Source organism: Echiichthys vipera (genome assembly GCF_963691815.1).
Source record: "Echiichthys vipera genome assembly, chromosome: X".
Taxonomy (NCBI): domain Eukaryota; kingdom Metazoa; phylum Chordata; class Actinopteri; order Perciformes; family Trachinidae; genus Echiichthys; species Echiichthys vipera.
The window spans coordinates 5,346,258-5,490,436 of record NC_139825.1 but is presented as its reverse complement, the minus strand read 5'-3'; the positions used below and the strand labels follow the sequence as shown (position 1 = coordinate 5,490,436).

General features: G+C 38.0%; 3 protein-coding genes across 3 annotated transcripts; 1 reads left to right on the top strand and 2 right to left on the bottom strand.

Moving 5' to 3' along the window:
* Positions 1–664: 664 nt before the first annotated feature.
* Positions 665–18,959, top strand: camk1ga (calcium/calmodulin-dependent protein kinase IGa). Its single transcript, XM_083939147.1, has 12 exons — positions 665–765; positions 5,997–6,122; positions 6,434–6,508; positions 8,578–8,716; positions 8,919–9,042; positions 13,737–13,812; positions 14,133–14,245; positions 17,021–17,099; positions 17,181–17,268; positions 17,754–18,100; positions 18,665–18,761; positions 18,877–18,959. Exons 1-11 carry the CDS (start codon positions 680–682, stop codon positions 18,726–18,728), a joined length of 1,317 nt encoding a protein of 438 aa, XP_083795273.1. The 5' UTR covers positions 665–679; the 3' UTR covers positions 18,729–18,761; positions 18,877–18,959.
* A 1,192-nt stretch (positions 18,960–20,151) lies between these two features.
* lamb3 (laminin subunit beta 3) lies at positions 20,152–45,059 on the bottom strand. The gene is made up of 23 exons (XM_083938887.1): positions 44,965–45,059; positions 44,837–44,884; positions 42,460–42,614; positions 33,964–34,078; positions 33,161–33,234; positions 32,798–32,989; positions 32,098–32,161; positions 31,830–32,020; positions 31,177–31,297; positions 30,146–30,334; positions 29,853–30,008; positions 28,931–29,124; positions 28,503–28,599; positions 26,993–27,362; positions 26,686–26,846; positions 25,469–25,680; positions 24,423–24,629; positions 23,389–23,533; positions 23,034–23,241; positions 21,910–22,048; positions 21,647–21,823; positions 21,220–21,379; positions 20,152–20,818 (listed from the first exon to the last, which is right to left on the bottom strand). Exons 2-23 carry the CDS (start codon positions 44,859–44,861, stop codon positions 20,679–20,681), a joined length of 3,492 nt encoding a protein of 1,163 aa, XP_083795013.1. The 5' UTR covers positions 44,862–44,884; positions 44,965–45,059; the 3' UTR covers positions 20,152–20,678.
* Positions 45,060–80,097: 35,038 nt separating this feature from the next.
* On the bottom strand, positions 80,098–143,845 carry ldlrad2 (low density lipoprotein receptor class A domain containing 2; the record flags this gene model as incomplete). The annotated part of the gene is made up of 5 exons (XM_083939146.1): positions 80,098–80,420; positions 82,546–82,686; positions 82,880–83,029; positions 86,136–86,621; positions 143,692–143,845. 5 exons carry the CDS (start codon positions 143,843–143,845, stop codon positions 80,098–80,100), a joined length of 1,254 nt encoding a protein of 417 aa, XP_083795272.1.
* Between the last annotated feature and the right edge of the window lie 334 nt (positions 143,846–144,179).

Here is a 144,179-nt window from a genome sequence, read left to right as displayed (position 1 = left end):
ATGTAAGTAGAATATAAGGGGAAGGTGGGGTGACACCATAAAGGTTTGTTAAGCAGGGAAGGGTTTATGCCCAGAATGCCCAAAGTGGGTGAACAGTACTCACTGCAAGGATTTAGTTGAAAAGAGACTCATATTTATGTGATACTGATCAGATTAAAATCATTCTAGATTTTTAAATCAAATGGTGTAGGCGTGGGACAATATGAAAACTGGTCACCATAGACCGAAATAATTGCAATTCACAGTAATATTATAGCCTCGAAACATCCAAATATACTTAAAAACTCTTAAGATTTTACACTTTACCTTAACTTTATTTAAGAACCAACTGTTTTTATCACATCAGAATCAGGACACACATTTCTTTTGTGAAAAACAATCTTAAATGAGGTAATACTAAATCATAAGGCCCCTCTTCTTAAAATGTTATTAAAACAGAACACTTTCACTACTTGAAAGGAACTGTTACTTATGGGCATTGACTAAATTAATGTTACAATTAGAGAAAAAAGTGCAGGGTAAAGTTTGGTGGTTAAGTCACTGATATGGATATTTATGATATTCCCGATTATTCTGATAATGGAAATTTTTCAACCTTAGCTTGATGTATGATGACACATGATGAAATGTAAATTATTTTATTTGTTGTTATCTGTGCTACGGCAACGTCAGAGCCAAGATGGGGCGAAAGGAGATCATCTGCAGCTGGAAGAAAAGCATCACTAACATCAAGGACGTGTTTGACTTCAAGGGGAAAATGGGATCGTAAGTACTGCTATTGAAAGTAAAGAGAAAGAAATTGATTGTGATTGCTCTCTGTGGAAGAAGAGAAGGACAAGTCCCACATACAAGAGTCAAGCTTCATTAACGGTTAATTGCAGCTTTCATGTTTCTTTGTAGCTACTTAATACAATTTTTGACAAAGGTGCAAAGTTCAGGACAATCTCATCACAGAATCATATTTGCTGCTATTTGGTATATACAAATATCAGTTTGGTAATTGGCCAGGAGGTGGGATTTGTATGGCACTTAGTGGGACTGAGTAGAAGTACAATGTGCAGCAGAAGCGGTGGGTGTGGTCTAATAATGCTGTCTAGTAGTAGTAACATTTAATCATTTTGCCCAAGTTCAGAGGGCTGTCACTGGACTGAGTTGATGAAAGACCAGACTGCTGTCTATGGGTGCACTCACACTGTCCATCCGTACCGTGCCCAAACAGGTTCCACGGGTAAAGTCTAGTTCGTTTGACCAGTGTGAGTGCAACCGCACCGCGCCTAGCTGCGGCCTGCTAGCCGGCCATGGACCGTTTGGGAGAGGTGGGCTTTTGTAAGCGTGTTTACATATGTACGAGCGCGAGCGTGCGCACGTGTACGAGCATGAGGCCTACGGCGGCTCTGACGTCATTTTATGTGCACCTGTTTGGAAATAGAAAAAATAAGGACGGACCATGCGCGGACATTTAAAACAATGGCGGCGAAGGTTCACGATTTTGTGATGCGGAGGTGGAGTGTTTACTGCAGATTTGGTCGATGAAAAATATTCAAAAACAGTCGACAAGACGCACAAAAACTCTGAGGTCTATGGAAAGATTTGTAAACCAAGTGACGCATCGCGATGAAGTCAATGATTGCGTGTGACGTTCTACGGCGTGATGACGTATAGGCAGCAAGAAGCATTCTGCCGAGGCCCAGGCAGTGTGAGTACAAACGGGCCTGGGCCGCAGGGGGAGAGGGAGGGGGGGACAAGTACCCTAAAGCCCGGGGAACGGTACGGAGGGACAGTGTGAGTGCGCCCTATCTCCCTGTTAACAGGCTCAGATCGGCCCACAGGCTGGGGATAATCCTTTCCATCACCTCATTGAGAGCTAGTTTTATCAATGGGGCTGTCTGAGTAATCTCCCAGCTGAACATGATGGTGGAGGACTTTACATTTTCTAATCTGTTGAAAGACAGTAGAGTCATTTCATGAATCATAATGAACATGATCACAATTTTGCAGTTAATCATGACCAGGCGCAATGTTAATATTGCAATTTTATGAATATTACCCACAAAATATGAGAGCTTGATATCCCGAGTTAGATTACTAATGCCAAATTATACTTATCTTAGTTTGCTGAGTATAGAGATTATTTTCCACATTCAAATGGGCTGGCTACGTCAATTTACTAGTCCTAAAGTGAGCCGGTAAAAACAGTTGTATAATGTCTTCTGACATGGCGCACACAACAAGGGTCGTCTAAGGGCGTGCCCAAGCATGTTTCACGGGTAAAGTCTAGTGACTAGTCTCTTTGACCAGTGTGGGCACTCCAGGCCCGTTAGTACTCACACTACCTGGGCCTCGGCGCGAATGCTTCTTGCTGCCTATACGTACACGCCATAACACGTCACACGCATTGATGACGTCATCGCGATGCATCGCCTTGTTTACAAATCTTTTCATAGACATCAGAGTTTTTGTGCGTCTTGTCGACTGTTTTTGAATATTTTCATCTGACCAAATCTGCAGTAAACACTCCACCTCCGCATCACACCAACGTGAACCTTTCGCCACCATTGTTTTAAATGTCCATGCATGGTTCCTCCTTCTTTTTTCTATGTCCCAACCAGCGCACATAAAATGACGTCAGAGCCGTCGTAGGCCTCGTGCTCGTACATGTGCAAACGTGTTTACAAAAGCCCGCCTCTCCCAAGCGGGCCGTGGACGACAAGCTCCTAGGCGCGGTACGGTTGCACTCACACTGGTCAAACGAACTAGGCTTTAGCTGTTAAACGTGCTTGGGCACGGTACAGATGGACAGTGGGAGTGCGCCCTAAGAAAACACTGGGTGGATCATAGGCTTGACCCATAGTAGGGAATCAAAGTGAGTTGGGTGGTTTCTTGACAACCGGTCAAGACAGACGTCCGTCCTCCACAGAGCTGGGTCTGTTCGACGTTCCTGCCTGTTAAAGGGAAGGTTTTTATTATTATTAATATTATTATTATTATTATTATTATTAAAGACAGTGAGACTTGTTGCTGCTCATGGAGGAATTGTTGGATCTATGTAAATCATAAATAAGTCATAGAGTGTGGTCTTTACCTACTCTGTAAAGTGTCCTGAGATAACTTTTGTTATGATTTGGCACTATAAATAAAATTGAATTTAATTTAATTTTAATCTAATTGAACTGAATGAGATATAAAGTCCCACACCTTTATTGAAGTGCAGTGCTAAATGACTGGATTACCCTTTTACCAAAATAAACCAAACTTTGCATGCTTATGTCACATGTTACTCTGCATTAATTTTAAGGCCAGACACTACAGGCAAAAATATAATTTCATGCTAGGTTTAATTAAGTATTTTGTGGCTATTTTGCTTCCATAACATGTCTTCTTTCAGACTAAGGGAAGAAAACAATTATTTCATGACACTTTGCTTGTGTCTGTAGATTTCTCCTAAATTCTCCAAATGTTAGCGCTAGATCATTATTAATTTGCATATTTAAACATAACATTTAAGAAAACTTTGATAAAAACATTATTGTGTAACAGTAATCAGCTGGGGAAATTTCATGGTCATGGAATAAAGGAATCAATATCTTTAAAGGCTGTTTTCTCAGAATTGGCTTTTTTGAGCCAGACATCTTTACTTCAGCAGCACTTACATACGCAAATTAGCACATATTTAATAATGCCACATTTGCATATTTAAACATACAATTAAATAAGAAAACTTACTAATACAAAAAAATTATCGTAATGTCAGTAATCAACTGGTGAAGTTTCATGGTGATATCTGTTAGTTAAAATGTTTAGCCTATTCACCTGTAGTGTCTCCTCAATACATTTATTACAGCATAAAGTTAACAACATTATGATTTAAATCACTACATATTTAATGAAAGAATAAGAATATGAAAAAGTAAAGAAGTTTGAACAAGCATTGGGTGCAAACTCATATTGAGGTTCCCCACTGATTTGTAACAGGTGCCTTAAAACATGGGAAAAGCACTGGTATGGTCCTTTAATATAAATTTGGTTAATGGCAAACTATATTTTCCTCTTGCCCTGCCCAGAAAGAGTTGTTTGCTCTATTTGCATCATTTCCAGAAATGTAGCAAGACTAGGTTGGCTTCATATCACTGGTCAGTACAGTGACCTGCAACAAGTGGTTTACTGTACGTGTTCACATGCTCAAAGCTGCTTAAAGCCCTTCGTGTGTGTGTGTGTGTGTGTGTGTGTGTGTGTGTGTGTGTGTGTGTGTGTGTCTCAAGCTCTTGAGCACTGACGTCAGAGCAGCAGTGCAGGAACATCCTAGCACCACTTCATTATAGGATTAAGAGTCTAACTGATTATATTGGTGGATGAGTGCACCGAAGGTGGATGAAAGCAGGTGGTGTAAGCAGATGCAGGTATGCGTGTGTCCAAACATGAGGCAAAAACTTGTCCAGGTCAACATGTGTTACCTTGTGGATTGCACAGCTTTGCATCAGTTCATTCAGCTTTTAATTAAATTACACATTTTCAATATCTCCATTGTTTTCAAGTCAATTATATATTATTTATTCCGAGATAAAGAACACCTGTGAATGAGCATGTTCACAGGACAGTCAACTGAAGACTGAATAAAGGCTAATGAAAGTTATTAGGGTATTATGCAGTGACATTATGAAAGTTGATCAAAATATTTTATTGTGCCTAAATGTAGGGGTCAAATGCACTCCATTATTAACTTTGAATCAGTAGGGCTAATATACTGCCCTTAGCCTAATTTTAAACACAGTGCAAAACAAAATAGTAATAGCAGCAGTGCATTTAGAACTTGAATTTGAGTCTCCCTCATTTGGTTTGAAGCATTTAAGGCTACAGCTTCAGTTGACTCAGTGGCCAAAATGTGAGATTTAACCTTGCTGCCATCTGACTGTGAGCCTAAAGAAATAGGTGCTGAATCTGATATCAAGCCAAGACTGTTTGGGCGTGTCTGGGTGTGTGTGTGTGGCAAAATGTGTTCCTGGAGACACCTGCTGTAGCAGGAACAACCACAGAGGAGGTTTTGAAAATTTTACCAGGTGTTTATATTCCTGCTTGTCTGTATGAGGACAGATTTTGTCAACGGGATAGTTTCCTAACCGTGCAGGTGTACAGGTGTAGTTGAGATCAAAAGGAGTACAAAGATGGCTGTAGTCCGAGGGTTTTATGCACCTGGCCCGATTTGGCGTTGTGGTGGGTGTGATCCCATCGTAAGACAGTGTCTAGTTTCCTGCAGTCTATCAGAGATTTGCTTCAGAAGGTTCAAATTCTGTGGCAGTCGTTGAAGGTTGGCAGACATCAGACCATGCACACTCAGTTAACATGGATTAAATATCATGAAATTCCAGTAGACATAAATAAATTCTTCTACTTCATGCTAATTCACTTTACAAGTATTTGGTGTAAATATTTGCACCCATGGAATCTTTCAAAACGTGATCTTGTTTGTTGACATCTCTAGGTTCGAAAATAGCTCAATGTTGCCACGTAAGTAGCATTTTGTGTTGTTGATACACAGTCATTAAAGTACTAGGTACATATTCACACCATCAACTTGTACAAAAAGGTAAGGAGAACAAAAAACTATAATTGAATTAGTAAACATTTTTGTATACTCCTGTGGGAATTAAATACTTTCACTGATATTGTGATAAAATAATATATTGAGATGGAAGAGCTTGTGAGATAAGAGGTCCGCAGTTGTTTCAAGGGCTAAAAGTTTTATGGCACAGTCATCTTTGCCGACCTGTGTTGACTACATTATTGGTTTTTTTTTAAATATATAATTTCTCTGTCTTGAAGTAAAGGGACATTAAATTAACAAAAACAAATGCTTTGAACTTTATAATGAATAAATACAAACGACAAATAGTTGTGTCCTCTTATTTTATGATTTTATGATGAGCATTTCTGTTGACTGATTTGCCTCTGATAACACCCACTCAAATGTATGTATCTCTGTGCTTACTGTTTTGGTGCAGAGGGTCTTTTTCCGAGGTTTTTATGGTGAGAGAGAAAGCAACAGGAAAACTGTTTGCTCTGAAATGTCTGAAGAAAAAACACCTTGCCCATAGCAACCTCGAAAATGAAATCAATGTCCTGAGAAGGTAAAACACACACAGACAGACAGACAGACACACACACATACACACACACACACACACATACACACACATACACACACACACACACACATACACACACACACACACACATACACACACACACACACACACACACACACACACACGCTTACACAATAATACATTGATTTAATCTTTTAATGTATTTAATTTTATGTGTAGAACATTCTTACCTTTGCCTGAGGATAACAGTCAGCAGCTTCTTAACTCTGTAAACAAGGAACATTTCCACTGAGGGCAGCAGGGATGCCTCAACCTCTTCCTTACTATTTCAGGATACAGCATGAGAATGTGGTGGGACTGGAGGATTTCTATGAGAGTCGAACACACTATTACCTGGTCATGCAACTGTAAGTGGACTCATTGTTATTATCATGTTGTTATTCCCTGCTAGAACAAAATGTTGACTATGGATCTCATATTGAGTGTAATGAAATTTGACAACGACAACAACGAACGGTTAAACCTGGAGGAGGCAGTTTATTTTTGGCGATGTCGGTCAAAGAATTCATAATAATCTTTCAACATGTTGTAATTTGAGTGTTCTGAGAGAAAAATAGATGCCTGGACCTTAACCTGTTGTAGCTTTAAAGTTGCAGAATTTAAAGGCCCTGGAAACCCCCCAAAAAATATCATTCTAAATATTTAGTTTAGAAGTGTATGTACATACAGTAAGCATATAAAAATTATTAACAAGTATAAATCCAAATTCGAAATATTGTCATTTAAGTTCTCTTAACTGTCCTGGTTTTGTATTTGAGGTGGGCGTGGTCATATTCATAAAAAATGATGTTGTTACTTATGATGTCATTTTTCTTTACAGTTTTTCTCGATTGCTAAGACACATTTCTTGAAAGCTTCTCTCCTTTTCTCTAAACTGTGAACACAAACCCCAATTTTCAAGCTACATTCACAAAACCTCAGACTCTTCTTGCAAAACCAAACTTTCACCTCAGAACAGTTCAATCTGTGCCCAAAACTGAACTTTGTTGTCAAATCGTGCCCCAAGTCAATCACAATTAAAAACACTACTGAGCACTTACTAAACACTACATAGAAAAATAGAAAACACAATGCTCAGGACATGAAGCTGAATGCATGTTGCAAAACAAAAAACCTGTGCATTTAGCACTGGTACAAAACAAACAGAAATCCTATGCATTTGCCACTTGTGTACATGTGCCACCTGTCCTCCCACCCCAATGTGGCAGTCTTTCAATTCTACAAAAAGATATACATTGAATACTAGGCCTACAGACAGTTAGACTAACCCTCCATTACAGTACTACAGTGCATTGGCACAGTGATGTACTGAAACAAATATTTACTATATATATTTATTGACCTCCTCGACCTCCTCTCACACGAACTCTTCCTCTCAGATTTCTATCCATTGTAGTGCCTCACAAATCAGTGCTCTATGAACTGGCTTTATATATTCCCTCACATCATTAGCCACAAGTGTGATCAATTTTGAGTTGTTGTGTTCAAGTAGTGATAACCGTGCTTCAATTGTGTTGCCACCTGTGCTTACCATTATGCAGCACAGGTGCATCACAATGAAAATGTGTTGGGAAGTTGTGTCTAAACAGGTAAAAAGTGCTCATGGTTTTGCCAAAAGAGTGATTGATTCAATCAGTGGGTTCAGGCAACAGAGAAATTGGTTCAGACAACAGGGTTTAGTGTTTTAGCAATTGAGAAAAACTGTAATAAGCTCTCTGCTCCAGCCTCGTTTTGGAATCAACTCAACTTTCCCTCATATTGCGCGTAACTTTTGAAATTACTGTATAGGTAGCCATATATTGCCTATATTTGATCTATATATCTTGCTATCTATTTATCTCTAGTTAGTTGTCTACCTATCTCTATCTATCTATTCAGAAATCGTTAGTGTTCTAGCTAGACTGAAGCTGTTTTCACATATGAAGCCTGGACAATGTCAGGAGATTCAGGTGTGGAGATAGTCCAGAGTTTCTCTTTCACACATGCAGCACTCAGATGTGTTCTCACTTACTAGAAATACTATGATATAAAACAAAATTCTGAGCTTCTGTAAGCTCTCAACAAAGCTTTTTGGTCCAACTGGACTCTTTGTCCAAGTGGCAGGTCAAAGTTAAGTCAATTTTATTTATATAGTGTCAAATCACAACAGAAGTTATCTTGAGACACTTAAAAGACCATACTTTATAATTTACAGGGACAGCCATCTGCCTCAAGAAGGAACAGGCGACAGGATCCTTAGAGAGATAGAAACACTGCTGACTTATTTGTGTGTGTGTGTGTGTGTGTGTGTGTGTGTGTGTGTGTGTGTGTGTGTGTGTGTGTGTGTGTGTGTGTGTGTGTGTGTGTGTGTGTGTGTGTGTGTGTGTGTGTGTGTGTGTGTGTGTGTGTGTGTGTGTGTGTGTGTGTGTGTGTGCAGGGTCTCAGGTGGGGAGCTGTTTGATCGCATTTTAGACAAGGGGGTTTACACTGAGAAGGACGCGAGCACAGTGATCAAACAGGTGCTGCAGGCTGTAAGCTACCTGCACGAAAATGGCATCGTACACAGGGACCTTAAGGTAAAACACACACACACACACACACACACACAAAGAATAATTATATATAATAGTAAGATGCTATTATTAAATATATAGGCACATCTACATAATGTTCTCTCTTTACCTCTTTTTAATTGTTAACTGTTCTCTCTCTCTCTCTCTCTCTCTCTCTCTTTCTCTCTCTCTCGCTCTCTCTCTCTCGCTCTCTGTCTACGAGCAGCCTGAGAACTTGCTGTACTATAACACAGATGAGAATGCTAAGATCATGGTCAGTGACTTTGGTCTGTCTAAGACGTTGGAGCACGGTGTGATGTCCACAGCCTGTGGTACACCAGGATATGTTGGTGAGTTATTGTAGAGAGTAATCTGTTGTCTATACCTGATATTAAATTACACAATTGAAATTGAAGGATATATTTTTTAGAGTAAATTGTAATCAACCCGTATTTAAGTGGTGTATCTGTGGTGATGACAACAAAGAAATTAATCCAGAAAATTAAGAGGAATCATTAAAGTTACATTTTACTATACAGTGTGCATGCTAATTGAATAGTGGCAAGAGTAGTTAAAGTTGTACTCTGTAAGATTTCCGTCTATTTACTTGCCTTTAAAGTTGATATCTATCAGAAAGTGGGTTAAAACAATGGTGACTGATATGACCCACTAATGAGTATTACAATATCTGTGTGTCTGTGGAGATATTTGCGGCCTAAATGTAAATACGTTCAGCACAATGTTAGTGACTCTGCTGACAGCACTTGGTCTGTCGGCCCAGATCCTCACTTACCTTTATGCTGCGTTCACTTGTAATCGGAAATCAGAAATTTCAACTTCTGAGTCAGGCTTGTAGTAAGGGTAGAAGTGTAATAGGAACATATACTGTATGTGTGTGTGTGAGCGTGTGTGTGTGTGTGTGTGTGTGTGTCTGTGTGTGTTTTATCTTCTCAGGACATTGATTTCATTTTCGAGGTTGCTATGGGCAATGTGTTTTTTCTTCAGACATTTCAGAGCAAACAGTTTTCCTGTTGCTTTCTCTCTCACCATAAAAACATCGGAAAAAGACCCTCTGCACCAAAACACTAAGCACAGAAATACATACATTTGAGTGGGTGTTATCAGAGGCAAATCAGTCAACAGAAATTCTCTTATAACCATCCTATGCGGAGTATACTATAGAAACGGAGCTTATTCAGCAACTCACCGAGATGGAAGGCCACTAGGATTACCCTTGTTGAAGTACACGGGAAGAATCCTACGGAAATTCCCCCTCTGCGGAGAGCTTTTCACTGGATAGATCAACAGCTGCGCTTCGTACGGGAAACCATCCAGCCAGCGCTCAACAGAGTGACAGACTCCAGCAGTGTGAGAGAGCCCAGAGTGGTAAGCGAAAAAGAACTGGCTTATCTTTGGGGACACCGTAGGAGCAAGGCAATAGATATCATCTTAAACCACAGCACCTACCTAGACCGCGCTCCTACGATAAGCGACATGGATAAAGTCTACGAGTATTATGCTGCAAACAAAACAGTTCTCAACAGTGGCCCTCACACAGATTTTTAATGTCTGCCTAGTCAACCGGAAAGTCCCTGACTCCTAGAAGGGGGCTATTATCTATAGGATCCCCAAGAAAAACAACGTACCAGAAGACCTTTCCACCTGGAGGGACAAATCGCTACTTCCCAGCATAAAAAAGGTATTTATGAAGTGCATCCTAAGCCGCATATTACCCTGGCTGGTGGAATCAGGAACACTGACAACAAAACAAAAGGCATACATAGAGAGGCAAGGAATGGATGAGCACGTATTCTGTTTGAAGACTGCCATTGACGATTTTAAACATGAATCATCCTGTTTTTATGCGGTGTTCTTTGACTTTCGAGGCACTTTTGGTTCCCTGCCCCATATGCTCCATTCCCTTGAGGAAATAGAACTGCCGGAAGAGTATATACATATAATCAAGGATGTATACGAAAAATCATTCCTACAAGGGATCTGTGGACAACAACTAACGAAACCGGTCAAACTTGAAGTTGGGATGAAGATGGGGTGCCCCTGGAGTGCTGGGAATTTCATAGTGGCCCTAAACCACTGGCTGAAATGGCTATGCCTCCTTGCCCCACCTGGAATAATATCTCCAAACCCAGTCCAGGCTTTTGCAGATGATGTCCTCATAGTATCGAGAGAGCAAAACGTCATTAACAACATGCTGTCATACACCGATCGCTTTCTGCAATGGTCTGGACTCAAAGTCAAGAACAACAAATGTGCGGTGCTCTACGAACGACGCAGTGGTGGCAATAGATGGTACATAGCCTAGTCTGACCAGCCTCCATCATTCACAAACTCCAGGAGCCCAGTCAGAGTCTATACAAGACATGAAACATACACCTACCTAGGACATAAGTTTAATGTCGCAGGAGAATGGCAAGAACAAGTGAGCGATATCTGCAATGAATACTTAGCAGACTCTGCATGAACTGAACAATAAGACCGTGCAGCTAGTAAGAAAGTGGTTAAGTCTCAATACACACACAACAAGAAGTATTATGTTCATGAGTAAATCAGAGGGAGGACTAGGGATTCCCAACATCGAATGGATATACACAGCTACCAGAATAAACCACCTACTGCAAATGCTGAATAACGATGACCTTACAGTCCGAGAAGTGGCCCGACGCTCACTGCTGCTGGATCTAAGCAAACGTAAGGTCCCCTATGCTACAGACGGACAACCAGATTTCCTTGGCTTTAGAAAGAAACCCAATGGAAAGCTGGATACTAAGGCTACGGTATTTGGAGTACGTTCGGATTGGCCCGATCTGAATGACTTGTGTACCAACAATAACATACAGTTGAACTGGGCACACACAAGCAGGGAGCAGGTAAACATCAGCGAAGCACAGATCATGGACTGAAACGTGCTTGCTGAGGCAACTATACATTACACTGGAACCAGCCGGACGTGCAGGTATGAAATACTCCAACACTTTCGAGCGCAACAGCGCGATTATTGGGTCAACCTGCGCCTTCAAGGTAAGCTTGCATGCCTGCAGAGTGTTGATCACACAGTCTCACACTCCGCGCTACAAAATCCAGCCGTTAACGAAGAAATTTGTTATAAAAGCTCGGCTGCAAACTCTCCCGACCAAATACAACCTCTCTCTCTGGTTTCCAAAACATCATGAGCCATTCTGCTTACTACATAGTGACAAAACAATGGAATCTACAGCACACATTATGAAAGGGTGCCCTGCGTTTAAAGGCCTTTACATCGCGCGCCACGACCATATCGTAACCATAACAGCACAAGAACTGTGTAAAGCTTCTGGACAAAGTACAATACATACAAATAAGACTGTTCAAATAAACTGGTTTTCAAATCTCCACGACAACGAAAATGCTTTGAGACGTGTCCTCAGAGAATCACCGAACACTCCAGACATTGTAGTTGTCAATGAACTCTCCAAGAACATTCTAATTCTGGAAGTAGGTTGCTGCTTTGATGCATACATGGACCTGTGTTATTCTGAGAAAATGCTAAAATAGCAGCCTTTAGCAAATGCTTTAGCAATGTGTGGTTACTGTACCAAACTGATTATCCTGATCTATGGGAGTTTAGGACATGTGCAGAGACTCTGTGTTAGAGGCTTGCAAACTGCTGGACTGAGTAAAAAGACCCCTAAGCGATTAGCCAAATACTGTTCCGTGTCAGCAATCATAGGCAGTCTGCATGTTTGGAGAAGGCGATGCCACCTCTATCCTTAAACATACACAGCCTATTTGTTTATTTATTCACGTGGTTGGAACTAACTAATGTGTGTATTGTCTAGTGGGACATAACAGGCTCTTTGTCAATATTTGGATGCTGTGTTGTTTTAATCAGTATTGGCCATTCCAAATAAAACAATCAAATGTGCGTGTGTGTGCGTGTGCGTGTGCGTGTGCGTGTGCGTGTGCGTGTGCGTGCGTGTGCGTGTGCGTGTGTGTGTGTGTGTGTGTGTGTGTGTGTGTGCGCGTGTGTGCTTGTGTGTGTCTGTGTGTATTGATTTAAGAGGGTAACATATAGGCTACAGAGGCCGCTAGAAACAAGGTATCACAAATCTTATGGAGTACAACTTTAAGATGATTTAAGATTTTTTGAGTCCACCAACTCCTCCAACAGTGAAGTTCATGCACAGGTTTCAAAATATTTTAGCCTTTATTTGTAAAATATGAAAACATACGTGTGTTGCTGGAGCTGTAGTTATCACATTAACATGTGATTATCATGAGAATAGGCTGCTTCATATCCCTGATTAATAGAGTTTCACTTTGGGTGGCTCCCTCACTGCAAATTCAAAGATGATGAGTGTTCATTGGTACCACAATACAGTCTGTCATCCACTGGCTGCCGTATTACACATGATGTCATTAGACCTTGTAGCGTCCTTGATTCTTTCTAATCTACCAAACATAGTATTTTTCAGAGTTGGCTACAGACACAGGAGCCTAGGCAGCATACACCTACGCCTTTGTAGATCCTGATGTGATGTAGTTCAACAGGGAGTGTAAAACAAAACACTATTTTTTCCATCTTTGAATCTCGTAAATCTGCAATTTTTTTCTGGTAGATTTGCTTCTATTTAAACTCGTAAATCTGAGGCTTTATTTTCTCGTAGATTTGCCACTTTAATCTCATAACATGAGAACATGTTAGGGAATCAAAGAAATAATGTTGGAACAGACATTTAATAAAGTGTAATCATGCTATTATATTCTGCACATGACAGTTATAAGCAGAGGTGTTTATAATGATAATTTTAAATCCCATCAATAACACAGTTGAACTTGGATTATCATCTTTCTCAATAACAGAAACAGAAATATTAGAGCTTTCCTATTGATGAAAAGGTGTCTCTCTAAAGAAAGAGCGATCGTAAAAGGTTCAGAGGTTCTGCCATTGTTCTCTGCTTTGTTCGATGGCGCATTTGGACCCGGAAACACTATTTGAAACAGTGTTACGTTAGACTTAAAGACTGCATTGTGTGTCATTCTACAGCCCCTGAGGTTTTGGCCCAGAGACCCTACAGCAAAGCAGTGGACTGCTGGTCCATTGGAGTTATCACGTACATCCTGTGAGTACATTTCTGTTTTCCATAACATACGACATTACATGACTGCTTATAATCATTGCAGATTTGCAGAGGATTGATAGATTCTGGAGCTATTCCCCCCACTATACGTTTACTTTTGAAAGTTTACTTTCAACAATAGCCTATTTAATACATCAACTTATTTTGTTGTGAAATAATAGTTTTTGCCATCAGTTTGATACAGCTACAGTTATAGCATAAACAAAATTGATCCTAAATGTAGATTTAAGTGATTACAATCTTTAACACTAAGTTGGTTATAATGTGATTAGCTAAGTAAGCCCGTTGTCCCTGTGTTGCAGGCTCTGCGGCTACCCTCCATTCTTTGAAGACAATGAGACTCGTCTGTTTTCAAAGATCATGAGAGCTGAGTACGCCTTCCATTCACCTTTCTGGGACGACATCTCTGAGTCAGGTATGGAAACCGCAGAAAGCATTTCACATCTGTAACATAATATTTTTGACATATTATACCCCAGCACTTTCTCTTTTTGAATTGTATTTATTTGTATACATTGCTTTGACACTATCCAAATGACTGTGACATAGTCTAGGACCTGAGCCCAACCTGAAGCGGCTATAATCAGTCATTTTATAAAGACAAAATCAAATGACAATATTAAAGGGGTTGCTTATAGTGCTGAATCTACAGAGAATTATCAGCTGAATGTTCAGCTCCCCTCACCTTTACAGAGTTTCAGCTCATTGATTAGCCGGCCTGCAACTTTACTGTTTTGGTCCTCTTGCTAGTTTCATTTTTGGACGCAGCAGGCTGTTTTCAGTGGAAAAAAACTCTAAAAACAGCAGGCAGACACAGTTATAAACTAGCTAGTAAAAATATAGTGGTGTAGTAGTATTTAGCAGCTAAAGAGACAGACGTGAATGATATATGTTGCTCCATCACTGCTGGATGTGTAAATAAGCTACTGTTTGCCAACAAGGGCCCTGTTTTCAGTAAGCATGTGTATTTCAATTTATGTAGAGGAATTGTGGAATGCTTTAGATATTAAACTTAAAGTCCCCCTCCACGCAAAAAAAGTGTTTTTCTTGGTTTCTGTCCCCTAAAATGTCTCACATTAATTATTGTCACTTGAATCTGAGCAGATTTTGTCACTAGAAAGGTGTTTTCACATTCCTCTCCTGAAGGAGGATATGTCTGTGCACTGAGCTCTGAAATTCAAATGTATTAGGGCAAGCGTTAGGTGGAACGTCACGAGTAAATGAACTAATCGCTGTCCGATATGTGAATCGCTATTCGAAGGGGGAAAAACTTCAACACAACACCATCAAGGAAACCTGAAACCTCCAGCTCAGATCCAACTGTCAGTACAGAGAGAAAACACGCTGCCATTACAGCTGTCAGCCACTGACAGTTACAAGATAAACAAGCTAACAGGCTAACAAACAATAGAAACTAATAAAAGATGCTAACTACACTTAGCATTATAATAATACCATTTTAGTGAAATAATGCTCAACTGAGTCTGGGTCTGACTGATGCCGGGTTCAGGACACACAAACTATAACTTAGTTGCAGTGTGCTAACTGCCTCCTGTCTGAAGCAAGCTCAGATAGGAGGTGTGTTTGTAAACCTCCAGTAGAAGCTCGAAAAAGTTACCAAAGAGCTACCACAAGCGAGTACGAGCACGAGCAGCGGAGGGCGGGGAGAGGCAAACTTTCTCAATGAGGGAGACCTCTGTCTCCCTCATTGAGAAGTTCTGTGTCTTTTTTACTTTCTATGTGGAAATCAAAATATTGATCATACCAGTAGTTTTTTAAATACTTTAACATATGTCTGGAGTGGGACTTTAAGCAAAGTCCATTTAAAAATATGTAGGGATGAGGAGGTATTGGTGGGAAGAATATGAGGTACTCATTTTAATAGATAATCTAAATGACACTAGGTAGATTTTTGGGTTTACAAAGTAGCATTAGGATAGTTGTTTCAGTTGTATGTATGATACATGATTAGTTTTGGAGAAGGAGTAGGACCATATAAGTGAAAACCTATTTCTACCCACACTCACCTATTGACAGTTTGCCATAGGCCTATGTTTACTGTTTATTTTGTTTGTTATTCTCGTTTTCTTTATTATTTGTTACATGTCTGAAATAAATACAAATATATAAATAGGTAGATCGGTCAGCATACATCTGGACTTCTCATAAATTCTAAAGACTTGGTTTGTGACTTAAATCCAGCTCAGGTTGTTTGATGAAATGTGACAAAAATAGTGTAATTTCTGTGATTAACATCAGGGTTAGCTAAGTATAGATCAGGATGTGTTTATAAATCCTTAGAGTTTAACCAAACATAGACCCGCATACCTAACTAGAGCATATTTACATAATCTACGGCTATGGTGGTTTGACCTGTTTGGATTAGGTCAGATATATTTATAGCAGATACAAATTGAGCAAGGACAGTTCTCGCTCACCTGAGGGATTAAATTGACTGGCATTAAGAAACAGCCTCCTCACCAAAAGAAGAACAATGAGGACTAGATTAGAATTATTTCTGTGAAGGATAGACTGAACAAAAAATTGTAGTGGAAACCTGAATGGATATGCAAAATAAAAATAAATGCTTGTTTGAAAAGTGAACATACTGACAGAGGGGAAATGTTAAAAGGCTGATATATACATATATAAACTTTATTGCCTTTAATGCACATTAACAGGCATTAACAGCACACAAAAAAAACAAAGAATCATCTAGAGATGGGGTCTCACCTGTCAAACAGACAAAACACTGTAAAGGGTATAGCATATATCTTATCTAGTTCTGTACTCCAAAAAAAAGGAATTTCTAGATAATAAAAATAAATAAATAAATAGAGTATAAGTGTATAAGAGTCGTAGGTGAGATCAGAGATCAGTCAGCCACCTTCTCATAAAAACATGTACTTTTAGCTGTAATTGGGCATATATATATTTCATCATAAAGACATGTTTTACTCTCTGTAACCACTGAGTGATCATTGGAGGGTCAGGGGCTGGTAGATATTTTAAAACCATTACTTTATCTACTTTCCCTTCATATTTATTTCCACTTCCACTATAGCTGAAGCATCAGCATAGTGCTGCCACCTGCTGTTACATACCTCCACTCCACCAGAGAGATGAAAAATTGGTCAGAGTACTGAATACAAATAGTAATCTAACAGATGTTTTTGCCATGTCTCAACAGCCAAAGACTTCATCAGGAACATGATGCAGAAAAACCCCACAAAACGCTTCCTCACAGAGCAGGCACTCAGACACACATGGTTAGTCCTTTCTCTCTCACTCTCATACACACATAAACACACATGCACACAAATGCACTAATGTCAATGGCTTGATTGCAGGATTGCTGGAAACACAGCTAAAGACGTGGACCTTTATCAGTCTGTATGTGAACAGATGGAGAGAAACTTTGCCAAATCGAAATGGAAGGTAAGCGACAGAAACATTTGCTTATGGACTACTTTATAATCACTAATCATTTCCCTAACCATTACACTATGACAACTGGTCAGCATCCATTCAGCATTGTAATCGTCATATATTCAGATTAACCAAACCTGTGATTCTAAGGGAAAAACTCCCAAAGTCTTAAAGTATACTGGGAAAGTATTTCATACTAGAAAGACAATGATTATGGTATTTAAAGTTACAGTAATGTAAGGCAAAGTTTGAAAGCTATAAACATAATTTCAAATGTAAACATATAATGCACTTAAAGGCTCCGTATTGGCACTGTAAACGTTTTTCAGCACAGTTCACATTTAATTATGTCATTACAACATTTTCAAGCTGTACCAATTAAATTGAGGTTACTGTCACCCATCAGTATTATATTATATAAAGCCAACCATGGCATATTTTAAGCCATACATAGGCAGCACCAGTATAACCCTCTCTCTTTGTCTTTCCAACAGCAAGCCTTCAACGCAGCCTCAGTAGTCAACCACATGAAAAAACTGCACTTTTCCCTCTCTGAGCCCTCCCCCACAAACCTCTGCATGCCCAACATTACAGTACAGTCCTCCTCCCCGAATGACCTGGAGGCGCTTGGAACCTGCCACGATGAGACCGATGCCCTCGACCCAAACGGGAATCCCCTTTGTGCTGCCAATCACCCATCCTGCAGTAATCCTGAGTCGGGCAGATGTCTCTGTCCACCCCTGAGAGCCTGTCACAGTGGCAACGCCCTCACCACTGATGATTCAAGAGAGGTCAAATACTTCCTTTCAGACATGGACGCACCTTTCAGGCCATCCAAGAGGTGAGTATGCTTTTGAACAGTGACTTATATTGACTCTGGTTTTTGCCCGTCTCTGCTCACTCAGCTGCTGGGACAAATAAGCAGCTGCAGGATTGGCAAACTCCATTTCACCCAGTGTTGTTGGGTGCAGCTACTGTAGGCTGGCAGACAACCCTGGCAACCAGCAACACCCAACGCTATTGGCTGCTACCATGGAAACAGAACGGCACAGAAAGTCATTGTCAAACCCGTCAAATAATAAAAAAAATAATAATAATTAAGAATAAATATATATTTTTTATGGAAAAGCAATACTCTCATCTGTTCCCCTTAAAACGCCCCATGGGTGTTTTTTTATTTTGAAATATGGCTTTTAATAAAGATTCTACATATTCAACCTTTAATGCTGTGGATAATGCACCTCCTGTAATGGTTGTACACTTTTTATTAGAACCATATTGAAGTATATTATCTTTGTTCAAACGCTTTAAAGGTCTATTTATATTCAGAGATTTGGTGCAGCTAGTCTTCTTGTGTGCATTTCTCAGGGTGAATTTCTAATCCTGGCTGTGTGATGTGTTGCAGCATGGATGCTGTGTCTCAGAGGAAGGACCAGCCGCTTCAGTCTGGAGTGTGTTCTGTCATGTGATTGGCTGGCTAACCTGAGATTAATTTCATGCAGGTAAAGAGTCTTCTCTACCAGTTGGAATTTAGATGTTGACTTTACACATTTCTGACTCAAACTACCATGTAATTGATGACGCATTTTCAAAACGCATTTTCTCTCTTTTTTTAAGTGTCTCTTGAGTTGACAGCATTCAGTGGCATCCCTCTCAATATGAAGGCGTTAACACATCTGTTGCTTAGCTCTCTCATGTCTGCTGTGGATCTCTGCTACAGAACAAATGTTCTGTTGACAGACACATACAGTATCTGCACTATAAAAACACTTAAACATGGAATGACTGTCCATATGTAATAAACACCACATTAAAACAGATACAGGAATTCATCATTTAGAATTCACACATTGTTTTATGTTTTATTGTATTTCTGTCAACATGTTAATAAATACCATTAAAATGTATTTGCTTTGAATAGATTTTGGTGACGTATGCTTATTAAAGTTTTTTGGAGTTGACTGACATGGCTATACTTGGATTCCCAATGGCTTATGTGTTTTTATAAAATTGATAAGTTTCTTTGGACTCTGAAACTTCAGATGTCATTTGTATGCTACTTATTTTTAAAGATACTTAATGAATTTTGATTCACTGTTGGACATTATGACAGAATCTGTGAATGTACCTTTAACTGTTCTATCCAGCTGTTGAACCTCACAGGGAAACCTTTGGATGTACATCCAATTTTCACTCTACACAGAGATGATGGGTGGTTCCTTTTATTCATGAGATTACAATTTTTCGTTGCCACCGTACTCTACAGAGGAATTGTTGGGTCTATGTTTATCATAAATAAGTCATTGAGTGTGGTCTTTACCTACTCTGTAAAGTGTCCTGAGATAACTTTTTTAATGATTCGACACTATAAATAAAATTGAATTGAATTGAATTAAATATTCTGTGAACACTAGTGATTCTGAATTATTCACAAATGTAGTGACATATTCAAGTGTGAAGTTGATTGGATGAACATTTCTTCTTGAGTTATGTGAAGCACAGCCATACATGCATTCATCAACAAATAGAGATTGCTTCCTATATAGTCAGGTGGCGCTGTAGCAGCATCATTGGCCAAATTAAATCGGGGTTTCATTCACCAAATGTGGTATCAATAACTTCCAGCTGTAGTAAAATTGTATGAAACATCAACAATCCTAGAAGGAAAAACGTTTCCCAGCTTGGTCCAGAGATGTTCTGTACCACATTTGGTGATGATTGCTCAAAGTTTGTAGGAGTAGCCAAAAATGTGGACATGATTAAAAATTGCAGAAAATGAATCTAGATGCAAATGGTTCTGGCTTATATAAAAAGATTCATCTGGACCCAAGGTTTTGAGACTGATAGCTGAAGTACTGTGATGACCTCTCCCATGAAGCTTTAAAACATATATCAAAGTATTAACAGACTTTTTATTGAAATACTTGTGCACAAAAAAAAGATGCAAAACAGAAAATAAATAATGTAACAATCACCCTTTTTTGTCAGTTGTAAAAAATACAAAAACTGTGGCGCAGTGTTCACAGTGGAGTGTATTGACTGAACAATAAAAGTGTTGGCTCTTTGCTTTCAGAAAATCAAGAGCTGTGGTCTTTTTCTACATAAAATGCACAAACTCAATACAAACAACATCACTGTTTTTGTCCAAATATTAATATATACTGATAACGTGATAATATTGGTACTTAGAAATGTACACACAATACAGATTTATAATCAGTAAATGGACCCCCCCCCCCACCATCTCATTCAGCCCCAGATAATGACTTCCTACATTTCCCATAATTCTTTGACTGAGGTGGAGTGCTCTAAAAAAGAGTAGCAGTGTCCCCCAAAGTGACAGTTTTTTCTGACAGTAGAAGGTGTGAATGGTCTGAAGAGTTGCAGATGATGCTGCTTAGAGGGCAGCTTGGAGACTTTCAACCTGAGCAGGTCCTGAAGTCATAGGCTTTCTTTTGAAGTTTTGCCAAAAGGTCCTTAAGCTTAACATCGAGTCCTTCAAGCTTTGTTGACTTATCAAGGATCTCGTCCTGCAGCCCTCTGAGTGAATCTGCTTTACCTGGAAACAGATTACAGTACAGGGGTGAATACAAAAAAATATAAAATACACTGCAGATCCCCTGACATCTCCTCACAGGACACAATGATTTTGATGACCTTTATCAACTAATGTTTCGTCTATAATTGGAGTTACACATGACACATATTAAGCAATTTAGACCCATAGTTGGTCTATCTGAGGACAAAAATAACCTACTTCTAACATATTTGGCAGAATAACTGTCAATTCAGAATCAGAAGAAAAAAAGATTGAAGTTCACCATTTTTAACTCACTCTGATAGATAGACCTTAAAAGGCAATTAACTAGGTGAAAATCTTAAGGAGTACAACTTTAATTTAAAAAAAAAGAAAAAAGTTGATTGAACCACAGACTTGGTGGTGTGGTTTTGCTTTATTACCTTCCAGAGCCTTCAGCATGGTGTCGGTGGTGTTGGCCAGAGCTCCAGCATCCTGCTGCAGCTTAGCCAGGCGATCCCCCACTGGCCCCGCCTCTCCACCTGACCCACTTGCAGCCTTATCTTTAAGAACATCCAGCTGTTTGTCCAGAGACAACAGGTCCTACACACACACACACACACACAGACACATTTCAATTCTCTGCCTTTAACAGGTAAATTTAATAGGGTTGCACATGTTTCAAAAAATCCTTTCCTAGGACATTTATAATAACTATTTTTAATCTTTATAGTACATTAAGACATTGCAGTTAAAGACATTAGAATAGATATAGTCCCAGCCATTATCCCGAGTCCTAATTCTAAACTGTTCGCTTGTAAAAGTAAATGTTCAGTTTTCAAAGTAGAAGAGCTACAGCATGACTCCCACCTCTTCTGCAACAGCTGCTTCATCTTTAGCTTTGTCTGCATTTTCCTTTGCATCCTGAGCCTTCTGGTCTCCATTCTGCAGCAGGTCTTTGAGCATGTCCTGCTGAGGCTTCATTGGCTTTATCAGCTTCGATATGTCATCCAGAGCCTTCTCAGCTGGGATCAGCTGCTCTTTGGCCTGCATGAAGGGAACCACAAAATCTCAGTAATGATTGACAAGCATCTGTCAGTCGAATCAATGTTTGATGTATCCATGCCTCGTACCTTAGTCAGGCTTTTCGTCAGGTTGTTCAGATCAAAATTGTTTTGCAGTTTGTCCTCCAAGTCAGAGAGGGAGTCCTCAACCGAGTCCAAGCCTGTCAGGACCCCGTCCACGTCGGCCTTTACTCCAAGTGCCGTATCCCTGTGAACCAAGTAGAGGAAAGATCTTTATCATTATTGTGACAGTAACAGAGCACTCAGAGGAAAGCTGGAGTAGACCTCCTAAAGACCATAGCACTTTAAGATCTATTCTTGATAAAAACGGTAAGAACAGCTCCAGATTAAATATTTCAATTAAATAACAATAAAATTGAATTTTGAATATTAAGTCACAGAGTAGAGCTAGTGTTAAACCCCCCAGGGTGTTTCCTGGTGGGGAGCATTTAACCCTGGGCCCTAATCAAAAAAAATATAATGGCCTTAGTTAACTTATTGTACAGTATGTCCCACAGATCACCTGCAGTTCATTCTATTGGGTACAGCTTATGACGTGGGCCCACATACGTAGCCCCTGTGTATGCACAAAAACCATGCATAACCCTTTTGTCCACACATAAACTGCTATTTATCAAAAAGGAATGTGTGCACTTCAAACAGACTTCAGACGAGGGTACATACAGTTTTATCTGAGATAGCTGCGGCCGGAGTCTGAATATAAGTAGAGACGGGTAACATTGATTTTCGGTTGTTTGACAAGTTCACTGATTATATAATTATTTTTGCAGACTGCACAGTGCGCTATAAAATGTACATTTATAAAGTTCAATTATTTCTGACAACTTAATTACTCACCAGTTACATTGTGCATGTTTGTTATACATATTTACTTTTACATATTTTGTATTGTCATTTTTCTAGTCTGTATTAACAACCCCGTTTTCAAAAGAGTTGGGACACTGTGTAAAATGTAAATAGAAACAAAATGTGCTGATTTACAAAACATTAAACCCCATATTTCATTGAAAATAGCACAAGGACAACATATCAAATGTATCATATATCATCGTTTTTTTGTAAATTATATATCCATTTTCAATTTTATGCAGTTTGAGAGGTTCAAACAACAACAGCTTTTATTTGTTGCCCATCTTGCATGAAATAAAGGACAATTCAGTGCGCAGGCCCACCTGGCATCCTGGGCTTCCTGCAGCAGTTTCCTGGCTGTGTCCAGCTGCGGCTCCGCCTCGTCCAACACGGCCGTACTGTCTGGGAGATTGGCCGCCAGTTCCTTCAGCTCCTTCAACTTCCCCTTCAGAGCAGCCAAGCTGAGGGGCAGTTTGGTATTCAGGATCCAGTCGCTCACATCCTGGATGTGGGTCAGGTTGGAGGATGGATCTGTGCAGACAAGAACAAGAAAAGATGAAGGGAAAATAGCAAAGGAACAACCGAGGCATCCCTTTTTAATGAATCCATTCAAAATCAGACATTACTGAGAGCAAGAGCACCTTTTTCCTCTATATATCGTCCATCTACAATCTTTACCTGACAAGAAATCCTTGAGCTCTTTCACAACATCACGGGTCTCTTTCAAATCGTCTTCTAGCTCGTGTCTGGCCTGCTTCATCTTATTGGACAGCTTCTCCGCTGACTGTCTCACCTGATTTGTTGTCTCCTGTGTTTCCTGGAGCTGTGATACAATGAAGTTACCTTTAAATATAATTCCGGTGTAAAATCATCCAAGGGTCTTTTTTCAGAAAATTCAGTCATCAAATTAGCCATGGAGACAATTTTTGTCATGTATGAATGGAGATTTTCCGGGGAGTCGCTAACAGCCAGACGTGGCTAACAGTGATTAGCTTGGGGCAATATGGTGAAGGCAAAGATACAAACACAAACCATTCTGTCTCTCTTCACTTCAAGTTGCAGACTAGTCGGCTTTACCCGTGCCTACTCTCACATATGCTGTGCAACGTCTGGCAACACACGCCTGTGACGCTTCGGTGCTGCAGGAAATTTGCTGTCTGGGATTTTTCCAAACCTTTTACCATCTATTATTAACTTATATTTCACCAAACTGCCACAAACCACAACGTTTACGTGTTTTTCTGGAATAAACCAATGTGCTCCTTCCTCTGGGATTGACTTTGGTAATCCACTTGAATGGGCATTACTATGAGAGGAGCTGGTGAAGGGGCCAGTAGGTAAGTCTTTAAAAACATTCTCTTAATAAACTCTGGGTTCACTAACAATATTGTTGGTGCTGTGTTTTCATGCTACTGCAGAGGTTTTGTGTTATTTTCAGCAGTATTAGTGGTTAAAAAAGTTGTTTTAATGCCTCCACTGTACTGCCCCGAGCTAAACGATGTTAGCCACGTTCAACTGTTAGCGACTGTCCCGGATTTCTCCATTAATCGCTCATACATGAAAAAAATTGTCTTGATGGCTTATTTGATTACGCCGGAATTACGCTTTAAATAATGCTTTTCAAACTGTATACTGTGTTGATAATGTGAGAATGATGTATAATATTATTAGATATAAAAGCAGTTGTCACAGAGTCACATTGGTGTTTGCACCTTTTCTGCAGCTTCTGTGATCTTCCCAGTGAGCTTGTCCAGTCGGTCTTTCACATCCTTAGCATCAGTGTCAGCCTTCTTGCTCAAAGGCAGGGCTCCCACACAGTTTTCACCCTTTTTACAAGGTGGGCTTCCGTCTGGTGGACACAACTCTGCACCGACACACTGGAGAGGGGTGCAGGGCTCTGAGCGAACACTGCCACATACCTGAAAAAATAGACAGATATATGGAGTTTTAAAGAGGAAACACGGGAACTATGGTTGACAAATTAGCCATTACATATCAGGGGTTAATACAATTCTGAATCAGTTGAAAGTGTACCTCAATATAATATCTTAACAACTTCTGAACATATTGAGCTTTCCTCTTGTGTCCCCATGAAATGTACTACGTTTATTTATGTTTCTCAGATAAAGCCTTTCACTGCAGAACAGATTATAATAAACTTTTTGGATAACCCTTTTTGTGCTTATGCCTCAATGGTTTCTCCTCTGGTGCCACTTTTTCTCTTTTTCTAAAGAGAAGGGGGACAGATGCACACACAGATGTAAATGGACATCTTTGTGTGCATCTGATGCATGAAATTAAACGAATTTGCTGAAGATGGCACACATTGGAAAGTAAAGACATGCTGATTCAAGATGAAAATGTTTCAGCTTCACATTTCTACTTGTTTCTATATGTTTCAACTAAATTCTTAGTTGACTAAAACTCAGATCTGTTTAAATCTTGTGTTTAACAGAGATGCTCATAACTTTCTTGGAAACAAGTCATTCAATATGAAAAAAAGCAAAAAAAATGACTAATCAACTAAAGAAATCTTATACGTATAATAGAGCAACATTATGTCAATTGCTACAGGAAATAAATTCTGCATACATTATATGTAAGGTTATCCACAGAGGATTACTGTAACAGTTCATTTTATTAAACAAACAACATTTTCTAGACACGACTTTTCAGGCCTAGAAAATTAGATTTTGAAAACCCATGACTTTGCTCCCTGCTGAATCAAACGTCCCGGCATCATGTTGATAGTAGTTACCTGTTTGGCAACGGGAGTGAGGTCAGGTCGGGAGGCCATGTTCTGGTTCAGTTTGTCCAGGTCTCTGGTGTTAGGTGGCTGTACTTTATTTTGAAGGTCCTTCGTCTCTTCTCTGACATCAGCTGACTCCTTCAGTGGGTCTTTGCTGGCGTCCACTTTCTCAGCTGCATCTGTAGACTTATCATAGGCGTTTTTGATGGCAGAAAATGCTCCTGAATGAGACAGAAAAACTCAACGTGAGTATATGTTGTTATCTCACCATATCATAATGTGTTTTTGGAAACATGGTGAAATGGTTCAGTCAGACATTTATGTTAAAGAGTTAGCTCTGCGTTTTTGAAGTGTGGTTGTATGAGATTCTTCTCCATAGTCAGTAGCTGACAGTCAGAACGCAGACAGGAGTACTGACACGGCAGCTGCTGTGGATGGGGGCAGCAGCTAAACAGACCTAAAGTAATCCATTTCAGTTTAAGTTTATGTTATATTTGTGGTATCTTGATGCAGATGATGATAAAGATGTATGTAGGAAAGTCGGCCGACACCGTTCTTGTAGTATATAAAAAGGTTTATTACAAAAAGTACAGCATCTACAAGTCCCTAGATAACTTGTGAGATCCTCTTGGCCAAAATGAGAAAATCTCCGGGAATCTTTTATAGTGAAGATGACAAAGAAAGGAACAGAAAACATCGGTTCTCATTCAGATGTTTTATAGCTAAAGAGTGATCTCATGCAAAAAAAAGGGTTTTCTCCACAAAACTGGACATGTTGAACCAAATATCATGTGGGTGTAAATAACTTTGGACACTTCATATTTAATATATTTTCCCAGCTTTACCTTGCTATCAGACAGTCCTGTTAATGTTTAGACGGAACTGAAGCCGTTGTATGTGCTCCTTAAAGCTACCAGACTCCTTTGACAAAAGCAGTCATTTTACCTGTCTGGACACAGGAGTTGCTGGTCTACTGCTGCCTCGAACACAGTATGTTTGTGTTATTGTGTCTTTGGCATAAGGGTTAAGAACTAACAAAACTAACAAAAAAACTAACCATTTGGGGCAGCATAGACCAGCAACTTGCGGGTTTTACAAGGTAAAATGAGTCGCTTTGACAAGAGCATAAACATGTAAACTTAAACAGGGCTGTCTGAGAGCAAGGTAAAGCGGTGAAAATATTCTAATTATAGTGGAAAATTATACTGACTGTCCTTGTTTCTGACCTGCATTGTTTTGATTGACGGAGTTGTCCTTTGCATCTTTCTTGGCATTGTACACTACAGTTAGGCTGTCCAGCAGAGCCTGCAGTTTGTCCAGCTCTGAGTTCAATCCAGGAGTTCTTTCCAGAGGTGAAAGGTCATTATTAAGTTGGTCCATCTGGTCCCTGTGAGACAAAGACATGAAAACAATATTTTACTTAAGACTTAAAATAGGGAGAAAAAATGACTTTCATGAACATCAGAAAACATTTAAGAGCTGTGTTTTGATTGCCAAACACACTCCATCTGTGTTAACTCAGCAGTCCCTCACCTGAGCTTGTCCAGTTGGGACAGAGCATCATAAACCTTTTTGGCAATACTCGGTGGAAGGGTGAGGGTGTCCTGGATCAGGTTCAGGCTGTTCTCCAGGACACGGATGCGAGGTCCAAAGTTTCCAAAATCACCATCACCTCCGGGACGAGAAGGGACCCTGATGGAGAGTCTCTCCAGAGTTAAGCTGAGGTTCTGTCTCTGCGCGTCCAGGGTGAAGAAGCAGGAGGGACATGCCTCGCAGCCAGGGAAGGCGTCACAGTGTCCTCGACTGCACGTGTCACACTGAGTTCCGGTGACACCCGGCCGACACAAACAGGCTCCTGCCTGCTTGTCGCACATCTCTGTTCCTTCAGCATCACACCGACACGCTGGGAAGGGAGAGATGAGAAGATCAGACAACAATAAATACTCATTTGAGCATTAAGTAGAAGCCTAGAATCAAGATTCACCACTGCTGCAGCAGTACCTCAGTCATAAACAGTTAGTATGAAGTTATAGAATTGTAGAATTGAAATATGTATGTAGAATATGTATGAGTGTATTATTATGACATATGTTGACAAATACAATGTTTTACTTTTGGAGTTCACACTGTTATTATTTTGAAAGAAAAGAAGAAGCAAAACACAGACTTACTGAAATAACCCTCTGTGAGCCAACGCCAGAAAAATATGTCTAAAGTAATAACTGCTAACCATAGATCAATCTACATATGACTATTGGTTGAATTATGCTGCGTTCCAGTGCCGTGGGAGGACGGAACTTTCGTACCTCCAACCAGGCAAAGTTTGGTCGGCACTGGAATGCTTGTCAAAGTGGAACCTCCTACTTGTGAACTCGGGGAGATCAACCTACACAGAACAATAGCGGCGCCCGTGGAGACACAAGTCGTCAAATGAAACTTCAAAGAATAGGCTATAAACTTTACTTCCATGCGTGTAGTGTTAGATTAGACACGGCAATTTAACTTTTGAATTTTGAATATTCTGGCGTGAAAATGTGCCGTTATAATCTCTTAGCATGAATATATAGAATATATATACAGTATATACATATACATATATTATTAGTTTGCAGACTTTTATAATTTACTTTTACAGTATATTTGTTCTATACACATTAATGTTTCATTTTGATGAAATAAAAATCAAAATCTCTAGTGTCACAGCATCGCCGTGCTTCAAAACTGAAGGTACTTTGTAATATTGTACCCAGTTACATTTCATATCCATATGCAGAGCTTTTACATATACGGCTCCAGATGAGCTAGAATACCGCTCTAATGTCAACCAATGTTACCCAGTGCTGGACAATATGTTTATTAATGTATTTGATGGCGTACATCCATGTTTTCTGTTTACATTCAACTTCAATTGTGTGGAACGCTTTGAAGTCGAAGCTTGTAAACTCCCATGTCCCAATGCTTTGGAATGCAGCATTATTACATCCCACAAATCCAACAAATGGTTCTCAACAATAAAAGGAGTTATGAGAGAGAGCTGACTCACATCGGCAGCCTATGAGAGGGTCTCCATATGTGTTGTCTGGGCACTCGGTGCATGTTTGGCCTCCAAAGCCTGGTCTGCACTGACACTGACCTGTCACCTGGAAAATGAAAACACAGATGAGAACGAAAACGAAATGGATACAAATTCTGGCTACAAATCTTTCCACTTATTCTCTGATGATGCAGCCACACAACATCTGCAGCCTCTAAGGAGGAAGATTTACAGCAGCAGCAGAAGCACAGGGAGTTTGAATCCATTCTTACTGGACACACATTACATTCTAGTATTGCTTATACTGGGACACAGAGTGGACCCATGGCCCTTTGCTGCATGTCGCCCCTCTCTCTGTCTCGCCCTTATTTCCTATCAATCTTCAGCTGTACTCTCAAATAAAAAGGCATTGAAAGCAAAACAGTTTTAGGTGTTACCTGGTCACAAGCATCACTGTAGGACCTGGTGGGGTCACAGCTGCAGGGTTTGCAGTGTCCTGACAGGGCCAGTTTCCAGTAGCCTCTTGAACACATTTCACAGGTCAGGCCATGGAAGTGTGGACGACAGGGACATTGGCCGGTCAGCGGATCACAAGCATCTGACAGGGAGCCATCTGGAGAGCAGGAGCACTCTGGATAGCAGGAGCAACATCACAGTTAGACTCCACACCAGTATGGATCAGTGACCTACATGCCCCGGGGATTAGGTGTGTTTATATATTTAAAGGTTGAATATGTAGAATCTTTATTAAAAGCTGTATTTAAAAAAAAATATATATATATATATATATATATATATATATATATATATATACACACACCCACGGGGCGTTTTAAGGGATACAGAATGAAAGTATTGCTTTTTTCATAAAAAAAATATATTCAGTCTGAATTAATATTTTTAAAAATTATTCATGGGTTTCCATTGTAGCAGCCAATAGCGTTGGGCATTGTGGGTTGCCAGGTTTGTCTGTTGTTGTTACTGAAACAAGAATCATTTAGAGTTGAGAGCTAGTTAATGGATTCCACACCACTCAAAGAAAGACTTCCAGTTGAAGACTGGCTAACGTTATATACTGTTGTCAAATGAATTGATTAGTCCAAATTATGCGTTACCCCGAATGATTCATCACTGACATGGAGCAGGCTGATCACTGACACACTCACAACGAACGTGACAACCCGACTTTTTGTTGTTGCCACTACAATCTTGAGACACTAGATGGTGGTGTTCTGCTCATTCTATATATTCAACCTTTAATCATTTCCCTGATAAAACTGAGCTGTAATAGTTTAGTTCTCACTGAAAAAAGCAAAGCTTGGTGCTAAAAAGTGTGATAAGAAGGAGTAGATTACTCACTGGAGCAGCCCAGAGGGTTGGAGGCGCTCAGGTCGTAGTAGCCTCTCTTACAACGGTCACAGCGGGGACCTTCAACATTCACTTTGCACTGACAGGAGCCTGTGCTGTCGTCACACCGGCCCTCATTCACTGTCCCTTCAGCACTGCAGATACAGCCTGGCAGCAATGCAAACACTCATCAAACACTGGGTCATAAAAATTTGCACAACTAGAATGCCAACATCATATTCCTGATGTGTTGCACTTGTGTAGACATAACTTAAAATTCACCACTTTATAAATTAACCACTCACGTATGCATGCATCAGGATGGTCCATTTGGCTGCGAGGGTTTGGCTGGTAGCCTGGGGCACACTGGTCACACTTTGGCCCTGTGGTGTGGTGCAAACAACCCTCACACACACCTCCACTCCTCTGACCACTGGTCTCGTACACTTCCTGGTCAAAACGACAGCGCTGGGCGTGGTTGTTACACTCACAGCCTGAGGAGAAGCCAAGAGGTAAGTATAGAATATTTACTTTGGGTTAATGATTAAAGTAAATACATAAATGTTTTTTAAAGTGCAGTCCCACTTAACATACAAAAACTTTATAAAGAATATAATTCCCACCTTGGCTGTTTGCCTCCATCAGACTTAGAAAATAAATGTAGTGAAGACTTTAAAGGAATTTGATAAAGGTAAAGTGTACAAAGTAGACCTTTGACTTTTTGGATACATTATGTCATCATTACATCATTTTATCCTGTCAGACATTTGTGTGAAATGTTGTCAGAATTAGCATAAGTATTCTTGAGTTATGGCCCAAATCAAGTGATGTCCAAATTAAGTTTTATGAATTGCTATTGAAATGCAACTGTATGTGATTGCCCTTTGACCTTTGAAAAATGGACAACCTGAAACATAATGGGTTAATAGATCAGTTTGTCCGCATTGTTGGTTAGTTTAGGCCTTCACTATTGTCCAGCTCTGACATGATGGAGCCTCCAAAACATCTGGGATTTGTGACTTATTTGTATATTTCATTGTGTGCACAGCTGTCTCATAAAAACTGGTAGACCACTTATGTTACTCATACTGACAATACGGCAGATAATATAAGAGAACAATAGAACAAACAAAAAAAAGATATTAAGGTTTCAACATTTACTTCCACTTCTTGTAATGTGGGTCTCGGTGGCAAGTTTCAGAAACATTATTGCTTTAATGAGATATTTCGGCTGACAGATCTCCATGTTTTTCTACAGTCCGTGGTGTGCCATGACATTATCATACTGGTTAGCCTTGTTTAGACAGACGTGTAAGAGGTATGTGTGAAGTTTTACGTTTGCAGGTATATGTGTTGCCCTCCTCTGCAGGTCTCCAGGGCAGATCATGGTAGAGATCAGCACAGTGCTCACAGTTCACACCTACTGTGTTATGCTGGCAATCACATCGAGGATTCACCTATAAAGATACACAGAAAGAAAGTTCATGAAGAGATGTGTAGTCAAAAGTCAGCTGATTTACTCAGGCTGACTGATACCAGAGACATGGGTATCCCATTACTAAGTGAAAAATCTCTATTATAGCCGGTACCATTAAAATGTCTGTTTGCACAAAGATGGAATGAAATGAGATGTGAGTTCAAAGCATCTCACAAATATGTTTTAATATGATACACGATATTGGATGAGATTAACAAATCACCTTAAGAAAACTCTGGTAAGAGGGAAACCAGCTGACACAACTGTGTCAAATGGATTTTTCTGTCAAGTGCAAATTAAACTGACACTTTCCAAAGTTTGGAAAGTCCTCCTGCTTGTGTTACCAAAACTCCAAAAAAAAACAGATAAATATCATAAAGTCTCATATCTGAGCATCCAGTACTGAGACACTAGGCCCAGGCTAAACACAGCCTAGCTTAGGAAATAAACTGGAAAAAGGAGGAAACAGCTAAAACATGTGTCTACCAAAACCTTCACACCTGCATACACACCTGTAGGCTTTCAGACTGTGGGTTGCTGTAGACTTCTGGCAGGCATCGGTTGGCGTGTCCATGGCACATACAGCTGCCTATCACCTTCATCTCCTTCAAGGCGTAAAACCTACTGAGAGCCCTACCTGGTAGACGCGGCACATCTCCCAGCTCTGTCATCCTCACTCTCAGCCCCGTTAAGGGAGACACATCTGTGGAGGAGCAGCTGTCAGTCAGTGGGCCACAACCTTTAACTGGCTGCAGTCATTTATGACGGACAGAGACTTACCTTCAATTTTTTTGAATTTGGGAGCTGGGACATAAGCATACTGACGCAAAGGACTGAATTGGATCTGGGGGAAAGAAATGTACACATTATTATAAATATTATCACTGTAAGCCATGTTTTACAAACTCTCTTTGTTAATGCATTTCCACTGAGACAACTTTGAAAGGATCAAACTGTCATGTGTCTTACTTGTGTATCCTTAGCTATACTATGCCCGAACAGAGAAAGACATACCATGAGGTCCTTTCTTCCAAAACTGGACATTTTAAACCAAACATCAAATAGGTATTAACATTATATTCATCGTGAATTACATGTAAATTATTTAAACTTTTTAAATGGACAAAACTGCAAAAATAAAGCTAAGGTTATATTTTTAAAAAATTAAAAAAAATTATTTTCACCTAAAAATACCTGGATACATATATTTTAAGTGGATCAGCAGATCAGCTTAAACTTAATTTGTTTGACAGAGCCTTTCCAAGCTATAATAATAATAATAATAATAATAATAATAATAATAATAATAATAATAATAATAATAATAATAATAATAATAATAATAATAAAACAGTGTTAGTGATAATGTTTGTCCTGCAAATATTATTTTATAATATGATTTTTTTTTATAATATTAGTTAGCCTTGACTGAAGACAAGGTAAAGGAGTGTTTTTCTGACAGCAGGTTGTTTGTCCGTACTGTGTGGTCTTGGTATGGGCTTGATCCAGTAGGGGGCAATGTGTAGCAGTATGTTGCATCCAGGGTGAGAGGTGTTGTTGTGGGGATGCCAGGAAAAGATTTTTGACAGTCTGTAGCCAAGTAAAGAGCCGGCTGCCACACCCTGCCGTTATCTAGAGTCCTCTCTATAACAAAGGCACCGGGACGGGGACCCTGTAGAATAAAAACACAAATGCACCATATTTGTATTGACATGAATTTCATAAACCAGGAAATAAGGATAAAATACAATAGTTTTTAAAGTGGATTCATTGATCAATTGTTGAACAGAACCAATAACAGTGGACAGATTAATGGTGCTGATGTTATCTAGCTGTCTCATACCTTGAAGTTGAGCACCAGGTTGTCAAGCATGAACAGGTTGTTGAGGTCCAGCTGGATAGCGACCGGATTCACCTCTTCAGGAAAGGACGGACAAGCACAACAGTATTTCAGATACATGTTTACACAAAAAAAGACTTAGCTTTGGTTTATATAAAGTAGAGATGCACCGATTATGGGCCAACACGATATCAATGTTTAAAATAACAATTTGACCAATAGCCATTTTTTTTTAGTTGTTTATTTTGTTTTCATTATTTATTCCCATTTTTTGGGGGACCAAAGGAATCATCATTATGAAAAATAAGTGAACTGCAATCCTCCTGAGCCCCTTACTGTATGTCTTGTTCACCTTGCTTTGTGTACCTGTTGTTTTTGTATTTTATTGTACTTTAATGTATTGAGCAGCCAATATGATTTAATTTCCCTCCAGGAATTAATAAAGTCAATTATCTATCTATATCTATCCATTATTATGCTATCTTTTAAGGAGCACAAACAACATTTAATCTATTGTTGGTTTACATGAAACACACAATTTTTGGGAAAAATAACTGCTTCAGGTCAAAATAGAAGCAACACAGCAGATAAGCAAGGCGACTGCAGTCTGTGAGTATCATCTTATTTGCTGATAGACCAGTTGCAGACACAAGGCAATTTATCAGCTGATAAATTAGTGCATCCCTAGTTTAAATCATTTTTGAGGACACAATAAGAGCTTGGATATATACTGTAAATAAGTGGCTATGAATCTAGTTATACTTGGAAAAATACCATTTTGCTTAGTTCTTTCTTTCTTTGCCCACCTTTCCTGGACTGCCACCATCTATTTGGTCCAGAAGTGGACAGTGCATCCTTGATAGTGTGGGCCAGCTGACCATTTGGGTTCCTGGAGTCACATGGACAACACTTCATCCTCCTCTAAGAAACAAAAAACAAACAGAGAAATCAGTAACAACTGACTTTCCAGTGGAATTGTGTCAGTGTGAGTGTCAGGTGTTTGTCCCGTGACCTGTGGACCGGAGACCAGCATCAAAATTAGCCTTTTTTCCTCCCTGCTACTGTATGCCAGTTAGACAAGCAGTGTCACTGAGTAGGTCCCAGAAAATCAATATGCCTCAGATAGTAAGCCTAATGATGTTTATCATTAGGCTTATAGATTCACCTGTTTAACAATTTGGCAGGGACCTTTACCCCAGTAACAGATGAGGAAGGAGCACTGTGTTCCCCTCGTTTAACAAGAACAATTTTGTGATACCTGTAGAACCTGAGTTGTGAACACCGAGAAAACAACAACACAATTCCAGTCAATAATTGTAGATGTCTAATATTGCTTTAAATAATAATTATCATTAATATACCAAACATTTTAGGTGATCTAGTGTCTACCCACTGTGAGTCTACACGTACATGTGCAAACAAAGAAAAACTTTATGGATATAAAAACATGAACACACACGTGGACTTGAATAAGTGCTTCAGTCAATATTTAGCAGCTCCCCCTCTTTCTTGGCTGCCACTCTGGCACACAGACCATGGCTGCTTTCCCTGTGGGGGAAAGTTCTCTCTGGATCGCTGAATATTACAATAGAAAGGCCTTGTTAATGTTGTCCCCTCCAGCTACGTGTCTCAACTCACTCACACACACGAGGACACAAATTCACAATATTAATGGCTGAGATTTGTTTCCACAGAGGTAACTGAGAGCAAGGCAGAGGTCAGGTCTTGGATAAAACTGCAAAAGCCCTGTAACACATGAATGTGAATGTTTAAGAATGAAATTGTTTCCCACCTTCCTTTTAAACATTTGTAGATTTTTTTGTGTACATGTTCCCTCATTCCTCAAACACACTGACATTAAAGAGTTACTCCTCCTCCCTCAACGATTTAGCATTGCACTCTAAAACCAAGCTAGGGGTGGGCTTTATGATGATATAAAATGTCTGTTGTATAGATATTATACATCATCTTCATATAGATTCATTCATTCATCTTCAAACGCTTATCCCGGGGTCGGGGGGGCTGGAGCCAATCCCAGCTGACATCGGGCATGAGGCGGGGTACACCCTGGCAGGACCCCAGTCTATCGCAGGGCACATAGAGACGAACAGAGACAGACAACCATTCACACCTACGGGGCAATTTTTTTTTTTAGAGTGATCAATTAACCTAACACGTGTATGTCTTTGGATTGTGGGAGGAAACCGAATACCTGGAGAAAACCCACGCAGACACGGGGAGAACATGCAAACTCCACACAGAAAGGCCCAGGCCGGGATGCGAACCAGGAACCTTCTCGCTGTGAGGCAACAGTGCTAACGACTACACCACCGTGTAGCCATCTTCTTTTAGATTGTTTCATAGAATTATGAGAAAACATGCGATATCATGATTTATAGTGTTATCTAGATTTGAAATTACATATCAGAGTAGAAAATTATGCCATATTGCCTAACCCTAGCCCAAGCTGAGACAAACAAACAGTGTGGAGGAATGTGTATTGCTAATACATTTTGCTCTGTATAAATGGTTTGGGGGGGTTAAAGAAATGATCTTGGAATTCTCAACTTCTCTCTTCATCAACAGATCAGTCAGATACAGCCCAGCAGATAACTCTGAGATTCAGTTCACCCTCCTCCACTGATAAATATCAGCTTCAATGAGTCCTGCACTTACTTCAGCTACATAACATAATACATGATAACTGTCATTTTTTCACTGTATTGGCAATATTTGACCTAATTTGCTCACTGCAACTAAAGAGCATTTAATTCAAAGGGTGTAAATATTTTTTTTCCTCATGGCAAAATAGTGAATCCTATCTAATCTCAAGTGATAAGGACTCTCAAACACTCGGGTGTGTCAATGTCATCTTTACCTCTGCTTAACTTGTAGGTTAAAAGTTATTCAACGTGGAAGATTTTTTCCCTCCAAGGTTTGTGGCTTTTGGCACTGCAGTGTCACCTCAAATAGCGTGCAAACACACACTGTTTGCATTTAGTCGTTGCCAGCTGACTGTTGCATCAACTTTATGTGATTCTTAGGTATGGTATAAAGTTTATGGTGGACATTATCATAAAATGAGTTAAATGAGTTAAACTAAATCTGTGTCTGTTTTGTCACCAAGAAAGATCAGGTTATAGATATATCTATATCTACATCTATCTATCTATACCTACATCTATCTATCTATACCTATCTATCTATATATATATATAGATAGATAGATATAGTCAGATGTAGGATTAAACAGTTATACCAAACAGATGCTTATCATCAATTTCACATGTAGGTTGAAACAGTCATTAGATGAAACAGAAACAGCTGTTCAGGACGCTCCAAACTGGGTGAGGAACAGCCAACTCTGCAGCCAAGGTGAGGTTGTGTACAACAGTTTCATGTCACAGGTCATACACCATGGCAAGACTGAGCACAGCAACAAGACACAAGGAAGTTCTACTGCATCAGCAAGGTCCCAAGATGTGCTGGTCAATCTTTTTGGAAGAAGAACAAAGAAACGGGCATCATTGAGGATCCTAGATGCAGTGATCGGCCAAGGAAACTACAGCAGATGAAAGACACATCAAGCTTATTTCCCTACAAAATGTGAAGATATGCAGCAATGCATATCTTCACATTTTGCATGGACCCAGGTCCACTCATCCACTGTCCTGAGGAGTCTGGGCAGAAACCAGTGGGACCCAGGTCCACTCATCTACTGTCCTGAAGAGTCTGGGCAGAAACCAGTGGGACCCAGGTCCACTCATCTACTGTCCTGAGGAGTCTGGACAGAAACCAGTGGGACCCAGGTCCACCCATCTACTGTCCTGAGGAGTCTGGACAGAAACCAGTGGGACCCAGCTCCACCCATCTACTGTCCTGGGGAGTCTGGACAGAAACCAGTAGGACCCAGCTCCACCCATCTACTGTCCTGAGGAGTCTGGACAGAAGTGCTCTTCATGGAAACAAGGCCAAACGACTCAACTATGCCCGAAAACATAGGAACTGGGGTACAGAAAAATGGCAGCAGGGTCTCTGGATTGATGAGTCCATCATCTCATCTCATCTCATCTTCATCCGCTTATCCGGGGTCGGGTCGCGGGGGCAGCAGCTTTAGCAGGGGACCCCAAACTTCCCTTTCCCGGGCCACATTAACCAGCTCTAACTGGGGGATCCCGAGGCGTTCCCAGGCCAGTGTGGAGATATAATCTCTCCACCTAGTCCTGGGTCTTCCCCGAGGCCTCCTCCCAGCTGGACGTGCCTGTAACACATCCCTAGGGAGGCGCCCAGGGGGCATCCTTACTAGACGCCCAAACCACCTCAACTGGCTCCTTTCAACGCTAAGGAGCAGCGGCTCTAAACCGAGTTCCTCACGGATGGCTGAACTTCTCACCCTATCTCTAAGGGAGACTCCAGCCAGCCTCCTGAGAAAACCCATTTCGGCCGCTTGTACCCGCGACCTCGTTCTTTCGGTCATGACCCAGCTTTCATGACCATAGGTGAGGGTAGGAACGAAGATTGACCGGTAGATCGAGAGCTTTGCCTTCCCGCTCAGCTCTCTTTTCGTCACAACGGTGCGGTAGAGCGACTGCAACACCGCCCCCGCTGCTCCGATTCTCCGGCCAAACTCACGCTCCATCGTCCCCTCACTCGTGAACATGATCCCGAGGTACTTGAACTCCTTCACTTGGGGTAAGGACTCATTCCCAACCTGGAGTAAGCAATCCACCGGTTTCCTGCTGAGAGCCATGGCCTCAGATTTAGAGATGCTGATCCTCATCCCAGCCGCTTCACACTCGGCTGCGAACCGATCCAGTGAGTGCTGAAGGTCACTGACCGACGATGCCATCAGGACCACATCATCTGCGAAAAGCAGAGACGAGATCCTCAGCCCACCGAACTGCAACCCCTCCCCACCACGACTACACCTTGATATCCTGTCCATGAAAATCACAAACAGGATTGGTGACAAAGCGCACCCCTGGCGGAGGCCAACCCCCAGCGGAAACGAATCCGTCCTACTGCAGAGGATCCGGACACAGCTCTCGCTTTGGGTGTACAGAGATTGGATGGCCCACAGAAGTGACCCCCTCACCCCATAATCCTGCAGCACCTCTCACAGTATCTCCCGAGGAACCCGGTCATATGCCTTCTCCAGATCCACAAAACACATGTAGACTGGATGAGCATACTCCCAGGCCCCCTCAAGGATCCTTGCGAGAATGAAGAGCTCGTCCGTTGTTCCACGTCCAGGACGGAATCCACATTGTTCCTCTTCAATCTGAGGTTCGACTATAGGACGAACCCTCCTTTCCAGCACCTTTGAGTAGACTTTACCAGGGAGGCTGAGTAATGTGATACCCCTGTAATTGGCACACACCCTCTGGTCCCCCTTTTTAAAAAGAGGAACGGCCACCCCAGTCTGCCACTCCCTTGGCACTGTCCCAGACTTCCACGCAATGTTGAAGAGGCGTGTCAACCAAGACAGCCCCTCCCAACCCAAAGCTTTCAGCATTTCTGGACGAATCTCATCAACCCCTGGGGCTTTGCCACTGTGGAGTTGTTTGACTACCTCAGTGACTTCCACCTTGGATATCGACAATGATTCCCCATCAGCCTCCAGCTCTGCCTCTACAAAAGAGGACTTGTTAGTCGGATTAAGGAGTTCCTCAAAGTGCTCCTTCCACCGCCCGATTACCTCATCGGCTGAGGTCACCAGCGTCCCGTCTTTACTGTAAACAGCTTGGACGGTTCCCCGTTTCCCCCTCCTGAGATGGTTTTCCAGAAGCACCTTGGTGCCGCCCGAAAGTCCTTCTCCATGGCTTCTCCGAACTCCTCCCACACCCGCTGCTTTGCCTCTGACACAGCAGAGGCTGCAGCCCTTCTGGCCTATCGGTACCTTGCAACTGCCTCCGGAGTCTTCTGGGAAAGCATATCCCGGAAGGCCTCCTTCTTCAGTCGGACAGCTTTCCTGACCACTGGTGTCCACCACGGTGTTCGAGGGTTACCGCCCCTTGAGGCACCTAAGACCTTGAGGCCACAGCTCACCGCTGCAGCTTCAGCAATGGAAGCTTTGAACATTGCCCACTCCGGTTCAATGCCCCCAACCTCCACAGGGATGCCAGAAAAGCTCCGCCAGAGGTGTGAGTTGAAGATCTCTCGGACAGGGTCCTCCTCCAGACGTTCCCAGTTCACCCGCACTACTCGTTTGGGTTTACCTGGTCTGTCCAGAATCTTCCCCCATCCTCTGATCAAACTCATCACCAGATGGTGATCAGTTGACAGCTCTGCCCCTCTTTTCACCCAAGTGTCCAAAACATACGGCCTCAGATCAGATGATACGATCACAAAATCGATCATCGACCTTTGGCCTAGGGTGCTCTGGTACCACGTACACTTATGAGCATCCTTATGTTCGAACATGGTGTTAGTTATAGATAATCTGTGACTAGCACAGAAGTCCAAAGTTGAAATATTTGGCTGTAGTAGGAGGCAGTTTGTTCACCAAAGGGCTGGAGAGTGGAACAATAAGAATAGTCTGCAGACACTCAATAAACAGTGAAGCATGGTGGAGCTTCCTTGTAAGTTTGGAGCTGCATTTCTGCAAATAGAGTTGGAGATTTGGTCAGGATTGATGGGGTCCTCAATGCTGAGAAATACAGGCAGATACTTCCATCATGCAACACCATCAGGGAGGCGTGTGATTGGCCCCCAATGTATTCTGCAGCAGGATAACGACATACAGCCAATGTCATTAAGAAATATCTTCAGCGTAAAGAAGAAGAAGAAGTCCTGATGAAGTGATGGTATGGCCCCCACAGAGCCCTGATCTCAACATCATCCAGTCTGTCTGGGATTCCATGAAGAGACAGAAGGATTTGAGGAAGTCTACATCCACAGAAGATCTGGGGTTTGTTCTCCAGGATGTTTGGAACAACCTACGAGCCGAGTTCCTTCAAAAACTGTGTGAGTGAACCAAGAAGAATTGATGCTGTGCTGAAGGTAAAGGGTGGTCACACCATATAATGATTTGATTTAGATTTCTCTTCTGTTCAGTCACTGCATGTTGATTATTGATGAAAATAAACTATTAACACTTTTATTTTTGAATGCATTCTTAGTTTACAGCATTTGTTGTATAATGGGTAACTTAATGAGTCTCAGAGATGATGTCCCACTCCACCAGATTTTTACAGCAGTAGCTACAACTCAACCTGGTCCACTGCTCTGAAGTATTAGAAACATAAATTCTAAAGAGTACCAAACAATTTTATTCCTACATCAATAGGAACTTACAATACAACATCCCAGGTTTTCCAGGATATGTGGAAACAGTTAGCTCTTTTATACATGTATTGCCATATTATCAACATTTTCAAACGTTCTACATTACTGACAAATTATTCATGGCCATGGTAATTCTAGGCCACTAAACCAATCAACCCTACACTGTATCGGCTAGAGTCTTACGTTTGAACTTACGGCTAGTGTCTCAAGATTGTAATGGCAACAACGAAAAGTAATTCCAGCAGTCGGGTTGTCACGTTCGTTGTGAGTGTGTCAGTGATCAGCCTGCTCCATGTCAGTGATGAATCATTCAGGGTAACGCATAATTTGGACTAATCAATTTATTTGACACTTGTCTTCAACTGGAAGTCTTCCTTTGAGTGGTGTGGAATCCATTAACTAGCTCTCAACTCTAAATGATTCTTGTTTCTGTAACAACAACAGACAAACCTGGCAACCCACAATGCCCAACGCTATTGGCTGCTACAATGGAAATCCATCAATAATGTTTTAAAATATTAATTCAGACTGAATATATTTTTTTTATGGAAAAGCAATACTTTCATTCTGTATCCCTCAAAACGCCCTGTGGATGTATAAAAAATTTTTTAAATACAGCTTTTAATAAAGATTCTACATATTCAACCTTTAATTATTTGTTACAATAGTTAATCTGATATTTGCAGCAGTGTGATGACACATAACCAGCAAGATGCCACTAGTTTTCTGTGATGACTGTAAGGGCTTTCATCATTACCATTGTTGGTCTGTCTTGGTAGTCATGCATGTGTCAATTCTGAGGTACAGCTTGAGTGTTCTTGTCCCTTCCTGTCTACACAAGGTGTGGCTCAGGTATTCAAAAAGAAAAAAAGGAAAGGTAAAGAAAGCGTGATCAATCAGAGAGAGTCAACGCCTAACACAGCTATCTATTCCCTGAGGCAGAGTCAGCGCAGCGCACATATACTGTATGGTAGGAAGGTTATGTAACATCAACACAAACATTATCCTGCCTGTTTCTGTGCTGGATTTGGAATACTTAGGTTTAGGTTACCTTAGTGAAGATCATAAGGAAAATCACTGAACGTAGGAATACAACTTTTTTTACCAGATGAAATGTTCCATGTTACAGCAGAGTAGTGCTAACAAATGTCCATACATGTGGTAACTTTTACTGAAGTTACGTATTAAGTAATTATTTGGAGGTGCTGGAACTTATTCATGTATACGTGTTCTCATCAACGGGTTCATATGATATCTTACAAAATATGACAGACGCAGATTTGTTTGATTATCTAAGAAATATGACATTCTATTCAGCCCTTTTAAACAGCGACCAGAACATAACCGTGATGGTTAAGATAAGGCAACAAAAGTGAATTTGCTAAAAACAAGCTTCGCCTGATACCTGATTAAATACAAAAGTTAATATGTATGAGCAAATTGCAACGTTACAGGCTTGACTCTCGCTCACTTTATGTCCTCTGCTCTCCCTCTTATTTCAAAATCAGCATTTGAATCCAGTAATTGGAGGTTTGTGCTGAGCCAGCACATGTGCTGGTGACTATTTTTTCAGACATTGGTCAAAGAGTACAGTTGCAACATGATAATCTGGTATGGAAATCAGACTGTTTCACAAATGGACAGCAGGCAGTCTGGCCAAAACCAAGACAGCCTCCATCCTGTCTGTCACCATGACCTCCTCCTGGCAATGCAAACTGCACGTAGAGACCCATGCATGACCTGGGTGAACACAGCTGGTTGATGTAGCATGTACTCTGGTCTGGTAAAGCCAGTATCAATATGTTAGAACTGCTGCTGTACTGTATATGCTTCTGCTTTTTCAGGTTTGTCTTTTTCCAACATTTTTTTCAAAGTCTCTGTTGATCAAGATAATTTACTAAGATTTGATCACATGGATTTTTAGATGTTGATACTAACATAGTTTGAGGCCTGTCTCAAAACATCTGGGATGTGCAGAGATAAAATGTCCTTTAACCACAGAACCGCGCTCCTACCTGTTCATATGGGGTGCAGTAGACCTCTGAGCCTGTGAGGCCGCAGGTTGATGAGGCATGGAGTTGGTGAGCCCTGCCTAGGAGCAGGTCATTGCTTGGTGGGTAACAAGCCCCCCGAGAGCAGTCAGTCTGGGCCTGTGATATCGCAGCTATGGCTGCAAGGAGGAAGGCAGCACAACAGAAATAAAATATTACAATGTGTTGTAACTATGTATATGCATGTATATATCAGTTATCAAAAACATCAATATCCCGGTTCACAACACTGACATTCGTCGTGACAAGCACAGTCCAAGACAAGCAAAGAAGTACCACTGCTATGATGATGGAATTGAGAAGCAAAATGTAACTATAATTTTTCCAGCACACAGCACTTGAACCACAGTGTGCAGACATTCTCCCTGATGTGAAATTAACAAAACAATTAACAGTGAACCAATGCCACTTTAGAACATGTGCAATATCACCTTTGCAAATGTTCATAGTCCAATTTATTGCTACTTAGGCAATAAAGCCCCTTTCATCTGTAGTCATTTTTCACTCCTGCAAACTCCATATATCTAACTAAAAGAATCTCTGTCCGTGTGTCTGTAATTTGCATATCTTGAGAATTCCTTCATCCAATCTGCTTTACACTTAGCAGGGGTATTGCTGGGGACTCAATGATGTGCTTTTAATCATTTTTGGTGGAATCTGGCCAGGTGATGGCACTATAACAACAAACTTTATGTTTCAGCGTGTCATTTTCTTGACCATAGTTCTCAGAAACCAGCCACCTCCATTTGGGTCCTGATCAATTTCGTCCAAATCTGCTACTATCTCATTACTCCTACATATTTTGAGTAATCATCACCAAATGTGGTACAGAACATCTCTGGACCAAGCCGGAAAAAGGGACAATTTTGCATAAGCTGTCCCTCAAAGTTTGCTCAAATGCTGTGGGCAGGGCTTATATTACAAAACAATGAATATCTCCTCATTGATTAATGTGCTATTACAATAATATTTGTTTGATATGTGTAGATAATATGTCTACGTAGCCATGACAAATTTGATGCAATTTGGTCAATAGATGGCACTGTAGCATCATCACCTAACTATAAAGGAAGGAATCTGTCTGGGTATCTATGTGTGACTGTCCATCACATATCTCAAGAAGCATTCATCTACTCCACTTCTCACTTGGCATGTGTATCGCTGAGGACCCAAGGGAATTCAATGACAAGTGTTAAAATCAATCAAATCAGTGGTTCTCGAGAACGCTTCAAGCAGCAATACCGGGAACAATCAGCCTGTTCCGAACAGGCACTGCACTGGATCACACAATAATGTGAATTAATTAATGCGTTAAACATAACGACGCAGCTATTGTCAAAATGTACTTATTGTATGAGCTTTACTACTCAATACAGATGAAATCAGAACTCATGTCGGTCCCAGATTATTATGCTCACCTTAATCACTCGAAATGTTTACTAAACCATCTATTTAGTTGAATCCAATTTTATTCATAGTGTAATATAACAAAAGTTATCTCAAGACACTTAACATATAGAGTAAGTCAAGACAACACTCAAAATAATAATAATAATAATAATAATAATAATAATAATAATAATAATAATAATAATAATAATAATAATAACAATAGTTATAGTATTAATCCAGCAATCTTGTGCAGAGTGGTGATGAAAACCTTCCCTTTAACAGGCAGGAACAGACCAAGCTCTGTGGAGGACGGCCATCTGTCTTGACCGGTTGGTAATCTGTAACCTTAATGTGAGCATGCATATTTTATTTAATCATCTGCCTAAACCAAACCATCTAGATTGATGCCTTAAATGGTGCTGCAAGGTTTCTTATTTCTGCCTAAAGCCTTAGCATTTACTGACCCCAAAAGGAAGCTTTCTTAAGGATTATACAGAGTGTTTAGCATTTTCTATGCATCTATATAGTAGATAATAATGATATGAAGACTGAAACTAACAAACTGTTCATTTTGATAAGTGTTCAGTATTTTCCCTAAAGTACCATCCTTGTCATCCTTGAAGCAGAACCAGATGAATGAAATCCCTTTAAAGTTAACAACCCTTTGAACATGTACCATCATGAATAGAGAGTATGCAGGTTTTCATTCCAACCAATCACTACAGCAGCTCTGTTCAGGTGAGTTCCTCATCTCTGCTAGAAAATGGATAGATCAGTGTAATCAGCTGCTGCAGTGTTATGCTGGATAGAAAACCTACATACTCCCTCCGATATATGACTGGTCCGGAAAGCTTAAGGTGAAAGTCACAGGACAAACTTGAAACAGGAAGAGGACACTTCAGAAAATATTCAAATATGAACGCAAAAGAAAAAAGGAATAAAATCTTACCAGCTACAAGTAAAAGTATTCTCATGTTGCGTTCGTCCTATGGAAAGTCTGGAACAGATAACAAAACAGAAAACTATCAGCATGCAGAAACAATCATAGCTGACTGTATTTCCTGATGTAGGACTCACCTGGCGGTCGGTATTCTAGTTATCAGCTCTGTTATCTGCTCTATTAAACTATGTGTTCCTGCCAAGCTGCTGCCTTATAAACACTGTCTCACCTGGACGGTATGATACAGTGTGTGTCAGAGTCACACCCTCCAGCACCACTCCCTTCACTTCATGAATCAACCCACACACACACACACACACACACACACACACACACACACACACACACACACACACGCACACACTCTCTCTCTCTCTCTCTCTCTCTCTCTCTCTCACACACACACACACACACACACACATAAAGACACGCAGGCAGACATAGACACATACAGTAGTCAACACAAAGACACCAAGGAGCCACAATAAAACTTAAACAAAGACCAAACTAGGTGTAATAAAACACTTTTGTGACCTCTAAGGAAAAAACACAATTTCTTGGTTGATGTGTTACTTGTTAATGTGCAGGCTAACAAAATCATGTACATTCAGGGTCCCAGAGGTTGTATCCTGACTTTGGAGATCCTCCAACTTTTCATCTAGAGCCATCAGGTCAACATGTTACAGTTTTTTTTATTGCTTTGACCTGGTTGAAGAAACTGGTAACCTCTCAGTCTTCATCATCACTCTCTCAACAGAGCAAAAGACACTCTTGCAAATGAGTTAACCCATTGAAAACAAGCATGTCTCAACAAAGAACAACAATTTCATTAAGCCAGGATGCATTATTGATCTATACAATTAAGGTATTTATTTATAATGACTCTGTTTAAACAATTCTTGGTGGTCTTTTCCATCCAGGAAGCACATTTCAGGGAGGGTGAAACATTGTCACACAGACAACACCACTCCTACCTCCCGAGACAAAGTCTATGCCCTGCAGGCAGGGTTTAAGCTTTGCCAGGCTGTGTGGTAACTCTGCTGCTGGAGTGCTGCTGATCGACACCTGTGTATTAAGAAATAGTAGCCTGAAGGTCAGCTGAACACACACTTTATGTTTTTCTCCATTCTTGGCAGACACACTGACTGAAGTCCAAATACAGGGTGTGTCTTCTGACTCAACTAACACAAACACAGACTACTAGCCACATACAACTTTAGGCAAGTACCGTCACGCCCTCAATCACTCTGGATAGTAGCTGTAGCTGTGATTTATTCCTTGGAAACAGTCTGTTGTTTCTGCTCTGTCAACGCTGGCCCTTGGTGAAATGGAGCCAAAGCTCTTTCATTTAAGTTACTGGTATTATAAGGTAATACACATCACTGCAGAGCAGATAAATAAGAAACAAGACAGTGGGAAAATACGTTTCAAGTAAACTTCCGTGTGAATAAGGTTGTTAATGTAGGCATAAGTTACAGAAGAACACACACCCACACACACACACACACACAGGTACATTTCGTCAGTACACTTGTGCAATTTGCTGACAGTAACTTTCACAGACATCACAACAAAGAAATGTATATTTTTCTTGAAATGGATTCTTTATTTTCATGAGGCACTTCTATGTGCTGCCACATTGTTTGAGGCTCCTGCAGCTTCGTCAACAGTTGCATACAGCAGTGCACACTAAAATGTACGCTTAACAAAATGGCTGACTGAGAGAAAGTTGGAAGTAAGATTTGGTACATTTATTGTAATGCTTGCTTCAAGTGTATTTGTGCTGCAGGAATGAGTTCCCTTGTCTCAAATGTTTTTTGTTTTTTAGATGGATGGTTAGATGCTTGAAATGAGGTTAACGAAGGCTTAAGCAATTTTCTTGTAGGACATAAAATATTTCAGTAACACCACACTGTGAATTTTTAAGCTTCTATGTGTGAGAGTACAAACGTCAACACGCCGTACAAGACAAATCGGGTGGAAGCTAGTGGGTACTGTAGTCCATTTACAGTCTAACGTTAGCTTTTTACTTCTGGAGATTGTAGTTACGCTTCAAAAATCCTAAAAGTGGTGTTGATTTGTGATGATGTAATAAGTATCATAAACTTTTGTTCGTCACAATCTTATTTTTAATGCAATAATCCAAAATCCAATGGAAAAATCCTGTAGACTTTTTGTTAAGTGAAACAGGGCGACGTTAACTTAAGGGTCGGCCTACCAACATCATCCACATGCTCCCCCTGGCAGTCCAGGTAAATAACCCACCACTGTAGTGGAATTCACTGCCTTTAGCTCCGTGATGACAGTGGACTTAAACACAGCTATGTTATAAACAAAGCATAAATCATCATGGGCAATACTTATTTAGAAGTTAACCTGCTACTGTTAAAAAAACAATGATGTTTACAAAAATGTTTTCATAAAATGTGTACCTTTCAGTGGCTGTAGATTCTTCATTGTCATCAACTGTGTTTTGGGGTACCTAACCCTAAACTACTTAGATATTTTCTAGATCATTATTTTAAGTGATGCCATGAGCTGTACCGGAGAATCCCCTGATGGAGTGTAGACACTAGTGGTGGTGAAGGGGTGAGAGCAATGCTGAAGATAGTGGAGTGGTGGGACTTCTTTTGATTGCATTGAAAGGAACAACTGGGAAGAGTAGCTGTGATGGTGACTATAGGTGAATGGAGTGGAAGAGAGATATTCTGATCAGTTGAATGAAAGATGAAAATTACTGCAATTAAAAGAAAACATATTTGCTGTGTTTCATTTATCACTTGTAAATAGAGAAAATGTCTATACTCTCATTAATAGAGCTGAGCTGTTACTTGTGTGTCCTCACCCTGACCCTCCCTGTATTTATCCTTAAATTAAATTAAAGAAAGAATTAAACCAAAGATTCTGGTGAGGGTCAAACCAAACAAAGAAGTAAGACCAACAGTGACTACTTTGATATGTAATGGCACAGGCGTGACTAATACTGATGATTATAATGATGGTTGCATTTAATTTAGGTGTGCCAGTGAGCCAGAATGCAGAACCAGAAACATTCATGTAGTCATTTATCCATGTTTTAAGTTACATCTGTCAATCAGCAATGAAAAAAAGTACATTATATATTCCAACAGTGTAGAGTATAGAGTGTAGAGTATAGAAGCAATTTGAGTGAAACTAGAAGGCCAGGTTTTAATATTATTTCAGACCAGAAATGGATAGCTCTGTCTTATGAATTATTGTTATAACAATCAAACGATAATCAAATAACACCTTCCTGTTATTTTTTGAAGGAAAAAGTCAAGTTGATGTAATCATGTAGTCAGTAATGTCTGCTCCTCTACTTGCCGTCACATCTCTGCACTTCCTGTGCTGTGAGTCATGACTGTGTATGTGTGGTAAACTTTGTGTACCGTTCTGTATGATTTCACTAATAGTCATAGTTCACAGAAGCAGCAGAGCCACTGGGTTGACTCAACCTTTCCCCTGATTTGATGACTGTGGGTGTGGAAGATTCACATGAACTACATCAGCCAGAAGGGAAACCTGGTCACCTGGATGGCGTTTAGCCACATGCTCCCATACCGCACCAACCTGGCAACAAACAACTGAGGAACATCACGTGTTCTCCCTTCTTTTCTATTTTGGTCTTTTGATATAATCTTGATCTTTGACTGAATACTGCAATCATTTTTATAATTTCCTTTCTGTGCCATCATTCGTAATAATAATCCTTGAAACATAATTAAAGATCCCCTCTGGACATATAGACATAAGACATATACAAATAATCAGCTTGGAACAATATTGTGTGGTTTTCTCCATAAAAAGTACAAGTTCAAAATTAAAATCCTTAGAAGGACATTTACTCCTTCTACCTCATTAAAAATTCCAGAATCTACAAATTTGCTAGTTTTATAATTTTTCTAAAGTTATCTTGGTAGATAAATGATGTCTCCTACTTCCCTGCAGGCCCATGTTAGTGTATATAAACGGGTGGTTTCAAGTTCTACATCACACTTTAAATTACAAAGTGAATCAGGACTGACTTTTGGACTAGTCATGATGTCACAAATCATGCTCGTAGGCCCGGCCCTTAAAATCTGATTTTCAATGAGCCCAGAGAAACTTTCCACTTTCCGCAGAGGAATGTGAAAATATCCTTCTGCAGACCATTGATTGGTCAGAGAGAATCATCACTAGTGCGACAGGGGACATCATGCACAAACCCACCATTTTTACATAGCCAAGCATCAGTACAGTCAACAGCAACTGCAATTTTTTTATTCACTCGACAGAAAAAAAAAAATGTCAGTCGGCAAAACTACGGCATTCACTCCAATCAGCAAAATAAAGGCAAAATTGAGAAGCCTGGATTATTTTGTTAAACAAGAAAAAATTAGTCGATGAAATGTGTCACTTGTCAGAGATGTTTCAAAATGAGCTAATATTGTTTGTGTATTTTAATTTCAACATCCTGACTGCAGGACATCAATATTATTGGATATATTGGCTATGCACATTATCCTTTTCATATTTGTCCTATTGTGTTTTTCTAAATGTGATGTGTTGTCTAAGTGTTGGAAATGGTTTTTTTTTTCATTTGCTTGTGATTTCTTAACAATTCCTAACATTTTGGTATGGTACTGTACAAGATTTGGTATGGTATGACCTCGGCACCTTCATGAGTTAAGTTATTGTTACTTTGAAACTTAATATACAATATAACTCAAAAGTACAGTAGTATAACATCAAATAGTGACAGCACTGACTGTGTAATAAGCACACAACTGAGTCAAAGTTTGTGGCTCAAAGCCTTTTTGATTTTCGGAGAGACAACACTGCAAAATTTGTCGCTGTGAATTTTTAATAAATGACTGGATAAGTTTTCCATCACTTTCACAGTAAGGTAATATACTGTGAAATATACTCACAGCATTTTACTCTAATTTCACATCTGTGATATTAGAATGCATTGTTGTAAAAGAACAACTGTATACTGTAACTTTACAGCTTCAATGACAAAGCCATTACTGTGATATTACAGTACATTACTGGGGAATTGCAACCTTTTGCTGAACATCAAATATAACAGTTTTCAACATACAGCAAATGCCAAGAAACTCTAGGATTGCAGAGAAAATGCAAAGAAATTGTGCAGAAACTTGAAATTCAATTAGCTGTGTCACAATTAAACTATTCAACTACCTGTTTCACATTAACAGTGAGAAGATGGGAATGTAACTATAATAACATCTATAGTAATGTGAATATGACTCATATGGTATGGCAGTTAATATAGTAGAATAGAGGAAACAAGCACAGCTAAAGTGATAGAATATAAAAATGTAGTCTGACTTCCTGTTTATGGCAGGCAGGACAAAATGGATGCCACGCCATGTGCAACAACCACAAAACATGCATTGTGTTTCTCTACATCAAGTGTAGAACCCACATTATAAGTTTAATGTAAATCAGTAGATATTTGTCATTTTTCCTGTTGCCAGTAGGGGGCGCTATGCTTATGACTAAATATTGAGATGCAGATGTGTTCAGGCCTGGACTGTTATGAATCATGAGAAATTTGGGGAATATTGGACAATGTATGTTGAAATTACAACCACTTCCTGTTTCACGGCGAAGGATGGTCGCCATGACGACAGAATTTGATGAAAAGCCAAAAGCTACATGATCTAGCACCATGAAGGTCTTAAGTATGTGCTGACAGGATTTGAGGTGGATCTGTTCAAACGGCGAGGAAAAATACATCAAAATATATAAAATATAACTTCCTGTCGCCAGTAGGGGCGCTATGACAATGATTCAAAATTGTCCTACATAAGGGTCTCTTATCAAACATGTGAAGTTTGGAAAATATCTGAACCCCTGGTGTACAGTTTCAGCAGTGTCTTTTCGCATGGCGTTTAACCAAAATTAGCTGTTCTGTAAAATGACATCATCCCATGGTCACAACGAAGCATCATTCAGGTCTTAAGGCTCTCATCACCACTTTTGAGGAGGATGTGATGAACCAGTCAGGCAGAGGACATCAAAGTATAAAACATGTAATTTCCTGTTACCAGCAGGGGGCGCTATGACATACGAAACTATTGTGTCATAGATGTGTTCGGACCAAGAGTCAAATCATGCCTGAGAAGTTTGGGACAGATTGGACAATGTATGGTCATGATTTTAAAGTGTTAAAGACAACTTTCCTGGTTCATGGCGTGAGGGCGAAATTTGAGGGCCCGTCACGGCCAGGCTGATTGATGAAAACGGGTTTGCAATTTAGCATCGGCCATGTCTTGAAGGTGTTCAGACCAACTTTGAAGTCATTCCATTGAAATATCTCGGACCAGTTCGTCAAAGTACAGAGCAAAGTTTTTGAAAAAAAAGGCTAAAAACTGAACAAAAATGACATGTTCAAATCAAAATGGTGTGTGTTTAGGGCATACCTCCAAGAGGATATTTTGTGTGTCTCTGCATTCTTCACATGCCTACCAATTTTCATACATGTAGGGGAAAGCATATTGAGGGGCTGGGCTTTGGCAATATTCAAGGGGGCGATATCAAGCTAATTTGCCACGCCCAAGACTGAGACCCATAAAATATCAAATTTTTCACCACTTCTGATCAGTGTGCAAAGTTTCACAAAAAGTTATACATGTTAAGGCCCTCGAACAAGCAATTTAAGAGGAGGAAAAATAATAATAATAATAATAATAATAATAATAATAATAATAATAATAATTCCAATTGCAATTGGGGTGGATAGACAGAATTCCAGAGAGAACCTCCCCAAATTCACACTTTAAAGCAACAGCATTTTCAAGTGAGAAGCTGTCATTAACAGACATATGGCTGTTTTTTTTTTAACCAAAACCATAAAGAGTTCACGTGGTCTAATGCTAGAAGTTCATTGCATCTAGAATAGATTTATGGTTCACTTCTACTTCTTGTTTGGAATATGTATCTGATGGTTCACATTGCTATGCTGCCTTATCTGATCACAAGATGATCTCCTTACACTTAGTTGGTTCCAAAGAAATTAATAATAAGCTAAGAGGATACTGGAAGCTAAATAATAATCTACTTAAAGAAAAAACCTTTAAAGATTCAGTAAAACAAATTGCACCAAGTATTTTCAGTGAAAATGAAATGAATAACATTCAGAAATGTGAATATTTTAAATTTAAGATAAGAGAAATAACTATTAGCGTAGCAAGGACATTAAAAATGCTAGTAGTAAAAAATAAAAAGAAACTATGTAAATTTTGGAGCTTTTACTGGATAAAGAACATCTTAGAGAAAATGAGAAATTACAACTAATAAAACTACAAAAGAAGACAGATAAATTATATGTTGATGCTGCTAAAGGAGCCTTTATACGATCCAGGGCGAGATGATTAGAAAAAGGTGAAAAAAACACCAGTTATTTCTTTGCATTGGAAAAGCGTAATTGTAAAAGAAATAATATGTCTGCATTGAAAATAAACAACAACATTACTACTGATCCCAAAGAAATAGCAGAACATGCAGGATCATTTTACAAAGAGTTATACAAATCTAAGTTTGAGCCAGAAAACTGTGAAGTATTCTTAAACAGCATTAAAGAGTTTATTCCATCCATTTCAGAACACTTTAAAAGTAACTGCGAAAAACCCATTCTGAAAAACGAATTTGTGAAAGTCCTGAACCATATGAAAACTGGAATATCTCCCGGGATTGATGGTCTGTCAACTGAATTTTACTTGTGTTTTTGGGATATTATTGAAGACCAGTTTATGGTAATGTATAAAGAATGTATTGATAAGGGAGAGATGACAACAACAACAAAACAAGGAATAATTACTTTGATACCTAAGCCTAACAAAGACACATTGTGAATAGAAAACTAGAGTGGATTACAAATTCTTTGCACTTGTTTACGCTAGGTGTTTAAAAAGCAACCTTGCAGAGATTATTAATGAAACCCAAACAGGCTTCATGGAAAAACGCCATATATGTAACAATATAAGATTAGTGTTAGATTTACTGGACTACTCAGAATATGTGGAGTCACAGGCAGTCATGGAATTTCTAGACTTTTATAAAGCGTTTGATACTGTCGAACACCCTTTTATATACAAGGTCTTAAATCTGTTTGGGTTTAGAAACCTTATTTCAGTCAAGAAAATGTTGTACAAGGACATTAATAGCAACTTATTGATCTATCCTAACACCTCCAAAAGATTCCCTGTCAACAGATCAGTACATCCTATTTGTCCTATTTCTCTCCTTAAAAATTCTGAACAGTCCCAAAATACATGGCCTGTCTATTTTTCAAAAATAAATTAGAATAACACAGCTAGTAGATGATACGGTTTTATTCTTAAGAAATAAACACCAAACTAAACCAACTATACAAATAGTTATTGAATTTTCAAAAGCTTCTGGATTGCATCTTAACATAGGAAAATGTGAAATTTTAAGCCTATTTGACATAGATGATGAAAGCATTTGCAACATTCCGATAAAAAACTGTCAAATACTTAGGTATTGATGTAACTAAAGATATGATAACTAGACAACAACTCAACTTTCTTCCAAGAATTAAGAAAACAAAAAAATATTATGAATATGTGGCTTCAACGTGACATGTCGATCTTTGGCAGAATTCTCTTGACCAAAGCTGAGGGGATCTCAAGACTCGTTTACCCTGCTCTATCAATATTTATCCAAGACTCAACATCTAAGGAAATCAACAGCATACTTACTCATTTTGCTTGGAAAAATAAACAACACCGCCTAATGAAAGAAATACTATCAGGTTCTAGAAAAGAAGGGGGTTTGAACTACTAGATTTTATTGATTGAAATAACACTTTTAAGGTAAAAATGGATTAAGGAATGTCTTAAAGCCCCAAATTCTATTTGGTGTTTTATTCCAAACAATATTTTTAAGAAATTAGGTGGACTCTCCTTTCTACTCACTTGTAATTTTAATATTACCAAATTGCCTGTTAAATTATCTAAATATTTCCAACAGGCCCTCCTAGTTTGGAAATGATGCTACACTCACGTTAACTTTTCCCCACATAATAATAATAATAATAAGAAGAATTACTTTATTAATCCCGCAACGGGAAATTCGATTTTTTTCACTCTATTATTATTCACGTTACACACACACAGGCCTGAAATACACACACATGCACAAACAGGACCTATACACATGCAATTAATGGAGAGATGTCAGAGTGAGGGGGCTGCCAGTGGACCGGCGCCCCGAGCAGTTGGGGGTTCGGTGCCTTGCTCAACAGCACCTCGGCAGTGCCCAGGAGATAAACTGGCACCTCTCCAGCCACTAGTCCACGCTCCATTCATGGTCCACACAGGGACTTGAACCGGCGACCCTCCGAGTCACCTATTCAATTCAATTTCAATTCAATTTTATTTATAGTGTCGAATCATAACAAAAGTTATCTCAGGACACTTTACAGAGTAGGTAAACACTCTATGACTTATTCATGATAAACATAGACCCAACAATTCCTCTGTAGAGTACGGTGGCAACGAAAACCTTCCCTTTAACAGGCAGGAACGTCAGACAGACCCAGCTCTGTGGAGGACGGCCATCTGTCTTGACCGGTTGGGGAGGAAGAAAAGGAGAGAGAAAGAGAGAAAAGACACACAGAAGGACAGAGAGAGACAGACACACTTCCAGAGATGCAAGCAAAGCCTAACAGTAACTATAATAATATCTATAGTAATGTGAATATAACGTATATGTAAAGACAGTTAATACAACAGAATAGTAGAAACAAGCACAGCTAAGGTGACAGAATATGAAAATGATAATAATTATGGTGGCAAACATGATCAATGATGAGTAGTGGCAATAGCAGCTATGATACAGCTACAAATTTTATAGTTTATTAAACTAGTGATAGTATATATGAGTAACAGTGACAATAGCAGCAGGAAGCGTCATGTAGGACCACGGCAGCAGGCACCACCACGATCAGCAGAGACCTGCGAGACGACAAAGCACAAACAACTCCGGGGAAGAAGCTGAATTTGTAACATGCATTGATGAGACATGAATGGTACACCTATGGACTGAGCTACTGCCGCCCCCAAAAAAAGCCGTCATATGGAATAACATAACATGTTACTGTCAGGAAAAAATCTAGCTTTCTGCAAAATTGGGTTGATAAAGGTTTTTGTTAGTGATCTTTTTGACACTGATGGTTTACTATTTAACTATGAACGATTACTTCTTGTTAAATCATTTCCGATAACAAGCAAAGACTTTAATTCTGAATGAAAGACCACCTGCAATTTCAAGAAGCACTGCAAATTGAACCCCTTCTGATGATAAATGGTATTAACATCTTCAATACTAAATGTAATATCATACATATACGTAATGCATTCTTTGAAAGAAGGAAAATTACTCCGAGAGAAAAAGCTTTTTGGGACAACATTTTTATAGGTACTGACTGGCAGAGGGCGTGGCTATTACCATATACATTCTGTATCACCATTAAGGTTAAGGAAGTACATATCAGACAACATAAATCCTACAAATCTATATTTTTCCAAATTCCTAGACACTGAAAATAAATGTACTTTTTGCAACAATGAAGCAGAATCATTGACACATGTTTTCTATAATTGCTTTCATTCTGTTTCCTTTTGGTCTCAAATGTCACAGTATGTAATTGGTAAAATGTGCTGTAACATCAGAATTGAGTGTAGAAATGCCTTTCTGTATTTTGAACATGAGGCGTATACTATTGAATTTATTTATAACTTGTTGATTTTATATGGAAAGTTTATATAAAAAAACTACCCCCTACTTTATCGCTTTCCAAAGTCTTTTAAATTAATGGACTTGAAATATTGAATTTATTCATAGAAAATTTATATTTTTATTATTAATTGTATATATATACAGTATATGCATGGTTGATTATACAGAAGTTTTTTTATACCCTGATTTATTTATTCTCTTTTTTTCAATGCATTGTCAATTTTATGTTGAGTGCATGTCTGATTTGTTGTGTTTGATATTTTTGTGTAATTGGTAAAACCCCCAAAAAAACAACAAATGGTACTAGCAGCCTTTTGCTAGCTATTATTATTACTACAGAACGTTCATCAATTTCGGGCACATGCTAACAAAATATTAACTGTGTCATAGTATAAACGATCATTTGAAAATAAATACAATTATCATATTAAAATAACATGGGTGTAATTGCTGCGAACACAGTTGTGCATGCTGCTCACCATCTCCATTCAGCCCGGAAGAGAAGAGGGAAACGGCGCCTTCAGTTAAAAACAAAACAGTGCCAAGTTCGGTTATGTCAGGTGACTTACCAGGGCATATTTCAATATGATATTTCACTGTAATAATACTGTTGAATGCTGTAAAAACCTTGCTTTTTTTTTAATTGCAAGACTTTGCTGTAAAATAAGAGTTAAATGCTGTAAAATCCAAGGCTACTGTAGCATTCATTGGGATATTACAGGAGAACTTAATTACAACAAGTTACTGTAAAATAATACTGTTTATTATTGTGAAATGCTGGTAATTTTGAACAGTGTATCCTCCATGAATATCCAGCAGCTGTTACTGTGTGGGTGGAGACAGTGTGGCTATAAATGACCACAGTTTCCAGTCACGCTGTGTTCTTACCACAAACTGGATCACATGAGTAGAGTCAACCTGTGACTAGAACAAAATTCATCACAGTAAGTTATTACGTTTTCTTTCGAAATGACAGTAGTCAAAGTTAATATCATGTATGTATTAAACACAGTAATGGGATATTACACTGTTGCAGTGTATTTACAAAAGCTATCAGTTACATATACAGTAGCCTACCTTGTGTTGAATAATTTTTTTCCATTGACTAAACTGTAGGTCCCATTTAAATATATTCTATGTTGTATTTTATATCCATGTAAATTCATGAAATGTTTCTAATGCTGCTGCATCGTTGCTGCTAATCTCAGGGTTGATATGTGTCTAAACGCTGTTCTGAGAAAAATTATTTTTCGTCTGATCAACAATTTAGCCAAATGTATTGGATTTACAATAAATTTTTATAAAACCGACAAATGGTATATCTACACATTAAAAAACAGATGTTGTTCATTTTTAACAGGTCTACAACCTTCAGCCACCCAAGCGTCTCAGCCATTGGAAATGGAGAGCATGCAGGAGTTGATCCATTTTGCCAAAGAGATGCTGAGACAGAAACCTAGCCACGGCTCGCTGAAGGTCTACCTGGTGGGTTCAGTGTTGGCAGTGTTGGGGACAGTCATTGGCCTGGTCGAGACTGCGTGTCACCCGTTCTCCTCCAATGAGCCGATGGACGCAGAGATAGACCTCATGTTGGCCCGGGAGCAGAGAATTGTTGAGGCCGAGATACAGCATAATGCGTGGGCCCAGGAGGAGGAAGAGATGGCGTATGAAAATGGGGCAAAGACCGAGAGCATGAACCGCCACAAGACCCATAGACTCAGCCAACGGAGTATAGCCAACCGACTGCACGCTTCCTAAAGCCAAGGGGGGCAACCCCAAGTGACTGATATATTTATTTGAGAACTGCGCTTGTCACACCACTGAGTTATGCAAGTACACAATCTGAAGCTTTATAGATTGAAGTGTCTGAGCTTTCTGCCATTCTGTGCTGCTTAGTAATGTCTTCCACTGCTGGCAGAAATGTCTCTTAGTATGCCTTTATGCATCGGACAAAGACCCCCGAAATCCTCAGTTTCAGCCTACATAAAAGAGTTGAGACTTTTGAACAGGCTTACCTACCTTCCAGAGATCATGAAAATCATGTCAATAGTACAGCATATGGTATAAGTGAAGTGTACACTAACTCAGTTTGGCTTTGTGGTTCCCACCAGGGGATCCTCCGAATGGTTTTTGTAATGGTAATTGTTAAATGTAAGTGGTTTACTCAAAAACAGTCCTGTTGCAAAATGGATAAATGCCTTAGTGTCTTAGACAGTTGTGTACATTTGTTGACAGTGGTCTGTGGGTTAATATGAATTTAGTCAGTATTTCAATCCACCCACTGCTGTGTTCAATGAGAGGAACGTTTGTTGTAAATATTATGCTATGTGCAAATACTGTAAATATACAATCATTTTCATACCAATAAAGTTAATGTTTTTATGAAGACTGCTTTAAAATTTGCTTTGTTTATGTGAACCAACACATCAAAATGAAGCACAGATGAATTTATGTTTGTCAAGAAAGGTTTTAGGACCACTGCGAAAATATCATCTTATGTAAATCAGTCCTGTATTTAGCATGAAAAAGTGAGATATGGCCCCCTCTTCTAGCAGTAAGATTCCTTATTATGTGTTGTTTTAAGATACTGAAAGTTATTTCTGAAAAGTTGGCAGATTTTCTATAAATCAATAGAGAAACATGCTTGAGATAGATCATTTTTACCACTGTAAGTTCTTTAGGAACCCATATAGTCACATTTCTACCAGCTGTCATACTCATATAATGGAAAACACAAACTGGATGGTGACTGATTAAAGCCTTGTTTATGGTTAATTTTCTGTTACTGGTAGCACATTAGAGTTTTGTGACTTTGATAGTTATGTGTGAAGAGATTTTGCACCTTCCGTTTAATGTAATGGATTAAAGATGGTTATTAATGTTTGATACTTACAGTTCTAATGTTGAATACCAAGGAAAAAGGATAGAAATTTGATTTTGAAATCAAATCAAATTGTGAAAACTGATTTTGACCATTCTTTTTCCAATCTGTTTTATGTTTTTATTAAGTTCCCCACATTTATGGGAATATAATTTCAGGTGATCTACTTAAATGTGACTTGAAAGCTGAATGAACTGATTTTTTCCACTAGGGCAAATTATCATTATAATTATAATTATTCTGTGCATATTAAGAAGTTTTATAGCAAACTGTTCCAAAGCTGGATTTTTGGTTATTTGCATTATTACAAATTTCAATGAGATTTTAAAGTCCCCATGAAGCTTCTTGGAGCGTCATTTGCTTCTGAACTGTGATGTATTGCCCAGTGAATCAGAATATTTGAGAGTTGGACCGTTACAAGAGGGGCTTAGAGTTTAACATGGTAAGGAGCTACAGAGCAGAGGACTGTCGGCTACACACATACCAAGGAGCAGGACGAGGTAGAGATGATAGGGGTTTGCAACACAGCAAACCCAGCCCTCCTAGTCCAGCCTCCTAGTCCCATCATGACACCAGCAGCCCATCTAAAGTCACAATTTTCCGGCCACCTTCAGCCACACAGAGTCAACTGACAGCCTCAAGAAATAGACCTCAGCCACCTTCATTAGGAAATGAAAATGTTGGTTACTTACTGTAACCGTAGATTCTACCAATATAATAACACATCCTCTTACTGTTTCTCTCCATATGCTCTGTTAGCTATACGACCAGCAGTAAAACATGAAGTGCAGTTTTATATGGCTGATGTGGCTATTTAGTCACCCAAAGTCTCATTTGATTGGATTCATTTTAGTAAACACCCCTTGAGTTCAGAACATTAGAAACTGTTTTATAAGAAGATAAATACTGACAGACATACTGCATATTTGGTATATATTGAGAACAGAGACACTGGATTAAAACTGGGAAAATGTATTTTTTATTTCACTGGGCATTTAAGTGAGGTTATGTGCCTGCGGTGAGTTCAATCATGGCTGGCACAACAGGAGAGGGCCATTAGAAGAGAGCGTCTGTGGATGTTAAACAGTTACTTAACCCCCCCCCCCACACACACACACACACACACACACACACACACACACACACACACACACACACACACACACACACTTTTTTTTCAGCTGAGAACTGATGTAAATATATATGGGCATTAAGTAGTGTTGTTGATTGATTCAGGTCCAAATCTTGACATGACTTGTGTTATCAAATATGGATAGAGACTGCCCTCTGCTGGTATATAGCCGGCTATTGCTATTCAATTTTGCTAATGTCTCATCTGGAGTCAGGTGAAGTATGTGCTGTCAGCTTTCATAACATAGATGTAGGAAACATGGATGTAGTCTCCAAGATGTCACTCCAAAGCTTCTGAAAAGCCAAAATGAAGTTCAGAGTTGGTGGCTCCTTGGGGCTCCAGCCTTCACCATCTTGGCAGTGCCTGACTTTGCCTGGTCCCAACTTATCCAAAAATGGGCAAAGAGATGGAGTGTGGATAGAGCTGAGGTACGTCAGATGAAGCCTGGCTTGAAGCCTATAGATGAGCTAGTAAGACTACTTTGGAAGGGAGAAGCAGCCACAAGACAGCTGAGTTACTGCAGTAGCAACTCGAATTTGGGTAGTGCAAACCGCAACACCAGGGGTCATAGCAGATCTTCAGGCTCATTCATAGCATTGGATCAGTTGATAAGCTTGAAACAGACAAGTTAAATGAAAATGAAGAGGAGTGTTTGATTATTTGTCTGCTTATACAGTGGAGATCAAAATTAGAGAACACTACATCAATTCTTGATTTATTCTGAAATACTGTTATTTTTTATAGTTCATAATTTGATAGAATATACACTGGGGCTATACCACTGCTGTTCTAGCATGTTTTTAAACAACCAAGACACTTTTTTAAATAACCAAGACAATAACCAAGAAAAAAAGAAAAAACAGTGAGTAAAATTAGAGAACACTTTCAGATCCCTCCCAGTTATTGGTGTTAATCTGCACCTGGTGACAACTGACTTAATTGTTGGACACGCCCTATTTATCTGGCAGCCCTCCTGGTTACTTTGCAAGATGGCGAGCTGCTCTAAAGAGACTGAAACCCTGAGACAGCAGGTTGTCCTGATGAAGGCCAAAGGGATGACCCTCTCAGTCATCAGAGAGAGGTTGGGCGTTCACAGTCTGTGATTTCAAGAAGATTGAAACTTTACAAGGACAAAGATTCATTTAAGTCCCTCGAAAAGGCTGGAGTTTACTCCAGTTCAGTGCTGAACAGGCCAAGGATCTGTCTCTGAACACAGTGTCTCGCCGTTTAAGACTTTTTGGAGTGAAAGCCCACTCTGCAGTGACCAAAACTCTCATCAGCAGAAAGAATAAAAAGGCTAGGCTTGCCTTTGCTGAGGAGCATGTTGTGTGGACAGAGGAGAACTGGTCCAGAGTGACTTCAGTGATGAGAGGATGTTCACTTTATTTGTGTCTGATGGGAAACATTATGTTCAGCGTAGGACTGGGAAAAGACTGAAACCAGTGTGTAAAGAAGTCAGTTCCATTTGGAGGAGGAAGTGTTATGGTTTGGGGGATGTTTTCTGCAGCAGGAGTTGGGCCTCCTGTACAGCTACATGGCAGGGTAAATGCAAATGTTTATGTGAACCTCCTTCAGCAACATGCAACACCTTCACTGCAACTGTCTCCCAATCAGCTGCAATTTTAATGCAAGACAATGCCCCCTGTCGCACTGCAAAACAGGTGAAGAAGTTCCTTGAAGCTAAGAATATTGAAACAATGAAATGACCAGCCCAGAGTCCAGATCTAAACCTGTTGGAATAATTGTACATAAAGTAATCTCATATTTACTCCAATTTCCTTTACATATAACCTAACCTTACTTGGTGTGTGTGAACAGCTAAATTGTGCAGAGTTGTTTTGCAGGTAGAAGAAATCAGATAAGCATGACTGCTGATGAGTCACCAAAGAGGTGTCTGTGCAAAAAAAGACACTGCTCATTTGATTAAAGACAGAACATGTTTTAAGGACGAGTAACATGTGCCCCCTCTCCCTTAGAGTTGTAAACTCATAAAGATAATGAATTGTTTACATGTGACGAGTTGCAGTTGTGTGCCCCCTCACCTTTAGAGCTATAACTCATATTGTAAATAGGGACTAAAGGAAATAAAAAGAAAGGGCTCGGCAGAGTGTGCTTCAGAGCGGTAGGATATTGTAACTGAACGCATCTCTGTCCGTTCTACTTGCAAGTAAAACATATAACTCTTGTCTTTCTCTCTTTTGTTATGTTTTGGATGTTTTAGGTTGCTTGAACCTGACATTGATTTGGTCCTTCAAGCCGGATACCAACACGCCTGAAGGATTCCGGCGGGTGTGGGGGACTCCAGGAAAGACCGTGGCCACGGCAGACTCCATAGAGTGAGTCTTTTAAGATCCTTTTCCAGGACTGGAAATCAGGGCTGGGATCCGATGGCTGACAGTAATCCGTAAAGGGGAAAGACAACAGTGGTGCCAAAGTGGTGAGTGAAGTTTCACTTAAAAAGATGACGAATGACTGTGGGTCATTGCGTGTATAAAGCCCTGACAATTCTAGACACTATCAGGTAAAAGCGATCACTTAAATCCTGTAGAGGCAACGGAGGTACGCAAAAAAAATAAGTAAAACATAAAAAAAAATAAAAAATACAATATAAAATATAAAATATGAACTACAATAAGAGTACTGTATCGCAGATAAACACTATATTACAATATACTATGTGGATACCAGGCTTTAAACCAAATCAAACAAGTGTCACTGTGAGATCTGCCAGTGGAAAGCTGACTCAGGTGCCAGAGACAGAAACCATGTGGATAAGAGACCCAGATCCATCTGGACTGTCTTGTCAGCTGTCCATCTTAATGTTTCCAGAATGTCCAGTCAACCTTTTGGGCAGAGACGCTTGTTGTTGTTAGGACTAGCACTAATACCTACACCTGGACCAGATAGAGAATACGAAGCTAAGCTAGAGAAAGCCGCTAAAATCACTGTAATTTATTTGTATGGAGATTTAGAAAGCACAGTGGTCTGGTGAAACCTCCAAGCTGTATCGGATGTGGACCCCACCTCACATCTCCCTGTATAAAGTAAAAATCAACAATGGAAAGATCTGGGTAAAATAGTGCAAATGGGGGAGAGTGCAACAGACTGGGTTGCCACATCAGTGAACACGTGGTACAGCTTAAATACAGGTCTGACCAGAAAAGCATTGTTTTGGACAGTCCAAGTGCAGGAAGGTACTCATCTGGACTAAAGAGCTTAGTGAAACATTATGTTAACGGAAAATGAGGAGGAACTGCTAAAAAGTGTTACGGATAAATTATGGTCTAAAGGACCAGCTGATGTGTGATAAGTAAAAGGAGCATTATCAGTGCAAATAAGACCTAAAACTGAGTACAGACCATGTGTGAAACAATATCCATTAAAACAGGATGCATAAGAGGGAATAAAACCTGTAATTGAGGATTCAATTGCTGCAGGAGTATTAATTAAAGAAGACTGCCCCAAGGCTATTGTGAGAGTCTAACTATTTACTCTCAAGTGATGAGTGCAAGTATGGCTAAATTCCAACCTTTAGGGGGAAGCCAAGTGCTCCTGTATATAAATAATATTTTCTGGCCATCCCTGATATGGAGACATGTAAAAAAGACACAATAGCACTCCTAAAATATTTAGCTGAAGAAGGTCACAAAGCAAGTAAGAATAAGCTGCAGATGTGCAAAGAATTGATAAAATACTTGGGACAAAATCTTAGTGCAGGAGGACGAACAATAGTGGAAGACAGAAAAACTGCAATCCTCCAAGCTCCTAAACTAGTGACTTAAAAAACAGATGTTGTCATTTTTAGGACTGACAAATTATTGTAGAACTTCGGTGCCTAACTATGCAGAAATAATGGCACCTTTGAGTAAACTAATGTATGAAGAAGATCTAAAAATGACATCCCCATTATGCTGGAATGCAGAGGCTGAAGAAGCATTCTGTAAACTAAAACAAGTTTTGGTATCTAGCACAGCACTAGCATTACCAGATTATAGTGAACCTTTTGTTTAAATGGTAGATTGCAAATTATATTTTATGACCTTTGTATTAGAACAACGACATGGAGACAAATTGAAACCTATAGCATATTTTTCATCTAAACTAGACAGTGTAGTATGTGCACTGCCTGACTGTGTGAGAGCAGAGCCGATCACAGGCTGCTGAATTAATAGCAATAACTGAAGCATGTAAATTAATGAAAAACAAAGAAGTAACTATCTATACTGATAGTCAATATGCATATGCTATAGTTCATACTTTTGAACAATATTGGAAGAACAGAGGCATGATAACCTCAACAGGGAAACTAGTAACACATGTTGAACTTTTAACAGATCTATTGCAAGCAGTGCAACTGCCAAAAATTGAACTTTTTCCAACCAACCATCTACGCTTTGATGGTGGCAAAGGCACTCTGTAAAGACATTATTCCCAGGTAAGGGATACCTGAGAAAATCTATATTGATAATGGAACTCATGTTGTAAACCAGATAGTAAAAATAATATAGTATAACATAATGTGTCATATTGATCTGAAGAATCACTGTGCTTACCAACCACAAAGTGCTGGCCTAGTAGAAAGAAGGAACTGAACGATTAAAAATAGATTTAAAAAGTGCATTGTACAAAAAAAAAAGGAAGACATGGACGCAATGTTTAGATTTAGTAAAATTATAGATATACATCACCTGTACTTCTGAAATTGATACCTTATGAAATGTTGTTTGAAATACCATATAGACTACCCCAATTTAAAAAGTATTGGGAAACGGATGATGAGGCTAATTTAGCTAATTATGAGGTCCATGTTGGAAAAACAAAAACAGAAACAAACTAACAAAAACCTTTCTGTCTCCCAGAAGGAACTCCAACTAGTGGAACTGGGAGACTGGGTGCTAATAAGAAGCATAAGAAAAGAAACATCGGTATTCACCAAGGGCCGTATCAGGTATTGCTGACAACTCCCACAGCAGTAAAGATAGCAGAATGATTCATGTGGATCCATTTAACACACTGCAAAAGGGTAATTTTGGTTGAAGACTCTGTTAGTGGTGCTGAGCCAAAATCTGATAATAGGGTGGATTCAGACGTTTAGAGGCTGGATAGACCTGAAAGTCAATGAAGCGTTTATAAGACACCAAACCAAGTAGAGGAGATAAATTTAGCCAAAATGACCCAAAGATGGTTAGGAGATGCCATCCGTTGCTGAGTGACATCTATCTGTCTAATAATAATGATCCTTCATTTCTAATAAGGCTATGCATGTATAATTGTAGTGAACAAAGAGTTGTTTGCATTTGGAGAACCTAGAGCAGCATATACTCCAGATGAATGGTTCCAGGTGGTAACAGGAGTATCTGGTTGGTTATTAATGGTTGATCAAGCTGCTAACATGTCTAAATAGAATTGTGTAGCGTGTATGGGTCATAGACCCCTCTTACAAATAATCCCTGCTATAATTCCCCAAACATGTGTAGCTGATATAATGAATAACACAAATCCTAGGGCAAATTGTAGTTACCGGGATCCTATTCTTCCGATCACTGCGATCGACCTTAAGAAACCAATGTTTTCTAAAAAAGTAGCACCAGGCAACTTATCATGTAAAAACATGACTGAAGGAGAAAAACGACTAGGCAATCTCTCAAAAGAATGGTGTCAAGTAATTGTGCTCGTAGACGGACAATTTAAACCTGTGTCACGGAGCGACATCTGGTGGTGGTGTGGGGACGAGAGATTGTTTGATAAATTACCGAGAGATGTGACGGGATACTGTTCTCTCATAATATTGCTCTTGCCAATATCTATTCATTCTATGTCTACTGCAGATTTAGCAGCCCAACGATCCAGTGTAATGCCTGAACAGTGGCAACGTGAGAAAAGATCTGCGAAATGGGTAGATGTAAAAGATCCAACATGCATTGATGCTATAGGAGTTCCACGAGGGGTTCCAGATGAATATAAAGAAGCCGAACAGATATCTGCTGGTTTGGAATCTATTTTTTGCTTGTGGTGTACAGTTAACAAGAACGTAGACAGAATCAATTACATCCACTACAACGTGCAAAAGCTAGGAAATTGGACACAAAGTGGTTTCGAAGCAGTTTACGATCAATTAGCTGCAACTTCCCTCATGGCATTCCAAAACCGAATAGCCCTGGACATGCTATTGGCCGAAAAAGGAGGGGTATGTGCAATGTTCAGGTGAACAGTGCTGCCCTTTCATCCCTAACAACACTGCTGCTGATGGCAGCCTCAATAAGGCCATAGAAGGGCTCCGTACTCTCAACGGTAAGATGAAAGAACCTATGTGGGACTCCTGGATAGATGCTTTTGGGAAGTATAGAACGTTGGTGTCCTCTGTCCTAGTCTCCATAGCGCATATTGTAAATAGGGACTAAAGGAATGAAAAGAAAGGGCTCGGCAGAGTGTGCTTCAGAGCGGTAGGAGATTGTAACTGAACGCAACTCTGTCTGTTCTCCTTGCAAGTAAAACATATAACTCTTGTCTTTCTCTCTTTTGTTATGTTTTGGATGTTTTAGGTTGCTTGAACCTGACAAAACCCCGTAGAGAATCTCTGGAAAATCCTTGGTAACAAAGTAATGTCTAAGAAACAAACTACAGTTACTGAACTGTGGAAGAGACTGAGTCAGAATGGACCCAGATCACACCAGAGCAGTGTGAGAAACTAGTGATGTCCTGTGGGTGTAGATGTGCTGAAGTCATTCAAAGCTGTGGCCTCTACACTTCCTGTTCATTTTTGAATCCTAGAGAAGAAAACACTGGTGAAAACTTCTCTTCTGACACAATGGTTACTGTTCTCTAATACTGATCACTGTTTTTTTGTGTGCTAACTAACAAAAGCCTTGGTTATTTAAAAAAAAAAAAAACATGCTAGTACAGCAGTGGTATATTCTATTAAATTCTAAACAACAAAAAAATAACATTATGTCAGAATCGATCACGTATTTATGAGTTGTTCTCTAATTTCATTCTCCACTGATTGTCTAGCAACTTGCTATTGATGTTAGAAGATGAGAGTATTTCATGGTAACTGCACCAAGTTAAAATAGATCAGATGATTGAAAACCCTATTGCTAGTATTAATATTGGGTTAAGGCTAAGGCTATATTGGGTTAAGTGACTAGTGTGAACACTGACACACACACACACAAGCTGATACAGCCACTGCTAATGCTAACTCACATAAGCCTAATATGCAGAGGTTGATTTTCTGTTATGAGAGGCTTTACAGCAAACTCCTCCAGTTTAATGTTCCACTTACAACCCACACCCCCAGACAAGCAGCTACCTAGTTTGTGGGGATGTAACCAGCCAAGCAGACTAAACACAGTTAACTGTTTACAAGTTATGTCAGTTAATATACCAGAGTGATAGGAATAGTAGAAACAATGACAGTTAAGGTCACAGAAATATGAATAATAATGATGGCAGGGAATATGATGTAATGATCAGAGTAGCAATAACAGCCGCAGTGTTTTATGGCTGTGAATATTATAATTACTAATAATTGTAAAACAGATAGTATATTTAAATAATACTAATAATAGCAGCAGGAAGCGTCAAGCAGGACCACGGTCAGCAGAGACCTGCAAGACGACAAAGCAATGACTTTGGGGAAGAAGTGAAGTAGTAACAAGCATTAAAGTGAAATTCCGGTGTAAACTCATCCCAGGGTTTTTTTAGGCAAATTGGGTCATCAAATAAGCCATCGAGACAATTTTTGTTGCTAATGTATGAACTATTAACTATTTTCCGGAGAGTCGCTAACAGCCTTAACACTGATTAGCTCGGGGTGGCGAGTTAAAGGCATTCAAACGTTTTTTTTAACCACTAACACTGCTCAAAATAACACCAGACCTCGGCAGTAGCATGATAAGAGTCCCTACACAGAAAACAAAGCGAACCCAGTGAACCCACAGTTTATTAAAAGAGCGTTTTGAAAGAATTATGTCACCATAATTACGATGTAAGTAATAGTCAATGCTAAGAGATGGACCAGTAATAGAAGACTATAAGCTAGTGAGAGCCATTGATGTTGAGTAATTAAAGGCACAGGCAACAATGGTTTAAGTTATTGTGTGGCCACTTGTTATTATTAAGCAATAACACAATAAAAATAAAAACAGTTTGTTGCAAGGCATTCAATGAAAAATAACACACTAAAATAATAAAGCATGCAAAATAAAACCCTTTGTTCCCAATATGGGCCCTTTTTTTCTTTGGATCTGTGTCAAGTGAAACAGTGTATATTTGTTCTGTTCTACCACACAGTCAGTGAGGAAGGGGTAATGAAGGAGTCCCTCACCACTCTCAGAGTTTCTACGGATCTGGGGATCTGGACACAATCTCTGGAGCTCTGGAAACTTCCCACGAAACCAGCTGAAGATCTCCACTGGACGTTTGGACGTGGCTGGGACGTCATCTAGTGATGTCACAGAAGAAAAACCTGACCTCGATCAAGCTAGGAGTACTGTTTGAGCATTTACCCTCGCCAGGGCGGTGGAAATTATCCGGTCTCACAGAGCTCCCTTGGATGGCAACAGGTTTACTCTCGGTTTGGATCAGATAGCACACGAGATGGCAGAGGTAAACATGGCCGCAAAACTAGAAGAGAAGACCGGATGTGACCCTACGGGGTAGATCGCCTGGGCTCAACGGGAGTTAACTGATTGGCTCGTTCTACGTAGCCCTCTGCAGCAACTCTTTTTTTCCTTTCTCTCTATTTCTCCCTTTCTCCATTTTAACCACTTTTAACCCCGTTTTTAACAGTTGTTGGTGCATATAAATCAATTTCAATGAATTATCAACTCATTTCAAAATAAAATTAACTATTTATGAATCACCTAAAATAAAATGAACTGCTTTTAGTATTTCTAATGACTTTTTCCAATGGATTGTTTCTTTCAAAAATAAGATGAATTATTTTAAAGGAATAGTTTTAACAAAATGATGTCACTTTACAGCCTGGGCTACACTTTACTACCGGCCCCTGTACCAGCTCCTCTCGTAGTAAAGTCCATTCATGTCAATTACCAAGTGCAGTCCAGAAGGAAGGAGCCCATTGATGATTTATTCCAGCCAAACACATAAGCGTGGTGGTTTGTGGCAGTTTGGTGAAAAATCTTTACCTCAGTCTATCCGTAGTCAGTTGCTGCACTAGTGCATTCTTCTACAAGCAAGCCTTCTTTGGGTCAGGATCTCTTCTAGGAATTATGAAGTCGTCCTTTTCCAAATGTTTGCTGCAGACACGGTAATCCCTCTGCCTAAGCGTCTCGATCGGTGTCTCAATGTCCAGATTCAAAACAATAAGCCACTGGTTTATCCTACCACAGTGGCAGCCTATGAAAAGCTTCTGGGTTGTAAACTTTCATTTTTGCTTCGAAGCTGGGAAAGATACAAACACAAACCATTCTGTCTCTCTTCACTTCAAGTTGCAGGCTAGTCGGCTTTACCCGTGGCTGCACTCACTGTGCGTCTCCGGCAACACACACCCCCCAGACCCCTGACCCCTGAAATCTGTGTAATGTTTCGTTGCTGCAGGGAAAGCTGTGTGGGACTTTTCTAAACCTTATTAACTTATATTTCACCAAACTGCTACAAACCACAACGTTTACGTGTTTTGCTGGACTAAATCATCAATGGGCTCCTTCCCTTTGGATTCCATTTGTAATCGACTTGAATGGAGCAGCTTGTACCAGGGCCAGTAGTTAAGTCTTTCAAAACCCTCTTTTAATAAACTCTGTGTTCACATGCTATGTTGTTGGTGCTTTGGTTAATGTGTGTCTGTGTTAGCCGCGGCAGGCTGTTAGCAACTTCTAGTGACTGTCAGCGGCTGTTAGTGTCTCTACGGAAAATCTACGTTAATAGTTCATGCACGAAAAAAAATTCTCTCGATAGCTTATTTGATGACCCAATTTGCCCAAAAAGACCCCTGGATAATTTTACAGTGGAATTTCACTTTAAGAAGAGGTCTAATAACAGACGACCACTGGGATTTAGATCAGGGGGGCCATTCCTCCCAATCACGCCTCTCCAGGGGCCTCATTTATAAAGCTTGCTGTGCACAAAAACCTTGTTTAGACAGGCAGAAATGTGCGCTAAAATGTGCGGTGGAAAACATTGTTATTTATAGAAAAAAAAATTGCGAAGAAATATGCGTATTCCCACGCCAATCAGCCGTGAGTAGAGTCCCCACAAAGTTTTTCCGACTCAGGAATCAGCGACACTAGATAAACAGTAGGAAACACCATGAAATACAGCTGAGTTAGCAGAAACAACATACACATTAATTATAAAATAACTGGCAGCAAATTTGTTTCACACTGTATAAAGCCCATTTGTAGTTTTGGATAGGCTATACTAATATAGGACTATACCGTTGGCACGCAGTTAAGAAGCAGTTAGAACTAATCATCAAATCTACATGTTTTTAAGAACATGTAGATTTGGCCGAAGTTGTCAAAACGTTTTGTGCAAAGTTAGGGCCAACAATTTTGAATTGAAAAGGTCATTTTACAATCATTCTTTTAAATTTAGGAAATTATAACATTTATCTGTCGACAGTAAAATTTGACCCTGGTTAGATGGAAAGTAGTTGACCTCACATGTTGCAAATAATGCTTTCTAATATCATCCTGTATTTCTTTTCTCATTTCTTACATATAAACACATTAATATCTGCTATATTATTGTAATTTTTTAAATAGCCCTCGATATTATATATTTGAATTTGCTAAACTTCCTTATAAATAATAACGGTGGAGTTTATATTTATTTTAAATGCGTCTGCTAAGGCTTCCAAAAACCCATTTTGCAGAACTCAACCTCCATTTCCTTCTCTGAGAGCCGTGCTTCTTCCGCCTTCTTCTTTGTCATTTTCCTCACGTCAGTCACTGTAACGTCCTCATTAATTAATAATCCATATTCATGAGCTAATTAACATATGCCATTTATAGTAGATATTGGGAGGAAAAGTGGGATGACACAGGGTACAGATCATCCCCGCATAATTCACCACAGGTGGGAATTTATTTGTATTTATAAAGGAAAGATTGTGTGTAAATGTGCGCCGCACAGTTTTGTAAATCTCATTTTTTTTTTGCTACACATTCATGGTTTTATAGGAACGCAATGTTTTGGGAAGGATTCTACACACAGTTTGATAAATGAGGACCCAGGTGTCTCCATCGCTGCCCACGTGGGCGTTGAAGTCTCCCAGCAGAACCATGGAGTCCCCTACTGGAGCCCCATGCAGGACTCCATTCCTCCAAGAATACTCTGAACTGCTGTTTGGTGCATATGCACAAACAACAGTTGGATCCAGACAGGGGCCCTGGGCTTCCTCCGGATAGGGTCTCACTTCCTCTTCCACGTTCATCCATAGAGTCTTTGTGAACCATTCTTAGTCCGGCCCCTCGCCTGAGACCACTCTGCCATGGGAGACCGTACCAGGAGCACTAGGCTCCAGACAACACAGCCCTCAGGTTCACAGGGACAGACAAACCTCTCCACCACTATAAGGTGATGGTTCCCGGAGAGGCTAGAAACAACTTATCTCAATTCTTACGGATTACGACTTTAACTACTGCATTACAATGATTTATGTAGTTTACTGCATTTTATTATAGTGCTACGGAGTAGTTAGTCTGTCTGTGCTCCACTAATTAAACCCTAGTTATCCCTTACAGGTGGTGTGGCCAATCCAACCACCCAGTATCTACAACAAACATTTGTATGACTGGAGGGTTTACAAACCAATTGTTACAATCAAAGCTTTAAATGTAATTCCAGGTTGTTTCATCATTACATTAATAATGTACACTAATTTTACTGTGCAATTATATTTACATGCTTAGTGTTTACATATGCTTCACCAAAAATGAAGCTCTAATGAAACCATGCACTATACAACATGCATTACCGGAGATGTTTTATAAACATGTTTTGATGGCTAATTACAGATTTTGTAGGGTCACACGGATTGGTTCAGCTGATCCAACAGATCAATACGTCCTGCAGCATGGTATACTGAGATAGCACAGCAACAATAGGACAATACTGCCTACATGGGGCCAATATAACCCTGAGTCAACATGGTACTCTTTGGTCTAAGAATAGTTTGAGTGATGGCCTAGGGTTGAAATGGATGACTCTTCAATCTCTGAACACAGTGGACCCAAACTGACTGTCAGCCCCCTTATACAGTTCTATACTGTGTGTGAATTAGTACATTTTTCAAAGCTGTGATATCTTGGATAAAATGGTGAAAAAAGTTCAACCATGACCTCTTGTGGATCAACATAGAACCAGAAAAGATACACACACACAGTTAGACTCCCTTTAATCACTTAATTTCATGGCTTCCCATATAGAATTTTAGGAGACCAGCCATGTAAATCAAAATAAGTAAGTAATGCTTAATCATTAAGGGCAATGGTAGAAAGGGTTGCACAGGCAACACTTATGATGGCACTGTTAAAGGTTAAGTTGGTAACTTTCTATGATTTCTTTTCATATTTGCTGAGACTGTCACTTTATGCTGACAAGAAAATAAGACAGACGATCTGTGAAAAAGTCATGTACCTTTACCAACACCTTCTGTTCCTATCTGCTTCTAATGTCAACTGCTACTGTGCCTGACGGACAACCAATCAGAGGAGAGCAGTCTGTGACACAATGTCAATAACTGCTCTGAACTCTGATCAAAATGTAAAACTAGGCAGCGCTGTACAAATATGAATCAAGATTCTGTTACTGTATTGCATATTTCGTGCATGAAGTGTTTTCAGAAAGATACTGTATTGTACTTTAAAGCTGTAAAATGAGAGTTTGTATGGCCGGTCAGCAAACTTTCTCATTTTACAGTTAACGCGTTATTCACATGCCATTTTGTGGGACCAGGTTGGCTTATAATACATCTCATTTTTACACATAGATTGTGATATGAGAGTTGCATACAACTCTGTTTAATACTCTGTTTGTAATTTGACAAATGAAAAGCTTGGCAAACTGTTTCTATGCAGAGTCAAAGTGTTTTAACTATCTGCTTCAAAAGGTGAAAAAATACTTTTCTGACATTCATCATTTTCTCCTAACCCCTTCAGCTGCACAACTTACAAATTTAACTAGGGGTCAAGAGGTCAATTACAGAAAATCAAATTAAAGTGACAAAAGGCTTGGGTAAGATATTTTTTCTGTCTTTTATGGGAACAGGGATTGAACTTAAAAGGTTGCCAGTGGATACCGGAGAGGACACATAGTGTGAAGCTGCTGACTCTTTGCCAAGCTCTCCCCAGTGTCAACCGAGCAGCCTTTGAGTCTGACAAAGAACAACAGGCTGCTCAGTGCTGCAGACAAGGATGATCACATCCTGGTTTAAACTGTGAGCTTGTTAACCACTTTGAAATGTACTGACCTGAAAGCGGGACAAACATGACAAACTAATGTATTGACAAGGTTTGTTCAAACTCACAATAACTTTATTATTAAGTATAATGAAGAATATGTCACATTTGATAGTTGAATATTTCCCTCAGTGTAAGCATCATTTAGCTTTATTGCAGTGTCATAACTGCATGTAATACTGTCATACATTGTGAAAAGTGTGTTATATTCCCCAAATATTTTATAAAAAAAACTAGGCTAAACTGCAGTATATTTCTATTTTTCAGAATTTCTTAAAACATTACAGCATGTTCACAACAAAGACTGACACTGAGACAACTGCAACCAATCTGTAAGCGCTGACTAATAGTGACAATAGTGGGGGGGGAAATGAAAACAGCACTCTTTGACCTTTTACAATAGAAAACATTCTTTGTTATTTATACATAAATATATAAAATCCAAATAAATCTTAATTATTTGCATTACGTGTCTGTTTGGTGAAAACACTTGTTTAATATGGGGTAACTTTATTTTGAGAGCAAACTTTCAACACTGCAATCAAAAAATTAAAAATGTATTAATGCAAATATTATTATTATTAATAATATGCAAACATTTTTTATTTGCCAATCCAAAGTTTTGCTGTTGAGCTGAATCTTGAAAAATAAATAACAATAAAAGAAAAATATGTAACCCCAGAGTTTAATGTTTGTTTTCTGCTTCTATGCAAGATTTGATAAGAATGTCTTGACACTATATATCTTTCAAACAAATCAAAACATTCAAATTACTTAATTTAAAGTTACAATCCGTAAGTTTCATCTAGTTATTGTCTTTTAAGTTCCTATCTATCAAAGAGTGAGTTAAAACAATGGTGACTGATCACATGACCCACTAATGAAAGCACCTGTATTTGCTGCTTTGCCCAAAAATACATTTGAGTGTCTGTGGTGACATTCCTGCACAAACTTCAAATGCAGCGCTCTATTAGTGACGCTTTTTATCAGTAGGCAGCGGTTGGTCTGCCTAAGTGGAATGAGTCACTGAACCGTATCAGCGTGTTCATCGGAATTGGAAATCGGGAACCTCTGAGTCGGGCTCAGTCTAATGTGTCTGACCGGCTCAGGCGAATCTAAGTGAAGAAGGGCAAATATTCAAGAAGCATAGTGACTTTGAACGTGACAAGATGGAGGCTCTGAAAGAACAAAAGAGAACTCTATCTCAGATTTTACGAATTATAAACTAAAATGTATTTAAAACACCTTTTAAAGCTGCTTTAGTTGATGTTTCTGCGGAAAAGGGAAAACACCACAAACGCAATACTAACATATAATCACTGTATACAGTTATTATAACCAACTTGTTCATAAACAGTTGCCTATTTACACATCTAGCAGACATGGAGCATCATTCAATTCAATTGTATTTATAGTGCCAAAATCATAACAATGTTATCTCAAGAAAATTTACATATAGAGAAGATCTAAACTACACTCTGCATGTGTTTGGAAGTTAATGAGGTAGAAGAAGATATCATTTCGCGATCCCTGAAGGGAATCCTGAGGGAATGTAAGTCTGGTTCTCTTTTAGCTCTGGTTTGGTCTCCACCAACGTCTAGAGGAAATATTTGGCTCTCGCTGTTAAATGCTCCGCTATGTTTACCAGCTGTTTGGTGCTGAGCAGATAGTGTGCAGTGGGTCCATCTGAGCTTTTTCACTTAAAACAGCTGCCTGCTGCTGGAAATGCAATTACTGACAGCCAGAAAACCAAAAAACAATTAACTAAAATAATCTGCAAAGTTGGTTGATGATTATTTTTGGTGTATCAAAAAGAGTGAACCCTTTACTTTAGACATTTAATATGAAAATATTGATTAGTGCAGGTTTAAGGCTCAGATGACATTTCTTTGACATTAATCATATTTGACTTCCAGAGATGTTCACTGTTTATTAAACACAGATCCTCTAACTGTAGGATTCATCAGTGAAATGTTAAATGTTAAGGTAAGCTTACAGTAAAATTTGAGTCTTGTTGGCAGTAACATTTAGCTGGAGGACTGACCTTCTCCACAGAGTGACGCACATGCATGTTTGAGTGGATGTATACTGTAGTTGGTGTGGTTGTGTGTGTGAGAGTTGTCTGATGAGCGCACAGTTGCATGTGCATTCTTGTACAGTCTGAGCAGAAAGTGAGATAGATAAAGAAGTCTGCATACTTGAACGTGCTGTAGCCTGGCAACCTGGAGGTCAGAAACACTGTTTGTTAAAGCCTATGGCCTTATGTCTTACCAAGGACTCAAAAAGACAGTACAGGGGGCTCTGTGTAATGTACGTGCACAACACACAGTGTGGCAGAGGGAGGAAAGGTTATGGAGCTACTTCATCTAGGGGATGTCACAAAGAGAGTTTGCCTGGTGGACACATGAACACAGGTTGCCCCTCACATGAAGCATTCATTTGGGTAAAAGGAGGAGACGACAGGGGGCTTGACTCTACTGTACTCTGTAGTGTATATGAGGCCTGGGAGAGAACAAGGGATTGTGTAAAGACGCACATGTTTCCGCTAATTCACCCCCTTATTTCCATTTGTATTTCAATAGAAGTTTATGATTTACAAAAACAAACTATTGCCTTAAGGCTCATACAGTGCCAATAGAAAGTCATGATACCCTTTTGAAATAGTCACTTTTTTGTTTTACAGCCTGAAATGTTAATACATGAAAAAAGAATGTTTTTCCAGCCTGATTTACACATTTTGCCTTACAAAATTCAAGTTAATTTTTTTTTTCAAAATTTCAGAAAATGAATAAAAAATGAAGAACTAGAAAAGCAGGGTTGGAAAAGTGAGGACTTCCTTGAGAACAACCATTCTAAACATTCTCAGGTATAACCAATCACCTTCCAGATTACACAAGTTAATTGGCCTCCACCTGACATCAATTGTGGTGTTTTTAATTTTACTTCAGAATAAAATCAGCTGTTCCTTGAGGATTCCACTGCTAGTCGTGCAGGGTAACACAAATAATTCACCATGGTTGGAAAGATGCTTTCAAAAGATGCATTTTGATCAGGGAAGCTACCAAGAGGCCCATGGTGACCTTGAAGGAGTTCCAAGTCTTAATGGCAGAGGTTGGTCCATCTGTGCATGTGACAAAATTTCACAAGTTCTACATGTTTGGCAGGGTGGCAAGAAAGAAGCCTCTTCTGAGAAAACGTCACACTGAGTCACATAAAAAACACATATTGAAGATTCTGATGCCATGTGGCAAAACATTATATTGTCAGATGACACTAAAATTTAACTTTTTGGGCTGAACTCCAAGCGTTATGTTTGGCAGAAACCAAACACAGCACACCACCCAAAACACCCCATCCCTACAGTGAAGCATGGTGGTGGCAGCATTATGTTGTGGGCTTGTTTCTCTTCAGCAGGGACTGGGCAGTTGGCCAGGATTGAAGGGAAAATGGATGCTGCCAAGTCCATCAAAATTCTTGAGGAAAACCTGCAGCCCTCTGTTAGACACTTGAAAATGGGCAGGTGGTTCACCTTCCAGCATGACAATGACCCAAAACACACCTCCATAAAAACAACACAGTGGCTAAAGTATAGGAAGGTGAATGTCCCAGAGTGGCTTAGTCAGAATCCTGACCTGAATCCTCCAGAACATCTGTGGATGGACTTGAAGAGTGCAGTCTATCACCGCTCACCACAGAATCTGACTGAACTCCAACAGTTCTGCAGGAAGAATGGGGAAATATTTCCAATCTAGGTTCACAAAGCTGGTAGAGACAGATCCAAACAGACTGATGGCTGTAATTAAAGCAAAAGGTGCCTCCATAAAGTATTACCTCTGGGGACCAAGCCTGCTATTCTAGTTTTTCACTTTTTATTAATTTTCAGAAATTTTGAACAAAAACATGTCCCATTAATGTTGTAAGAAACAATTTGTAAATCACGCTGGAGAGTATATTTTTTATAAATTCAGGTTGTAAAACAAATAAGTGACTATTTCAAAAGGATATCCTAACTTTCTATAGGCACTGTAGACAACCATTTCCACATTCATGTAACACAAAATAGATATGGAAATAGTTTTGTATAGCTCCCTTAGTTCCATTGAAGCCAAGTAATTCTTACCACTACATCAGTGGAGGCTGTTATATCAGCATATTAATGCCCATGCTTTATTTTCAACCCCCACATGGGTTCAATATTCAGGTGTCCACATGCTTTTGTATGTGGGGTGGTACTCGGAACACATTAAATAATAAACCCAGGTTTGAGAGTACAACCTAACTGATACACTTATTCTTGAATCCTAACTTTATGTCTTAGAGCAGGGGTGCCCAATTCCATTCCTGGATGGCCACTGTCCTCCATATTTTAGTCTTCTCCCTGCTCAACATAACTGATCGATTTTCAGACATGTGACAAGCGTCAGCTGCTTGATAATGAGCACATCATTAGAATGAGGTGTGTTAGAGCAGGGAGAAACCAAAAACATGCAGGGCAGTAGCTTTCAAGGACAGGAATTGGGCACCCCTGATTTAGAGACAGCAATGATTCTACTCATCTATGTGAAAACAAACGCTTTGATCTATGTAAATGGATTTATTTCAGCCGTTGTTGCGAGTCCAAGCTGCAGTCAGAGTATTGCCACTAGGAAGGCTATATATCATGAAACAGCAGGAGAAAACGGACCCCTTCTGTAATAAAAAAATTACCATGGCTGACCAGTTTGATGAAGCTCTAGCTGTAGATATGTCCGTATGCATCACATATTTATGACTCTTCACGTCAAATCTTTCAGAACATCCCATCTTCATTTTCTGTTTTTCTTCCTTCAGTGCCGAAAGCCCAGCAATGCATGTTCCTCCACAAGTGGCACGTTTGTTTGTTTCTGTGGTCATGGTAATGCTCTGATTAGCTTTATATTGACCCCTTTGTAAAAGCACACGTTGGGTATCCTCTCTGAGATGTGTGTTAGTGCCTCCTGGGTTAGGCGTTATTAGGCGCCATTTGCATCTACCTACTTGCGTGGACCATGGTCCTGCCTTTATAGTCTTTGTGTGGATGTGCTTAGGGACAGCGATGCTTTGAGCTAAATGCTAACGTCAACCCGCTAACATACTCACAATGACAATAAACATTTGGATGTTTGGCAGGTAGAACTTTCACTGTAATCACCATTTTGGTTTAGCATGTTAGCATGCTGTTATTTGCAAATTAGTAGCAAAACACAAAGTAGCTGAGGCTGATGGGACTGTCATTAGGTCTGCAGGTATTTGGGCAGAAATCAAAGTATTGGAAAAAAATACATTTCCACTGGATAATGTCACTGGATGAAAAGTCAGGAGGTCACCAAAGTTATTACAGCTCAGCCTGAGGGGGTCTTGAATGTGTGACCAACCGTCCGATCAAGCAAACATTGCCATACCACTAGTATGTATAAAAACATGCTTAATTTAAAGAAATAACCACTATATGAGAAATACATTGATTGGCTTGATTTAACAGTCACATTGTGGTGCCATGTAATGAGAAACATGTTTGAAGAGACTCTGAAAAAGTGAATTGCTTGTCAGTTTACTAGTCCTGATGAACTTCATCATCACACAAACTTTACACATTTTAAGTTCTCAGCAATGATTTTCCCCCTCGATCCAATGTTCAACGTATGTTTCCCTGGGTCAGTATGTTGAGATCACCCATCTACAGCTTATAGCTTAGGTTATAAGCCTTGAAACATATGCAAGAGTTTTCTTGATTTTGGACATTGATATCTCACTTTATTGATAGCCCTTACAATGAGAACCCTGGGAACAGAGAGATGATCCTGATTTAAGTTAGTTAATTAGCAAGAAGCTCTTGGAATTTGCTATACTGTATGTTAGAAGTTCATACTTAATTTCCTGACAATATATCGACTGCTATACAATGGGTGACTTTGTGCTCCATTGTCCAAACCCCACATTGGCTTATATGTGGAAAAACAGTGGACTGCTGGGAGGAGAGTGAAAGGTTTGAAGGAATTTCTCCCACAGAGAACAGCTGTTGTCACTAGGTGGGTGACTTTGTAGTTCCGGCTGTTTCCTCAGCATGTGTCCGTTGCGTAGCAGAAAAGCATGCTTATATACAAACAAACATGATAAAAACTGTGCACATCAACAACGTAACACTCTTCAGAGTCTCTACTGAAAGCTGGCCAAGCATTAAAGGCTTTAGTTCTCAGACTTCATAGGTAGTCTCAGAATGTGCTATTATAATATATAAGGGGCGAAATGTGCTTTGGGCTTGCAATATGCAGCTCTGGAAACACACAGAAACCTACGTATCTGCATCAGCATGATTTTAAAGTATATCTTGTGAGATACTACACCACACTGCTGTGCTGTCTGATCTGTTCCCTCATCCTGTGACACACAAGTATGACGACGGTTATTACTTGGTTACATGCTACTGCGAAATCCTATGTTATGAATGTGACTTATGATACTGCTTTACCTTGTATGTCACCCATCTAAATGCTGATGTATTCATATTCTGTATAAAATGCAAACTACCCTCAGCTCTGGGTCTTTCACTCTACCAGCCAGTTTTGCATCTGTAGAGCACAGTCATTTCCTGCAAGAGACTTGAAAATAAAACCACAGAGAAAGGCCACAACTTGTTTGGTGTCTAATCTTTGTTGGCCGACTTTTCCCATTATAGATCAAAAATGTATCTTAAGTAATTCTAAGAACCCTTAAACCATCCTTTAAGATACTGTACAATCATAGTTTTGACACAATCCATATTCATACTGTACCCTGCTTTACCTTCTCATAACAACATAAACACAACAGTCTCATTCCCTGCATCATCATATTAAAGCATGCCAACCTCGGTTTAACCGTAACCATTCAGCTCTGTTCATTTCAGCATTGCATCAGTACAACCTTCACTACAAAGATTCTTGGTCATGTTGCACTGCCCAATTTAGTAACTATGTCCACCACTGATCACTTCTCGTTATAAACATACTGTACCCATATCTCAGTATGTCAAAACTGATCAAACGACAGTCCTGCTCTCAACAGCTGCCGTCGTAACATTGTCATCAGGACTGTTGGTGGTAGCTGCCGTGCCTGTCGAGGTCCCGTTGGCAGGTGTGTGTGGGGTAACTTTTGCCAGCCGGTGCTCCTTGCTGTGGGTGCAGCTGCGGGCGCAGAGCTGGCATGAGGCACAGGCTGAGTTGCAGCAGGGTAAGAAGCGACAGAAGCTGACGCGCCACAGGAACCATCCGGGTGAGCAGCAGCACCAGCAGAGCACCATGCAGCCTGCCACCACACCCAGGACAATGTAGAGAACCAACAGGGACAGGGAGGCGGGGGAGTCTGAGCATAAAAGGGAGGCAAAATACAATTTGCTTTATTCACTTGGTAGCCATATTTAATTTAAGTTATCATCCAGGTGGGAAACACTTATATAACTTATTTCACTATTAACTAGTTCTGACACTTTTAGCGTTTGAGTTCTTAAGGCTGTGCACTGCCACCACAAACTGCAACAGACTAAGAAAGGCTCCCCTCTTTCTTGTCTGCCTCTCTCTGCCTCCGTCTCTTCCTTCCTAAGAAAGAGAAGTCCATGGAACAGTTCTTAGTCCACTCCCATATTTACAGCATCATTCTCTAAAGAGTCACAATGACACTGCCTGAGTGGAGCTCACCACCTTGAGAGAGGTGTTAGGCAACAGTCCACCTTTTCTCCTTCTCTCTCTTTCAACATGCACGCAAGCTGCGGCACTCAGTCCTATCTCTCAATGCATAAAATCGGGTGGGTTTGGGTTTGTTGTTCGAGACAGGGTGGCACATGTGTGGTGGTTAGCACTGTCGCCTCACAGCAAGAGGGTTCTTGGCTTAAATCCCCGCTGGGGCCGTTCTGTGTGGAGTTTTCATGTTCTCCCCGTGTCTGCGTGGGTTTTCTCCAGGTTCTCCAGCTTCCTCCCACAGTCCAAAGACATGCACTTGTTAGGTTAATTGATGACACTAAATTTCCCGTAGGTGTGAATGTGAGTGTGAAGGGTTGTCTGTCTCTGTTTGTCTGTATGTGCCCTGTGATAGACTGGCATCCTGTCCAGGGTGTACCCTGCCTCACACCCGATGTCAGCTGGGATGGGCTCCAGCCCCTCGCGACCCCGATAGGGACAGGCGGTTGAAGATGGATGGATGGTTCGAGACAGCACAGTAGTCGCTGCCGTACAGAACTATGCAACGTAAATACATTACTGACTGCTTTAAGCCATCTTTTGATTTGTAATGTAATCTTAACAAAAATAGCTTGCTTTAGCTTGTGTTTTTTCGTTTTATTCCAATCTCAAAATACAACAAAAGGCGTAAAAATCCAGAAGAAGATGAAGAAGAAGAAAGCCGTCATTGCAGAGTGAAGCCTATCCCATGAGTGAATCCCTGTCTGATCTACAGGAGAGCTGCAGAGGCAGGTCAGCTACAGAGGTTAAATCACTGACGGCCTGATCTCACTACAACACGACAGCTCTTTTAAGAGCCACAAACTTTGACGAAAGTCAAAGTCACACACACAGCTAATTTCTGTTCTTTTAAGCATTCAGAGTTTTGGGGAAATGGTTCAAAAATCCAGAAAATGTGCGTAAACAATCGAAAAAAACTGTAACTAAACAACAGTCCAACATTTTGGGAAATACACCTCCCTATGCCATCAGGAAAAAACCTCAATATCAACTGAATCTTTGTGTCCACTCCAGAGATGTCTAGCTCCAAAGTCAAAAGTTAACAATGTATTCCATCAAGGACACCTAGGGATGTTGAATTGGCTTGACATAGATGTTCAGTCTTAAGCTACTTACTGTGCAATAAATGAACCACACATATTGACATGTCTGGGGCCCACTGACTGTTTAGATGTCCAGTGTTTACACTCTTAGAAAATAAAACTAATTCAACCATAGCTAATAAGTTGCTCCTGAATCAGTGTGCCTGTTCATCTAGCGAGTGTTCCATCAATGAGGGCGGCCAGGGTGCATTGAAATGGATCTAAGATAATAAACAGCCGGCAATTTGCACAGCAGGCAAATGTGAATCTCAACATCTCAGAACAGAGGAATGGATGTTTTCTTAGTCCAGACTTGGCCGGGCCTTAAAAGCAACCAGAAGCTGACAGGCTGGCCCAGACAGTCTGTTTGCACCTCTGACGCTGGAAGAGAGACAGATCACTCAAAAAGCTGCTCTCTGCCGTGAGAATCCATCACCGTTTATTGGTTTCCGAGGCTTTAGGTGAAATTAACAAGTCAATAGTCACCTCCATTATTTTTATTCACAGTCATCAAGACACTTTGCATCCAAATGGGCACATTTGTTTACCAGTCCAGTGACTGCAGAACACAGTGCATTGCACACTGATTGATTCCTGCCAGTGGAGAGTTCTACTAGTTCTACTAGTTGAAATAGTAAACAGTCTATCTATTATGTCACAGTAGTTACTCACCTGTTACAGACTCATGATTAGGAGCGCTGTCTGACATGCCACAGTTGATGTGTGTAGGAATCGGCACTGTAGGTGGATTCGCAAAAGATGGGGGTGGAGTTGCTATTGGCGGTGTAGGTTCAGGAGGTAAAAGCTGACCTGCTGATGAAGCACAGATTTGGGTCAAACTTGGCAGGAAATTTGTTATAGTGCTCCAAAATCCAAGCATTCTCCGAACGCGGTTTTGAAACTTAGTTGTTAGCATCAACTAAAAGATTTCGAGCATGCCGTAATACATTCAGGTACGTCTGTTGAAACATCAGCATGACAAATGTCACCTCCTCACTTAACTTACCTTTACAACCTGTAGTCAGGTTTTCCTCCAGGTCACTTCCATCCCCACAGTTGTCAATGCCTTTATCATCACACACCAGACTGAGAGGGATACACTTCCCATTTCTGCAGGTAAAGTAGGGCTCATTGCTGCACTCTGATTGGTTAAAACCTGAAGAGGAAGATAACAATTGAGGTTTTTACTATAAAGAACAAAGACATTAATCGTGTCATGAATTATGCAGCTAAAGTTTCAGTGGAAAACTTGAAAAAAAATCCTCTTCACCACATCCTTTTTCCAGACATTACTGAAGCATTCCTTAATGTTAGCGTGCAATCCATTTTTGTTCAGTAAATATTGTTTATTAACATCAGACCATATTCTATTGTGATTGGCTAGCATTAAACATCTAGTGTTTTAATGAACACCTTATCACGGTCAATTAACCAATGTCAATTAATATAGTGGTAACCCAAGCAACCATACTGATGCTAACTTAAAGTTTAATTACGGCGTAAAATCATCCCATTGTCTTTTTCAGCACTGACATAAATAAAATAAGCCATCAAGAAAGTTTTTTTTTTCTCAAAATAACAGCAAACCTCTGCAGTAGCATGAGAAGAGTCCTTACACATAAAACAAAGCACCAGTGGGCTCCTTCCTTTTGGATTGACTTTGGCTTTGACTTTCCATCCACTTGAATGGACTTTACAATGAGAGGAGCTGGTACAGGGGCCCGTAGGTAAGTCTTTAAAACACTCTTTTAATAAACTCTGGGTTCAATAACTACGTTGTTGGTGCTTTGTTTTCTGTGTAGGGACTCTTCTCATGCTACTGCAGAGGTTTGCTGTTATTTTCAGCAGTATTAGTGGTTCAAGCAGTTTTAATGCCTTCATTGTACTGCCCCAAGCTAATCAGTGTTAGCGACTGTCCCGGATTTCTATGTTAATAGTTTATACACAAAAAAACTGTCCATGGCTTATTTGATAAGTGTAAGTGCAGAAAAAGACCATGGGATGATGTTACGCTGGAATTACACTATAAGCGTGTGGTCTGTTTTTTCGTGTCTCTTTGTGTGCAGTAAATATTGTTTATTAACATCAGAACATATGTTATTCTGATTGGCTAGCATTAAACATCTAATCAAGGTCGATTAACCAATACCAATCAGTGTAGTGGTAACCCAAGCAACAATACTGATGCTAACTTAAGGCCTTTACACAACAAACAAAATTAATTTGTGCCAATAAATTACATTGAAAACTAAAAATGTACTGTATGTCCATCTATTTCTATGAGCCTTTACAAAGTTTTGTATTTCACTGTGCATTTTTTAATTTCCAATTTGATTTTTGTGAATTTCAGATGGGGATAAAAACAAGCCAACCAAGGATCAAAAGATTTTCTCTGACGCCAAGGCCTATGCACACCTCATGTCCTCACTTTTTGTGTCAAAGATTACAGTTCAGGTTCAATTAAATTTTTTGCTTTCTTTTGATTCATCAAAAGCTGTTTGACCACCCCAAGCCACGGCACATGCAAATGTCACCCTCCCTAACCATCTGATAAACTGATTATCAGATGGTTAGGTCTCACAGCACAAAGCACTTTCGAACAAAGAAATGCATCATTTCAATCATAACTCAGATTATAGCCAACTTTCAACAGGACAGACGATGAGAAGTGGGATGAAATAAAAGGTGAGGACAGCACACAGACAGTGTATGGATGGAGATGGGGAGGGAGGACACTCAGCTTCTTCAGGTAGCTGCGGTGCCAAATGCCAGCCGCTGGCTGAGAGTGGAGACAGCCTGGTTCCTCCAGAGGAGAGAGGAATGAAAGAAACAAAGACACAGCCTTTTGTCAAACAAATATAATAATAAAACGCACTGGAAGCAGTGTGCAAAGTTTCTTGGGCACAGAAGAGCTGGAAGTTGTTAATGAATTTAAATACTTAGGCGTGATTATAGACTCCAGACTCTCTTACAAAAATTATGTTAAAATGATATCCAAAAATATTTAATTGAATCTTTATAACTTTAAGCATATCAGAGGATCTCTATCAGATGCAGCTGCTTTGATGTTCCTGCACTCAATGACCCTCTCACATCTGAGCTACTGCATCAGAAGCTGCTCCGTGTGGGGTTCCACCGCCCTGAAACCAGTCGAGCTTCTGTAAAAAAAAAACAACTCAAAACTCTAGATAAAAAAACTTTCTCTTACCATCATTGCAACCTCTTAGAGAAATATAACGTACTGAGTTTTAATCATTTTTGTAAATTTCCTCTGCTTAATTTATTAACTACTACATGGCCTGGCTCCACCGCCACTTCAAAAGTTGATTAAATACAGACAGACTGGGATCACCAGAGCTTTTGTAAACAGGGACTGGGAGGTTCCTTTCAGAAAAACCTCCTTCAGCCATAACGCACCATCGATTAAAAGTGGTGCATTATGGAACACACTACCCAGACTATAAGGGAATGTGCCACTATGGCTCCTTTAAAAGCCAAGTAAAGGTGTGGCTTCAAGCTAACCAAACGTAGAACGACCTCTAACTGTATGCTACCATACTAGCCCAGTAGAGCGTATTAATGAATCGTGTCTTTGTTTTAACATTTACTAATGACTCGTTCTGTTTTTCTTTCTCTGTCTTTCTATTTCTCTCTGCTTTTTATAGCAAATTTTAATATTGTATATTTTTTCATTTCATTTTTTTTCTCTTGTAACATCAACCTGCCTAATGGACTACAGCTATAAATTAGCCCTTGGTCTAAAATCTGGCACATTTAGATGTACTCTTGTGTATGTTCATTAATGTGCATTGTCCAGAAATAATAAATAAATGAAATAAAGATTTTTTTTTTCCAGATGATAAATTAAGAAAGACATACGAAAAATACAGACTCAATGTGCAAATACCTTAAAAGCATATTCCTTTTATGTAAAACCCTACAAGGCAATTAAGCTGATCTGAATCTTTCCTGCCATGTTACCAGTTGACTTTCACTGTTAAAACTCAGTGTTCAACTGGCTACAAACACACCTGGATAGAAGATGATTGAAGGCACCTTTTGTTTAGTGGATATGGTATGGGTATGATAATGCGCTACAAGAATTCTGATTACATGAAATAATGGACCTAATCTGTTGTTTTCTGATTTCAGGATCATTATACCCTTATCATATATACAGTTTATGTATGCATATATCTACAAAGTGCCCATAAGACACTAAGCATCTGTAGAATGGATGGACATGTCTGTGTCTTTCTTACCCAGCCTGAAGGAGGTGAAGTCCCCGACAAAGTCAACTCTAGGCTGAGTCCCCCGGGTCACCAGCCTTAGTGTCAGGTAGTTCCCTGTGGACAACACTGGCCGTGGCGGGCTCTTCCCACAAAGAGGAGGCCCAAGGGGAGACGAGTTCCTGTCCCGTCCATCATAAAACTGAACGTACGAGCCGGCATGACAGGGGTCCCCCGAGCTTTCTCCAGAGGTGGGCTCCAGTCTGGGGTTGAGAGGGGCAGAGCCACGGGGGGACTCTGGAAAGAGAGGGGCCGGGCTCAAGGGGGCCACTCGTAGCAAACTGTAGACCAGGAAAAAGCGAAAGTGAAACTGGACCTTGTCTTTAGGGGAGCTGGCCTGCATGGTGAGGTGGCAGTCGGTCGCCATGGTCACAAAGTAGTACTTCTTGGATTCCTGGTGCGAGTTGACGATCATGCCATCACCCCAGATTGTCTGGCCACAGAAGTCCACCACGTTCACTGATAAGAAAACAAATCCTGAGACAGAATCCTAAGAGGCCCTGTTCAGACCTGGCATTGTGATGATCAGATCACAAGTGGAGAGCTCAGAGACTGTACCCAAGACGCACTGAGGACACATTGAGATCCGATCATTCAGACTACATTTGGAAGTGGCCTTCATTTAGCAGTGCATATACACACGTGTCCTGGGAAACAAATTAAACTGCTAAGCATTTAAGTACATACTCCTTCGCTTGCGTTGTCCACAACATCCCTATAGAGATATAAATGAGTCAAACAAGGCATTTGTCATGTCACAAAAACCACAGAGCATATCGTGAGTTTTGGATGTTACTGGATCAGATATGGTCTCTAATATTGACTAAATAACTGGATCAGATATCAGCTCTAATATTGACTAATTAACTTGATCAGACATCAGCTCTAATATTGACTAATTAACTGGATAAGATATAGCCTCTAATTTTGACTAATTAACTAGATCAGATATGGGCTCTGATATTGACTAGATAACTGGATCAGATATGTGCTCTGATATTGATTAATGAACTGGATCAGATATGGGCTCTAATATTGACTAATTAACTGGATCAGATATGGCTCTAATATTGACTAGTTAACTGGATCAGATATCGGCTCTAATATTGACTAATTAGCTGGATCAGATATGGGCTCTAATATTGACTAATTAGCTGGATCAGATATAGGCTCTAATATTGACTAATTACATGGATCATATATGGGCTCTAATGTTTACTAATTAACTGGATCAGATATGGCTCTAATTTCTACTAATTAACTGGATCAGATATGGGCTCTTATATAAACTAATTAACTGGATCAGAATTGGGCTCTAATATTGACAAATTAGCTGGATCAGATATGGGCTCTAATATTGACTAATAAACTGGATCAGATATCGGCTCTAATATTGACTGATCAGCTGGATCAGATATGGGCTCTAATATTGACCTATTAGCTGGATCAGATATCGGCTCTAATATTTACTAATTACCTGGATCAGAAATCGGCTCTAATATTGACCTATTAGCTGGATCAGATATGGGCTCTAATATTGGCTAATTAACTAGATAAGATATGGGCTCTAATATTGACTAATTAGCTGGATCATATATGGGCTGTAATTTTGACTAATTAACTGGATCAGATATGGGCTCTCATGTTGACTAATTAACTAGATCAGATATGTGCTCTGATATTGATTAATGAAATGGATCGGATATGGGCTCTAATATTGACTAATTAACTGGATCAGATATTGCTCTAATATTGACTAATTAACTGTATCATATAAGGACTCTTATATTGACTAATTAACTGGATCAGATATGGGCTCTTATATTGACTAATTAACTGGATCAGATATGGGCTCTAATATTGAATAATTAACTGGATCAGATATGGGCTCTAATATTTACTAATTAACTGGATCAGATATGGGCTCTGATATTGACTAATTAGCTGGATCAGATATGGGCTCTAATATTGACTAATTAGCTGGATCATATATGGGCTTTCATAATTACTAATTAACTGGATCAGATATGGCTCTAATATTGACTAATTAACTGGATCATATTTGGGAATCAAAATTGACTAATTAGTTGGATCAGATATGGGCTTTAATATTGACTAATTAGCTGGATTAGATATGGACTCCAATATTGACTAATTAGCTGGATCAGATATGGGCTCAAATATTGACGTATTAGCTTGATCAGATATCAGCTCTAATATTGACTAATTAGCTGTATCAGATATGGGCTCTAATATTGACTAAATAGCTGGATCATATATGGGCTCTAATATTGACTATATAGCTGGATGAGATACAGGCTCTAATATTGACCTATTAGCTGGATCAGATATGGGATTTAAATTTGACTAGTTAACTGGTTCAGATATGGGCTCTAATATTTACTAATTAACTGGATCAGATATGGCTCTAATATAGACTAATTACCTGGATCATATATGGGCTCTAATATTGACTATTTACATGGATCAGATATGGGCTCTTATATTGACCTATTAGCAGGATCAGATATGGGCTCTGATATTGATTAATTAGCTGGATCAGATATGGGCTCTATTATTGACAAGTTAACTGGATCAGATATGGGCTCTAATATTTACTAATTAACTGGATCAGATATGGGCTCTGATATTTATTAATTAACTGGATCAGATATGGGCTCTAATATTGACAAATTAACTGGATCAGACATAGGCTCTAATATTGACTAATTAACTGGATCAGTTATGGGCTCCAATATTGACTAATTAACTGGATCAGATATCGGCCCTTATATTGACTAATTAGCTGGATCAGATATGGGCTCTTATATTGACTAATTAGCTGGATCATATATGGGCTTTCATAATTACTAATTAACTGGATCAGATATGGCTCAAATATTGACTAATTAACTGGATCAGATATGGGCTCTAATATTGACTAATTAGCTGGATCAGATATGGACTCTAATATTGACTAATTAGCTGGATCAGATATGGGCTCAAATATTGACGTATTAGCTTGATCAGATATCAGCTCTAATATTGACTAATTAGCTGGATCAGATATGGGCTCTAATATTGACTAATTAGCTGGATCATATATGGGCTCTAATATTGACTATATAGCTGGATGAGATACAGGCTCTAATATTGACCTATTAGCTGGATCAGATATGGGATTTAAATTTGACTAGTTAACTGGATCAGATATGGGCTCTAATATTTACTAATTAACTGGATCAGATATGGCTCTAATATAGACTAATTACCTGGATCATATATGGGCTCTAATATTGACTAATTAGCTGGATCAGATATGGGCTCTAATATTGACAATTGAGCTGGATCAGATATGGGCTCAAATATTGACGTATTAGCTTGATCAGATATCAGCTCTAATATTGACTAATTAGCTGGATCAGATATGGGCTCTAATATTGACTAATTAGTTGGATCATATATGGGCTCTAATATTGACTATATAGCTGGATCAGATACAGGCTCTAATATTGACCTATTAGCTTGATCAGATATTGGCCCTCATATTGACTAGTAAACTGGATAAGATATGGGGTCTAATATTTACTAATTAACTAGATCAGATATGACTCTAATATAGACTAATTACCGTGATCAAATATGGGCTCTAACATTGACCTATTAGCTTGATCAGATATCAGCTCTTATATTGACTAATTAGCTGGATCAGATATGGGCTTTATTATTGACCTATTAGCTGGATCAGATATGGGCTCTAATATTGACTAGTTAACTGGATCAGATATTGGCTCTAATATTGACTAATTAGCTGGATCAGATATCGGCTCTAATTTCGACTAATTAACTGGATCAGATATGGGCTCTTATAAACTAATTAACTGGATCAGAATTGGGCTCTAATATTGACAAATTAGCTGGATCAGATATGGGCTCTAATATTGAATAATTAACTGGATCAGATATGGGCTCTAATATTGACTAATAAACTGGATCAGATATCGGCTCTAATATTGACTAATTAGCTGCATCAGATATGTGCTCTGATATTGATTAATTAACTGGATCAGATATGGGATCTAATATTGACTAATTAGCTGCATCAGATATGTGCTCTGATATTGATTAATTAGCTGGATCAGATATGGGCTCTATTATTGACTAGTTAACTGGATCAGATATGGGCTCTAATAATGACAAATTAGCTGGATCAGATATCGGCTCTAATTTCGACTAATTAACAGGATCAGATATGGGCTCTTATATAAACTAATTAACTGGATCAGAATTGGGTTCTAATATTGACAAATTAGCTGGATCGGATATGGGCTCTAATATTGAATAATTAACTGGATCAGATATGGGCTCTAATATTGACTAATAAACTGGATCAGATATCGGCTCTAATATTGACTAATTAGCTGCATCAGATATGTGCTCTGATATTGATTAATTAACTGGATCAGATATGGGATCTAATATTGACTATTTCACTGGATCAGATATGGGCTCTGATATTTATTAATTAACTGGATCAGATATGGGCTTTAATATTGACTAATTAACTGGATCAAATATGGGCTCTTATATAAACTAATTAACTGGATCAGAATTGGGCTCTAATATTGACAAATTAGCTGGATCAGATATGGGCTCTAATATTGAATAATTAACTGGATCAGATATGGGCTCTAATATTGACTAATAAACTGAATCAGATATCGGCTCTAATATTGACTAATTAGCTGCATCAGATATGTGCTCTGATATTGATTAATTAACTGGATCAGATATGGGATCTAATATTGACTAATTAGCTGCATCAGATATGGGCTCTTATATAAACTAATTAACTGGATCAGAATTGGGCTCTAATATTGACAAATTAGCTGGATCAGATATGGGCTCTAATATTGACTAGTTAACTGGATCAGATATCAGCTCTAATATTGACTAATTAGCTGCATCAGATATGTGCTCTGATATTGATTAATTAACTGGATCAGATATGGGATCTAATATTGACTATTTCACTGGATCAGATATGGGCTCTGATATTTATTAATTAACTGGATCAGATATGGGCTTTAATATTGACTAATTAACTGGATCAAATATGGGCTCTAATATTGACTAATTAACTGGATCAGATATGGGCTCTAATATTGACTAATTAACTGGATTAGATATGTCAGGGATGTCAATACGTCAGAGGGCCAAAAAAACAAATTTGCTACAAGCCGAGGGCCGGACTGGTTCAATGTTTATCAAAACATATTAAAATGATTGCATATAACCTATTGAACCAAGACCTAACACAGTGTACCGTATTATATATAATAATTAAATGAATAATCCAATATTTTTGTATGGCTCCAGCAGTAATTTCAGGTGAAAACATTTTTCAACAGGCTCACAGACAAAAACAAACTTCCTTCAAAGAGAAAAAACATGTCCTGCACATTAAATGAATAAAGCAAAATTTTCTTATGACCTTAGTTATTTCAAGGAAAACATTTTCAAAAGGCAAACAGCAAAAAAGAAAATGTCCTTCAAAAATAAAATGTGTTCCTTAATATCAAGATAAAGACACACAGCTTTGCCTTTTACCTCCGTGAACATGTACTCTGCCTCCCACCTAGCTTAAAACACCCTGTGCTCATCGTCCACCTTCCCTTTAGCCATTATTGGGGGGGTGCAGAACGTTGACATCTGCCCTGAATGCTTAAGAATATTGAAGACGGGGCGGCCCACTTGCGGCGCTACAGTGAGTTTGCGGGCTACCGTTGCATTGTGGGTAATGTAGTTTTTTGCATGAAAAAAACCAGCAGGCGGCTGTGGCGTGCGGGCCGGTTCTAATACTAATCAAATATCATCCCGGGGGCGAAGATTATTCATTGGCGGGCCGAATCTGGCCCGCGGGCCTTGAATTTGACACCCATGAGATATGTGCTCTAATATTGACTAATTAGCTTAATCAGATATGCTCTAATATTGACTAATTAACTGGATCAGATATCGGCCATAATATTGACTACTTAGCTGGATCAGATATGGGCTCTAATATTGACTATTAAGCTGGATCAGATATGGGCTCAAATATTGACGTATTAGCTTGATCAGATATCAGCTCTAATATTGACTAATTAGCTGGATCAGATATGGGCTCTAATATTGACTAATTAGCTGGATCATATATGGGCTCTAATATTGACTATATAGCTGGATGAGATACAGGCTCTAATATTGACCTATTAGCTGGATGAGATATGGGCTCTAAATTTGACTAGTTAACTGGATCAGATATGGGCTCTAATATTTACTAATTAACTGGATCAGATATGGCTCTAATATAGACTAATTACATGGATCATATATGGGCTCTAATATTGACTATTTAACTGGATCAGATATGGGCTCTTATATTGACCTATTAGCTGGATCAGATATGGGCTCTAATATTGACTAGTTAACTGGATCAGATATGGGCTCTAAAATTGACTAATTAGATGGATCATATATGGGCTCTAATATTGACTATATAGCTGGATCAGATACAGGCTCTAATGTTGACCTATTAGCTGGATCAGATATTGGCTCTAATATTGTCTAGTTAACTGGATAAGATATGGGCTCTAATATTTACTAATAACTAGATCAGATATGGCTCTAATATAGACTAATTACCTGGATCATATATGGGCTCTAATATTGACTATATAGCTGGATCAGATATGGGCTCTTATATTGACCTATTAGCTTGATCAGATATCAGCTCTAATATTGACTAATTAGCTGGATCAGATATGGGCTCTATTATGGACCTATTAGCTGGATCAGATGTGGGCTCTAATATTGACTAGTTAACTGGATCATATATGGGCTCTAATATTGACTAATTAGCTGGATCAGATATCGGCTCTAATTTCGACTAATTAACTGGATCAGAATTGGGCTCTAATATTGACCTATTAGCTGGATCAGATGTGGGCTCTAATATTGACTAGTTAACTGGATCATATATGGGCTCTAATATTGACTAATTAGCTGGATCAGATATCGGCTCTAATTTCGACTAATTAACTGGATCAGAATTGGGCTCTAATATTGACAAATTAGCTGGATCAGATATGGGCTCTAATATTGACTATTTACCTGGATCAGATATGGGCTCTTATATTGACCTATTAGCAGGATCAGATATGGGCTCTAATATTGACTAGTTAACTGGATCAGATATGGGCTCTAATATTCACTAATTAGTTGGATCATATATGGGCTCTAATATTGACTATATAGCTGGATCAGATACAGGCTCTAATATTGACCTATTAGCTTGATCAGATATTGGCTCTAATATTGACTAGTTAACTGGATAAGATATGGGGTCTAATATTTACTAATTAACTAGATCAGATATGGCTCTAATATAGACTAATTACCGTGATCAAATATGAGCTCTAATATTGACCTATTAGCTTGATCAGATATCAGCTCTTATATTGACTAATTACCTGGATCAGATATGGGCTTTATTATTGACCTATTAGCTCGATCAGATATGGGCTCTAATATTGACTAGTTAACTGGATCAGATATGGGCTCTAATATTGACTAATTAGCTGGATCAGATATCGGCTCTAATTTCGACTAATTAACTGGATCAGATATGGGCTCTTATAAACTAATTAACTGGATCAGAATTGGGCTCTAATATTGACAAATTAGCTGAATCAGATATGGGCTCTAATATTGACTAATTAGATGGATCATATATGGGCTCTAATATTGACTATATAGCTGGATCAGATACAGGCTCTAATGTTGACCTATTAGCTGGATCAGATATTGGCTCTAATATTGTCTAGTTAACTGGATAAGATATGGGCTCTAATATTTACTAATTAATTAAATCAGATATGGCTCTAATATAGACTAATTACCTGGATCATATATGGGCTCTAATATTGACTATATAGCTGGATCAGATATGGGCTCTAATATTGACCTATTAGCTTGATCAGATATCAGCTCTAATATTGACTAATTAGCTGGATCAGATATGGGCTCTATTATGGACCTATTAGCTGGATCAGATGTGGGCTCTAATATTGACTAGTTAACTGGATCATATATGGGCTCTAATATTGACTAATTAGCTGGATCAGATATCGGCTCTAATTTCGACTAATTAACTGGATCAGAATTGGGCTCTAATATTGACAAATTAGCTGGATCAGATATGGGCTCTAATATTGACTATTTACCTGGATCAGATATGGGCTCTTATATTGACCTATTAGCAGGATCAGATATGGGCTCTAATATTGACTAGTTAACTGGATCAGATATGGGCTCTAATATTGACTAATTAGTTGGATCATATATGGGCTCTAATATTGACTATATAGCTGGATCAGATACAGGCTCTAATATTGACCTATTAGCTTGATCAGATATTGGCTCTAATATTGACTAGTTAACTGGATAAGATATGGGGTCTAATATTTACTAATTAACTAGATCAGATATGGCTCTAATATAGACTAATTACCGTGATCAAATATGGGCTCTAATATTGACCTATTAGCTTGATCAGATATCAGCTCTTATATTGACTAATTACCTGGATCAGATATGGGCTTTATTATTGACCTATTAGCTGGATCAGATATGGGCTCTAATATTGACTAGTTAACTGGATCAGATATGGGCTCTAATATTGACTAATTAGCTGGATCAGATATCGGCTCTAATTTCGACTAATTAACTGGATCAGATATGGGCTCTTATAAACTAATTAACTGGATCAGAATTGGGCTCTAATATTGACAAATTAGCTGAATCAGATATGGGCTCTAATATTGAATAATTAACTGGATCAGATATGGGCTCTAATATAGACTAATAAACTGGATCAGATATCGGCTCTAATATTGACTAATTAGCTGCATCAGATATATGCTCTGATATTGATTAATTAACTGGATCAGATATGGGATCTAATATTGACTAATTAGCTGCATCAGATATGTGCTCTGATATTGATTAATTAGCTGGATCAGATATGGGCTCTATTATTGACTAGTTAACTGGATCAGATATGGGCTCTAATATTGACTAATTAGCTGGATCAGATATCGGCTCTAATTTCGACTAATTAACTGGATCAGATATGGGCTCTTATATAAACTAATTAACTGGATCAGAATTGGGTTCTAATATTGACAAATTAGCTGGATCAGATATGGGCTCTAATATTGAATAATTAACTGGATCGGATATGGGCTCTAATATTGACTAATAAACTGGATCAGATATCGGCTCTAATATTGACTAATTAGCTGCATCAGATATGTGCTCTGATATTGATTAATTAACTGGATCAGATATGGGATCTAATATTGACTATTTCACTGGATCAGATATGGGCTCTGATATTTATTAATTAACTGGATCAGATATGGGCTTTAATATTGACTAATTAACTGGATCAAATATGGGCTCTAATATTGACTAATTAACTGGATCAGATATGGGCTCTAATATTGACTAATTAACTGGATTAGATATGTCAGGGATGTCAATACGTCAGAGGGCCAAAAAAACAAATTTGCTACAAGCTGAGGGCCGGACTGGTTCAATGTTTATTAAAACATATTAAAATGATTGCATATAACCTATTGAACCAAGACCTAACACAGTGTACCGTATTATATATAATAATTAAATGAATAATCCAATATTTTTGTATGGCTCCAGCAGTAATTTCAGGTGAAAACATTTTTCAACAGGCTCACAGACAAAAACAAACTTCACAAACTTCCTTCAAAGAGAAAAAACATGTCCTGCACATTAAATGAATGAAGCAAAATTTTCTTATGACCTTAGTTATTTCAAGGAAAACATTTTCAAAAGGCAAACAGCAAAAAAGAAAATGTCCTTCAAAAATAAAATGTGTTCCTTAATATCAAGATAAAGACACACAGCTTTGCCTTTTACCTCCGTGAACATGTACTCTGCCTCCCACCTAGCTTAAAACACCCTGTGCTCATCGTCCACCTTCCCTTTAGCCATTATTGGGGGGGTGCAGAACGTTGACATCTGCCCTGAATGCTTAAGAATATTGAAGACGGGGCGGCCCACTTGCGGCGCTACAGTGAGTTTGCGGGCTACCGTTGCATTGTGGGTAATGTAGTTTTTTGCATGAAAAAAAACAGGAGGCGGCTGTGGCGTGCGGGCCGGTTCTAATACTAATCAAATATCATCCCGGGGGCGAAGATTATTCATTGGCGGGCCGAATCTGGCCCGCGGGCCTTGAATTTGACACCCATGAGATATGTGCTCTAATATTGACTAATTAGCTGAATCAGATATGTGCTCTAATATTGACTAATTAACTGGATCAGATATCGGCCATAATATTGACTAATTAGCTGGATCAGATATGGGCTCTAATATTGACTATTAAGCTGGATCAGATATGGGCTCAAATATTGACGTATTAGCTTGATCAGATATCAGCTCTAATATTGACTAATTAGCTGGATCAGATATGGGCTCTAATATTGATTAATTAGCTGGATCATATATGGGCTCTAATATTGACTATATAGCTGGATGAGATACAGGCTCTAATATTGACCTATTAGCTGGATCAGATATGGGCTCTAAATTTGACTAGTTAACTGGATCAGATATGGGCTCTAATATTTACTAATTAACTGGATCAGATATGGCTCTAATATAGACTAATTACCTGGATCATATATGGGCTCTAATATTGACTATTTAACTGGATCAGATATGGGCTCTTATATTGACCTATTAGCTGGATCAGATATGGGCTCTAATATTGACTAGTTAACTGGATCAGATATGGGCTCTAATATTGACTATATAGCTGGATCAGATACAGGCTCTAATGTTGACCTATTAGCTGGATCAGATATTGGCTCTAATATTGTCTAGTTAACTGGATAAGATATGGGCTCTAATATTTACTAATTAACTACATCAGATATGGCTCTAATATAGACTAATTACCTGGATCATATATGGGCTCTAATATTGACTATATAGCTGGATCAGATATGGGCTCTAATATTGACCTATTAGCTTGATCAGATATCAGCTCTAATATTGACTAATTAGCTGGATCAGATATGGGCTCTATTATGGACCTATTAGCTGGATCAGATGTGGGCTCTAATATTGACTAGTTAACTGGATCATATATGGGCTCTAATATTGACTAATAAGCTGGATCAGATATCGGCTCTAATTTCGACTAATTAACTGGATCAGAATTGGGCTCTAATATTGACAAATTAGCTGGAACAGATATGGGCTCTAATATTGAATAATTAACTGGATCAGATATGCTCAAAGCAATTTCAGTCAAAAACAACTGGACTGGTTGTTTGTCTGGGAAGACGTTTCACCTCTCATCCAAGAGGCTTCATCAGTTCATGTACGCATCTGACCAGGCTGGGACTGGTCCAACTAACTGGTGTGGAGATCCAGGTATTTAACCTCTCACAAGGCCGATGATGTCACTGACACCCTTTGTGCTCCAAGTGCCCACGCCCGTCGTTAGAGTGACAGTCGTTGGTGGGCAGTTGGTTTCGACTTCGTTCGTGCTCTATTGAGTCTGAACGACAGTCGTAGGGGTCACCCGGGCCATGTGTGAACAGTTGTCCTTTGAGGTTAGATTGTTGAATCTCCTGGGAAGGGATGAAAGGGCGGCATTGTAAATTGGAGATAAGTGGTGTCTCAGACCCCCTCCTCTGTTTAGCGATGGTTTCTCCACTTTTACATAGATGGCTTCTTTTACTCCTCTTTCAAACCATCTGTCCTCTCTGTCCAAGATTTGGACATTGCTGTCATCAAAGGAGTGGGCTTTCTCCTTGAGGTGTAAGTGGACAGCCGGGTCCAGGCCTGAGAGTAAGAGAGCGGCTCAAACAGGACATTTCCTTACAAAACCGAACAAATCTCAAACCAGACCACATTTGCCAACTTCTTGATTTGTGCCTGAATACCACATATTTCCAGTTTAATGGCATTTTTTACAGACAGAAACATGGCTGTGCCATGGGTTCACCAGTATCCCCTATTGTGGCAAATCTGTACATGGAGGAGGTAGAGGGCAAGGCGTTGAACACCTTTAAAGGAGTAACCCCAAGCCATTGGTTCAGATATGTGGACGACACATGGGTTAAGATCAAATCCAAAGAGGTGCAAACTTTTACTGAACATATCAACTCAGTGGACAGAAACATCAAGTTCACCAGAGAGGAAGTTAAGGACAACAGCTTGCCCTTCTTGGACTGTGACCTCCATATGGAGAATGACAGGAGCCTCCACATAGGGGTATACAGAAAACCCACTCACACGGATCAATATCTACTTTTCGACTCTCACCACCCTTTGGAACACAAGCTTGGCGTTATCAGAACACTGCAGCATAGAGCTGATAACGTACCCACTAGCTCACAGGCTCAAGGGGAAGAACGCAAGCACCTGAGAGGCGCCCTCACAACTTGTGGCTACCCCAGCTGGACCTTTGTTAAAACGGCAGCTGCCTCCAGAAAGAAAACCAAAGTGGTTGAGAAAGAAAAAGATAACAGGAGAAACAACATAGTCATCCCATATGTGGCTGGGGTATCGGAGAAACTCAGGAGGATTTTAAACAAACACTGCATCCCTGTGTATTTCAAACCCGGTAACACACTCAGACAGAGACTAGTACATCCGAAGGACAGAACACCACACCACCACAAAAGCAACCTGGTTTATGCTGTCCAATGCAACGAGGAATGCAAGGATCTTTACATTGGAGAAACAAAACAACCACTGCATAAACGCATGGCCCAACACAGGAGAGCTAACTCCTCAGGCCTGGACTCGGCTGTCCACTTACACCTCAAGGAGAAAGCCCACTCCTTTGATGACAGCAATGTCCAAATCTTGGACAGAGGGGACAGATGGTTTGAAAGAGGAGTAAAAGAAGCCATCTATGTAAAAGTGGAGAAACCATCGCTAAATAGAGGAGGGGGTCTGAGACACCACTTATCTCCAATTTACAATGCCGCCCTTTCATCCCTTCCCAGGAGATTCAACAATCTAACCTCAAAGGACAACTGTTCACACATGGCCCGGGTGACCCCTACGACTGTCGTTCAGACTCAATAGAGCACGAACGAAGTCGAAACCAACTGCCCACCAACGACTGTCACTCTAACGACGGGCGTGGGCACTTGGAGCACAAAGGGTGTCAGTGACATCATCGGCCTTGTGAGAGGTTAAATACCTGGATCTCCACACCAGTTAGTTGGACCAGTCCCAGCCTGGTCAGATGCGTACATGAACTGATGAAGCCTCTTGGATGAGAGGTGAAACGTCTTCCCAGACAAACAACCAGTCCAGTTGTTTTTGACTGAAATTGCTTTGAGGATAACGATGACCTGGACGAATGAGAACATTCACAGGCTGGATCAGATATGGGCTCTAATATTGACTAATAATCTGGATCAGATATCGCTCTAATATTGACTAATTAGCTGCATCAGAAATGTGCTCTGATATTGATTAATTAACTGGATCAGATATGGGCTCTAATATTGACTATTTCACTGGATCAGATATGGGCTCTGATATTTATTAATTAACTGGATCAGATATGGGCTTTAATATTGACTAATTAAGTGGATCAAATATGGGCTCTAATATTGACTAATTACCGGATCAGATATAGGCTCTAATATTGACTAATTAACTGGATCAGGTATGTGTTCTAATAATGACTAATTAGCTGAATCAGATATGTGCTCTAATATTGACTAATTAACTGGATCAGATATCGGCCATAATATTGACTAATTAGCTGGATCAGATATGGGCTCTAATATTGACTATTTAGCTGGATGATATATGGGCTCTATTGTTTACTTATTAACTGGATCAGATATGGCTCAAATATTGACTAATTAACCGGATCATATATAGGCTCTAATATTGACTAATTAGCTGGATCAGATATGGGCTCTTATATTGATTAATTAACTGGATCAGACATCGGCTCTAATATTGACTGATTAGCTGGATCAGATATGGGCTCTAATAATAACCTATTAGCTGGATCAGATATCGGCTCTAATATTTACTAATTACCTGGATCAGAAATCGGCTCTAATATTGACCTATTAGCTGGATCAGATATGGGCTCTAATATTGACTAATTAACTAGATTAGATATGGGCTTTAATATTGACTAATTAGCTGGATCAGATATCGGCTCTAATTTTGACTAATTAACTGGATCAGATATGGGCTCTCATATTGACTAATTAACTAGATCAGATATGTGCTCTGATATTGATTAATGAAATGGATCAGATATTGCTCTAATATTGACAAATTAACTGTATCATATAAGGACTCTTATATTGACTAAATAACTGGATCAGATATGGGCTCTTATAATGACTAATTAACTGGATCAGATATGGGCTCTAATATTGACTATTGACTGGATCAGATATGGGCTCTAATATTGAATAATGAACTGGATCAGATATGGGCTCTAATATTTACTAATTAACTGGATCAGATATATGCTCTGATATTGATTAATTAACTAGATCAGATATGGGCTCTAATATTGACTTATTAACTGGATCAGATATGGGCTCTGATATTTATTAATTAACTGGATCAGATATGGGCTCTAATATTGACAAATTAACTGGATCAGACATAGGCTCTAATATTGACTAATTTACTGGATCAGTTATGGGCTCTCGTATTGACTAATCAGCTGGATCATATATGGGCTCTAATATTTACTAATTAAATGGATCAGATATGGCTCTAATATTGACTAATTAACTGGATCAGATATGTGCTCTAATATTGACTAATTAGCTGAATCAGATATGTGCTCTAATATGTACTAATTAACTGGATCAGATATCGGCCATAATATTGACTAATTAGCTGGATCAGATATGGGCTCTAATATTGACTAATTAGCTGGATCAGATAAAGGCTATTATATTGACTAATTAACTGGATCAGAAAACGGCTCTAATATTGACTGATTAGCTGGATCAGATATGGGCTCTAATATTAACCTATTAGCTGGATCAGATATCGGCTCTAATATTTACGAATTACCTTGATCAGAAATTGACTCTAATATTGACCTATTAGCTGGATCAGATATGGGCTCTAATATTGACTAATTAACTAGATCAGATATGGGCTCTAATATTGACTAATTAGCTGGATCAGATATGGACTCTAATATTGACTAATCAGCTGGATCATATATGGGCTCTAATAATAACCTATTAGCTGGATCAGATATCGGCTTTAATATTTACTAATTACCTGGATCAGAAATCGGCTCTAATATTGACCTATTAGCTGGATCAGATATGGGCTCTAATATTGACTAATTAACTAGATCAGATATGGGCTTTAATTTTGACTAATTAACTGGATCAGATATGGGCTCTAATATTGACTAATTAGCTGGATCAGATACGGGCTCTAATATTGACTAATTAGCTGGATCAGATATGGGCTCTAATATTTACTAATTAACTGGATCAGATATGGCTCTAATATTGACTAATTAGCTGGATCAGATATTGGCTCTAATATTGACTAATTAGCTGGATTATATATGGGCTCTCATAATTACTAATTAACTGGATCAGATATGGCTCTAATATTGACTAATTAACTGGATCATTGTGGGCTCTAATATTGACTAATTAGCTGGATCAGATATGGGCTTTAATATTGACTAATTAGCTGGATCAGATATGGGCTCTAATATTTACTAATTAACTGGATCAGATATGGCTCTAATATTGACTAATTAACTACATCAGATATGGCTCTAATATAGACTAATTACCTGGATCATATATGGGCTCTAATATTGACTATATAGCTGGATCAGATATGGGCTCTAATATTGACCTATTAGCTTGATCAGATATCAGCTCTAATATTGACTAATTAGCTGGATCAGATATGGGCTCTATTATGGACCTATTAGCTGGATCAGATGTGGGCTCTAATATTGACTAGTTAACTGGATCATATATGGGCTCTAATATTGACTAATAAGCTGGATCAGATATCGGCTCTAATTTCGACTAATTAACTGGATCAGAATTGGGCTCTAATATTGACAAATTAGCTGGATCAGATATGGGCTCTAATATTGAATAATTAACTGGATCAGATATGCTCAAAGCAATTTCAGTCAAAAACAACTGGACTGGTTGTTTGTCTGGGAAGACGTTTCACCTCTCATCCAAGAGGCTTCATCAGTTCATGTACGCATCTGACCAGGCTGGGACTGGTCCAACTAACTGGTGTGGAGATCCAGGTATTTAACCTCTCACAAGGCCGATGATGTCACTGACACCCTTTGTGCTCCAAGTGCCCACGCCCGTCGTTAGAGTGACAGTCGTTGGTGGGCAGTTGGTTTCGACTTCGTTCGTGCTCTATTGAGTCTGAACGACAGTCGTAGGGGTCACCCGGGCCATGTGTGAACAGTTGTCCTTTGAGGTTAGATTGTTGAATCTCCTGGGAAGGGATGAAAGGGCGGCATTGTAAATTGGAGATAAGTGGTGTCTCAGACCCCCTCCTCTGTTTAGCGATGGTTTCTCCACTTTTACATAGATGGCTTCTTTTACTCCTCTTTCAAACCATCTGTCCTCTCTGTCCAAGATTTGGACATTGCTGTCATCAAAGGAGTGGGCTTTCTCCTTGAGGTGTAAGTGGACAGCCGGGTCCAGGCCTGAGAGTAAGAGAGCGGCTCAAACAGGACATTTCCTTACAAAACCGAACAAATCTCAAACCAGACCACATTTGCCAACTTCTTGATTTGTGCCTGAATACCACATATTTCCAGTTTAATGGCATTTTTTACAGACAGAAACATGGCTGTGCCATGGGTTCACCAGTATCCCCTATTGTGGCAAATCTGTACATGGAGGAGGTAGAGGGCAAGGCGTTGAACACCTTTAAAGGAGTAACCCCAAGCCATTGGTTCAGATATGTGGACGACACATGGGTTAAGATCAAATCCAAAGAGGTGCAAACTTTTACTGAACATATCAACTCAGTGGACAGAAACATCAAGTTCACCAGAGAGGAAGTTAAGGACAACAGCTTGCCCTTCTTGGACTGTGACCTCCATATGGAGAATGACAGGAGCCTCCACATAGGGGTATACAGAAAACCCACTCACACGGATCAATATCTACTTTTCGACTCTCACCACCCTTTGGAACACAAGCTTGGCGTTATCAGAACACTGCAGCATAGAGCTGATAACGTACCCACTAGCTCACAGGCTCAAGGGGAAGAACGCAAGCACCTGAGAGGCGCCCTCACAACTTGTGGCTACCCCAGCTGGACCTTTGTTAAAACGGCAGCTGCCTCCAGAAAGAAAACCAAAGTGGTTGAGAAAGAAAAAGATAACAGGAGAAACAACATAGTCATCCCATATGTGGCTGGGGTATCGGAGAAACTCAGGAGGATTTTAAACAAACACTGCATCCCTGTGTATTTCAAACCCGGTAACACACTCAGACAGAGACTAGTACATCCGAAGGACAGAACACCACACCACCACAAAAGCAACCTGGTTTATGCTGTCCAATGCAACGAGGAATGCAAAGATCTTTACATTGGAGAAACAAAACAACCACTGCATAAACGCATGGCCCAACACAGGAGAGCTAACTCCTCAGGCCTGGACTCGGCTGTCCACTTACACCTCAAGGAGAAAGCCCACTCCTTTGATGACAGCAATGTCCAAATCTTGGACAGAGGGGACAGATGGTTTGAAAGAGGAGTAAAAGAAGCCATCTATGTAAAAGTGGAGAAACCATCGCTAAATAGAGGAGGGGGTCTGAGACACCACTTATCTCCAATTTACAATGCCGCCCTTTCATCCCTTCCCAGGAGATTCAACAATCTAACATCAAAGGACAACTGTTCACACATGGCCCGGGTGACCCCTACGACTGTCGTTCAGACTCAATAGAGCACGAACGAAGTCGAAACCAACTGCCCACCAACGACTGTCACTCTAACGACGGGCGTGGGCACTTGGAGCACAAAGGGTGTCAGTGACATCATCGGCCTTGTGAGAGGTTAAATACCTGGATCTCCACACCAGTTAGTTGGACCAGTCCCAGCCTGGTCAGATGCGTACATGAACTGATGAAGCCTCTTGGATGAGAGGTGAAACGTCTTCCCAGACAAACAACCAGTCCAGTTGTTTTTGACTGAAATTGCTTTGAGGATAACGATGACCTGGACGAATGAGAACATTCACAGGCTGGATCAGATATGGGCTCTAATATTGACTAATAATCTGGATCAGATATCGCTCTAATATTGACTAATTAGCTGCATCAGAAATGTGCTCTGATATTGATTAATTAACTGGATCAGATATGGGCTCTAATATTGACTATTTCACTGGATCAGATATGGGCTCTGATATTTATTAATTAACTGGATCAGATATGGGCTTTAATATTGACTAATTAAGTGGATCAAATATGGGCTCTAATATTGACTAATTACCGGATCAGATATAGGCTCTAATATTGACTAATTAACTGGATCAGGTATGTGTTCTAATAATGACTAATTAGCTGAATCGGATATGTGCTCTAATATTGACTAATTAACTGGATCAGATATCGGCCATAATATTGACTAATTAGCTGGATCAGATATGGGCTCTAATATTGACTATTTAGCTGGATGATATATGGGCTCTATTGTTTACTTATTAACTGGATCAGATATGGCTCAAATATTGACTAATTAACCGGATCATATATAGGCTCTAATATTGACTAATTAGCTGGATCAGATATGGGCTCTTATATTGATTAATTAACTGGATCAGACATCGGCTCTAATATTGACTGATTAGCTGGATCAGATATGGGCTCTAATAATAACCTATTAGCTGGATCAGATATCGGCTCTAATATTTACTAATTACCTGGATCAGAAATCGGCTCTAATATTGACCTATTAGCTGGATCAGATATGGGCTCTAATATTGACTAATTAACTAGATTAGATATGGGCTTTAATATTGACTAATTAGCTGGATCAGATATCGGCTCTAATTTTGACTAATTAACTGGATCAGATATGGGCTCTCATATTGACTAATTAACTAGATCAGATATGTGCTCTGATATTGATTAATGAAATGGATCAGATATTGCTCTAATATTGACAAATTAACTGTATCATATAAGGACTCTTATATTGACTAAATAACTGGATCAGATATGGGCTCTTATAATGACTAATTAACTGGATCAGATATGGGCTCTAATATTGACTATTGACTGGATCAGATATGGGCTCTAATATTGAATAATGAACTGGATCAGATATGGGCTCTAATATTTACTAATTAACTGGATCAGATATATGCTCTGATATTGATTAATTAACTAGATCAGATATGGGCTCTAATATTGACTTATTAACTGGATCAGATATGGGCTCTGATATTTATTAATTAACTGGATCAGATATGGGCTCTAATATTGACAAATTAACTGGATCAGACATAGGCTCTAATATTGACTAATTTACTGGATCAGTTATGGGCTCTCGTATTGACTAATCAGCTGGATCATATATGGGCTCTAATATTTACTAATTAAATGGATCAGATATGGCTCTAATATTGACTAATTAACTGGATCAGATATGTGCTCTAATATTGACTAATTAGCTGAATCAGATATGTGCTCTAATATGTACTAATTAACTGGATCAGATATCGGCCATAATATTGACTAATTAGCTGGATCAGATATGGGCTCTAATATTGACTAATTAGCTGGATCAGATAAAGGCTATTATATTGACTAATTAACTGGATCAGAAAACGGCTCTAATATTGACTGATTAGCTGGATCAGATATGGGCTCTAATATTAACCTATTAGCTGGATCAGATATCGGCTCTAATATTTACGAATTACCTTGATCAGAAATTGACTCTAATATTGACCTATTAGCTGGATCAGATATGGGCTCTAATATTGACTAATTAACTAGATCAGATATGGGCTCTAATATTGACTAATTAGCTGGATCAGATATGGACTCTAATATTGACTAATCAGCTGGATCATATATGGGCTCTAATAATAACCTATTAGCTGGATCAGATATCGGCTTTAATATTTACTAATTACCTGGATCAGAAATCGGCTCTAATATTGACCTATTAGCTGGATCAGATATGGGCTCTAATATTGACTAATTAACTAGATCAGATATGGGCTTTAATTTTGACTAATTAACTGGATCAGATATGGGCTCTAATATTGACTAATTAGCTGGATCAGATACGGGCTCTAATATTGACTAATTAGCTGGATCAGATATGGGCTCTAATATTTACTAATTAACTGGATCAGATATGGCTCTAATATTGACTAATTAGCTGGATCAGATATTGGCTCTAATATTGACTAATTAGCTGGATTATATATGGGCTCTCATAATTACTAATTAACTGGATCAGATATGGCTCTAATATTGACTAATTAACTGGATCATTGTGGGCTCTAATATTGACTAATTAGCTGGATCAGATATGGGCTTTAATATTGACTAATTAGCTGGATCAGATATGGGCTCTAATATTTACTAATTAACTGGATCAGATATGGCTCTAATATTGACTAATTAGCTGGATCAGATATTGGCTCTAATATTGACTAATTAGCTGGATTATATATGGGCTCTCATAATTACTAATTAACTGGATCAGATATGGCTCTAATATTGACTAATTAACTGGATCATTGTGGGCTCTAATATTGACTAATTAGCTGGATCAGATATGGGCTTTAATATTGACTAATTAGCTGGATCAGATATGGGCTCTAATATTCACTAATTAGCTGGATCAGATATCGGCTCTAATTTCGACTGATTAACTGGATCAGATATGGGCTCTTACATAAACTAATTAACTGGATCAGAATTGGGCTCTAATATTGACAAATTAACTGGATCAGATATGGGCTCTAATATTGAATAATTAACTGGATCAGATATGGGCTCTAATATTGACTAATAAACTTGATCAGATATCGGCTCTAACCCTATAAAACCATTTGTATCATATTTGCTACGCTAGTTTCTGAGAGCTCTATTTTATCAACATTATCAATACTTTCCTTAAAAACCTGTTGTATACGACTTGATACCTGTACTCTGCCCCCTAGTGGATTATCATTCCAATGCAGTCATTGGAGGGGCTTTTTTTGACCTTTTCAAAATGGCTGCTGTCATCAGATCAGCCACACACCTTTTTCAGGAAAACATTTACTCATTTTCTAGAACTTACAGTAAGAATAAAAACATTTTTGTTACTCATTTTTCATGATAAATATCTTCTGTATTGAAACAATGCATAATTATTTAATAGTTCATTCTTTATATTAGAGTTAAATCGTGGTAAAAATGAGTGTATCAAATTTGATACTGTAGGTATATAAGGTGATGTATCCCTGAACACTCATGTCACAATTTTGTAATATAATCTACATCAATACATGTATAACAATACACAGACTATCTTGATGATTTTATTATTCTAATTAATGGCTGAAATGCCATCTTAAATGACATTTGATGTGGAGAAAAATAAATATCAATCAGTCGATTTCATTGCATGTGTTGAGGAAGGCAAAGGTGGGAGCAGTGACGGGAGACCGTACATGTGTTTCAAACAGTTTGTCAACTGGATCAGGTATCGGCCATAATATTGACTAATTAGCTGGATCAGATATGGGCTCTAATATTGACTATTTAGCTGGATGATATATGTGCTCTATTGTTTACTAATTAACTGGATCAGATATGGCTCAAATATTGACTAATTAACCGGATCATATATAGGCTCTAATATTGACTAATTAGCCAGATCAGATATGGGCTCTTATATTGACTAATTAACTGGATCAGAAACCGGCTCTAATATTGACTGATTAATTGGATCAGATATGGGCTCTAATATTGAATAATTAACTGGATCAGATATGGGCTCTTATAATGACTACTTAACTGGATCAGATATGGGCTCTAATATTGACTAATTGATTGGATCAGATATGGGCTCTAATATTGAATAATTAACTGGATCAGATATATGCTCTAATATTTACTAATTAACTGGATCAGATATATGCTCTGATATTGATTAAATAACTAGATCAGATATGGGCTCTAATATTGACTTATTAACTCGATCAGATATGGGCTCTGATATTTATTAATTAACTGGATCAGATATGGGCTCTAATATTGATAAATTAACTGGATAAGACATAGGCTCTAATATTGACTAATTTACTGGATCAGTTATGGGCTCTCGTATTGACTAATCAGCTGGATCATATATGGGCTCTAATATTTACTAATTAAAGCAATCAGATATGGCTCTAATATTGACTAATTAACTGGATCAGATATGTGCTCTAATATGTACTAATTAACTGGATCAGAAATCGGCCATAATATTGACTAATTAGCTGGATCAGATATGGGCTCTAATATTGACTAATTAGCTGGATCAGATATGGGCTCTTATATTGACTAATTAACTGGATCAGACATCGGCTCTAATATTGACTGATTAGCTGGATTAGATATGGGCTCTAATATTAAACTATTAGCTGGATCAGATATCGGCTCTAATATTTACGAATTACCTTGATCAGAAATTGGCTCTAATATTGACCTATTAGCTGGATCAGATATGGGCTCTAATATTGACTAATTAACTAGATCAGAAATGGGCTCTAATATTGACTAATTAGCTGGATCAGATATGGGCTCTAATATTGACTAATCAGCTGGATCATATATGGGCTCTAATATTTACTAATTAACTGGATCAGATATGGCTCTAATATTGACCTATTAGCTGGATCAGATATCGGCTCTAATATTGACTAATTAGCTGGATCAGATATTGGCTCTACTATTAACTAATTAGCTGGATTATATATGGGCTCTCATAATTACTAATTAACTGGATCAGATATGGCTCTAATATTGACTAATTAACTGGATCATATATGGGCTCTAATATTGACTAATTAGCTGGATCAGATATGGGCTTTAATATTGACTAATTAGCTGGATGAGATATGGGCTCTAATATTGACTAATTAGCTGGATCAGATATGGGCTCTAATATTCACTAATTAGCTGGATCAGATATCTGCTCTAATTTCGACTGATTAACTGGATCAGATATGGGCTCTTACATAAACTAATTAACTGGATCAGAATTGGGCTCTAATATTGACAAATTAGCTGGATCAGATATGGGCACTAATATTGAATAATTAACTGGATCAGATATAGGCTCTAATATTGACGAATAAACTTGATCAGATATCGGCTCTAATATTGACTAATTAGCTACATCAGATATGTGCTCTGATATTGATTAATTAACTGGATCAGATATGGGCTCTAATATTGACTATTTCACTGGATCAGATATGGGCTCTGATATTTATTAATTAACTGGATCAGATATGGGTTTTAATATTGACTAATTAACTGGATCAAATATGGGCTCTAATATTGACTAATTAGCTGGATCAGATACCGGCTCTTATATTGACTAATTAACTGGATCAGACATCGACTCTAATATTGACTGATTAGCTGGATCAGATATGGGCTCTAATATTGATAAATTAACTGGATAAGACATAGGCTCTAATATTGACTAATTTACTGGATCAGTTATGGGCTCTCGTATTGACTAATCAGCTGGATCCTATATGGGCTCTAATATTTACTAATTAAAGCAATCAGATATGGCTCTAATATTGACTAATTAACTGGATCAGATATGTGCTCTAATATTGACTAATTAGCTGAATCAGATATGTGCTCTAATATGTACTAATTAACTGGATCAGAAATCGGCCATAATATTGACTAATTAGCTGGATCAGATATGGGCTCTAATATTGACTAATTAGCTGGATCAGATATGGGCTCTTATATTGACTAATTAACTGGATCAGACATCGGCTCTAATATTGACTGATTAGCTGGATTAGATATGGGCTCTAATATTAACCTATTAGCTGGATCAGATATCGGCTCTAATATTTACGAATTACCTTGATCAGAAATTGGCTCTAATATTGACCTATTAGCTGGATCAGATATGGGCTCTAATATTGACTAATTAACTAGATCAGATATGGGCTATAATATGACTAATTAGCTGGATCAGATATGGGCTCTAATATTGACTAATCAGCTGGATCATATATGGAATCTAATATTTACTAATTAACTGGATCAGATATGGCTCTAATATTGACCTATTAGCTGGATCAGATATCGGCTCTAATATTGACTAATTAGCTGGATCAGATATTGGCTCTACTATTGACAAATTAGCTACATCAGATATGTGCTCTGATATTGATTAATTAACTGGATCAGATATGGGCTCTAATATTGACTATTTCACTGGATCAGATATGGGCTCTGATATTTATTAATTAACTGGATCAGATATGGGCTTTAATATTGACTAATTAACTGGATCAAATATGGGCTCTAATATTGACTAATTAACTGGATCAGATATTGGCCATAATATTGACTAATTAGCTGGATCAGATATGGGCTCTAATATTGACTATTTAGCTGGATGATATATGTGCTCTATTGTTTAATAATTAACTGGATCAGATATGGCTCAAATATTGACTAATTAACAGGATCAAATATAGGCTCTAATATTGACTAATTAGCTGGATCAGATACCGGCTCTTATATTGACTAATTAACTGGATCAGACATCGGCTCTAATATTGACTGATTAGCTGGATCAGATATGGGCTCTAATATTGACCTATTAGCTGGATCAGATATCGGCTCTAATATTGACTAATTAACTAGATCAGATATGGGATTTAATATTGACAAATTAGCTGGATCAGATATCTGCTCTAATTTTGACTAATTAACTGGATCAGATATGGGCTCTCATATTGACTAATTAACTAGATCAGATATGGGTTCTCATATTGACTAATTAACTAGATCAGATATGTGCTCTGATATTGATTAATGAAATGGATCAGATATTGCTCTAATATTGACTAATTAACTGTATCATATAAGGACTCTTATATTGACTAAATAACTGGATCAGATATCGGCCATAATATTGACTAATTAGCTGGATCAGATATGGGCTCTAATATTGACTATTTAGCTGGATGATATATGTGCTCTATTGTTTACTAATTAACTGGATCAGATATGACTCAAATATTGACTAATTAACCGGACCATATATAGGCTCTAATATTGACTAATTAGCTGGATCAGATATGGGCTCTTATATTGACTAATTAGCTGGATCAGATATCTGCTCTAATTTTGACTAATTAACTGGATCAGATATGGGCTCTCATATAGACTAATTAACTAGATCAGATATGTGCTCTGATATTGATTAATGAAATGGATCAGATATTGCTCTAATATTGACTAATTAACTGTATCATATAAGGACTATTATATTGACTAATTAGCTGAATCAGATATGTGCTCTAATATTGACTTATTAACTGGATCAGATATCGGCCATGATATTGACTAATTAGCTGGATCAGATATGGGCTCTAATATTGACTATTTAGCTGGATGATATATGGGCTCTATTGTTTACTAATTAACTGGATCAGATATGGCTCAAATAATGACTGATTAACCGGATCATATATAGGCTCTAATATTGACTAATTAGCTGGATCAGATATGGGCTCTAATATTCACTAATTAGCTGGATCAGATATCGGCTCTAATTTCGACTGATTAACTGGATCAGATATGGGCTCTTACATAAACTAATTAACTGGATCATAATTGGGCTCTAATATTGACAAATTAGCTGGATCAGATATGGGCTCTAATATTGAATAATTAACTGGATCAGATATGGCTCTAATATTGACTAATTAACTGGATCAGGTATGTGCTCTAATATTGACTAAATAGCTGAATCAGATATGTGCTCTAATATTGACTAATTAACTGGATCATTATCGGCCATAATATTGACTTATTAGCTGGATCAGATATGGGCTCTAAAATTGACTAATTAGCTGGATCAGATATGGGCTCTTATATTGACTAATTAACTGGATCAGACATCGGCTCTAATATTGACTAATTAGCTGGATTAGATATGGGCTCTAATATTAACCTATTAGCTGGATCAGATATCGGCTCTAATATTGACTATATAGCTGGATCAGATACGGGCTCTAATATTGACCTATTAGCTGGCTGAGATATGGGCTCTAAATTTGACTAGTTAACTGGATCAGATATGGGCTCTAATATTTACTAATTAACTGGATCAGATATGGCTCTCATATAGACTAATTACCTGGATCATACATGGGCTCTAATATTGAATATTTAACTGGATCAGATATGGGCTCTAATAATAACCTATTAGCTGGATCAGATATCGGCTCTAATATTGACTAATTAGCTGGATCAGATATGGGCTCTAATATTGACGAATTAGCTGGATCATATATGGGCTCTAATATTGACTAAATAACTGCATCAGATATGGGCTCTAATATTGACTAATTATCTGGATCAGATATTGGCTCTAATATTAACTAATTAGCTGGATTATATATGGGCTCTCATAATTACTAATTAACTGGATCAGATATGGCTATAATATTGACTAATTAACTGGATCATATATGGGCTCTAATATTGACTAATTAGCTGGATCAGATATGGGCTCTAGTATTGACTAATAAACTTGATCAGATATCGGCTCTAATATTGACTAATTAGCTACATCAGATATGTGCTCTGATATTGATTAATTAACTGCATCAGATATGGGCTCTAATATTGACTATTTAGCTGGATGATATATGTGCTCTATTGTTTACTAATTAACTAGATCAGATATGGCTCAAATATTGACTAATTAACCGGATCATATATAGGCTCTAATATTGACTAATTAACTGGATCAGATATGGCTCAAATATTGACTAATTAACCGGATCATATATAGGCTCTAATATTGACTAATTAGCTGGATCAGATATGGGCTCTTATAGTGACTATTAACTGGATCAGACATCGGCCCCTTATATTGACTAATTAACTGTATCATATAAGGACTCTTATATTGACTAATTAACTGGATCAGATATGGGCTCTTATATTGACTAATTAACTGGATCAGATATGGACTCTAATATTGACTAATTGACTGGATCAGATATGGGCTATAATATTGACTATTTAGCTGGATGATATATGTGCTCTATTGTTTACTAATTAACTGGATCAGATATGGCTCAAATATTGACTAATTAACCGGATCATATATAGGCTCTAATATTGACTAATTAACTGGATCAGATATGGCTCAAATATTGACTAATTAACCGGATCATATATAGGCTCTAATATTGACTAATTAGCTGGATCAGATATGGGCTCTTATAGTGACTAATTAACTGGATCAGACATCGGCTCTAATATTGACTAATTAACTGTATCATATAAGGACTCTTATATTGACTAATTAACTGGATCAGATATGGGCTCTTATATTGACTAATTAACTGGATCAGATATCAGCTCTAATATTGACTAATTAGCTGGATCAGATATAGGCTCTATTATCGACCTATTAGCTGGATCAGATATGGGCTCTAATATTCACTAGTTAACTGGATCAGATATGGGCTCTAATATTGACAATTTAGCTGGATCAGATATCGGCTCTAATATTGACTAATTGACTGGATCAGATATGGGTTCTAATATTGACTAATTAGCTGGATCAGATATGGGCTCTAAAATTGACTAATCAGCTGGATCATATATGGGCTCTTATATTTACTAATTAACTGGATCAGATATGCCTCTAATATTGACTAATTAACTGGATCAGATATGTGCTCTAATATTGACTAAATAGCTGAATCAGATATGTGCTCTAATATTGACTAATTAACTGGATCATTATCGGCCATAATATTGACTAATTAGCTGGATCAGATATGGGCTCTAAAATTGACTAATTAGCTGGATCAGATATGGGCTCTTATATTGACTAATTAACTGGATCAGACATCGGCTCTAATATTGACTAATTAGCTGGATCAGATATGGGCTCTAATATTAACCTATTAGCTGGATCAGATATCGGCTCTAATATTGACTATATAGCTGGATCAGATACGGGCACTAATATTGACCTATTAGCTGGATGAGATATGGGCTCTAAATTTGACTCGTTAACTGGATCAGATATGGGCTCTAATATTTACTAATTAACTGGATCAGATATGGCTCTCATATAGACTAATTACCTGGATCATACATGGGCTCTAATATTGAATATTTAACTGGATCAGATATGGGCTCTAATATTGACCTATTAGCTGGATCAGATATGGGTTCTAATATTGACTAGTTTACTGGATCAGATATGGTCTCTAATATTGACTAATTAGCTGGATCATACATGGGCTCTAATATTGACTATATAGCTGGATCAGATACAGGCTCTAATATTGACCTATTAGCTGGATCAGATATGGGCTCTAATATTGACTAGTTAACTGGATCAGATATGGGCTCTAATATTTACTAATTAACTAGATCAGATATGGCTATAACATAGACTAATTAACTGGATCATATATGGGCTCTAATATTGACGATATAGCTGGATCAGATATGGGCTCTAATATTGACCTATTAGCTTGATCAGATATCAGCTCTAATATTGACTAATTAGCTGGATCAGATATGGGCTCTATTATTGACCTATTAGCTGGATCAGATATGGGCTCTAATATTCACTAGTTAACTGGATCAGATATGGGCTCTAATATTGACTATTTAGCTGGATCAGATATCGGCTCTAATTTCGACTAATTAACTGGATCAGATATGTGCTCTGATATTGATTAATTAACTGGATCAGATATGGGCTCTAATATTGACAAATTAACTGGATCAGATATCGGCTCTAATTTCGACTAATTAGCTGGATCAGATATGTGCTCTGATATTGATTTATTAACTGGATCAGATATGGGCTCTAATATTGACAAATTAACTGGATCAGACATAGGCTCTAATATTGACTAATTTACTGGATCAGTTATGGGCTCTAATATTGACTTATTATCTGGATCAGATATGGGCTCTAATATTGACTAATTAACTGGATCAGATATGGGCTCTAATATTGACTAATTAGCTGGATCAGATATCGGCTCTAATATTGACTAATCAGCTGGATCATATATGGGCTCTAATATATACTAATTAACTGGATCAGATATGGCTCTAATATTGACTAATTAACTGGATCAGATATGTGCTCTAATATTGACTATATAACTGGATCAGATATGGGCTCTTATATTGACCTATTAGCTTGATCAGATATCAGCTCTAATATTGACTAATTAGCTGGATCAGATATGGGCTCTAATATTAACCTATTAGCTGGATCAGATATCGGCTCTAATATTGACTATATAGCTGGATCAGATACAGGCTCTAATATTGACCTATTAGCTGGATGAGATATGGGCTCTAAATTTTACTAGTTAACTGGATCAGATATGGGCTCTAATATTTACTAATTAACTGGATCAGATATGGCTCTCATATAGACTAATTACCTAGATCATATATGGGCTCTAATATTGAATATTTAACTGGATCAGATATGGGCTCTAATATTGACCTATTAGCTGGATCAGATATGGGTTCTAATATTGACTAGTTTCCTGGATCAGATATGGTCTCTAATATTGACTAATTAGCTGGATCATACATGGGCTCTAATATTGACTATATAGCTGGATCAGATATAGGCTCTAATATTGACCTATTAGCTGGATCAGATATGGGCTCTCATAATTACTAATTAACTGGATCAGATATGGCTCTAATATTGACTAATTAACTGGATCATATATGGGCTCTAATATTGACTAATTAGCTGGATCAGATATGGGCTCTAAAATTGACTAATTAGCTGGATCAGATATGGGCTCTTATATTGACTAATTAACTGGATCAGACATCGGCTCTAATATTGACTAATTAGCTGGATCAGATATGGGCTCTAATATTAACCTATTAGCTGGATCAGATATCGGCTCTAATATTGACTATATAGCTGGATCAGATACGGGCTCTAATATTGACCTATTAGCTGGATCAGATATGGCTCTCATATAGACTAATTTCCTGGATCATACATGGGCTCTAATATTGAATATTTAACTGGATCAGATATGGGCTCTAATAATAACCTATTAGCTGGATCAGATATCGGCTCTAATATTGACTAATTAACTGTATCATATAAGGACTCTTATATTGACTAATTAACTGGATCAGATATGGGCTCTTATATTGACTAATTACCTGGATCAGATATTGGCTCTAATATTAACTAATTAGCTGGATTATATATGGGCTCTCATAATTACTAATTAACTGGATCAGATATGGCTCTAATATTGACTAATTAACTGGATCATATATGGGCTCTAATATTGACTAATTAGCTGGATCAGATATGGGCTTTAACATTGACTAATTAGCTGGATGAGATATAGGCTCTAATATTGACTAATTAGCTGGATCAGATATGGGCTCTAATATTCACTAATTAGCTGGAACATATATCGGCTCTAATTTCGACTGATTAACTGGATCAGATATGGGCTCTTACATAAACTAATTAACTGGATCAGAATTGGGCTCTAATATTGACAAATTAGCTGGATCAGATATGGGCTCTAATATTGAATAATTAACTGGATCAGATTTGGCTCTAATATTGACTAATTAACTGGATCAGATATGTGCTCTAATATTGACTAAATAGCTGAATCAGATATGTGCTCTAATATTGACTAATTAACTGGATCATTATCGGCCATAATATTGACTAATTAGCTGGATCAGATATGGGCTCTAAAATTGACTAATTAGCTGGATCAGATATGGGCTCTTATATTGACTAATTAACTGGATCAGACATCGGCTCTAATATTGACTAATTAGCTGGATTAGATATGGGCTCTAATATTATCCTATTAGCTGGATCAGATACGGGCTCTAATATTGACCTATTAGCTGGATGAGATATGGGCTCTAAATTTGACTAGTTAACTGGATCAGATATGGGCTCTCATATTTACTAATTAACTGGATGAGATATGGCTCTCATATAGACTAATTACCTGGATCATACATGGGCTCTAATATTGAATATTTAACTGGATCAGATATGGGCTCTAATAATAACCTATTAGCTGGATCAGATATCGGCTCTAATATTGACTAATTAGCTGGATCAGATATGGGCTCTAATATTGACTAATTAGCTGGATCATATATGGGCTCTAATATTGACTAAATAACTGCATCAGATAAGGGCTCTAATATTGACTAATTAGCTGGATCAGATATTGGCTCTAATATTAACTAATTAGCTGGATTATATATGGGCTCTCATAATTACTAATTAACTAGATCAGATATGGCTCTAATATTGACTAATTAACTGGATCATATATGGACTCTAATATTGACTAATTAGCTGGATCAGATATGGGCTTTAATATTGACTAATTAACTGGATGAGATATGGGCTCTTATATTGACTAATTAGCTGGATAAGATATGGGCTCTAATATTCACTAATTAGCTGGATCAGATATCGGCTCTAATTTCGACTGATTAACTGGATCAGATATGGGCTCTTACATAAACTAATTAACTGGATCAGAATTGGGCTATAATATTGACAAATTAGCTGGATCAGATATGGGCTCTAATATTGAATAATTAACTGGATCAGATATGGGCTCTAATATTGACTAATAAACTTGATCAGATATCGGCTCTAATATTGACTAATTAGCTACATCAGATATGTGCTCTGATATTGATTAATTAACTGGATCAGATATGGGCTCTAATATTGACTATTTAGCTGGATGATATATGTGCTCTATTTTTTACTAATTAACTGGATCAGATATGGCTCAAATACTGACTAATTAACCGGATCATATATAGGCTCTAATATTGACTAATTAGCTGGATCAGATATGGGCTCTTATATTGACTAATTAACTGGATCAGACATCGGCTCTAATATTGACTAATTAACTGTATCATATAAGGACTCTTATATTGACTAATTAACTGGATCAGATATGGGCTCTTATATTGATTAATTAACTGGATCAGATATGGGCTCTAATATTGACTAATTGACTGGATCAGTATGGGTTCTAATATTGACTAAATAGCTGGATCAGATATGGGCTCTAAAATTGACTAATCAGATGGATCATATATGGGCTCTAATATTTACTAATTAACTGGATCAGATATGGCTCTAATATTGACTAATTAACTGGATCAGATATGTGCTCTAATATTGACTAAATAGCTGAATCAGATATGTGCTCTAATATTGACTAATTAACTGGATCATTATCGGCCATAATATTGACTAATTAGCTGGATCAGATATGGGCTCTAAAATTGACTAATTAGCTGGATCAGATATGGGCTCTAATATTGACTAATTAGCTGGATCATATATGGGCTCTAATATTGACTAAAAAACTGCATCAGATAAGGGCTCTAATATTGACTAATTAGCTGGATCAGATATTGGCTCTAATATTAACTAATTAGCTGGATTATATATGGGCTCTCATAATTACTAATTAACTAGATCAGATATGGCTCTAATATTGACTAATTAACTGGATCATATATGGACTCTAATATTGACTAATTAGCTGGATCAGATATGGGCTTTAATATTGACTAATTAACTGGATGAGATATGGGCTCTTATATTGACTAATTAGCTGGATAAGATATGGGCTCTAATATTCACTAATTAGCTGGATCAGATATCGGCTCTAATTTCGACTGATTAACTGGATCAGATATGGGCTCTTACATAAACTAATTAACTGGATCAGAATTGGGCTCTAATATTGACAAATTAGCTGGATCAGATATGGGCTCTAATATTGAATAATTAACTGGATCAGATATGGGCTCTAATATTGACTAATAAACTTGATCAGATATCGGCTCTAATATTGACTAATTAGCTACATCAGATATGTGCTCTGATATTGATTAATTAACTGGATCAGATATGGGCTCTAATATTGACTATTTAGCTGGATGATATATGTGCTCTATTTTTTACTAATTAACTGGATCAGATATGGCTCAAATATTGACTAATTAACCGGATCATATATAGGCTCTAATATTGACTAATTAACTGGATCAGATATGGCTCAAATACTGACTAATTAACCGGATCATATATAGGCTCTAATATTGACTAATTAGCTGGATCAGATATGGGCTCTTATATTGACTAATTAACTGGATCAGACATCGGCTCTAATATTGACTAATTAACTGTATCATATAAGGACTCTTATATTGACTAATTAACTGGATCAGATATGGGCTCTTATATTGATTAATTAACTGGATCAGATATGGGCTCTAATATTGACTAATTGACTGGATCAGTATGGGTTCTAATATTGACTAAATAGCTGGATCAGATATGGGCTCTAAAATTGACTAATCAGATGGATCATATATGGGCTCTAATATTTACTAATTAACTGGATCAGATATGGCTCTAATATTGACTAATTAACTGGATCAGATATGTGCTCTAATATTGACTAAATAGCTGAATCAGATATGTGCTCTAATATTGACTAATTAACTGGATCATTATCGGCCATAATATTGACTAATTAGCTGGATCAGATATGGGCTCTAAAATTGACTAATTAGCTGGATCAGATATGGGCTCTTATATTGACTAATTAACTGGATCAGACATCGGCTCTAATATTGACTAATTAACTGTATCATATAAGGACTCTTATATTGACTAATTAACTGGATCAGATATGGGCTCTTATATTGATTAATTAACTGGATCAGATATGGGCTCTAATATTGACTAATTGACTGGATCAGTATGGGTTCTAATATTGACTAAATAGCTGGATCAGATATGGGCTCTAAAATTGACTAATCAGATGGATCATATATGGGCTCTAATATTAACTAATTAACTGGATCAGATATGGCTCTAATATTGACTAATTAACTGGATCAGATATGTGCTCTAATATTGACTAAATAGCTGAATCAGATATGTGCTCTAATATTGACTAATTAACTGGATCATTATCGGCCATAATATTGACTAATTAGCTGGATCAGATATGGGCTCTAAAATTGACTAATTAGCTGGATCAGATATGGGCTCTTATATTGACTAATTAACTGGATCAGACATCGTCTCTAATATTGACTAATTAGCTGGATCAGATATGGGCTCTAATATTAACCTATTAGCTGGATCAGATATCGGCTCTAATATTGACTATATAGTTGGATCAGATACGGGCTCTAATATTGACCAATTAGCTGGATGAGATATGGGCTCTAAATTTGACTCGTTAACTGGATCAGATATGGGCTCTAATATTTACTAATTAACTTGATCAGATATGGCTCTCATATAGACTAATTACCTGGATCATACATGGGCTCTAATATTGAATATTTAACTGGATCAGATATGGGCTCTAATATTGACCTATTAGCTGGATCAGATATGGGTTCTAATATTGACTAGTTTACTGGATCAGATATGGTCTCTAATATTGACTAATTAGCTGGATCATACATGGGCTCTAATATTGACTATATAGCTGGATCAGATACAGGCTCTAATATTGACCTATTAGCTGGATCAGATATGGGCTCTAATATTGACTAGTTAACTGGATCGGATATGGGCTCTAATATTATCTAATTAACTAGATCAGATATGGCTATAATATAGACTAATTAACTGGATCATATATGGGCTCTTATATTGACGATATAGCTGGATCAGATATGGGCTCTAATATTGACCTATTAGCTTGATCAGATATCAGCTCTAATATTGACTAATTAGCTGGATCAGATATGGGCTCTATTATTGACCTATTAGCTGGATCAGATATGGTCTCTAATATTCACTAGTTAACTGGATCAGATATGGGCTCTAATATTGACTATTTAGCTGGATCAGATATCGGCTCTAATTTCGACTAATTAACTGGATCAGATATGTGCTCTACTATTGATTAATTAACTGGATCAGATATGGGCTCTAATATTGACAAATTAACTGGATCAGATATCGGCTCTAATTTCGACTAATTAGCTGGATCAGATATGTGCTCTGATATTGATTAATTAACTGGATCAGATATGGGCTCTAATATTGACAAATTAACTGGATCAGACATAGGCTCTAATATTGACTAATTTACTGGATCAGTTATGGGCTCTAATATTGACTTATTATCTGGATCAGATATGGGCTCTAATATTGACTAATTAACTGGATCAGATATGGGCTCTAATATTGACTAATTAGCTGGATCAGATATGGGTTCTAATATTGACTAAATAGCTGGATCAGATATGGGCTCTAAAATTGACTAATCAGCTGGATCATATATGGGCTCTAATATTTACTAATTAACTGGATCAGATATGGCTCTAATATTGACTAATTAACTGGATCAGATATGTGCTCTAATATTGACTAAATAGCTGAATCAGATATGTGCTCTAATATTGACTAATTAACTGGATCATTATTGGCCATAATATTGACTAATTAGCTGGATCAGATATGGGCTCTAAAATTGACTAATTAGCTGGATCAGATATGGGCTCTTATATTGACTAATTAACTGGATCAGACATCGTCTCTAATATTGACTAATTAGCTGGATCAGATATGGGCTCTAATATTAACCTATTAGCTGGATCAAATATCGGCTCTAATATTGACTATATAGCTAGATCAGATACGGGCTCTAATATTGACCTATTAGCTGGATGAGATATGGGCTCTAAATTTGACTCGTTAACTGGATCAGATATGGGCTCTAATATTTACTAATTAACTGGATCAGATATGGCTCTCATATAGACTAATTACCTGGATCATACATGGGCTCTAATATTGAATATTTAACTGGATCAGATATGGGCTCTAATATTGACCTATTAGCTGGATCAGATATGGGTTCTAATATTGACTAGTTTACTGGATCAGATATGGTCTCTAATATTGACTAATTAGCTGGATCATACATGGGCTCTAATATTGACTATATAGCTGGATCAGATACAGGCTCTAATATTGACCTATTAGCTGGATCAGATATGGGCTCTAATATTGACTAGTTAACTGGATCGGATATGGGCTCTAATATTATCTAATTAACTAGATCAGATATGGCTATAATATAGACTAATTAACTGGATCATATATGGGCTCTTATATTGACTAATTAACTGGATCAGACATCGTCTCTAATATTGACTAATTAGCTGGATCAGATATGGGCTCTAATATTAACCTATTAGCTGGATCAGATATCGGCTCTAATATTGACTATATAGCTGGATCAGATACGGGCTCTAATATTGACCTATTAGCTGGATGAGATATGGGCTCTAAATTTGACTCGTTAACTGGATCAGATATGGGCTCTAATATTTACTAATTAACTTGATCAGATATGGCTCTCATATAGACTAATTACCTGGATCATACATGGGCTCTAATATTGAATATTTAACTGGATCAGATATGGGCTCTAATATTGACCTATTAGCTGGATCAGATATGGGTTCTAATATTGACTAGTTTACTGGATCAGATATGGTCTCTAATATTGACTAATTAGCTGGATCATACATGGGCTCTAATATTGACTATATAGCTGGATCAGATACAGGCTCTAATATTGACCTATTAGCTGGATCAGATATGGGCTCTAATATTGACTAGTTAACTGGATCGGATATGGGCTCTAATATTATCTAATTAACTAGATCAGATATGGCTATAATATAGACTAATTAACTGGATCATATATGGGCTCTTATATTGACGATATAGCTGGATCAGATATGGGCTCTAATATTGACCTATTAGCTTGATCAGATATCAGCTCTAATATTGACTAATTAGCTGGATCAGATATGGGCTCTATTATTGACCTATTAGCTGGATCAGATATGGGCTCTAATATTCACTAGTTAACTGGATCAGATATGGGCTCTAATATTGACTATTTAGCTGGATCAGATATCGACTCTAATTTCGACTAATTAACTGGATCAGATATGTGCTCTAATATTGATTAATTAACTGGATCAGATATGGGCTCTAATATTGACAAATTAACTGGATCAGATATCGGCTCTAATTTCGACTAATTAGCTGGATCAGATATGTGCTCTGATATTGATTAATTAACTGGATCAGATATGGGCTCTAATATTGACAAATTAACTGGATCAGACATAGGCTCTAATATTGACTAATTTACTGGATCAGTTATGGGCTCTAATATTGACTTATTATCTGGATCAGATATGGGCTCTAATATTGACTAATTAACTGGATCAGATATGGGCTCTAATATTGACTAATTAGCTGGATCAGATATGGGTTCTAATATTGACTAAATAGCTGGATCAGATATGGGCTCTAAAATTGACTAATCAGCTGGATCATATATGGGCTCTAATATTTACTAATTAACTGGATCAGATATGGCTCTAATATAGACTAATTAACTGGATCAGATATGTGCTCTAATATTGACTAAATAGCTGAATCAGATATGTGCTCTAATATTGGCTAATTAACTGGATCATTATCGGCCATAATATTGACTAATTAGCTGGATCAGATATGGGCTCTAAAATTGACTAATTAGCTGGATCAGATATGGGCTCTTATATTGACTAATTAACTGGATCAGACATCGTCTCTAATATTGACTAATTAGCTGGATCAGATATGGGCTCTAATATTAACCTATTAGCTGGATCAAATATCGGCTCTAATATTGACTATATAGCTGGATCAGATACGGGCTCTAATATTGACCTATTAGCTGGATGAGATATGGGCTCTAAATTTGACTCGTTAACTGGATCAGATATGGGCTCTAATATTTACTAATTAACTGGATCAGATATGGCTCTCATATAGACTAATTACCTGGATCATACATGGGCTCTAATATTGAATATTTAACTGGATCAGATATGGGCTCTAATATTGACCTATTAGCTGGATCAGATATGGGTTCTAATATTGACTAGTTTACTGGATCAGATATGGTCTCTAATATTGACTAATTAGCTGGATCATACATGGGCTCTAATATTGACTATATAGCTGGATCAGATACAGGCTCTAATATTGACCTATTAGCTGGATCAGATATGGGCTCTAATATTGACTAGTTAACTGGATCGGATATGGTCTCTAATATTGACTAATTAGCTGGATCATACATGGGCTCTAATATTGACTATATAGCTGGATCAGATACAGGCTCTAATATTGACCTATTAGCTGGATCAGATATGGGCTCTAATATTGACTAGTTAACTGGATCGGATATGGGCTCTAATATTATCTAATTAACTAGATCGGATATGGCTATAATATAGACTAATTAACTGGATCATATATGGGCTCTTATATTGACGATATAGCTGGATCAGATATGGGCTCTAATATTGACCTATTAGCTTGATCAGATATCAGCTCTAATATTGACTAATTAGCTGGATCAGATATGGGCTCTATTATTGACCTATTAGCTGGATCAGATATGGTCTCTAATATTCACTAGTTAACTGGATCAGATATGGGCTCTAATATTGACTATTTAGCTGGATCAGATATCGGCTCTAATTTCGACTAATTAACTGGATCAGATATGTGCTCTAATATTGATTAATTAACTGGATCAGATATGGGCTCTAATATTGACAAATTAACTGGATCAGATATCGGCTCTAATTTCGACTAATTAGCTGGATCAGATATGTGCTCTGATATTGATTAATTAACTGGATCAGATATGGGCTCTAATATTGACAAATTAACTGGATCAGACATAGGCTCTAATATTGACTAATTTACTGGATCAGTTATGGGCTCTAATATTGACTTATTATCTGGATCAGATATGGGCTCTAATATTGACTAATTAACTGGATCAGATATGGGCTCTAATATTGACTAATTAGCTGGATCAGATATGGGTTCTAATATTGACTAAATAGCTGGATCAGATATGGGCTCTAAAATTGACTAATCAGCTGGATCATATATGGGCTCTAATATTTACTAATTAACTGGATCAGATATGGCTCTAATATTGACTAATTAACTGGATCAGATATGTGCTCTAATATTGACTAAATAGCTGAATCAGATATGTGCTCTAATATTGACTAATTAACTGGATCATTATCGGCCATAATATTGACTAATTAGCTGGATCAGATATGGGCTCTAAAATTGACTAATTAGCTGGATCAGATATGGGCTCTTATATTGACTAATTAACTGGATCAGACATCGTCTCTAATATTGACTAATTAGCTGGATCAGATATGGGCTCTAATATTAACCTATTAGCTGGATCAAATATCGGCTCTAATATTGACTATATAGCTGGATCAGATACGGGCTCTAATATTGACCTATTAGCTGGATGAGATATGGGCTCTAAATTTGACTCGTTAACTGGATCAGATATGGGCTCTAATATTTACTAATTAACTGGATCAGATATGGCTCTCATATAGACTAATTACCTGGATCATACATGGGCTCTAATATTGAATATTTAACTGGATCAGATATGGGCTCTAATATTGACCTATTAGCTGGATCAGATATGGGTTCTAATATTGACTAGTTTACTGGATCAGATATGGTCTCTAATATTGACTAATTAGCTGGATCATACATGGGCTCTAATATTGACTATATAGCTGGATCAGATACAGGCTCTAATATTGACCTATTAGCTGGATCAGATATGGGCTCTAATATTGACTAGTTAACTGGATCGGATATGGGCTCTAATATTATCTAATTAACTAGATCAGATATGGCTATAATATAGACTAATTAACTTGATCAGATATGGCTCTCATATAGACTAATTACCTGGATCATACATGGGCTCTAATATTGAATATTTAACTGGATCAGATATGGGCTCTAATATTGACCTATTAGCTGGATCAGATATGGGTTCTAATATTGACTAGTTTACTGGATCAGATATGGTCTCTAATATTGACTAATTAGCTGGATCATACATGGGCTCTAATATTGACTATATAGCTGGATCAGATACAGGCTCTAATATTGACCTATTAGCTGGATCAGATATGGGCTCTAATATTGACTAGTTAACTGGATCGGATATGGGCTCTAATATTATCTAATTAACTAGATCAGATATGGCTATAATATAGACTAATTAACTGGATCATATATGGGCTCTTATATTGACGATATAGCTGGATCAGATATGGGCTCTAATATTGACCTATTAGCTTGATCAGATATCAGCTCTAATATTGACTAATTAGCTGGATCAGATATGGGCTCTATTATTGACCTATTAGCTGGATCAGATATGGGCTCTAATATTCACTAGTTAACTGGATCAGATATGGGCTCTAATATTGACTATTTAGCTGGATCAGATATCGACTCTAATTTCGACTAATTAACTGGATCAGATATGTGCTCTAATATTGATTAATTAACTGGATCAGATATGGGCTCTAATATTGACAAATTAACTGGATCAGATATCGGCTCTAATTTCGACTAATTAGCTGGATCAGATATGTGCTCTGATATTGATTAATTAACTGGATCAGATATGGGCTCTAATATTGACAAATTAACTGGATCAGACATAGGCTCTAATATTGACTAATTTACTGGATCAGTTATGGGCTCTAATATTGACTTATTATCTGGATCAGATATGGGCTCTAATATTGACTAATTAACTGGATCAGATATGGGCTCTAATATTGACTAATTAGCTGGATCAGATATGGGTTCTAATATTGACTAAATAGCTGGATCAGATATGGGCTCTAAAATTGACTAATCAGCTGGATCATATATGGGCTCTAATATTTACTAATTAACTGGATCAGATATGGCTCTAATATAGACTAATTAACTGGATCAGATATGTGCTCTAATATTGACTAAATAGCTGAATCAGATATGTGCTCTAATATTGGCTAATTAACTGGATCATTATCGGCCATAATATTGACTAATTAGCTGGATCAGATATGGGCTCTAAAATTGACTAATTAGCTGGATCAGATATGGGCTCTTATATTGACTAATTAACTGGATCAGACATCGTCTCTAATATTGACTAATTAGCTGGATCAGATATGGGCTCTAATATTAACCTATTAGCTGGATCAAATATCGGCTCTAATATTGACTATATAGCTGGATCAGATACGGGCTCTAATATTGACCTATTAGCTGGATGAGATATGGGCTCTAAATTTGACTCGTTAACTGGATCAGATATGGGCTCTAATATTTACTAATTAACTGGATCAGATATGGCTCTCATATAGACTAATTACCTGGATCATACATGGGCTCTAATATTGAATATTTAACTGGATCAGATATGGGCTCTAATATTGACCTATTAGCTGGATCAGATATGGGTTCTAATATTGACTAGTTTACTGGATCAGATATGGTCTCTAATATTGACTAATTAGCTGGATCATACATGGGCTCTAATATTGACTATATAGCTGGATCAGATACAGGCTCTAATATTGACCTATTAGCTGGATCAGATATGGGCTCTAATATTGACTAGTTAACTGGATCGGATATGGGCTCTAATATTATCTAATTAACTAGATCAGATATGGCTATAATATAGACTAATTAACTGGATCATATATGGGCTCTAATATTGACGATATAGCTGGATCAGATATGGGCTCTAATATTGACCTATTAGCTTGATCAGATATCAGCTCTAATATTGACTAATTAGCTGGATCAGATATGGGCTCTATTATTGACCTATTAGCTGGATCAGATATGGGCTCTAATATTCACTAGTTAACTGGATCAGATATGGGCTCTAATATTGACTATTTAGCTGGATCAGATATCGGCTCTAATTTCGACTAATTAACTGGATCAGATATGTGCTCTAATATTGATTAATTAACTGGATCAGATATGGGCTCTAATATTGACAAATTAACTGGATCAGACATAGGCTCTAATATTGACTAATTTACTGGATCAGTTATGGGCTCTAATATTGACTTATTAGCTGGATCAGATATGGGCTCTAATATTGACTAATTAACTGGATCAGATATGGGCTCTAATATTGACTAATTAGCTGGATCAGATATCGGCTCTAATATTGACTAATCAGCTGGATCATATATGGGCTCTAATATATACTAATTAACTGGATCAGATATGGCTCTAATATTGACAAATTAACTGGATCAGACATAGGCTCTAATATTGACTAATTTACTGGATCAGTTATGGGCTCTAATATTGACTTATTATCTGGATCAGATATGGGCTCTAATATTGACTAATTAACTGGATCAGATATGGGCTCTAATATTGACTAATTAGCTGGATCAGATATCGGCTCTAATATTGACTAATCAGCTGGATCATATATGGGCTCTAATATATACTAATTAACTGGATCAGATATGGCTCTAATATTGACTAATTAACTGGATCAGATATGTGCTCTAATATTGACTAAATAGCTGAATCAGATATGTGCTCTAATATTGACTAATTAACTGGATCAGATATCGGCCATAATATTGACTAATTAGCTGGATCAGATATGGGCTCTAATATTGACTAATTAGCTGGATCAGATATGGGCTCTTATATTGACTAATTAACTGGATCAGATATCGGCTCTAATATTGACTAATTAGCTGGATCAGATATGGGCTCTAATATTAACCTATTAGCTGGATCAGATATCGGCTCTAATATTGACTATATAGCTGGATCAGATACAGGCTCTAATATTGACCTAATAGCTGGATGAGATATGGGCTCTAAATTTTACTAGTTAACTGGATCAGATATGGGCTCTAATGTTTACTAATTAACTGGATCAGATATGGCTCTCATATAGACTAATTACCTAGATCATATATGGGCTCTAATATTGAATATTTAACTGGATCAGATATGGGCTCTAATATTGACCTATTAGCTGGATCAGATATGGGTTCTAATATTGACTAGTTTACTGGATCAGATATGGTCTCTAATATTGACTAATTAGCTGGATCATACATGGGCTCTAATATTGACTATATAGCTGGATCAGATATAGGCTCTAATATTGACCTATTAGCTGGATCAGATATGGGCTCTCATAATTACTAATTAACTGGATCAGATATGGCTCTAATATTGACTAATTAACTGGATCATATATGGGCTCTAATATTGACTAATTAGCTGGATCAGATATGGGCTTTAATATTGACTAATTAGCTGGATGAGATATGGGCTCTAATATTGACTAATTGGCTGGATCAGATATGGGCTCTAATATTCACTAATTAGCTGGATCAGATATCGGCTCTAATTTCGACTGATTAACTGGATCAGATATGGGCTCTTATATTGACAAATTAGCTGGATCAGATATGGGCTCTTATATTGACTAATTAACTGGATCAGACATCGGCTCTAATATTGACTAATTAACTCTATCATATAAGGACTCTTATATTGACTAATTAACTGCAGATATGGGCTCTTATATTGACTAATTAATTGGATGAGATATGGGCTCTAATATTGACTAATTGACTGGATCAGATATGGGCTCTAATATTGACTAATTAGCTGGATCAGATATGGACTCTAATATTGACTAATCAGCTGGATCATATATGGGCTCTAATATTTACTAATTAACTGGATCAGATATGGCTCTAATATTGACTAATTAACTGGATCAGATATGTGCTCTAATATTGACTAAATAGCTGAATCAGATATGTGCTCTAATATTGACTAATTAACTGGATCATTATCGGCCATAATATTAACTAATTAGCTGGATCAGATATGGGCTCTTATATTGACTAATTAACTGGATCAGACATCGGCTCTAATATTGACTAATTAGCTGGATCAGATATGGGCTCTAATATTAACCTATTAGCTGGATCAGATATCGGCTCTAATATTGACTATATAGCTGGATCAGATACGGGCTCTAATATTGACCTATTAGCTGGATGAGATATGGGCTCTAAATTTGACTCGTTAACTGGATCAGATATGGGCTCTAATATTTACTAATTAACTGGATCGGTTTGGCTCTCATATAGACTAATTACCTGGATCATACATGGGCTCTAATATTGAATATTTAACTGGATCAGATATGGGCTCTAATATTGACCTATTAGCTGGATCAGATATGGGTTCTAATATTGACTAGTTTACTGGATCAAATATGGTCTCTAATATTGACTAATTAGCTGGATCATACATGGGCTCTAATATTGACTATATAGCTGGATCAGATACAGGCTCTAATATTGACCTATTAGCTGGATCAGATATGGGCTCTAATATTGACTAGTTAACTGGATCAGATATGGGCTCTAATATTTACTAATTAACTAGATCAGATATGGCTATAATATAGACTAATTAACTGGATCATATATGGGCTCTAATATTGACGATATAGCTGGATCAGATATGGGCTCTAATATTGACCTATTAGCTTGATCAGATATCAGCTCTAATATTGACTAATTAGCTGGATCAGATATGGGCTCTATTATTGACCTATTAGCTGGATCAGATATGGGCTTTAATATTCACTAGTTAACTGGATCAGATATGGGCTCTAATATTGACTAATTAGCTGGATCAGATATCGGCTCTAATTTCGACTAATTAACTGGATCACATATTGGCTCTAATATTGACTAGTTAACTGGATCAGATATGGACTCTAATATTAACTAATTAGCTGGATCATATATGGGCTCTAATATTGACTATATAGCTGGATAAGATATGGGCTCTATTATTGACAAGTTAACTGGATCAGATATGGGCTCTAATATTGACTAATTAGCTGGATCATATATGGGCTCTAATATTGACTAATTAGCTGGATCAGATATGTGCTCTGATATTGATTAATTAACTGGATCAGATATGGGCTCTAATATTGACTAATTAACTGGATCAGATATCGGCTCTAATATTGACTAATTAACTGGATCATATATGGGCTCTAATATTGACTATATAGCTGGATCAGATATGGGCTTCAATATTGACTAATTAGCTGGATCAGATATGGGCTCTAATATTGACTAATTAACTGGATCAGATATGGGCTCTAATATTTATTACTTATCTGGATCAGATGTTGGCTCTAATATTGACTAATAAACTGGATCAGATATGGGCTCTAATATTGACTTATTAACTGGATCAGATATGGGCTCTAATATTAACTAATTAACTGGATCAGATATGGGCTCTAATATTTATTAATTAATTGGATCAGATGTGGGCTCTTATATTGACTAATGAACTGGATCAGATATGGGCTCTAATATTGACTAATTAACTATTTCAGATATGGGATCTATTATTGACTAATTAACTGGATCAGACATGGGCTCTAATATTGATTCATTAACTGGATCAGATACGGGCTCTGATATTGATTAATTATCTGGATCAGATATGGGCTCTAATATTGACCTATTAGCTTGATCAGATATCAGCTCTAATATTGACTAATTAGCTGGATCAGATATGGGCTCTATTATTGACCTATTAGCTGGATCAGATATGGGCTCTAATATTGACTATTTAGCTGGATCAGATATCGGCTCTAATTTCGACTAATTAACTGGATCAGATATGTGCTCTAATATTGATTAATTAACTGGATCAGATATGGGCTCTAATATTGACAAATTAACTGGATCAGATATCGGCTCTAATTTCGACTAATTAGCTGGATCAGATATGTTCTCTGATATTGATTAATTAACTGGATCAGATATGGGCTCTAATATTGACAAATTAACTGGATCAGACATAGGCTCTAATATTGACTAATTTACTGGATCAGTTATGGGCTCTAATATTGACTTATTATCTGGATCAGATATGGGCTCTAATATTGACTAATTAACTGGATCAGATATGGGCTCTAATATTGACTAATTAGCTGGATCAGATATGGGTTCTAATATTGACTAAATAGCTGGATCAGATATGGGCTCTAAAATTGACTAATCAGCTGGATCATATATGGGCTCTAATATTTACTAATTAACTGGATCAGATATGGCTCTAATATTGACTAATTAACTGGATCAGATATGTGCTCTAATATTGACTAAATAGCTGAATCAGATATGTGCTCTAATATTGACTAATTAACTGGATCATTATCGGCCATAATATTGACTAATTAGCTGGATCAGATATGGGCTCTAAAATTGACTAATTAGCTGGATCAGATATGGGCTCTAATATTTACTAATTAACTGGATCAGATATGGCTCTCATATAGACTAATTACCTGGATCATACATGGGCTCTAATATTGAATATTTAACTGGATCAGATATGGGCTCTAATATTGACCTATTAGCTGGATCAGATATGGGTTCTAATATTGACTAGTTTACTGGATCAGATATGGTCTCTAATATTGACTAATTAGCTGGATCATACATGGGCTCTAATATTGACTATATAGCTGGATCAGATACAGGCTCTAATATTGACCTATTAGCTGGATCAGATATGGGCTCTAATATTGACTAGTTAACTGGATCGGATATGGGCTCTAATATTATCTAATTAACTAGATCAGATATGGCTATAATATAGACTAATTAACTGGATCATATATGGGCTCTAATATTGACGATATAGCTGGATCAGATATGGGCTCTAATATTGACCTATTAGCTTGATCAGATATCAGCTCTAATATTGACTAATTAGCTGGATCAGATATGGGCTCTATTATTGACCTATTAGCTGGATCAGATATGGGCTCTAATATTGACTATTTAGCTGGATCAGATATCGGCTCTAATTTCGACTAATTAACTGGATCAGATATGTGCTCTAATATTGATTAATTAACTGGATCAGATATGGGCTCTAATATTGACAAATTAACTGGATCAGACATAGGCTCTAATATTGACTAATTTACTGGATCAGTTATGGGCTCTAATATTGACTTATTATCTGGATCAGATATGGGCTCTAATATTGACTAATTAACTGGATCAGATATGGGCTCTAATATTGACTAATTAGCTGGATCAGATATCGGCTCTAATATTGACTAATCAGCTGGATCATATATGGGCTCTAATATATACTAATTAACTGGATCAGATATGGCTCTAATATTGACAAATTAACTGGATCAGACATAGGCTCTAATATTGACTAATTTACTGGATCAGTTATGGGCTCTAATATTGACTTATTATCTGGATCAGATATGGGCTCTAATATTGACTAATTAACTGGATCAGATATGGGCTCTAATATTGACTAATTAGCTGGATCAGATACCGGCTCTAATATTGACTAATCAGCTGGATCATATATGGGCTATAATATATACTAATTAACTGGATCAGATATGGCTCTAATATTGACTAATTAACTGGATCAGATATGTGCTCTAATATTGACTAAATAGCTGAATCAGATATGTGCTCTAATATTGACTAATTAACTGGATCAGATATCGGCCATAATATTGACTAATTAGCTGGATCAGATATGGGCTCTAATATTGACTAATTAGCTGGATCAGATATGGGCTCTTATATTGACTAATTAACTGGATCAGACATCGGCTCTAATATTGACTAATTAGCTGGATCAGATATGGGCTCTAATATTAACCTATTAGCTGGATCAGATATCGGCTCTAATATTGACTATATAGCTGGATCAGATACAGGCTCTAATATTGACCTATTAGCTGGATGAGATATGGGCTCTAAATTTTACTAGTTAACTGGATCAGATATAGGCTCTAATGTTTACTAATTAACTGGATCAGATATGGCTCTCATATAGACTAATTACCTAGATCATATATGGGCTCTAATATTGAATATTTAACTGGATCAGATATGGGCTCTAATATTGACCTATTAGCTGGATCAGATATGGGTTCTAATATTGACTATTTTACTGGATCAGATATGGTCTCTAATATTGACTAATTAGCTGGATCATACATGGGCTCTAATATTGACTATATAGCTGGATCAGATATAGGCTCTAATATTGACCTATTAGCTGGATCAGATATGGGCTCTCATAATTACTAATTAACTGGATCAGATATGGCTCTAATATTGACTAATTAACTGGATCATATATGGGTTCTAATATTGACTAATTAGCTGGATCAGATATGGGCTTTAATATTGACTAATTAGCTGGATGAGATATGGGCTCTAATATTGACTAATTGGCTGGATCAGATATGGGCTCTAATATTCACTAATTAGCTGGATCAGATATCGGCTCTAATTTCGACTGATTAACTGGATTAGATATGGGCTCTTACATAAACTAATTAACTGGATCAGAATTGGGCTCTAATATTGACAAATTAGCTGGATCAGATATGGGCTCTTATATTGACTAATTAACTGGATCAGACATCGGCTCTAATATTGACTAATTAACTGTATCATATAAGGACTCTTATATTGACTAATTAACTGCAGATATGGGCTCTTATATTGACCAATTAACTGGATCAGATATGGGCTCTAATATTGACTAATTGACTGGATCAGATATGGGCTCTAATATTGACTAATTAGCTGGATCAGATATGGGCTCTAATATTGACTAATCAGCTGGATCATATATGGGCTCTAATATTTACTAATTAACTGGATCAGATATGGCTCTAATATTGACTAATTAACTGGATCAGATATGTGCTCTAATATTGACTAAATAGCTGAATCAGATATGTGCTCTAATATTGACTAATTAACTGGATCATTATCGGCCATAATATTAACTAATTAGCTGGATCAGATATGGGCTCTTATATTGACTAATTAACTGGATCAGACATCGGCTCTAATATTGACTAATTAGCTGGATCAGATATGGGCTCTAATATTAACCTATTAGCTGGATCAGATATCGGCTCTAATATTGACTATATAGCTGGATCAGATACGGGCTCTAATATTGACCTATTAGCTGGATGAGATATGGGCTCTAAATTTGACTCGTTAACTGGATCAGATATGGGCTCTAATATTTACTAATTAACTGGATCGGTTTGGCTCTCATATAGACTAATTACCTGGATCATACATGGGCTCTAATATTGAATATTTAACTGGATCAGATATGGGCTCTAATATTGACCTATTAGCTGGATCAGATATGGGTTCTAATATTGACTAGTTTACTGGATCAGATATGGTCTCTAATATTGACTAATTAGCTGGATCATACATGGGCTCTAATATTGACTATATAGCTGGATCAGATACAGGCTCTAATATTGACCTATTAGCTGGATCAGATATGGGCTCTAATATTGACTAGTTAACTGGATCAGATATGGGCTCTAATATTTACTAATTAACTAGATCAGATATGGCTATAATATAGACTAATTAACTGGATCATATATGGGCTCTAATATTGACGATATAGCTGGATCAGATATGGGCTCTATTATTGACCTATTAGCTGGATCAGATATGGGCTTTAATATTCACTAGTTAACTGGATCAGATATGGGCTCTAATATTGACTAATTAGCTGGATCAGATATCGGCTCTAATTTCGACTAATTAACTGGATCACATATTGGCTCTAATATTGACTAGTTAACTGGATCAGATATGGACTCTAATATTAACTAATTAGCTGGATCATATATGGGCTCTAATATTGACTATATAGCTGGATAAGATATGGGCTCTATTATTGACAAGTTAACTGGATCAGATATGGGCTCTAATATTGACTAATTAGCTGGATCATATATGGGCTCTAATATTGACTAATTAGCTGGATCAGATATGTGCTCTGATATTGATTAATTAACTGGATCAGATATGGGCTCTAATATTGACTAATTAACTGGATCAGATATCGGCTCTAATATTGACTAATTAACTGGATCATATATGGGCTCTAATATTGACTATATAGCTGGATCAGATATGGGCTTCAATATTGACTAATTAGCTGGATCAGATATGGGCTCTAATATTGACTAATTAACTGGATCAGATATGGGCTCTAATATTTATTACTTATCTGGATCAGATGTTGGCTCTAATATTGACTAATAAACTGGATCAGATATGGGCTCTAATATTGACTTATTAACTGGATCAGATATGGGCTCTAATATTAACTAATTAACTGGATCAGATATGGGCTCTAATATTTATTAATTAATTGGATCAGATGTGGGCTCTAATATTGACTAATGAACTGGATCAGATATGGGCTCTAATATTGACTAATTAACTATTTCAGATATGGGCTCTATTATTGACTAATTAACTGGATCAGACATGGGCTCTAATATTGATTCATTAACTGGATCAGATACGGGCTCTGATATTGATTAATTATCTGGATCAGATATGGGCTCTAATATTGACTAATTAACTGGATCAGATACGGGCTCTGATATTGATTAATTATCTGGATCAGATATGGGCTCTAATATTGACTAATTAACTGGATCAGATATGGGCTCTAATATTGACTAATTAACTGGATCAGATATGGGCTCTAATATTGACTCATTATCTATTTAAGATATGGGCTCTATTATTGACTAATTAACTGGATCAGATATGGGCTCTGATATTGATTAATTATCTGGATCAGATATGGGCTCTAATATTGACTAATTAACTGGATCAGATACGGGCTCTGATATTGAATAATTAACTGGATCAGATATGGGCTCTAATATTGACTAATTAACTGGATCAGAAATGGGCTCTAATATTGACTAATTAGAGGATCAGATATCGGCTCTAGTATTGACTAATTAACTGGATCAGATACGGGCTCTGATATTGATTAATTATCTGGATCAGATATGGGCTCTAATATTGACTAATTAACTGGATCAGATATGGGCTCTAATATTGACTAATTAGAGGATCAGATATCGGCTCTAGTATTGACTAATTAACTGGATCAGATACGGGCTCTGATATTGATTAATTATCTGGATCAGATATGGGCTCTAATATTGACTAATTAACTGGATCAGATACGGGCTCTGATATTGATTAATTATCTGGATCAGATATGGGCTCTAATATTGACTAATTAACTGGATCAGATATGGGCTCTAATATTGACTAATTAGAGGATCAGATATCGGCTCTAATATTGACTAATTAACTGGATCAGATACGGGCTCTGATATTGATTAATTATCTGGATCAGATATGGGCTCTAATATTGACTAATTAACTGGATCAGATATGGGCTCTAATATTGACTAATTAGAGGATCAGATATCGGCTCTAATATTGACTAATTAACTGGATCAGATACGGGCTCTGATATTGATTAATTATCTGGATCAGATATGGGCTCTAATATTGACTAATTAACTGGATCAGATATGGGCTCTAATATTGACTAATTAACTATTTCAGATATGGGCTCTATTATTGACTAATTAACTGGATCAGACATGGGCTGTAATATTAACTAATTAACTGGATCAGACATGGGCTCTAATATTGATTCATTAACTGGATCAGATAGGCTCTGATATTGATTAATTATCTGGATCAGATATGGGCTCTAATATTGACTAATTAACTGGATCAGATACGGGCTCTGATATTGATTAATTATCTGGATCAGATATGGGCTCTAATATTGACTAATTAACTGGATCAGATATGGGCTCTAATATTGACTAATTAACTGGATCAGATATGGGCTCTAATATTGACTCATTATCTATTTAAGATATGGGCTCTATTATTGACTAATTAACTGGATCAGATATGGGCTCTGATATTGATTAATTATCTGGATCAGATATGGGCTCTAATATTGACTAATTAACTGGATCAGATATGGGCTCTAATATTGACTCATTATCTATTTAAGATATGGGCTCTATTATTGACTAATTAACTGGATCAGATATGGGCTCTAATATTGACTCATTATCTATTTAAGATATGGGCTCTATTATTGACTAATTAACTGGATCAGATATGGGCTCTGATATTGATTAATTATCTGGATCAGATATGGGCTCTGATATTGAATAATTAACTGGATCAGATATGGGCTCTAATATTGACTAATTAACTGGATCAGATATGGGCTCTAATATTGACTAATTAGAGGATCAGATATCGGCTCTAGTATTGACTAATTAACTGGATCAGATACGGGCTCTGATATTGATTAATTATCTGGATCAGATATGGGCTCTAATATTGACTAATTAACTGGATCAGATATGGGCTCTAATATTGACTAATTAGAGGATCAGATATCGGCTCTAGTATTGACTAATTAACTGGATCAGATACGGGCTCTGATATTGATTAATTATCTGGATCAGATATGGGCTCTAATATTGACTAATTAACTGGATCAGATACGGGCTCTGATATTGATTAATTATCTGGATCAGATATGGGCTCTAATATTGACTAATTAACTGGATCAGATATGGGCTCTAATATTGACTAATTAGAGGATCAGATATCGGCTCTAATATTGACTAATTAACTGGATCAGATACGGGCTCTGATATTGATTAATTATCTGGATCAGATATGGGCTCTAATATTGACTAATTAACTGGATCAGATATCAGGTGAATGAGGTCTATCCAGCTTTCTGATCCAGTCATTTCTTTATTATTAATATCATATTTCAGGCAGCTGCTTCATTTGATAATACATTTAAAAATATCTGTTTGCAGTGCATTTTACATGGAAGTGTTATTTATTTTTGCTGCAGATGTACACTTTGTTATTTGTTAATAAATAATATCAAGTACATTTATATCTGTGTTCAATTGGTACCTATTATTTTAACAAGGCTAAATGTTTATGTCAAGCCTGATGCCTTCACTTACATGACAGGAATTGTGGCATCAATGGCTCAAACTCCAAACGGACAAGTTATTTTTATTTTTCTGAATGTTTATTACTATTCCTCCACTGCAACTCAACAGAGAAACATAAAGATGAGGTTTTATACTAACAACAGGTGAGAATTAAGGATCCAAAGCCAGTCCAGTTTCTGTTTGTACTTCTACATATATCCTGACCTGGATGAGTGAGAATATTCACAGACTGTGTGTTTTAAGAGGGCAGCTAAATAAAAGATCCATTTGATGCTCTAAAAGAAGCTGAGAGTTGTTTTGCCAAACAGAGTTTGTCTTCAACACGCTGGTCGTTGCACAGTCTCACACACGTCAGGTAAAGCTGCTCTGGTAAATGAGCCATGTTATCAGCGTGGTGATTGTTTGAGAAGCAGCTCACAGCTCATCCACTGGCAGGACCAGGACAGATGGGTGGGCTCCAGCAACCCCCACCCAGCCACCCAATGCCCCCTGCCTCTGGGCCGCATGCCAAATAATGAGAAAATTTACGACCACCCCTGGAGTTTATTAGCTCTGTTTCCCTGGGAGACAACTAGATCCTCCTGCACTGACCTCTAGGAATGTCCCAAAGCCCGGGAGCCCCTGTTGGTGGGAAACAGCTCATCCCCTCTGCACCACACAAGGAAATACAAAGCCTCAGGGGACACTGTCCAAAACATGTCTGATCAGAGGACACCAAGGCCCCAGTAAAGATTTTTGCAAAATTCAGCTCTTTTTAAATGCTATCATTGTAAATGTCCATTTGAGAGAGCAAATCCAGAGGGTGGGTGAGGGTCAAGGTCTTAGTGACACACTTTAGTGAGAAACGCGTCTGCGACAGCATTGTGTGGCAAAGGGCATCAGCCTCACTGTCCATCCATTTGTTGTTCTAACACTGGTGACTCAACACAGGCTTCCATTTTATTACTTTACACTGACACACATTCAGTTCTTCTGTACGCAAAAACAGTTTCAAACAGTGAATCAACATGAATAAACTGGTCTAAGGGGGCTGCAGCAGGGGTCGGCCATATGGAGAAAAATCATATAATTTGAAATCGTATATCACAATAGGTATATTTTCAGAAAATATTAGAAATTTTATATAAACAAAAAGACAAGCATATTTGTGTTATGGCCTATGTAGTGTTCTGCGTACCTGCTTTTGTTCTTTGTTTCAGGAAACTCCCAATCAACTACCTCCTGCTAGCCAATCCGTGGCACCTGGGATGCGTTCAGCCCCGACAAAACATAGCAAAAATGTTTATTTAAGCTGAAACGGTGGTGTGTTGAACACTGTGTGCAAGCGCATCACCTTTTTAATACCACACATTTACATTAATGTTGCTGCTGATTGGGTAAGACCTCTGAACAACCCACCAAACAAGAGCTCAACTCAAGTATCGAGGTAATGTCGATCAACCTGAGCAAAGGAGCACACCAACTGCAGAGTCTCTCCATACCACTTTGTTTACACTTTTTGTTTTATTGTATTTAACTTTACATAATAAACTTGAATGTGATTTATCCAGCCTTCCTCCTGCCCTGGCGTTGTGAAATGAGATACTGGATGGATGGACGGACGAGCTACAATCCTAACATAAAACTGTTCTGCTCACTGATTTGCAACATTGCTCATAGTTGCCTAACAATGAAATATAACAACATATATAACAACAATGTAAATATAAGTGAGAGTAACCTCAGTATAACCACAACAGAAACTCTGTGATGGCTGCCACATTTCTATCTCACTGTATATTTTCATATTGCAAAACCTCATTGTACTGTATCCATTATGATTGCCTTTATCATTACCCATTGATCAAATCACTTGATCAATAACTAAAAAAATGATTAAAACAAACTGTAAGGAATCACGAGTGGTATAATATGATTTATTTACTACAAATTAGACTTTACATAACAGCTATCTAAACCAGGCTCTGAACAAACACGCTTGAGTCGTGTGATCCATCAAAGAGAACATTAACAATACATGTGTATGATGTGTGGACTAAAACTGTTAACATGCTGTTATTTTTCATCACATTAACAATAATCTAGTCACAAACTGCTACTATTTTTTGTTTTACCTTTCCTTTATACCACAACTGCACTATCTTACTTACGTACTTGTTGGGTAGGGTAATATAATACCACAGTGTTTATCACTTAACACTTAACAATAAGGGGGCTACTCATAAACTTATATAATGCTTATTGCTTATGCTTTATTGCAGGATGCATCATGGATTCCTGTTGCCCATTAAGTTAGGGGCCCTGACTCATAAAGTGTTGCTGAAAACCCCCACAAAATGATCACAAAGAGATGCTCAATGACCACAAGTATGCACAAAGCAACCGAAAATGACCACATGGAGACAAAAAATGACTTTAGTGATGCAAAACCACCATGAAGAGATGCTAAATGACTGACAATAAACACAAAAAGACTACAAAGAGACAAAAACGATGACAAAACACAATTAATGATTACAAATAAATGTAAAATGACCACAGAGAGAAACAAAACCACAACACAGAAAATGACTAAAAGAGATGCAAAACCAAAAAAAGAAACAAAATGACCTTGTACAAAACCATCTAAAAATAAATGCAAAATAAAAAGAGGACTCTTTGAATTTGGGTGCCTTTTTGTGTGTGTGTGTGTGTGGGGGGGGGGGTGTTGGGGCATCTTACATGTCTGTGCCCAGGGGCCCTCTGTCTCGGAATACATCCATGCTTTATGTGATTCGTTAACATTAAAAAAGACCATCAGTTAAATAATGTTTATTCCGTTTCTGTTAAGTGTGTGCATGGTAGCATGATAGAGAAACATGCACCAAAAACAAAATCATATTTATCAAAGACAATATACTGTACATACTCATATATAATCAGATAAGAGGAGAATGATCACGCATGTTAGGGTTACACTGCTTTCAACAAAAACACCATCATGAAATACAAATAACATAAAAGTCATTTTCCACCCACTTTGTAGTCACAAATACCTTTGGTTCTATACTCCTAGAAATACAAAGGCATTTCTTATTATCAGTAAGGCTGAGGAAATGCATGGTCCTGACAAAAATGTTGATGGAGGATGTTAATACGGTCAGATGAGTGTATGAAGTAACTGAATAAACATTATTTAGATGATGATCTTGTCACAACTCAATCACCTACAGATTGCTTTATTTGCATACAGTTCCCATAACAGGATCCTTCCCTCATATTTTCATAAACAGTATACAGTCAACTCAAAATAACTAAAAAGTCAGGACTCCAGTCTGTGGAGCATCTCAGTTACAGTTTGGTTTAACTTAGAGAGGTTCAGTGATAAGGAATGATCTGCCACCTAAGATTTTAAAATTAGGACCTGCACAAGTTAGGAAAGCTATTCAAGGTTTGTTTCTTTTAATCTCCAAAAGGTTTTCCTAGTGGATTATCTGTATGAACTGCTGAATAATAATGAGTAATTCAAATCCAACTTATATATATATTTGTTGTATGTACATGTCTGCTAGTGTGCAATCCTTCCTTTTGTCTTTTTTCTGTTCCCATCATTTCTAATTATTTCAACTGATTATGGATTAAGATATACACTGCGGAGTGCTCTAATCAAGCACATCTGAGTGTTTTTTGCAGCTTATTCATTTTCTGTTGTTTTATGTATATATTAATTTGTATATGTTTACATATGTGTAAACCAATAAAATAAAAAAGTTTGAAACAACCACATACAGTCATAGCGACTTGTTAATGGCGCAATAGCAATTCATGATGCATCCTGGAATAAATTCCTGTATTAAATAATCATGAGCCATGCATTCGTTATATATAACTTAAGCATATGATTTGTTCTCTTATTGTAAAGTTTTACCTGACTATCATAACCGATTATCAATTTTCACTAACTTATTTTTATCTAACATATTATCAGTCTTTAGTCAGAAAATAGAAATACCAGGCAAACCTGCATCTGCTGAAAACAGCTTCACACACTCCTGGCAATCAGAGCGTTGTGTACAGGCTAAAGGGAATTGTGCGTCACTTTCAGCACGATCCAACCGTCATCTATCAGTGAGTGAGGAGTGTTGGCTCAGGTCTTACCGGTCTCGATGGCCGAGCTGTTCAGAGTCATGAAGGAGAGCAGAAGGAGAAGCCTGAGCAGACGCTGCCAGCGGCTCTCAACCTCAACCTCCACCTCCATCATCCTGGCTGAGAAAGAAGTGCGCACAGGAGAGCTCACAGACAGCAGCGCCATTCTGACTTCACACAAACTTGTCACTGAAGAAGAGACAGCTTCCGACAACAGTGCAACCATCATAAATACTCTCTGACTTTAATTCCAGTTGAACCTCCTCTCACCCCTGTCCGTTCACGTGTCCTGTCATCTCCATGACAACACCCAACCAATCAGCTGTCAAGCCAACGAGAGAAAGCTTGTGTTTAAAACAGGAACTTCCACGACTTTTCCATATTAAATCAGCTTCTAAGACCTCTGCTCCTTCTTTCTGACATGGGTGCAGATCACGGAACCCCCCTTTCTAAAAAAACATGACACCCCCCCCCCAAAAAAAAAATTCAAAAAATTCAAA

Excerpts from the sequence above, each read along its gene's own strand:
- camk1ga (XM_083939147.1), top strand. The coding sequence starts at position 680 with ATGGGGCGAAAGGAGATCATCTGCAGCTGGAAGAAAAGCATCACTAAC. Across the intron at positions 8,717-8,918 it reads TCGTACACAGGGACCTTAAG|CCTGAGAACTTGCTGTACTA; the intron begins GTAAAACACACA and ends GTCTACGAGCAG. Across the intron at positions 9,043-13,736 it reads TGGTACACCAGGATATGTTG|CCCCTGAGGTTTTGGCCCAG; the intron begins GTGAGTTATTGT and ends GTCATTCTACAG.
- lamb3 (XM_083938887.1), bottom strand. The coding sequence starts at position 44,861 with ATGAGAATACTTTTACTTGTAGCTG. Across the intron at positions 30,335-31,176 it reads CAACACATATACCTGCAAAC|GCTGTGAGTGTAACAACCAC; the intron begins GTAAAACTTCAC and ends GCTTCTCCTCAG. Across the intron at positions 23,534-24,422 it reads TCACAGAAGCTGCAGAAAAG|CTCCAGGAAACACAGGAGAC; the intron begins GTGCAAACACCA and ends ATTGTATCACAG.